The sequence below is a fragment of the Chroicocephalus ridibundus genome, chromosome 4 (assembly GCF_963924245.1).
Source record: "Chroicocephalus ridibundus chromosome 4, bChrRid1.1, whole genome shotgun sequence".
Classification (NCBI taxonomy): domain Eukaryota; kingdom Metazoa; phylum Chordata; class Aves; order Charadriiformes; family Laridae; genus Chroicocephalus; species Chroicocephalus ridibundus.
The window spans coordinates 53,770,471-53,892,541 of NC_086287.1; the positions used below are offsets into that span (position 1 = coordinate 53,770,471).

The 122,071-nt window shown below is 42.5% G+C and overlaps 2 protein-coding genes across 3 annotated transcripts; one reads left to right on the forward strand and one right to left on the reverse strand.

Annotated features, from left to right (window-relative positions):
- The first annotated feature begins 6,519 nt into the window (after positions 1 to 6,519).
- On the forward strand, positions 6,520 to 17,951 carry ACTR10 (actin related protein 10). The gene is made up of 13 exons (XM_063332530.1): positions 6,520 to 6,659; positions 7,252 to 7,324; positions 7,855 to 7,937; positions 9,484 to 9,592; positions 11,255 to 11,362; positions 11,730 to 11,797; positions 12,106 to 12,185; positions 12,584 to 12,619; positions 13,968 to 14,047; positions 14,138 to 14,211; positions 14,614 to 14,695; positions 15,945 to 16,146; positions 17,330 to 17,951. Exons 1-13 carry the CDS (start codon positions 6,583 to 6,585, stop codon positions 17,509 to 17,511), a joined length of 1,254 nt encoding a protein of 417 aa, XP_063188600.1. The 5' UTR covers positions 6,520 to 6,582; the 3' UTR covers positions 17,512 to 17,951.
- A 700-nt stretch (positions 17,952 to 18,651) lies between these two features.
- CCDC88C (coiled-coil domain containing 88C) lies at positions 18,652 to 118,800 on the reverse strand. Of its 2 annotated transcripts, XM_063332528.1 has the most exons (31): positions 118,443 to 118,800; positions 118,244 to 118,344; positions 110,044 to 110,152; positions 78,520 to 78,589; positions 68,585 to 68,643; positions 66,882 to 66,965; positions 65,412 to 65,552; positions 64,485 to 64,669; positions 63,834 to 63,915; positions 63,218 to 63,376; positions 57,073 to 57,219; positions 55,478 to 55,622; positions 52,535 to 52,716; positions 48,868 to 49,005; positions 46,353 to 47,423; positions 43,858 to 43,985; positions 42,850 to 42,991; positions 42,062 to 42,250; positions 41,517 to 41,678; positions 40,128 to 40,405; positions 34,699 to 34,842; positions 33,012 to 33,198; positions 32,642 to 32,787; positions 31,174 to 31,263; positions 30,114 to 30,352; positions 25,963 to 26,145; positions 25,502 to 25,570; positions 24,627 to 24,695; positions 23,560 to 23,861; positions 22,338 to 22,553; positions 18,652 to 21,123 (listed from the first exon to the last, which is right to left on the reverse strand). In XM_063332528.1, exons 1-31 carry the CDS (start codon positions 118,500 to 118,502, stop codon positions 20,110 to 20,112), a joined length of 6,291 nt encoding a protein of 2,096 aa, XP_063188598.1. In that variant the 5' UTR covers positions 118,503 to 118,800; the 3' UTR covers positions 18,652 to 20,109. The 2 variants fall into 2 exon arrangements, with proteins under 2 accessions (XP_063188598.1, XP_063188599.1); XM_063332529.1 differs by lacking the exon at positions 22,338 to 22,553.
- Positions 118,801 to 122,071: the final 3,271 nt, after the last annotated feature.

Genomic DNA, 122,071 nt, shown 5'->3' on the forward strand with positions numbered 1-122,071 from the left:
ACAGCATAAGGCTTTACTGTACACACAGAGGAGCTGAAAGCTCCTGAGCACAGGGACTAACGGGGTCTTTGCCATGGGTAACACGTGGTTGTCAGGACGCCTGGGTGGGAGACGGACTGTGTTTTAACATGAAGTAGCAATGCTCTCCATCCAGACACCAACAGTGTTTTCATTATTCTCCTCTGGGGGGATTTTTAGGGCAGTACAGACAACTTTTTTGACAGTTATGAGCAGAGAAATACACATTTTTATACTGGAGATATTCAAATCAATTAAGCTGAAATCCTACAGCAGGAACCGGGTCCAGCTGTTAACAGCACCCCAAGCAGCAGAAAATCTATGGGCTTTTTTCCTCTTTCTCCTTCTGGAGAACAGTAAGTGGATACCCTTGAATCCGTGTGCTGGGAAAGCTGAGAAGACACTCTGTGAGCTCCAGAAGCTACAACAGTTCTCTGAGCAATTGCTCTTTTATTATGCCTAAAGCCGGCCCTAAGTATGCCGCTATTTGATTCTGTGAGAAGGAAAAACGGGTGGGTGCCTCAGTTTGCCTGTATATAGGGATTAAGGAGGCTTAACAGCGAGTACACAGGCAAAGCCATCCAATGCAGGGACACAAAAGACTGGCTGACTATTTTATGACCAAGGGGAAAAACAAAAAAAAAAAAAGCTTTGCTGTTGAAATATGCAGAGGGTTCAGCTGAAATCCGAGTCTCTGCAGGGGTCCAGACAGGCATCTCGGCATTAAAGGGAACAGAATATTAGCTGGGCATGACGCCTCCTTGCCGTACCCAGTCGGGCCTGCAGTGTTTATGCTGCAGGACACATTCTTTTATGTTTTCAATGTTTGCAAGGGCACCGCGGGGATTAATTCAACTGAGAGCTGCCGTATTTCAGGACTCGTACAGAAAAGTCATTTTCTTTATGAAAAACGTTCCCTTTTAACCCTCCGGGATAGTTCTGTAGCTGCCACCTCAAGGCACCAGCGTTGCTCCCACCACCGCTCCTTGCAGACGAGCGCACAGTCCCGCTCTGTGACAATAACACGTCTGCATGAGGTTCGAAAAGAGTTTTTTGCTGCCAGTGGCTTGAATACCAACAGGATCTTGAAAAAAAAAAAAGAAAGAAAAAAAGGAAAAAAAGAAAAAAAAAAACAGAAAAGGACTGCATTAGCCAAAAGGAACTGTCCTACAAATTTTATATAAATCAGAGAGTTTTCACTGATTTCAATGAGCTACTGTTAATGTCTTGTATTTTTATATACTTATGCGACTTCTTCCTTGCTTTTCCGAGGACACTACCGCTTCCAAGAGTTGCAGGAACTGGCTGCATTCAGGGAATAATTTTTTATTGTGTTAGGGAGATCCTGCTTTTTACTCCGCTCTACCTTCTGCTTACTAGCTGCCTTAATTGTCCTACCATCTCCTTAGACTGTGAATAATTATCTTCATTTATATTGTTATCTTGAATGCATTTATAGTCGGATTCTTACGGGTTAGCATCACCATCTGTTTCTTCAACAGTTACATATTCGGGAGAGCGTGAGCGCTTTTCACATTATGCAAGCAGCTTCCTTGATTAAACCAGCACGGCGTGGATGGATTTTGTTATGAAACCCTGGCACATTTCTAAGTCTCTGGCTTCTGTTATCAATAACTGCTCGGCTCTGGAAAGACCATCCATTAAATTAAGCCACTTTTAAGCTGCAGCTTGCATTTCAGAACTCGTGTTAACTGTGATTGATCAATGTAATTTAAGACAAGACTTCCAGTGGACTATAAAGACGGTGATGTGATTAACAGTAAACTCTGATCTTTCCTAACCCAGTGATAATATGTTTAGGAGGAAGCGATGGGCTATGTATTTCAAGCAGGGCCCATGACTTCTGTAAAACATATCATCTAAGTCATTATTTTTACATAAAACACAAGCATAGTGTTGGAAACAGCACGGTAAGAGATCATAAGCAGGTGAGATTTGGGGATGAAACAGGTGGTGAAAACTTCATGCTTAGACTTCAAATTAATCATATATTATCTAAACTTTTACTCCAATTTTTGGACTTGTATTTCAAGAGCAACAATATTTTATTATGCCCTTTTAAGACCCCTGTCACAGAGATATTCAGGAGCATTTTACGGAATTTAAAAGAATGAAAATTCACACGTCAGCGAGAGCATATTCTCACCAGGCACAGTAACCATGCGGCGTTCCTCCTGCTGTCCTTGGAAGAACCAGCGATGGCAGACAGCACTCCAGGTAGTAAACTGGGGAATTTCCAGGATCGTTTCCTCCACAGAAAGCCCAAACAAGAGAAAAGCATCCTGAATATAATTCCCAGCTCAGTCATGTGTAATTCTAACTGAGCGCTTATTCTTGGTACACTGGGGTACTGCTCAAACATGGCAGAGTTAAGGCTCTGCTGTGAGAATGACATTTGAACATATTTTCGGCATCGTTGTTTTCATATTCTTTAAAGTTCATCTGCGTTTCCATATTCTGAAAGGGCATAAAATACTAACCTTAAAATATAATTTAAAAAAGCATTAAAAACAAAACCACGCAAAATCATAAGGCAATTTGAACTCTGTGTCGGCGTGTTTAATTGCTACAGGCTTTTGTTTGTTTATTTTTTCATGTGTCGGGCATCCTCCGCTGCTGCCTTGGCCATGGTTCCTCCTCCTCCTACTGGTTGCGTGCTGGTCCCGTCACTGTTTCTGCATCTCACATCACCACTACAGCCTTGCTCTTGCTCCTCAGTTTTCCTCTCCGAGGAGAGGTAGCTGACAGGATGGGAAGCTGGCAATGGGTCACATGAAGAGTGCACAGGCTCATATTGAGTCGTGGGATAATATCTGCAGGAGGATATAAGAGCTTTTTGAGGGATGCAAGGGCTTTGCGAGGAGTCTCCCCTGAGTTTGTCACTGTTGAATTCCCCTTCTTCACACCTTCCTTGCTTTCCCTCTGCACTGCCTGGATTCCTCGCGTGTCCTCCAAAAATGCAGAGCCCTTCCAGGATGCTCCATCTGCTTCAGCACCTCCAGTCTGCACTCCTGCTCCTCCAGCTCCGCACACGCATGGACCTCCTCTTCTCAGCTCTTGACCCCACGTTGTGACCCAGGTGACTTTAGGGAGACCAGAACGGGGGAAGGCAACAAGGATGGGACAGAAGCAGAAGAGAAAGCAGTTATGTTGAGCCGCTAGTCCCAGCGATGGGCTAGTGCAGAGGTTTGCTCAGGCAACAGAGCAGATGGTAGCAATAACAGCTTTTGGCGTCTCACATCACTCCCACTCGTCGTCTGACTCCCACATACCTCCACCTTCACAGATCTCAAACAGAAAGCGTGGATGTGGGACAGACAGACAGCACTGCTGCAGAGCACGTGAGAAGCGCAGCATCTACAAACCGCTGCAGCGGCCACAGCGCAGGGAGTCTGGAGATCCTCTAGTCCATTAGTGCCCTTGTCCTCCTGCGCGTATGCACTTCAGGCTCTTTGGCGTGCCTGTCTGGCAGTGAGCAAATGTCTAGACCCAACTCACCAGTTAATAGCTTTTTCAATATTTATCTTGCTTCCCTGAAGAAGAAATGGGTCCCACACACTCAGCTGATAAAAATACCCCGTGACAGACCTTCTGGGGACATGATCAGGGCCACAGTTACACTCCTGGGCACGCATAAAAAATGCCTGAAGAGCAGCTAATTATATAGATGTGGTTATCATGGGGAAAGGAGAAGGGGAAGATTGCTAGGGGAAAGGAGGTGGATGTTGGGAGTGGGATAATCTCTTTCTCAAGTGATCCCAAATTTTCATTACACCAGCCAACATCTGTTATAAACTCCCTTTTCCCAGCTAGGGGATCAGGTCACAGGGAGACACAGATCACAAACAACGTTCGTTAGAACACCTTTTATTGATCAAGCTCTTACTATTAATAGAGTCCAGCTGTTACTATTGATGGCAGATAACTGATCACACATTTCGCCCATGCACACATGCTCTGTTTCCCAGCTGAAGCAACAGTCGGAAGGCCAACCCCTGCTATTTACCCAGAAACAGAGGCTCGTACTGATGCGTCAATGGCTTCTAGGTGGGTGTTCACAAGGTCCCTCAAAGGGTGCTTTGTTTCATCGGGTGTATAAATAATCCTCTTGTCTCCGTCAGCAGAGCACAGCCACCGCCTTTGTAGACGCAGCTGGAGTTAGACAACCCATTGCTGATTCTGGGGGCCTTGCACAGATGCAGCAAACTCTTGGCGTCCTGAGTTTATTACTGTCAGATTTGGCAGGACTGATAGCCTGTGGGGTTTATTAATTGTCGGGAGACTTTCGCATGCTGCCTTTCGGCATGTACTTTTCCCCTCTTCAGTCTGTTCTTGGATTACTGTCTCTCCATCCACACCCTGAGGTACTTACAGAACCCATTCCCACAAACTCATGCAAAGGTGCTTTCATGACCCGGCTGTTACAGACCAGAAATGTCAATACCATCTAAGCAAGGCTGTGTATTTCAGACACTTTGAAAAACTTAGTTGTGAACAAGTGGTGACGGACATCAGCTCTGCATTTACCTAAAATGCAGATATGAAGACTATTCAGAAAAACTTCACATTTCCTAACCTTGATGGGGTTAAAACCTCAGCACTGAGTCAAAGTCTTTTACTGTAATATGTGGGCACATACACGCTTGCATACAAACACAGCTTTTTCTTTTCTCCAAAACTGAGTAAGATCTTGGTTTCGCCAGCCTGTTACTCTGTGAGGATTTGAGATAATACAGCATTCTCACAAACTTTGCATAATATGTCTTGTGGTGTGTCTCTGTGATTTTGAAAGTCCAAATAGCAATAAATTCCCCCTTTCCAAAAACAGACGGATGAAGGCAAAACCCAGCTGTGTTGCCACAATGATACGTTTTCATGAAAATGGCTAAAATTGAACTAAGTCAAATCAGATTTTTAGCACTCTCGTCCTACCAGTTGACTCCCACCATAGCTGATCTTCTACCACCCTGATCATCGGACACAGGAGACGCAGTCTCACCAGTTACCACATGGCAACCCAGAAAGCACAGGTTTCCATGGTGGAGTTTATTTATTATTCCTATCCTTGCTGTATTTGCAAACTTCTGTCTTCACTCTGAACCACCGCTCTCTTGGAGCACTGAGGAGATGGGGCTTTTTTGCCCCCCCGAGACATTTTATTTCTGTTTGAGAGGAAGGATACTCTACCCTAAGGGTACTGGCACATTTAACCTCATAGTAAACGGCTCTCGCATTACACGCTGTGGTAGCCAGAGCACACACCACTGAGCCCGTGGTGGGTTTAAGCTTTTGGGTTTGAGGTAAAACAGAACCAATTTTCTATTAAGTAATTTTACTTTTTCAGTTAAGCCTCTTCTGACTGTACTCTCTGAAATTAACAGCATATTGTTCAGACACTGTTTGCTCCCAGAGTGGTAAAAGAGAGAGAGAGAGGCTCTTGTGTATACTTATTGCTATAACAACCAAGGGCAGCTAACCTTGCTATTTGCCCCGTTGGAGGATCAGAAATGGAAAAATGTAGAGGGGTTGCACCCGTGGGGAGGAGCGGACAGAACAGGTGACCCAAAACCGACCAGCAGGGTGTTCCATCCCACCTGCATCACGCTCGCTATAAAGCTGAGGGATCAAAGGGTCAGCCTCTTCCTTCATGTCTGGCGTCCAAGGAGGACTCTCTCTGTTTGTCTGCCTTTGATCCCAATCCATGCATTCCTGAATCCAGCTCCCATCACCGAGTCCAGTCTGGGACCTTCCCAGTGCCTGCTGGCGACGTGATCGTCATCCTGGGAGCTCGATGCGGTTTTGTAGATACTGCATATATTTAATTATTTTCTTTTTATTACTTTATTAATATTTTCATTAAAATAGTTTCATTTTCTTTTTTTAAACTCTTAAGTGCCTTTCTCTCCCTCCTCTCTCTGAAGGGAGACGCTCTCTGCAGGGAAACAGGTCTGACAGCATCTGCCGTTCGTTTCCATGCCCAGCCTGGCCCAAACCGTGGCAGGGAGGACACAGGAGACGGTCCGACACCCGGCTGGGTGGCGCAGTGAGGCCATGCCTGGCCCCTCACGAACGAGCCGTGCGGTACAAATTAACGCCATCCCTGCAGCACGGCCGCCTCAGCGCGGCTTTACGCTTGACCAGCGCTGGGCGCCATTTCGCTCGGGCAGGTGCAGCCCCAGCGCCGGGTCTCCTCACGGAGGCCAGGCCGCCCTCACGCCCGGCCCGCCCCGCCTGCGCCTCAGGGGCCTCATCCCGCCCTTCTCCCTAGTAGAGGCCCTGCCCGCCGCCGGGCCGCGACTGTGGGAGAGCCGCGCCGCCCCACGTACGCCGCCGCCACCGAGGCGCTCCTTGTTCCTTCCAACCGCTGCAGGACGGGCGGCCAGCAGCGGCGGGGCGCGGGGAGGGCGGCGGGGCCGGCGCGGGCGCGGACAGGCGCCGCGGACAGCCCGTCGCGCCGAGGAGGCAGAAAGGCCCCGTCGCGCCGGGGAGGGGAGGGAGGAAGGGCTCGCCGCTCCGCCGCCGCTGAGGCGAAGGGAGGCCGCGATGCCGGTGTACGAGGGGCTGGGGAGCGGCGCGGAGAAAACCGCCGTGGTGATAGACCTGGGCGAGGCCTTCACCAAGTGAGTGGCGCCGCCCCGCCCGCTTTCCTGTCGCGACAGGCTGCTCTCCGTGGTGTCGCGGCTGAGGGGCTGGCCTGCCGTCGGGATAAATAATTGGGGGGGCGGGGGGGGGGGGGGTGTCATCCCCTGTCATCCCCTGTCATCCCCTGTCATCCCTCTTCTGTGGCGATCTGCGTTGTACAAGCCCGGTAGCTTAATCTTGCCTGTTTTTAGTGAGAACTTCAGTGAAAACTGTGGGCCCGTATGGAGGACACAGGAAGGTATTTCTTTGGGAATGTAATAAGCAGTAAGGAAGGTTGCAGGTGGATGTCTGTAAACAGAAAACTCTTCTCAGCAGAAGGCAGCAGGCACGTCAGAGTCAAGCATCACAGGCCTTTACAGAAGTGAATAAAACTTGTTTAATGCAGCTGAGAGGGAGTCAATAAAAAGATATAAAATCATTCTCATTAAAAACGGCTAGACAGAAAAGGTATATGCAAAACATCTCTTTGCAGTTACAGAAACATCCCTGATTAATTACTCTGTGATGATTCCTAGGCCCAAATGTTAAATAGTGACTTCAAATGATAAGGTTTTCAACACTGTCTTTTAGGTGTGGTTTTGCAGGAGAAACAGGACCAAGATGCATTATTCCTAGTGAAATAAAGAAACCCAATGTCACAAAGGTAAACTATTTTCCCTGAACTGTTTTACCTTTACAATGTCTGGTATGTTATGGTATAGAAAGAATTTGCAGATACGTATTCTGTCCATCATAAGCTATTTTTCATTATCTTATAACTGCTGCTATTAAAAGGTTGTAACTAGATACAAGTAAGTGTGATAACACTGATGTTAATTGGTACTCATCACCTGTGCAGCTTATGTTTGGGACGTTTATTGAGAAATTTCTTTGCCTAGCTATGCTTTTTTTTTTCTCCTCAGTAGACGATGGCAGCTTTGGGGAACTAATGTTCAGAGAAGATACTAGTACAAAAAATTAGTGTTAATAAACTCTGGAGTTTAGTTATAGGGTGAGTTTATGAGATGCATTGTTAAGGACATAGAGCAAATTAGACAAGAGCGAGCATTTCTTTATTTATGTCTGATTATATATGTCCAGATATATTATCATATATATATATCATACATATTTTTCTTTATATATAATCACTGCCTATTATTTAAGCTGACACTGGATATTTTTACCTTACAGCCTGTCAAAGTTATTCAGTATAATATTAATACAGAAGAGCTATATTCGTATCTGAAGGAATTTATCCATGTACTGTATTTCAGGTAAGAGATACTTGGATGTTAGTTATTCAAACCTCCTGCAGCTCTTTTCCGAGTACATAGGGGGGCGTTAGAAATGTGACTGGAGGCTGCTCTCTACCTGAGTAAAAAAAAACAGAAAGAAGATTTTGCAGGTGGCTGCCTGGTTGCGTTCTTGCAGTGGGAGAAATTCAGTGGTGCTGAGATTCAGGTTATATCACAAAGAGTTAGTGTCCTGCAGCATCGGTTGTGCTCTAGAAATAAAAAGTATTTGGTAAGTTGCCTTTTAACTGTGGAACTCGTAAAGGACTTGATAGGAGAAAGTTATTACTTAAGGAGTTGTACTTATTTTGGTAGGGCTGAAGTCCACGTGACAGTGGTTTGGAAGGAGGAATCTTAAACCTGTGGAATATTTTTACCTCACTAATACATCTCTTTATTGTATTTTTAGTACCATTAGTGAATAATGAAGTTGGACTTAAGTCTTTTATCTTTACTTCCAGTCCTTATTTTTACATAGTTAAAATCATCACTTGACACAGGGAGACAAGCACTTAATTTCTGTGCCTCGGATCTTCTGGTGTGGGTTTATTTTTTTTTCCCTGTCCTTGATCATCACTGTGTAATTGAACTCAGGACAATTCCATTCTCTTACACTGAAATCAGGGCACCTTGTCATTCTTCCTCTTTTGTGCACACACTGTATGACACTGGACAAGCCATTAATGACTGTTGTGCATGCCTAGTTTTGCATTTCTTTGTATTGATTTAGAAGTGTGTAATGTATATTCAACACTGGGGAGGCCACACCTTGAGTATTGTGTCCAGTTCTGGGCACCTCAATACGAGAGAGATATCAAGGTGCTGGAGCGAGTGCAGAGGAGGGCAACGAAGCTGGTGAAGGGCCTGCAGAATAAATCTTATGAGGAGCGATTGAAGGAGCTGGGACTGTTTAGTTTGAGGAAGAGGAGGCTGAGGGGAGACCTCATCACTCTCTACAACTACTTGAAAGGACATTGTAGAGAGGTTGGTGCTGGTCTCTTCTCACAGGTAATTAGTGATAGAACAAGAGGGAAGGGGTTCAAGCTGCAGCAGGGTAGGTTTAGGCTGGACATTAGGAAAAAATTCTTCACAGAAAGAGTGGTCAGACACTGGAATAGGCTGCCCAGGGAGGTGGTGGAGTCACCAGCCCTGGATGTGTTTAAGAGTCGTTTAGATGTGGTGTTAAGGGATATGGTGTAAGGGAGAACTTTGTAGCGTGGAGCTGATGGTTGGACTCGATGCTCCCAAGGGTCTTTTCCAACCTAAATGATTCTATGAGTCTAACTATAGCCTGCTGGCAGATAGCTCTGTAACTCGTTTTCTGTAACTCAGTTCCCTAACTTTCTTCTAGGAAAGTGTTCTGGTTTTTTTTAAATTTGGAAAAAAGGCTTTGGGATGAGCTGTAGAAAGTGCTATCTAAATGCAATTTTTTAGGATTTTTGAGGAGAATGGAATATGAAAACGAAGTGGGTCTCATAATGCGTGCTTAAACTTACCAGTGTTGTTTTACACGTCTTGCCGTTTTTAGGCATCTGCTGGTGAATCCTAGAGACCGCCGTGTTGTGATCATAGAATCTGTCTTGTGCCCTTCACACTTCAGAGATACTCTCACGAGAGTCCTTTTCAAGCATTTTGAGGTATGTGTTTTACATAACTACTGTATGTGTTCAGCATAGCACTTGCCAGTAGAAATTTTACTTACAGTCACTACCAAATGTGGACAAAGAAATGAAAATAATGCCAAAAGAATGAGAGAGGCATTAAGAAGATGAAAGCAAGCTGATGGGGAAGCAGGGCTTGGAGATTGGACTAAAGGCCATTTTTGTTCCATTCTGACTCTTCACGAGGCCACAAAACAGGAGCTATTAACGAGGATCTGAAAGGTTTCTCTGGCTTCTACAAAAATACAGCTCACATCGCACTGTTCCAGACAGATCCAATAATCCCCATTGAGCGCTGCCTGAAGCCAGAATTTATATTTAAACACTTTTTAGTGCTCTGTCAGCAAATCTCCTGACTTCTACCAGAGTCAATATCTTTGCTTAGCACGTGATCTAACCTCTGGCTGTGCTCATTTAGATACAAACTTACCTGAAATCTATTACCTTCTCTGCATAATCAGTCTTTTTGAAGAAAAGTCTGAACCTAATTCTTGCTTAGTTCTAATGGAAAATGTTTTGGAAGGTGAATCCATGCTTAATTCAGATAGAACAAAGGTTAAGGTTCTTCTGTAAAAAGTGGTGAAACTAGTTTGTTTGCAGTACTTCCTCACTGTGCTTCCACATCATAGCTTACCAGCTAATCTTAAACTTCCACTAATTCTTTTCTGCTGTTGATAAAATGTTCTGATGACTTGAAATTGCTGAAAGATTCGAGTGCTTTGGGGGGTGGGGTTTTTTCTTCTAATCCCTGTACAGGAAAAAAAAATGTCTCAGATAAAGCATTCCCATGCAAAATGGGTTGTCAAAAATGGCTTGTGACTTGGAAAGTCATATTTTGATGGAGGGATTTTGTAACTTGTTCAGAAGCCAGCTGATACTGATGTGAGGTCAATTCTCTCTGGCTAGCGTTTCCATTTGGTGCAAAGAGTAAGAGTGGCATATTAATACAAGGTCACTGTTGTAACTTGTGTCTCTGGGCTAAGTATCAGTAATGTTGCCCTTAAATGCAGGGTTTATCGAAATTGCTCACTTAATTCACACTTTGAGGTGTATTCCATTAAAGGAACTGTCGCTATCTAGGAAACCTGATTTATGGAATTCTGGGAGAAGGAATTAATTCTTGTGTAATTTTGACTTGAGTTTCCGCACTGCATTGGGCAGAGTGTTTTAAATAGCCTCTGGTGCAAGGTTGTGTGCAACAGTTTGTTGTCATGAGGCACATTTTGATGGGCTTTCTGGCGCTTTTGTTCACATCTTCAAGTCTTTATACAACATTTCAAGTAGCTGTGTTTTAGTTTCTTTAATTTCAGCGACAATGACAATAAGGAACCTGATCTATGACTCATCTTAGAGTTCAGTAGTTAACACTTGCACTCCTTACAAGCCCATTCCAAGATTCATTATTACAGAAGTCACTGGTATGTACCATAGATAAGAATTTATAATCCTGTTATATTTTGTTCAATACTACACTACCTCAAAAACTAAATTAAAAATGGATAGTGCAAGATACCATTGTTTGGATCTTGCTTTTAATATGACATTTAGGGAAAGCATCAGTGCTTTGAGTGGCTTGTGGTGTGGTTTTTGGGTTTTTTTTCCCCTCTTCTGTCAATTGTCCTCTTGGTTCCGATGTAGGTACCTTCCGTTTTGTTTGCTCCAAGTCATCTTATGGCTCTGCTGACACTTGGGATCAATTCAGCGATGGTGCTAGATTGTGGATATGCAGAAAGCTTGGTGCTGCCTGTATCCTTTAATAATATACAAAATTTTCAGCAATAAGGCTGTTGTCACAAGATGATATTTTTATAGACTTCAGATATGCTCAAAAAAATTCGGAAGTGATCAGCCAGTCTGGCTTTTGACTGTAAGATATCATGACTTGGGGAATCTCTTTACAGCTGACATGCTAAATCCGTGTTCCCCCGAAACTTGGGGAGGGTGGTTCATAACTTCAGCCTTTATGTACCAGAAATCAGTTTTGGAGAAAAGCAGTTAGAAAGTGTTTGCAATAGCTAATGCAAGAGAATGTTGGGGGGGGGGGGGAAAGCATTTAGTTCTATCAGACTGAAAACTCATAACAAAAGAGGAGAATTTCCTGATCTTCGTGTAGATATATGATGGAATTCCCATTCTGAGCTGCTGGGGTTCTCTTCCTTTGGGAGGAAAGGCTATCCACAAGTAAGTTCACGGTCACATGTTCCAAGTTACTGATTATTTATTTGTCAGAGTTCATCTTTGACTAATGACCAAAGATTCCTATTGAACGTGACTTAAATCATAACTGTTGCTGCGACAGCATCTGATATTTTAAAGTCACTACTGTTTGGTTTTTGTTGATGTACTAAAAGCTGTGGCAATCAGATCTGCTTCACTTTATATTTAGAAGAATATAACTGAAGGGAATAAATACTGTCCCGTAAGCATAATATAGAGAATCAGCCTGAGTTAATAGCTCTCTGAAACTAACTTAATGTGCCACATTTTAGGGAGCTGGAATACCAGTTGTTGGAGCAGTGCACAGTTGACACAGGATTAGCCAAAGGACAAAGCCTTCCGTCTGTGATGGGTAAGGTCTGTTTGATGTGGCACGTGCTGTGAACTTGCACGGGGGAAAGTAGATTAATACTGACAATGAATAAAATGAGTTTAGCGTTCATCGCATCTTATGTGATCTACTTACGTGATTTCTTTCTCAGTATTAAATAATTATTTTTATGATAAGCCACTCATAGCAGTAGGTTTGAATGAAGGCCAATATAAAATTTCTGTAGTAATTTTTCATTTTGTTTTGAGAGAAGACAAACTTTTTTTTCTGTTCTTAATATTATTTCTTCCTTAGAAATCTTTAAAAGCTGCTAAGAAAGTGAAACTATTGTACTAAATATAATTCAAGCTTGGTTTCATTCTAAAATTCTCTTTATACTTAAAAAGCTTTTGTTCTAAGTTGTTTTTTTTTCATTTCAGGCTCAGTTCCAGAAGACATAGTAGAGGATATCAAAGGTAAAATTTTCTGCTTCATGGAACTCCACTTCATTAAATTGTGCCGTAGAATACAATAATAACAAATGTGCAAGACTTTACGTTTAGGAATTTATTTTATCATTTCTGTTTATCATATTTCTTACCTACTGGAAGAACGTGCAGTGTTCCTGCTCTTTGAAAGCTAAACCAAAACCACGTTGAATCCTTCTCTCAGGTTTAGCCTTTGTGTTCGTCAAGAAGTAGCTATGGATACAGTTGGTAGACTAGCGCAGAGAGGGTATTACACTGTTGTGACTTAGAGTTAGCAGATCTAATTTTGTTTATAAATTAACTAAGATGACTCAGTTTGCCTTAAAGTCAATTTTGCCAAAAAAAAAAAAAAAAGTATGTATAAAAGACATTTTGGTGTGTTAATCAGGTAGGCGAGATGACTCAAGGACTACATTTACACCAGAAAGCATAGAGCCTATCTTTAGGCAGAACATGGATGAATTCCTATGTAATGTTTCACGTGCAACAGATATAAAATATATATAATTGTAGAAAATAGCAACTAGTATATATCTCCTGGGCCAAATTAGGAAGAAATCCATCAGCCAAATGCAAAATAATAACTTAAATGCAACTGGTGCTTTATCAAATGGAAGTTGCTTTTCTAATTACTGGACTTGAACACTGTTTTCTGATCAGTTCTGGTTTTTATTCAGTCTTTTGGAACGGGATATGCTGTGCTTGGGTTGAAATTATGGTTGCCCGTTTATTGAAGGGTTGTTTCTTTGTGACAACCATTTATGAAGAAGATACTCGTTTGTGCTAGATGCAAATAAGTAAGTATATAATGGAACAGCTGGGACACAAATGAAATTGTGCTCTCTCGGTGTTGCCTGGAGGAAAAAACAAACCTCTGGAGTTCTTAGAGTGCTGAAGAGTTGCACTAGGAAAAAAACTGCACCATCACAGCTTGTTTGAAAAACGAACAGTGTCTCGTTTGAAGCCATGCTGCGAGACCCACAGTGGTGTATTTGACAGCAGAATACAATCCCTGGCATCTTGTGGCAACCAAAGGCACAATTAGTAATGTCCCTCTGTCATTAAATCTTAGGTAGCTCGCCTAAGAGAAACCTTGCCTGTCCTAGCATAGTTTTGTTGTCGGCTTCCTTTAAACTCGTGGTCTAGATGATAGCATCTGAACTCTGCTGAAGTGTAGAAACGTATTTTTTATTTATTTACTTGATAATGACTTGGACCAGCAAGGCCCTAAAGTGCGTGTTCTTGTTTAAATTAATCAATCAAAATTATTGTCTGTATTGGTGATGAAAGGATCCAACAGAGTCTCTTTTCTGCCCCTTGCTTTTCTTCTATGAAGTCCGCACTTGTTTCGTGAGTGATCTCCAACGTGGACTGAAAATCCAAGCAGCCAAGTTCAACATTGATGGCAGCGCTGAGGTGGGTGGAGAATGAAGCTTATCCTAGCCTTTTGAAGTGGATGTAGCCTTCTTGGCCTCTAAAATAATGCATGTATTGTTTTATTTCTAGCGTCCTTCACCGCCTCCAGACGTGGACTATCCTTTAGATGGAGAAAAGATTCTCCATGTAGTTGGTCCCATCAGGTGAGAAATACTGTAGCGGAGTGCTTATCTTTAGGAGGATATATTTTCACTCTAAAAGCACATAAATTTTCATAAAATCTAATTTTAATTAAAGACTTACATATACTTTTAATGTCCCTTAATTTAAGGCTTTGTCCTGGGCACAGTGCAAGCCCATAATAAAAGGTGCAGCTTCGCCGGAGAGCTCATAGTTGAAGATGAGATGATGGCTTTAGTGAAGTGAACGGGGCACTGTCTCCTCCCTGTTGGCACCGCGTGGTGCAGGGACTGTGTGACAGAAGCAGCAGTGATGTGCGTTGTCAGCAGGACGGTGGTTGTTGTTTCCAGCCCTGCTGCTCCTGAGCATTAGCTCATAGTGTAGTATTGCTTCTCGTTAACACTCATTTCCTGTCTTTTCAACAGAGACTCCGTTGTCGAAATACTATTTGAACAGGATAATGAAGAGACATCTGTGGCCACTTTGATCTTAGATTCACTCATTCAGGTATCTTTATATTATAAAGAATTTATTGAACGCCTCCAGCCTTAGGGAACCTGCTGTTAGAAATGACTCTTTTCTAGAGTAACGCCCTGGTGACTGCAGGTTGCGACTGGTTTCAAAAGTTTATCACAGCATGACTCCTAGGGTTCTGCAACGTGGTGAATGGCTGTGGGGTAGCAAGTCACCATGTGTCACCCACTCTGTGATAGTTTTTTTTACTCTTTGGTCTACTACAGTATGTCTAGGAGGGGTTCTAAGAAACGTAGTGCTCACCTCTCAGCAAAAGTAATAAATCAGCTTGCGTTTATTTGGGGGTGAGGCTCTACATACATAATGACGAAGGAGTAGCTAATACTTGGTGTTAAAGGAATTACACTGCTTAAACTGAAATGACAGAAGTATTTTGCTTCTTTTTTCAAAATGTTTTGCTCAGAGTTAGACTTTATGCGTTGTGCAGACTGCTGGTTTATCTAAGATAGAATAAAATTAATTTGGATATCTCTATTGCAGGCAGTATATTAGATATATTATGGAAAATTTTCTTGGCATATAAAAATGCTTCATTTCTTATTATATTTAGGAAAAAATGCATTAAAAACCACTATAAATGGAAATTTTCATTATATGGTGGTATATGAATGTTAATTAAAGTTGGCTTCCTGTAGTTATTGGTGCTGTTTAAATTAATTTGCTGAGACATAATTTATTGGAGAGCCATAGGCTTGGATGACGTGACAAACATTTCAATTAGAATTCCTTATGAAAACAAATTGTTTAACAAGATCTGTCTGTGCCTGGACCCCTCACCTCCGTACCTCTAGGCACTTACCTTGCATCAAATGTTAAATTTGCAAGTGTTGAAGAGTTACGTCCGCTGGACAAGAGGATCACAACAGCCTGGAATTTTTTTGGGACAGCCCAGATCTGTTTGTGAAGGGCAGAACTGGCAAAGCTTGGTTTTCTTGTGCCTCTGCATCTTCTGCTTGGATTATCTGCTGCTCATCACAGCATGCTCCCGTAAGCCTCAACTGGGCACTTCCTTAAGCCTGGTTTTCTTGGGAAGTTTGGGGAAAACATAATGTTGGTTATGTTTCAGCTAAGTATCAGAAAAGAGCAACTGAAGTGCATGGGAAGACTGAATTTCTAACAAAGACGTGCAACTGTTGATGACGGAATGTTCCAGACAGTTCTGCGACCTCAGTTAAAGTGTTTTGGTTTTGTTTGTTTGTTTTATCATTCCTGTTTGCATTAGTGTCCCATAGACACCAGGAAGCAGCTGGCAGAGAACTTGGTAGTCATTGGTGGCACCGCTATGTTGCCAGGATTCCTTCACAGGCTCATGGCTGAAATCAGGTACCTGGTAGAGAAACCGAAATACAAAGAAACGCTTGCGACTAAAACCTTCAGAATTCACACTCCGCCTGCCAAACCCAACTGTGTGGCCTGGCTGGGAGGTAAGAATGAAAACAGCTGTTAAGCAAAGGTACGAAGTGGGGAAAACCAAACCTTCCAAGTGGGATTTGTAGTGAATAAATAGCAGTAAAACTTAGGTGAACTATTGAAATGAAGCCACACTGGAGCTCTGTGGAGCCCTTCTGGAAGAAATCTGGCAGAGTGAAGCTCCCTCAGGGACTTGTGGAGGGCAGAATGGCACTGCAGGTTATGGCAGCTTTGAACAGGTGACATGCCATTTGCAGGAGGAGCGCTATGGAAGGCCAGTTGGTGACTCAAGTACAGTACAGGACGGCCACCAGATGGTGGCACCAGTAAGGTGATTAAGCAGAGCGGAGACCTGCTGCGGGTAGGAAAAATCTGCTTATTCAAAAAAACAAGTTTAATTACTGACCGAGGAGCTGTGAGCGGGGGAAGAGGCTGGAGGCTGCTAAGTCCCTGTGCTGTTCCCAAGCGCCGATAACATTACGGCAATTCTGCAACGGATTTTGGTTGCTGTTAGGGAAAAAGAAGGGCTTTGTGTCGCTAGCAATTCTTTAAGGGAAGTTCTGAGGTTGATAAGAACTCATGCTTCAGTTAATAAGCTGAGCCCATCTGGTATGAAGGAGGAACTAATTGTAGCTGTAAAGGTAGATTTTATTTCCGTATGCTTTGAAATGTGACTGTTTATCAAATTTTAGTTTTAAAACTTTTGGAGTCTACTTTTATGATTAGCAAACAGGAATGATTTATATGCACCAAGTTCTCTGATACTTTTCTTCGCTGCCAGTGCTGGTCACCTGCTGCGGCCTGAATCTGCTCACAGCTCGTGTAAACTTCTCATGGGCATTGTGTGACACCCTTTTTGGGAGAGGAAATTCCCTTAAACACAAGATTCTTTGTTTAAAATGGTTAAAATCAAAACTTCTAGGAAACTTTTTTGTAAGAAGCAGGTCAGCTAGGCCAGTTTTGCTGTCAGCAGAGACTAGATGATTCTTTGCTTTCAGTTGCTTTCAAGGGACATAAATGGGAGCAATTTGGGATTAGCTGGGCTACTGAAAAGGAAAGTCACTAGATCCTTTAATTTCTTTAATTTTTGGGACAGAGGTGAAAAAGAATAGTGGAGATTCTTGATGGGGAAAAAAGTAGAAAGAGAAATCCAGTACATCAAATTATTGCAACAATTTTTTTCTCCCAATAATGTAGGAGCCATTTTTGGAGCACTTCAGGACATACTCGGGAGCCGGTCTGTGTCCAAAGAATATTACAGCCAGACAGGCCGCATACCCGACTGGTGCTGTCTTAACAACCCTCCACTGGAAATGATGTTTGATGTTGGAAAAGCACCCCCACCACTGATGAAGAGGGCTTTTTCGACTGAGAAATAAGCACCTAAATGCTACGTAAGGATTCTCCTCATCTATTTCAAGTAGACATATATGCGTTGCCTTTTTTTTTTTTAGTTCAGTAATTTGTTTGTAACACTATTAAATATGAACAATGTGGATGTCCTGGGGGGAGTATGGTGGTAGGTACTAACACTATTTAAAACCACATCCAGATATAGTTTAAAAACTTAGCTCTGGCAGCTACTATGCTATTTTCTCCTCTTCTGAAGAAATTCTATACCCTCATGAGTTGTAGCCTACTGAGTCGTTTGTTATTTATCTGTACAGTAAATTACATTGGTGAGAGAATTTTTTTTAAGATCATTTGTTTTTAAGTGTGCTTAGAAGAATGAAGGGCAGTCTGCTATGGGAAGTGTTCTGTGATCTATGGAAGCTTTTCTGCCAAATTCCGTATTAAAATATTCCACCCTTGAATCACATGTGAGGAAATGGTTTGGGGCTGTATTTAAAATTATCCCGTACTTGAAAGGTACTATGTAAGTATTAAGTGTATTTTTATTCAAACTCACTAGAACTGAGAAAGTAAATAATTGTAAATAACTCAGAAAATGACAACTAAGGGGTATGTGACTATTTATAGCAAAAGCAGATCGACAGGAACTGACAACTCACAGATCAACTCCTGGGCAGTCCAGCTGGTAGGGCCATCCAGCGCGTGCCTCCAAAAAGAGCTGAAACAAAGGAGAAAACACCCATTTTTAGTGATCTGGCCAAGAATCCATGTTGAGAGGGAATTTCTGGAAGCAGAATTTCAGTTACCAAAAAAAACACTCCGTACATTCTAAAATTGCTCTACAACACATAATTTTAAAGTTGTTGCAAAACTATGGTTTGCAATTAAAACAGCGGAGAAGGCAGAAAGCTCCTTTTGCCATTCTCTTCGTGTTCAAAGACGAATAATTTCTCACCTTTGTAAGGAATCCTGGGAGTTAAGCACAAAATGCAAGCTTGGTGAAACCGACAGCACGCTTGGCGCGGTCTGAAGTGGTCAGAGAAGCATAAAAATCCTAACGGTCTGATTCTACAGTGACCTGGAAGTCACTTCATTTGCATGATCGATCCTCCCAAAGGCTTCAATAAGAAGGTTACAATCAAATGGAAAGACTTACTCGGACGCCTTTTGTGGCAACATGATAAAGACCAACACAGCTCTGGCACACAGCAATGCAAATCAATGCTGAGGCGCACACAAAGCTATTGCAGACAGATCTCCACCCGGCGCCACGAATCATGATTGTTCCAAGAAAAAAAAAAAAAAAGTAGTACAACATCCATCTATTTTATTTTAATCTTTATTATAAACAATTTTGTAGTTTCCAGAACGGGATTACTACATACTAGATAACAAAAACATCCTCAGCTGAATCAGTTTAAGCTTTTACTAGATTAAATCAGAACCAGCAAAACAGGTATTTTTTTTTTTAAGGATTTAGTCTATTGCAAGAAAGAGAGCTTTACAAATATGAAATAGAATTAAAGATAGCATTTGATCATATATACATAAGCAGCTGATGACAGTCTGGACAGAAACATACAAGGAGCTTCTTTGCACATAAATAGATTTTTTTAAAAGTATATTTCTTTCTCATGTTTACAAAATTATTTTGCTTCCTATACTGAGCAAAGTTCTTGGAGACAAACAAGGATTTCTAAGAGACAAAATCCCACAGATTGCTTAGGATGTGGGCTGTCATGCACACAAGGATGTAATAATACAATTTCCACAGCATTCCTATACAATACTTGAGCTTCTTATATACATACAAGACACTTTTGTACATGAGATGCCACCTTTGCAATTGTAGTGGCATCTCCCCTGAAAGGCTGCGTTAGTTCCAGTGTTTGTATAAAAGATAAAAGGAGTTTCAAAAGGCAGCACCACTTGGCTTGCAGGGTCAGGGACCCACCGAGCTGCAGCGGGAGCGGAGGCGGTGGGAGGGGGGGGATCATGCTGCCTCTCTGCCCTACACACACCCAGCGGGAAGACGTGACCCTTAAAGTCTACACGTTGCCTCTATAAAATGGGGCTGTGGCAACAAGAATTGATTTGAACAGATCCACAGCTAAAGCCACACACTTTTGCTCTTCAGCTTTCTCTTTGAGCTACCTAAGCCAAGTGTCTGGTTCTGTCTTTGGGGGAGAAGTTTGGCTTTATATGGCCTTTTCAGTATGGTTAAATTGTATATCAACGGCGGGGCTGGGTTCAGCGCACACATGACCTGTGAAACTCTTCTTTAATGCAGGTAGGAGGGGGCACAGTGCAGCGATGACAGAGGACCCTGCTAAGCCTCTCCCGGAGCAGGGAATGCTCAGCACCTGTGAGGACCAGGTGCTGAGCCTGCTGTGAAGATTAGGTCAGGCTTCCACCTTGTTTTAGGCACAACAGTGTCAAGAGAAGGGCTGGGGTTTCGTTCCTCATTTCTCTTAATCATGCTGTGTCCAACTAGGAGACAGTACCCGGAGAACACTCGGAGCAGCATGCAGGTGATGCCTTTTAAGACCTGGCACAGTGTCTAGACAAATGCTACCCAGCCGTCAGCAACACCAAACACACGTACTGCTGTCTGCACCTGTGGGTTACACACACCCATACTCATACCAAACCGTCTGCTGATCCCCCTGGGGGTCCGGAGACCCCGGAGTGCTGTTGGAGCTGCTTCCTCTCATGGGCTCCTCCACGGTCCCAGCGCTGCCTTCTGGCAGCTTACCCTGGCACTTGGTAAGTAGGGCATCACCCTGGCCTTGCCCATGGCAAATATTTCCCTCGGTGCTGCTGGACACAGCTCTGGCAGGGGCCGCTGTGGCCACCTCCCCAGTACGAGGGGCTGGCTTGGGTTTGACTTTAGCGGGAGCGTGCGATGCTGGGGAGTAGTGCTGCCCGGGGCCCAGGCGCTCCTGCTGCGGCACGTTCAGGCTGCTGGTGGATGCGGTGGGTGAAGCAGAGAACTGATGGAAGGAGAGCGGCCTCTCATCCTTCGGTGGGGCCAGGGAAAGGCGCCTCGCGTCAAGCTGCCGACAGCGGGAATCGACACCTTGCATTGAACCTGCCACCTTTGCGGACTGCGGCCTCTCTCTTAAGGTTGCCTGGGAGCCGGCTGGCAGAGAAGCCCTGGCGGTCTGACTGACAGCGTCCTTGCCCCCGCGCAGCTCCGCTGCCGACTTCTGAGGGCTCTCCTGCCGGTACGTCTCCGGGCCGGTGGCTCTGAGGAGGTCTGCAGAGGCTAAGCTGAATGCCCTGTTCAGTGAGGTACTCCTCCTGCTGGCGGTTCCAGGCTGCTGAGGCTGTGCCATCTGCCGCGTCCCGCCGGCGGGCTGGTGCTGTGGTGTGTGAGGAAGCTTAAGGGACCCCGGGGAGTTTGCCAGGGGCTCCGGTTCGACTTGTCTGAGGTTTGGCTTCATGTAATTTCCAGGCTTAGCTGTTCTTCCTTCTTCGTTGGCGATGGTCATCTTTACAGTTGGAGCAACGAGACTGGTGGGCACCTTAGCAGCCTCCTTTCTGGACGGCTGAACCAGCAGGTTCCCAGTAGCTGAAGGCTCATTTGCTTTCCTAAAATAATCGCTGAGCAAGTCGTCTCTGTTACTGGAGGTGTCCTGGTGTGAGAAAATATGCACATACCACATTAATGACAACACTTCTTGGGTAAAGAATCATGCAGAGCTTTGTGTTCAGATAACCTTCCTTCCCACTCAATTCAACACAAACACAACCGTAGATTTTATATTTAAAGTAGGGAACAGAAGATATGTTTACAACAGGTATAAATCCAAATCAAGGAGTAACATGCTCGCCCTAATTAAATCTTGTTTGCCAGATTAATTGTCTTAAATTTTTAAAACTTTTGATTTCGCTTGCAACCTGGGCAGCAGCCCTTTTGCTTCCTTTCACATCAGCCACTGTCACTGTCACATCAATATCATATTGATGACATCAGCCATTGTTATCAGCAGGTATCAATGATGGTCTGTCACCTTCCAGAGTACGGTTCATATGGAGAACACTCCACTGTAACTTCAGGGATGTAACAGGAGAGAAAACCTTGGGGAGATGTGCCAGCATTACAAGAGTTTCATTGCTTCCCCACCGATTCCTCTCATCTCTCCCAGACAATACACTCTGTTAAAAGCTGCATGTACGATATAATTAAATGTACAAACCACCATTACAAAAACGGAAATATGATTGCTTGCCCACTATTAATTTTCAAATTTCAAGTCAGACAATTAACCTGGCATTAAAAGAAAATACACAATGAGTATTTCATGGGGATGGTCCATGCAATCCAAAAATGGTGACATTTCATCATCTGCCATTGGACTATTAGTACAAGGCATGCTCAGAATAGTTAAGGGACATGCTGTCTTCACGAAAAACGTGCTCTAACAAGCTCTTAAAATTTCTTTACTCTTCTCTAGGGAGTCCGTTAAAACTTAATACATTCATTTCACTAGCGTTCCAAACATTTCTTCCAGTCACAAAACTCATTTGCTAGAGGTGAACACCGTCAATGGTAATAGTAGAGCAGGAAGATTTCTATGCTCGACTAAATGTTAAAGCATTAGGATTATTTTTAACTTCACTTTAAGCTGCTGTTACGCACATTAACGTTACAGAATGACTAGTCCTCCAAAAGCACGCATGTTTATGAACAAGCATGGGAAATACCTTATGAGCAATTAACGCAAGTGATCTGGCAGCCTTTAAAATAACAGCTAAGAGTTACAGGATGCTTTGATAGGTATTAATACGCTAGCAAAAGCTGTGGTAAGTTGGGAGCTGTTGCCTTCATAGCAAGAACAACGGATACCCTGGGGATATACAGTGAAGTAGATCTCCTGTTTCCCCTGCCTGTTCTGTGCCTCACGCTGTCAGGACATGAATGACTGAGGACTGATTCGAGTGATTGCGAAGGTTCCTGACGGAGGGAAGGACATAGGGAGTAGCAAGAGGGATACAGGGCATCGGCTTCTAACAGAAATTGGTGCAATGAAATCATTTCACTCTCATTTAAACTGCGCCGACGCTGAAAAGGAACAAGGATGACAGAAAGAAATGAAAATGGAGACATGGTCAAGTAGTTACAGACACACCAAAAAAAAAATATCAAATTTTAAACATCTCTATAAACTAAGAATTGTATTAAGGATAATGAGAGAATAGAAGGTATATTTAAATATTGCTCTGAAAATTCAAGGACCAGCATTTACTGATGCCATAAAATGGTACAGGTCTGTTGATTTCAATATTGTTACCACGGCATTCATGAAACAGAAACATCTTACACTATCAATTAATTGTTCTTAAGATACCAACATGCTCGATACTGCACCACCTCACTACCGTACAGCACGTCTGAGCAGTAAAAGACAAACGCTGTCTAGAAAACAAGCATTTTGTTCCTGACCAAGCACTTCAACGTGCAACATATTCTTGCAGTTATCGAACCAAGCGCATGGTGCCAGTCAGCACACAAACACGCCGCATGGTGAAAGCATCGAGAACTTCCTTCGGCAAGAAAAATATTCTCCCTCAAATGCACTGATGGTATTTTCAGATGAGGAGATGGTTTTAACAACTGCGTATCTTGCACTTCAATTCAAGGCTACTGTTAGGTTTCATTTCTAATTACAGACTTAGCAGCTGAAAATGACACAGAAAACTTATCAGTTCACAAATAAAAATACCTGGAGCTGAGAACTGATGACGTAATATGAAACCTTGACCACAAGTGTTTGATATTAAAAAGCCCCGGCAGTCCAATACACAGTACTTGCAGTGAATTATCTGCCTGACTTGCCATAGCTGATACACCGAAATAAATCAGCAGAGTGCTGTGTGAAAGTTAATCTTGCCTTAGTTGTTGGAACTGTTTCATTCAGTTTTCAAGATTGAATAGTTCTCTAAAGGTTCCACACGTATGAACAGGGATCTTCTCGTCTTTCCTTGTCTCCCTATGCCCTCATCCCCCTGAATCAGCTTGGAGCAGCTTTTTGACATCCGAGATGGGCTATCTAGCTCTATTTACTTACGCTTGGTGGAGACAGCCTGTTGCTCTCTTCCAAGAACTCTTCCAAAGTTACCATCTCACTGCCAGGTGAGGCAGACCGTTGCCTGCCTGCGTAAGACTGGGATGGAGTACTCTTCTGAGGTATATCATAATTGATCAAACCATTCCTGTGGGAGGAGGACTCATGCCTGCTGCTAGGGCTTAAGATGGCAGAAGCAGAGTGAAAGGGATAGGTGTCTCGGAGCAAGGCTGGTGCCTCTCTGCTTGGCACCGTATCTTCACTGCTGAGGCTCTCGGTTCTACCATGGATACGATCTAAGGAACCTGAGGAGAAGCATAAATATCATTAAAGACACTGTTCTTCCCTCATTTCAGTAGGTTTTCTCACTGAGGTAGGAACTTGATCATCCAGGGCCATTTGCACACAGACTGGGTGGGGTTTTTGACCTTACTTTCTTCTCCCATAGAACTCAAGGCAGTCAGAACTTTGAAAAATCAGGACTAGTAAACGTTTTACAGTGCCTACTTTGAGGCCCTGTGTTAAACAAGCACAGCTACTTGTCCAAAGACTAGGAACAACACAGATAGTAAGGGGGCCTCTTTACCACCTCTGTGCCACTAGAAGACCTCCCAGTCTTGGCTGCATGTGATCTGAGAGACAGGACCTGCCAGTGGGAAAACAGAAAGTGGATTTTTCCAGTGTCAGGTCTCCCGGCATCCTTCAAGGATGCACAGTTTCAGCAAAAGCAAATCTCCAGAGCACACAGATTCCACACACAAGCTGTGTACAGCGTAAGAACAGCAGAGACCTGTTGATGTAAAAGAAGTCCAAGAGCGGCCTGATACTTCCCACGATATGATGCCAGTCAGACTGATGCAAAACTGGAGTGCCTGCCTTAAAAAAGCCACCCCTTGCCAGAATCAATCTTAGAAAAATGCTTCTTGCCAGCAGCTTGGATTCCCAAGACAGCCATGTCCACATTGCATAACCGTTACAGTTTCAAAACAACAGTTTTCAAATTTAATTGGAAGGAAAATGGCATGGAATTTCACTTTCTGTTTGTCAGAACTCAACTGTAAAAGGTTTACCTTTCAAATTGAGAGGTGAACTACTGCTGGAAGCGTTCCTACTGCTCTCTAAACTGTTTGGCCTGGACACTGAAAAAACACAAAACAAGCATTGAATAAGTTCCTCTGATTTTCTAAAAGACTTGGCCGCAGCCTGCCTTCTGAAAATAGTGCAGCAAAGTGCAACTTCGTGCAACTAAGTCAGTTTGAAAACATTAACGATGTAATATACACAGGATGCCAAAGTCTGGACAGAGTAGAAACCATTTCATTTTTCAAGTCAAGTTGTTCAGGATTCATCTTGTTTTTCTCACTTATTTGTTTTGCACAACGAAATACATTCTAGGTTTTGCTCTTACAGCAACTATAAAACAAAGTAATGCAAATACTGAAGTTCAACAATAACTTAGTGTCTCTTTCTCAGTTTGGTTCTTTGCAAGGGGCTGGTAACCAGCCTGCAAATTCAGTCTTCCACAAATCTCTAAGCAGGTAGTGCTGCTGCTGTGGCACCAGTGCTTCTGCCGTGCACCCAGACCCCCCCCACGCCGAATCTTTTTTATTGCTGATTCACTCCCTTAAGGAAGGAACCGAACACTGTTCAGAAAAATCAGCAACAAATCTTTACGACATGCATTAAAGGGTCTGTTGCTGGGGCAAGGCAATTCGTCTCAACGTCAGCATCGTTTTTGAAAATTAATTTTGGGAAAACGTCCATTAAAAGCTTATCAATAGAAAAATAGAAGTACTTAGCCCCACATTCCCAAAATGTTGTTGTGTTACTACATCTCATTCTATCATCTAAATTTAACTAAAATGTCCCAGGACAGTTCACGTGGATGCAATGAAACAAGTCTTAACGCAGAGGTCTGGAGCATTCATACGTGCTACAAGCTTACCGTGCTGTCTGGTGCTTGCAAACTCCACCTCAGGGGACTGTTCACATAGATTATCTTCTGAATTATAGCCTGAAAAGAACACAAAATTTAAAAGGCAATATTAAACACAGGAAGGTTAATCCCTCAGGTCAGTCTCTGATGCATTCTCTCTAGATGGAGGTGATCAAGAGGGTTTTACAGAGCCAACACTGGAAGAGCACCCATCTTTCTAACCACTGCTGTGAACCACGGGGCAAGGAACCACGGGAGAACTGACATCCAAACGCGTTCTATCAAGCTGATGACATTACGACAGTAAAGAAACCCTGTATCTGATCAATTAAACCAGATAAAGTAGGAGTGAAACTACTAGCGCTCTGTTTTTGTACTTGAATGCCGCTAGAAGCTGTGTTTCGCCCAAGCAGGAACTACGAAGTAGCCTGACTTGTACGAAGAGCTGGTCTATCAAACACAGCGCCCACCTTTTGGCCTGCCCTGGAGCCTGGAGACAGGGGTGGAAGTGTGCAGATGAATAGCCGAGGTCGAGTACGTCCTGGGACCCAGCTCCACGCAGCAGTGTTTTGTCGCAGAGTCTGCTGAGATTTCAACATTATCATTGCTGCCTCCGTGATGGGAATTCCTCTTTTGCTTTAGGTCCATTAGCACTGAGGGGGAGCGAGGTAAATAAATATGAATCAATGCAAAATAGCATTAGGAGATTTGTATTTATCTGCCCATACAAACATGACAAGCAGGCACAAAGAAACTGCACAACAAGAGGCGCTGGTTTTGCAAGCTTTTCCACGAACAGTTCAGTATTGGGTGGGAAATCTCTGCCACCAGTTTTTCAATCATGTGTGCTCTCTGTAATGTGTGGGAGTGACAAGGGCTGCTCTGTGCCAGTGGGAGGGCTGATATTATACATGCAGCAATTACCGTGAAAGGAGGAAGAAAAGGAGCAAAGACATGAATGCAGAAAAGATACGCGAGGTGTGAAATTCCCTTAACATTATTCCTTGCAGGTACATTTTATAAACACTTCTTCAGTAATAAAATAGAATAAGGGAAGAGTGACAGAAGTCACACTCTCATTCAAAGGGAAATAATGCTGATAATTTGGAAATTAGCTAGCATGATCTGCACACTAAGCTAATTGTTTTCAGGTTTAGATCTTTGCTGTGATAAGAGCTCAGTCTCTACAAGGTTAAAACTCTGCTGCTCTCACGATGCTCTGGTGCAATGATTTGTAAGTGGAATTCCTGGGATCTTAGCATGAGAACAACAAAAAATACCTGCTAGAATATTATTTAGATTCAGAAGGCTGAAGACATCTTTCCTAGTGATGAGGCAGGTTAATTCATTTCTTGTAATGTGAATGTAATGCTTTAAGGCACACATAAAACAGCACAAAATTTAAAGAATTTACTATAGGACTTAATATATGCCCTTAATGAGATGCAAGATTCTACTTTTCTATAAATAGTAACTAAATGCTGAAAACACAGCAGAGTGCAGTAGTCAAAATAAGCAACTTGCAGAGACAATGGACAGACAGTTAGTTCAAAGCACAGAGCAGCAGCAAAGCTGTATTAGAGAAATGGACTGAGCTACTGTCATCTTAGACAACTCCTGGAAGCTGACTTCAAAAACAATGTTTTCCTCAAAAACAATGTTTCCCCACCCAGTCTGTGGGGTCCGTAGCACAGGGCTGGCACTTTCTCTCAGAACTGAATTTTATGGCATGCCTGGAGGGGCAATTACTGGCTAAAGCTTGCCATGCAAATCTGTATTTCTGACTGACTTTGTAGACGCACTTAACACCTTCCATAGATGCCAGAATTATTAATTGCCCTGGAGACAAACATTCTCTACAAATCCCAGAACGGCAGCAATAGGCTCGTCCTTGGTTGTGCCACAGAGGGACCGCTTCTCAGGGTGAGAGGGGAGGTGAGGTCTTTTGGCCTCTCCGCTGACCTCCCCATAGCAAACTGCCTGTGCTAAATACGTTTCTCTAACGCCAAGCGGGGACTGGACCCACACATCCATTTCAGAAGCCTCCAGGCTGTGACTCTCAGGCAATAAGAATTCCGGGCAACGGATCCATGATGAAGGTTATTCCTAATGTTAAGAAAACAAATCTACTTTCTTCTTCCGAAAATTTCTGTCAAAACTGAAGCAGCAGAAAATGAAACTTGAACTCAATTCAAGGTGTATTTTCATAGCTGGAAGTGTGAAACCCTGCTGAACAGCAGGTTTGAATGCAAACGTCAAGACGCTTTGTGGAGAGTAATTTCCCCAGTAGCTTCTGCTCTATATTCGAAGTTAGACTATTTAAAAGCAGACAGAGATGTTAAAAAAACCTGCCATTTCTAGGATTTAGTGGCAGAGAATATTGGAAAAATCTCCAGGATGTGAGACTCCGTTATATGAGATTTGTATTTTAGTAGGATTACAACGTTGTAGAAAGCATAGCAACAGCAAATCAGTTCAACACTTCAACTGGACACGATGCAAGTAGGTGATTGCAAGGAAGTATGGAAGCACGCAGCAACTTCACTTACTGATAACATGCACCACAGCCAATATACATACGCAAACTGTATGCCATGAGGTCCCCTAAAAATGTGCTGCATTGAAGAAGTGATCCAGTGTGCAATAGTGATTCCTCTTCTACAGGAAAACTTAAGTCCATGTTCGCTAATCTGTGCTTGTATTTAGAGTATTGTAAAGACATGCTGAGTGTTTCTATAAAGGTGTGTGTTCTTCTAAGGCATGTGGGATTTTATTTTTTTTTTGTGTTCATTTGTTTAAAACATTTGACAGAAACAAATGAGGATAAATGCTAAAGGGAAGGTGTTAGAAATATCCCAATTCCGGGAAAGAAAGAGGTTCATTAGGAGAGGATGGGATGTCGGAAGAAGACCAGAACCGGAGCCGGTTAGAGAGAGACTGATGATTCGATGGAGACTTAGGAGACTTTTCTTTATCCTTGATTTTGCTTCTCAAAAAGGCAATCTTTTTGCGCTGAGCAGCTAAATTGTTATCACCCAGGTATCCCAAAAAGAAGAAGAAAAAAAAAAAGTAAAAAACACCTCGTAAGTAAAACTTGAAAGTGTCTTAAAACAGATTAAAGACTATACAACCAGTAAAAACGAAAAAGGCTAAACAAAGACTCACACATACATTTGGAGGACTGAATAATGCATAGTTAATCATAGTTAATCTGACTCAGATTAACACATCGATTAACGCAAATACATAAAATATAAGTAAGACCATTAAGAAATTACTGTTAGATCACCCAAAACATTTTTATTTAATAAAGTAAAATCAAATAGGTGTGTACCTATATTGGTGGTATATATACTTGGTGGTAATATACTTAAATTCCCTAGATGTCTCCTAGGCTTTAATACTGATGCTCATCATCGGAACATAAGCATGTTTCACGAAACATCAAAAAGAACGAAGCCCCAGTGACTTTCTGCTATCTCTGGTACTCCATAAGAGCCTTGTTCTGCAGAAACCCAAGCCCAAATTCCCAGGTTGAACTGTGGATGCATGTTAAACACTTAACATCTCCTGGTGATCGCATGGATGATCTGAGACATGCATTTTTATTTTAAGTGAATCAACAACCTTGAAGAATTAGAATGGGGAAAGGCAAATATAAAACCCAATCAAAACACAAACTTCATCCAGACCGACCCTTGCACTAGTTTATAACCACAGTTCCAGCCTCCTCAGCCGCTCCCCTTCTGTTCCCCATACTCCCCAGTGGGAAGACAGGAATTATTAGAATTATTATTTAAGGATTAATTTCAAAACTGCTTCTTCAAAAGTATTCCCGGAGGACAACAATCTATGTATAGAAGCTGACAGAAGTGATCTCAATAGAGTAAGCAAAGCTTAGGAGATATATTACCTTTAACAAAGATCACAGAGTATTTATTTTGAGGAGCTTTCTTTTAAATTTCCCGTATTTAAGAACACCTGATTTACGGTCTGAACTAACTAAGCAGAAAAAGAAATCATTCCATCTTCCTTACGTTTGTGGTAGAGTTTTCAGAAAAATCATTTAATCAATTTAAATTATGTAGCTCTTAGTTGATTCTAAGTCAAAACACAGTATCATCCTCCAAAATAATTAGATTACAACAAATTAGCATTTTCTATGTTATTTCTTCTGCATGTGCGCCATCTCCTGGTGGTGGCCGTAAGACCAGCTATTACCCATTTGAAGACTAGTCGCTCATCAACCATAATATTATACGGTCCAACTTTAAACTGCTTTGTTGCAAAACCCCAGTAAATAAAGTATTTCCACCAACTTATTAAGTCACATGCAATACATTCAGGCAAACCAAGAAAATATATACAAAAGTTGAAGGGAGAAAAAGTAGACAAAAGGAAAAAAAACAAACTAAAACCAAACCCAAAAAAACCCTACCTTTTAATTTACTCAGCTTTTTAGTTTAGGGTTTTTTTTGCTTACTAAAACTTTTCATGTACTAAAAAAATGGATAATTACCATAATGGGATGGAGTATCAACATATCCTATATATTAAATATTTTAAAAATCTTTTCAAAAAAAACTGTTCAGCTCATAAATTTAGGCTGGGCATTCCTTACCTTTGTTTGAAGAACCCCCAGGGGTCTCTTTCTCTTCCATAGAGTTTGACCCTTGAGAGGTGTTATCCTGAGTCTCTTGATGTTTCAGTTTTTGGGAGGCAGATGGAGAGTTTACCGTGTCTGGGGACTCAGAATGCCACGTGGGGCTTTCTGCTGCTGGTTTCAACCGCTCCCTTGTAGTCTCCTTCTTTGGCTTGATTAGTTTGACTAAGGCTCTGGCTCCAATCCAGTGGTTTTTCCTGATAAAACAGGTTTTGTGAATGGAATTCATAAAACACTACAAGAAATACTCCCCAAAGTTGTTTAGAGTTGTCCTAAAGCCGTCAAACCAACCTACATTTTTATTTGTTTACTGTCATGAATCGGTTGGAAAATTGCAGGATGAATTTCATAGAGCTTGAGATCGATTTCCCTCCCAGGGTCAAAATTATTTTACAGAAATATTTCTTCAGCATGAGAAATGTGAGAAAAACAACCGTTCCCTCTGCTAGAAACCTAAACTACACATATGGACCCACATAAGACATTGCAACTGTGTGAGAAGCTCTACTACGGGAACACATCGAGAAGGAAAGAAATGAAAACTGCTTTAAAGACAAATCCCTCTCTAAGACTACCAGTCAGAACTCTGTGTGGTGGACTTAGCTTGGCTCTTTGTTGTTCGTAAAATAATTTTTTTAAGTCCTTTCTCTCCGATGAACCACTTTGAAAGAGCAGCTCTGGAAGCTTCTACTGCTGCTTAGTCACCATATTGGGGGTCCCTCCCCCCTGCTAGGGACAAGATGATATTCATCAGGGGAAAGTGGCTTTTTTCCAATTAATAGAGTTTCAGATTCCAGTGTTAAAATAGAGGGCCCCGCATGAGGTACTATGGTCTACATTAACACAACCTGTTTATTCAGGCAATGGCTTGCGGAGCGAGAGTGAAGAAAGAATTGGAGATGACACTGTCCTTATTTCAGATGAAATTTCTGTTATCTCCAGTTACAGAGTTATGGAGAACTCTCTCTCACCCTCACAAATCTGTGCAACAGCAGAACTGACCCCATGTGGGACTTACTTTTTTGGAGTAGGATCATAAAACTTGTACTGATCCATTATCTTCTCTTCAAGTTTTTCCTTGTGTCTCCTTAAGGCATTCAATTTATCACTGTGAGAGGGAAAAGCATGTTCTGAACCATCCGTATGAAATTAAGCATAATCAAAAAACCGAAGACCAAAAGCCACCAAGAGAGCAAAGAGACTGAAATATCTTCTTATCACATAACCTTCGGAATCCTACTGAGCTCACTCACTGTTTAGAGAGGGCAAATGCAAAAACCTACTGAAGTTCCTGATGGGCGATTTTTGTGCAATAAGCATGAAAGGTGAAAGAACAGCAATAGGTTGGTGCCACATTACTCACCAACAACTCAGGCAGAGTTTGTTTGGTGGGTGTTAAGATTAACCTTACTTTGTTTTTTGAAAATTAGTTTGCCGATTGTTCAATCTTATTCACAGATCACTGACAACTACTCAAGGGTTAAGATCCTTACATAGTTTGAACTTCTTGTCTACGTGATAACTCGGTATTTTATTCCTGTTCTGCTTACTCTGTTGCAACTCCGTATTTCTCTGTAGAGAAATAAATAATGTTTGATCTTTTTAAGACTATTTTGGTCTCCTGCGAGCAGTGTCAAAGCACTTTCAGCACTGCCATGTAATCTTACTATTTTTTTAGTCATTGTTTTATTAACATGCACAGTGGATGTTAGCAAATCTTTTTTCATTCAAGCAGCAGGTCTAATGTACCTCCACCGCAGAACTGTCAGACACCTGGATAAATACACTTTGAGTACATTTGAACTGTATTCAGCCAATTTCAGCAAACAACTTCTAACATTCCAACCATATAATCCAGTACTGAAATAAAACTCAGTAACTTCCACGTCATCATGAGGTGCTTAGACTAAAAGTCTTGGGATTAAGAGCACTTTTCTTCCTTCTTTCACACCTATATGGCAAATTCACTGCAGTGACAACGCGATTCTTTGTAAATGTACAATATGTTTAAACAGGGTACCTCACTTAAGTGTGTCACCCTGTGCATGGGGGATGCAGCGATGTATGTTGACACTTGCATCCTTAAAAGCAACATCAAAAGAAGCATTTCTTATAATGCAAATGACAAAAACTAGGAGTATGAATATTTGCTATTCCTCAAGCTCTTCAGAAACCTTTCAGAAGTACCACTGGGTTTAGCATTCAATCTTTTATAACTAAGTTTTCCACATGGGTTCATCCATATTATTTGAAAAGAGCTGTGCTTGTCTAGGTGTCTCCTGAACATTCCTTTGCAGTAAGACAATGAGAAGAAAGTTTGTAGCTTCTCCCCGTTACACGTATCTCCTCCTAAATATCCCCTTTTCTAGCCAGATATCAAGTAGATCTATCATTCCACTGCCTGTCCTTCTACTCCTGATAGATGATTTGTGTCTCTGTCTAGATGACTTTTTTAGGTTTCCCAATTTAAACCTCTTGTTTCTTACATGTACTGTTTTTGTTCTTCATGATACTGCTCCTTGTTCTCCATGTTCTGCTCCAGTAACATCTGATTCTGCTGGCTCAGCATCTGAATCTGACTCAGGAGATGATGGTTTTCTTCTTCCAGATTTCCCTTTAGACGGGACAGCAGCTATTAAACAAGACAGATTAGTTTCTCCTCTGCATCTAGCTTCCCTGGAAGTGCATCACAATAGCATAGCAACCTAGGACACAAATCAATAAACTTCAAAGTATACAGGGGTGTTATTATGACCACATAGCTTAGCTTATATATATAGCGTGCCACAAACTTCACATAATGAATGTTAGCACCCTAACAGGAGCCCAGCAGGACACCCACCTACAGCTACTCACCTCACAGTGGTTATCCAGCTTGGTCAGAGAAATATCCATGGACTGGTGCTGTTCTTTCAGCTCATCGTAGCGAGCCTGCCAACGATTCAGCTCCAGCTGAGAGTTGTTCAAGGAAGTTTTCAGCTCTTTAGTGTGTGAATGCAGCCCTTCATATTCTGCTTTTAGTTGGTTGTGCAAGAAATTCACCCTAAACATGAAGAAGCCAACAGCCGACGGAGGACATGTCATAGAAAGCACCTCACATTCAAAGACCACACCATCAGTGTGCAGCTGTCAGTAAATCAAACATTAAGTTCCAAAGACTAACTCCTAAAGACATATTTATTCTAAGCATATAATAAAATTTTATTAAGAAAGTAGTAATAGCATTATAAAATGTTTCAAATCTACAAAAGAACTGAAAGGAAAATAGATGAAACAAAAAACCTGCTATTTCCTCAATGTCTAAGAAACACACCACAAATTTCTGAGGCACAACGTATTTAAGAGCATTTGGACATAAAGGCAGCTCTATTTGGCACAAATAAAGAACACTCACAGAACTTTTTTCCTGATGCATGAAATATGAGCATTAAAGTGTCCTGAACCATGAGACATTGCAATGCTGTAAGATGATACTGTGGCATTCTTTTACAGCTTTTGGTAAATCTAAAAATGTCTACAAATCACGAAGGCATAAAATTAAATTTATAGATAAGCAAAAAAGATTAAGTTCTGTATCTGCAGACCGATCAGCTGAGCCTTGCTCTCTTCCAGCATCACAATCAACATTTTGCAACATCTTTCTTTGTTCCTGGCGAAATGGAGTTGAAAACAGCAAGCTTGAGGAAACCTCCTTTGCAATTGGGACAGCACATGAAACTTTCATGTCTGAACTTAACATGTGATTTTTAAATACGATTCAATCTGACGTTGCTTTAACTTGATACAACCTTATTTGTACCAAATTCTCTCTCAAAACACCTGTGTAGTGTAAACAGTGGCACTGAACTGGTTTTAATGGAGAGAGCCCCAGTAAGGATACAGGTTGAGAGGCAGGGTACGTTTTACTGCTGCATTATGTAAAGTTCGGATGCTAGCCCACGAAAGGGGTTTTGACATGAGTTAACAGTTACCCAGTGATCTTATGAATCACTAAGCCCACTTTTAATAACAAGAATCAAGTTTCTTTCGCATTATTAATAAATGGCAGCTTTCCCCAGGCAGCAGAAAATAGAGAGCAATGGTAACTCCTAGAACTAAATCATGTTGTGTAAAAAACATAGTACAGTTCTCCTTAAGGGAAAAAAAACTGGGTAGGAACCATTTCACACAACTCTAGATATTATTGGGGGGGTTGGTATTTGTGCTTAAAGTACTTATTTCTGCTACTTAAAGACAAGCGCTTGAAAACAACTCATTACAGAAACACTTGTGAACTGAACCACATGTGGAAGCTTATTTCGAATGAGCAAAAATCCTGGGATCTGACCACGTTTGAAGCAATAACAGTATTGGTTGACAGTGTCCACCAAGATAATAATCTTTAATGAATTAAACAGAACGATCAATTAACAAGACAGGAATTGAGAAAAATTAACAGACACATCAATGGAGCTACAGTTAACACAACACAGCAAAACAACAGTGTGTTTTACATAACTGACTTTTCAATGATGTATAGAAGAATGCAGCAAGGACACCATACCTGTCCAGTTCCTCCCTCAGCTTCTGATTTTCCCCGGTGGTTATTGCATTTGATCTCCTCTCTTGTTGCAGAACTTCTCTCTCAGTTTTTAAAATTATTTCCAACTCCTCCAATTCTGCCTTGTGTTTCATTAAACTGTTGTATCTGCAAGAAGAGGAGTGGTATACTCTCAGCTTTCATTTAATCATTTTCCTTCCTCTAGTTTAAGATTTTTAATAGGTAATACTACAACGACCAGAAAGGAATTTTTTTCTTCCTGCCTGCTTAGTTTCATACATATTTGTGTAGTTAAACATCTAACAAGGCTGAAGAATTCCACACTATGCATAGAAATTCAGCTTAGTCTATAAGTCAACAGGGAGGCTTTTAGAAAAAAAGAAATGCATTTTTAAAGCAAACTGGAATGCAACTGCCAGAACCTGATTTCAATTCCAGGTTCTGATTATTTGGTAAAAAGCATGCGAGTCTCCAGGGAGAGCGGAAACCGCACCATTAAACTGGAATCCCATTCACAAGCAATTGTCAGTGGCAGGTTTTAAAAACCTGACTGAAAACCAGAAAGCAGCAGCCAAAAAGCAACGAAAAAGCAGTGGAACAGTTTATTAGGTAACAACCTAATGCACATTAAGTTATATGCATAGGTAATAAGCATCCTGCATAGGTAATGATCTCCTGCATACTCCAGACAGACGATGAGGCCAGGATCAGTGAGTTGATGGCAAAACACCTTCAAGCAGGGGCTGTCCCATCTTCTGGAGTGACTCTACTCATTCTCTAGGCAGAAACCCAAAGGCAGCACCAGTCCAGGCTTCCCCTGTTACTTGGTTTATACAATTTGTGCATAAATCATTTGCAGGGGAGGAGATGGACAGAGACAGAGGGCAGATGCCATCAACCATGTCTTTAATTTCAATAAATAACAGAGGTGTGGAACAACTCCCCTGATGCTTGGCACAGGCTCAGCCTCCCACACCTCCTGCACTCGGAAAACCCTGCAAAGAACAAGGTGGGTTCAGACCCTTCACAGAACAGCAAGCTCTTCTCAGGTTGTTTTTTTTTTGCCTCTGGTGGCCTTTGTTAGGGTCCCTATGTATGTGCCCATACACACACAGCAGTAGAAGCCACTGGGGGCACTGGTGCAGTGAATGCCAAAAGTCATCAGCACGTTTTTCTGTGACTGCGATGAAAGATATTACCCCAAAATATCCCTGAGAAGATACACCTATGCCAGTCACGGAGAAACATCCTTCTAAGCAACTTTAAAACAGCAACTAGGTGGAAGATGCATCACTGTTTGAAAAAGCTAGAGGGAACAAGCTCCATCTGTCCCAGCAGAGATGAATGCAGAGCGGTTACTTTGCGGTTATAAGAACTTCAAACAAAACCAAAAGAGGCAGACGGCACCAAATACACTGACTCCTGCCAACTTGTTTCTCTTCCTGGCTACCATTCCCTTCATCCCAGGGTCAAATTACAGCCTGTCCCAAATTCCAGTCCATTGAAGGGCCACACAGAAAAGTACCTGTCTCACAGACAAAAAGCAGCTTTTTGCTATTCATTCCCAGTAACAGCAGTGGAGTTTGATTAACCTTATTTGTTTTCTTCCTCCATTCAGCTCCAGGACATTTCAAATTCAATGTCCGTACAACCAATGGAAGAACCTGAAAGCAGAGGAAGGTTTCGCATCCAGCTCCAAGAAGGATTTAAGACAGACTGCGTGCCAATCCAGAGTCGGAGAAGACAAACTCCACAGTCAGTGAGTCTCTTGGCAGATTACTGTGGCCTATGCAGAAACTGCGTTGTCAATTCTTTTGCCATTTCTGTACGATAGGGCTACTCTGTTCATTTTTATCCAAGCCCTCTATTTTTTATAGAGGGCTACTAAGAGGGAAGCAGTATACTGGTCCAGTTTTACCAGTTTGGCCCAGCTCCACATGCTGCCCCTGAGCATGAGAACCCTGGAGGTAGACCACAGCTGCTCCCCTGGATATTAGGTAAAAGGTAAGAAAGAAAAGACTGTCTGCAAAAATCAAATTGATTCTGCGTCTCTGGAGCCCTAATGAAATCCCCAGGCAAATTCATCTTGCAGTCTGGATTCAGCATTTGAGCAGGATTTGTGCAACCTGACAAGCTCTACCACCGGGGGCAAGCTTACCCATCCTGCAGGCTATTCAACACTCATGTTGACTCCACCTCTTTAAGCATCAGGCACTTGGACAGAGAAGGTTTTTTTTTATTAAAAGATTTTCTTATACATGCAAATAAAACCCGTTTTGGCTCCGACACAATCCATTCCTGGGATTGAACAATCATATTCGTCTTTACTCCTTTTGGTTTTCACTCTTTCTGCTGCTTTGTTAGGAGAAATACTGTGAGTAGGTATTTGTGACTGGGAGAACTTTAAAAATGCTCAGCTATGATAAAAAGCATGTGGCAAAAGGAACCCAGAAAAATAATTACCAGGCAGCACTGGTAACATAATAATACAAGTCCCTGCAATATGTAACCCTCTGTCCTGGTTTCGGCTGCGATAGAGTTAACTTTCTGACTAGAAGCTGCTGTAGTGCTGTGTTTTGGATATAGGATGGGAATAATGTTGATAACACACTAATGTTTTTAGTTGTTGCTAAGTAGTCAAGGCCTTTTCTGCTCCTCACACCATGGCACCTGTGAGTGGGCTGGGGGTGCACAAGAAGTTGGAAGGAGACACAGCCGGGACAGCTGACCCCAACTGACCAAAGGGATATTCCATACCATATGGCCTCATGTCAGCATATAAGGCTGGGAGAAATAGGAGGAAGGGGCAACATTCTGAGTTATGGTGTTTGTCTTCCCAAGCAACCGTTACACATGATGGAGCCCTGCTTTCCTGGAGATGGCTGAACATCTGCCTGCCGATGGGAAGTGGTGAATGAATTCCTTGTTTCGCTTTGCTTGTGGGCGCGGCTTTTGCTTTACTTATTAAACAGTTTTATCTCAACCCATGAGTCTTTCTCATTTTTGCGATTCTTCTCCCCATCCCACTGTGGGGGAGAAGGTAAGCAGCGGCTATGTGGTCCTAGTTGCCGGCTGGGGTTAAATGACGACACCCTCCACAGCAGGGATTCCGTTTTTCCAGTGAGATGAGTTTTTCCAGTGCCTCTGCAGGATTAGACTTCGCCAGAGTAAGCCACAAAGAAACACTCAAGGATCTGCTAATCAACTGTAGCTAGTAAGTTATTATCTCCCCTTAGTAATGTGCAATATGTAAAGCATTTTAAAAAATGCAGCAAGAGTCCAGCCTTTCTGTGTTGACTGAGATGGTGCTATTAATGGTAAATGGTCCTAACATACTAACTCTGCTTTTCTTGCTAAGTCAACCCCTCATGCCTGTGGTTTGCTGGGCTATGACAGGCCGTTTCACTGCAGTTACACACAACCCATTATTAAGTCCCCACTGCGGTGCTAATACAGTGCAGATAAAGCCGACGGAGGTTTAACGAAGTTTGCTGAGGTGCAGAAAATACTCTGTGGTTAAAATGCATCAGAGTGAACTACAGAAACCTTGGGGACCTTGGCTGTACAGTGTTAGGAGTCCACGAGCTAACTAAAGTTGCTGCGGATTTTTCTAGACGAGCTGCAGTCACAGGTTTGCGCTGGAGCGCAATCCTGCCTTAAGCAACAAAACTATGATTACAGCGCTGTCACCAACAGAGAAAAAGCAATTACCTTGGAGTCGGGACCCAAGCAAAACCCATCTCTTAGACACTGCACAAGCAAATTTCTTGGCTGCACTGAGCTGCTCTGGGAAAATTTAGCAGGTGGTGCGTTCTAGCTGAAGTTGGAAGTGAGATATTTCATCTTAGCAGTTAAATGCCTCAGACTGGCAAACAGTTTTCTTACAGCTTTTTTTTCTAACTTGCTCCCCTCTGCTCCCTCAGCCAGCTAAACTGCACATAGCACATGATGGAGGGAAAACACCACACACACACAAAAAAAGTGTCCCTTCTGACAGCCAAATGGAGACACAGGCTGTCCTTCGACAGATCACCTTGCTAAGTATCTTTTGAGACTGATCTGCTGAGGAGGACACTGCGCTCTTAAAATGGCCAAAATCAACCTGCTTTGAGTATAGAAAAAGCCACCATCTGCTCCCTGGCAACATCTCAGGCTGGCAGTCACATCTCGGTAACAAACGGTCCAAATTGTTAATGTTTACAACGGTGATCTGTGCACTTATCACTGGAAATAATGTATTTTTAGAAAACGACTTTTTCCTTAGGCTAGAGCTGTTTAATAATTGGTACTCATCAAGAAAAGAAAGAACCCAGCAAACAGCCTCAACACCGCAATGTGATAATCTCTAGCAAAGCCTGAATCAATGAGAACCATTAATCAGTCTGAGAGACTCTTGGTAAGCAGGAGCAGAGTCTGTGTAATCACTTACAGCTCATTTAGTTGACAGCCAAGCAGCTGTCCTGTCACACAGCCCTGGTGGATATTTTACTCACAATAGGTTTATTTCTGTATTTTATCAAAATCTACTGCAAAATCTACTGCTGTCAATTCTATTGCCAGCTCGTCAGTCTTTGGGAAAGAAAAGTTTAGCACCAGTTTGTGGTCCACCCTCAAAGATCACCATTGAGTTGCTCTAAACCCAACTCATGGTCTTGCGTTGAAACTTACCCTAATACAGATATTTTGAGGAAAATCACTGAATTGTATAAGAAAAGTTTTGAGAGGTAGGCAGAGTGGCATTTATGTAGTAGTACATTATATAGATTGTTCGATCCATGCATAGTTGCCAGAAAATGACAATGACTAGAGACTAAACAATAAACAGATAACTCTGACTTCACAATTCATTCGAAGAGCCTGAAGCAAAAGCCTTCAGTAGTGTTGTATTATTTATTTTCTTCTAGTTCTCACAATCTCAGAGCTAGCTCAATACATCTTCCTTCAGAGGGCCTCCTTTGTCATGAGGTTGATGCCACACACAATCTGCAATGATCTGAATTTCTCAAGATACATACTACTCGCACAAAGGTAATTACCTAGGTGACTTGCAGCCCTTATTGTATGACTAGAAAAGATACCCCACACAGTAGAACTAGGAGAATCTTTTTAAGGCTGCGTGTTATTATAGCGCAGATCCTTAAACGTAGTAAAGACAATTCAAGCTACTTCTGACAAAGCATCCCCAAGACCCAAGCCCATGTCTGCTAAATATCACCAGTCATCTGTGGTCTGCCACCTTTAGAGGTCTAAAATCTACCACTTTGCAAATATTTTCATCTCATCTCCTACTGATAACAAGAATGAGAAGACACTTTTTCAGGGGAACAGCTTACTCAGTAGTTTCCGTTTGTACTTGGAGACCAACATTTAAGGCTAAGGTTGTAACATGGGCACATTCCAGCTACACTTACATCCCTGAGCAGTGTGCGTACCTCTCACCCAGACCTTTGTGTTCCAGATCCAGGTTTTTGTGCAACGTTTTCAGGCAGCTGTGCTGGTTTATTAGCATTTCATATTCTGCGGACTGCCGTTCATGCAGTGAAGCAAGGTGCTCGTGGTCCTGAAGCAATGACTCGTACTCAGCTTTCAGCTGCTCCTTCTGTTTCAGGAGATTTTCATTCTCATTCTCCTTGGCTGTCTGCTGATTCTGGAGTAAAGCATTCTGGGCCATCAGTGAAGCGCTCTGGGAGCTGAGGGTTGAATTTTCTACCTAAAGTTTTTCAGATAAAAAGCAGGCATTACTTATTTACACCTACTGGTACATACAACAAACATGTAGCAGCAGCTTATATCTGTATAGAGTTGATCAAGAATGCATCCCTTCTTTCTAAACTTAAGACATTTATGGAAAATTTGGCACAATTTTGGTATTGCTGGTAACACACACCATATAAAGCCATGCTATCAGCCGTCTGAAAAGTATCAGGATAACCTCCAAACTGAAACAACACTGTTTTACTAGCAGAAGCCCTTCAGCCTGAAGACCAAGATGAGCTGGAATACTCGCAACACAGCTGCATCGCTGACAATCATGTACAAAGCCAAAGTTACTCCATGTTCGTGTACAAGTAATGAAAACTTAAGTTCACCCAAACTCAACAAAATTAACTGTGCCACTCTGTATGGGGGCAGCACTCCTAACAAGTCTGATTTCAGTAGATGGGTAGTGCACTGATTTTATACATTGCTTATATACTTCAATTGCAGGTGAGAAATAAGAAAAGAGAACAAAAAAAAAAAATAATAATCTGTGAACATACGAGAGGAAAAGCTTGAAAAGGGAAATTCCCTTTAAAAAAAATTTAGAGCTAATCCAACGTCGTCCTTTAAAACTGTTTTCTTTCTCAAGCGAAGTTTATTTTTCAAAATTAAAGTAATGTTTAAGAGTATCTGTTTTCCACCAGCAACTTTGACATTTTATCTGAAAGTGTGAAAACTGTGACTGGAACCCATTGCTACGACGCCTCTTGTGTCCTCTTCCCATTTCTTCCAAGCTCTTTCACAGGCATACCATTAACAGAAAAAAGGAGCAAAGATCTTTTATTCCAGAAGCTGCACTGGATTTTGCTGTATTGATTTTAAAAGTTTCTCTTTAAATAAGTATCTTAACAAAGATAGCTACCAGACATTAGCTACAGAGCCAATTTCCCTCCTAGCTTGCAGAAATTCAGACCTCAAACTAAGCTCCACCTTACGGGCCTCATTTTTACATCGCTACAGTGGCCTACCAATACAAAGATTTTTCTTATTAGCGCTCATCTTCTCCACACTACTATAATCAAATCCAGTCTTTCGGCACTGAGGTGAATGGCTGTCCTGACCTGGAGTTTGGCCGTCTGCGTTTGCAGGGCAGTATTGTGCTCCTGAAGGAAGACGTTCTGTTTCTGTAGTGTCAGGATTTGATTGTTGAAGGAGACATTCTGTGTTTCCAAGTGCTTCAGCTGTTCTTTAAGCAGCTGCTTCTCAGTATGCAGGGCTGCATTCTGAAAGAGAGATGGCATTGAAGGGGTGACAGGAAAAAACGAAACAGCTGTCCTGATCATTTGGAGTCCTATCAAAAATGAGAACCAATTGGTGATGATCATTCTGCAACAAATGTGCAAAAGCAAACTCTTCCCAGCATTAAATGAAGGTAGGACAGATGTTATACACAGGACAGTGTAATCGCCTGCAGTGATGTTATACAAGACATATATAGCATTAAAATCCCATGCAGTCCTAAGAGATACCTGAGGAATTTGGTAGACTTATGTGCTCCAGAAAACCCACTAGATTCCTATAACCTCAAAAATCCAGTTCCCAGCAACTCAGTCGTGATCGCAAGGGAAGTCTGAGGGATAACACAAAACAGAAAAAGAAGGCTTACATTCCTTTCCAGTTCAATTGCCCTGTCCTTCAGTTTCAGCAGCTCCATGGTAGCTTCTCGGTGTCCTGCTTCCAATTTCTCGTTCATTTGGTGGTTGGGAATGAGTTTCTCTGCAGAACACCTCAGTGACTTCTGAGCATACTGCCCATCTTGTTGGGTCTGCTTAAGTGCATCAAAGTCTTTCTTCACCTGCAAAGCCAAGAAGTAACAACCTTCAACACCGATTTAACAGCGGGATTTTGTATTAATAATGATGGGATATGTAGTTCCTCTCTTGCACTGTAGGGACTTCAAGGGATTCAAGAACCATCACCCTCACTTCACAGATGGGGAAGCTGAGACACTGACAGGTGCAGGAACCCACATGTCTTGGACCTCCAAGACAGGTGCCCTTTGACTCAAGCTCACTGTCACCTAACAAACAGCCTGTTCTTAGGTGAGCCATTTCAACTGCAGTCTTCTTCAGCCTACGCTTTCATTAAACAAGGCAGAAAAACAACACCACAGCAATGGAAAAACCATGGGAAAACAGAGACTGCAAATAGTGGTCATGTAAAAAAACTCCTGTCATGCCCCCAGCCCAACAATTTTGCTGAAATTGATGCCATTATACAGAAAGGGACAAGAGAAAGTGGACCAGTCAAAAAAAGGGCTTGGGAAAGTGCGTGTATGTGGTGGTGGTGGTGGAGGAAAGCAGAGATAACTTGTTCTTGCTGAGTAAAAAAACCAAAAGCATGTGAATGCGCAGAACCACATCATCAACAATTAAAATACAATTAACCTCTTACCATATTTAGATCATTCTGTAACTGCTGGTTCAAGTTCAGAGAGTCTTTTACTTGAGCTTCCAGCATTGCAATCTTTTCCTCTTTCGCAGCTAGTGTTGTTTTTAGTGCCGATTCAGTTTTGCTCTCCAGAATCTTGTATTTTCTGGAAGACATGAGAATAGCTTTCCTACGTCTGCCATTAGGACATGAGCCACTGTCTATATACGAGACATCACCCATTCCGAAACTCACCACGTGTTACACTACATGTTTGCTTCTTCAGGAAGATTATTTCCCCTGCTGCTGCTTTTGGAAAATCCAGTCAATTTTAACAGAGGTAAAGCCAGCATGGTTCTACAGGAATATCTAAGAGTTACCTTAACTTGAAAGAAAATAATTTTTTTAAAGTTTCCCCTAATTACTCTACAGAACTTTCTTCTCACGGCTCTTTTGTACGTTCTTGACAAGGAGAAAAATCTGCACTAGATGCTGAAGACTCCTATGAGATGGGTTTGTTTCTCTAACTAGGTCTCACCAAGAGGCCTATATACACATGGGTTGTTGGGGTTTCTTTGTTCATTACTATAGGACTTGCAAAAGAATTCCTTGCAATCAGGAATTTCTTAGGCAACATCTACGTTTATATTAACAGGTGGCTGGATCACCAATTAGAGGGAGTAATGACAGACACTGTCTACTAGACACTATACTTTTAAAGAGAATATGAGGAGGAATACACACTGAAATAGCTACCCCGCTACTTTACTGGGGAGCAGAGGGGACTGTAGTAACACTGGCAAGCAGAGAGAGAGAAAATGCCATTTCTTCCTTACATCCAAGAAAAAGGTTTTCAAAACTTGCAGTATACTACCAAGCTTGCTACTGAAAAAATATGCTTTATGTCCAAAATTACTATGGGTAATTGGAGCAAGACAGATGAGAACCAAAAAGAAAGGCAAAGGGCTTGAGTTAGGCTGAGGAAAAGCCCACAGCATCAAAAGAACGACTAAGAGAGCTCAGTTTCCTTACGTGTCGCCATTGCCGTTGTCATCCTGTAACAGCAGCTCTTTGTTCAATCCTATCTTCTCCAGTTCCTGGCTCAGTTTGTCCAGCTCACTAGACAACTGTTGACTCTTCAGCTTCTCCAGGACCAAATGCTGCAACAGCGCAAACATGATTAGTTGCTGTGCAAACGGTGGTGATAATTATCCAGCACTATAGATATTTTTTTGAAAATACTGAAAAAATAATTGGATAAAATCCTAGTTCCAAGAAGGTCAGCCAAAATTCTTCATCAATGGCAGCTGAGTGCAGAATTAAACTGATTGCTTTTATTTATAGTTTACTTGGAAAAAATCTGGAGAATGCTTCTTTTGGCCTTTGTCTCGCACACTCTACTGACTGAATTACTTTAGCCAACGCTGGCATCCTGCCCGCCTGCCAAAAGAGGGGATATGTGCGGGCCAGGAGACATCCTGCCCCTGTGCCACCGAAGGGATGTGTGCAGGTCAGGGGACACCAGCAGAGGGAGTTCCCACCTCCCAGCTAGGACAAAAAGCCCTGCTGAAAAGCCCAGCCAACACCGGCACACACACAGAGGAGTGACAAGACTTCAGTATGAAAGTTTCCTGAGACAATATGGTTAAGATGCTATTGCCAAGGGACTTGGTAACAGTGCATTTTCACTACTGACTCTGAGTTTCTGACATGGTAACTTACTGCCAAAATTAAAAAAAGCATAATTACATTGTCACGTAAGAGACAGGACAGCTCTGGAGACCAGAGTGCTTGGTCACTTATTCTGGTATCTCCTGGCCTGTTCTCATTTCATTTAGGTTTCTTTGTAAGAAACTTAAGCAGAACCAGACAAGGAAGTCATACAAGGAGGAGATTTGATGGAGTTGTTCCAGAAGGTATATTGGGACAATGCTTTGCTGTTATGCCAGTAAAGTGGTCTGTGTGGAAACAGCCTGAGAAGACATAATACCAGCCTGCATGTTTAAAAAGGACAAATCATTTTTGGTGCACAGCCAAGTTCAAAGATTCCTACCATTCAAAATTCTCTGAAAAGCAAACGTACTGTAGAGAACTACTTTGCTCATGTTTCTGCCCAAAAGTTTCCTTAAATAAGGCATGAAGAAAGAACAATGATGTTATTGAAGCACTTCAAGTAAGAAAGAAAATTATCCTGGATATCAAACACAAGCAAGAATAAAAATTTTTAAAAACACTTTGCTGAACATAAGCTGTAGGTATTCAATAGTCCTCTGATATCACAAATTTAGCCACATATTCGTTCACATGGCAAGAGAAAAACAGGTAAGGTTAAGCTCAGTGCCAGTCCACGGTCTGTAAACAGGTCCCTTCAACATCCATAAACTCCTTCTCTAGAATCTATAGAATGCAACTAAGGAAAAGAAGATACGCTTCTGTATGGGTCTGCACCACTGGAAATTTGCAGAAGTCTCAGAAAAGAAAGATTAAAAAGGAGCCTTCTCAGAAATGCTTTTTTTATTATTATTTTTAAGGAAAGTTGGATAGAAGCACAACTTGGGACTGTTTCAAATGTTTCTGATAAACTTTTTTCCTCCTCGAAACGACACCAATGCTTCAAAAACTAAACTAAAACTAAATCTTCAAGTAAGCAACTGCTTACTGCATTAGTCTTGCTAAACTTATTTCACTGAGCTACTGCAGCATTGACTGTTTTCCTTTGAATGCTTTCAGAGGAAATCCTGTTTCTGGCAGGACAACAGCAGCTGGGGCAGGCAATGAGAGCAAGCTGCAATAACCTGAATTTGTTCATAGGCGGCTTATAAGAGCGTCAGTTCTGGCACATACATCATTAGTTTGCCAATGTCCTAAGGCTAATTGTGCATTTTTAAAAGATGGCTACTAGGAAGAGCGTGATTACTGCGTTCTGCAGTGGAGAGGGCTGCTGGAAGAGATGGCTGCTGCTTAACAACAGCTGCTCAGCACGCTCTCACTCTGCAGGGCAGCTTTTAGGGAAAAATGGTGTAGAGATAGCTGTAAAGCAAAAACTTGGTGCAGCTGTTGTTGAAAGGGTTGGGTTGGTCATCTGGGATGGTTCTTGTCTTAGCTAAGTGTTAGCTAAGAACAGGGATGTTAATGTGTCCTCAACAAGTGCTCTAATTTCTAGGCTTAAGAGTTGATCTCCGTTGCTGGAGCTCTCATGTTAGCAAACAGTTTTGTGGTCACAGGGTTAGAGAAAGTATCAAAGTCTTTGGTTTACAGCTACCACGTGGGAGCTGTGTTAAAACCCTATGCTGTAGGAAAAAAGATGTCATTTGGAGACGTTGTGCTTGTGGACACAAAGTGGTACATGGCAGTTTTTGGCAGGTTCCACTTTCCAAGGCAATACTACCCCGTGATGGCTGTTGAACCTGTGAAAATCTCCTGTCTCATATATTAAATAGTCATGGGACAAATGTCTCCCTTTGGTACTTCACAGAGCTGAAATAAAAGACAGCATCATATCGAAAACAGTAGTACTATTTGCTTACCTCTCTCAATGTAGCTACTGTTCTTTTATCGATTGTAACTTGCTTTATGAGATCTTTATTGTCCTTTTCAAATTCTTTCAGCTTATTAGATGAATCTCTGAATCGAGCAATTTCCTTTTCTAGTGTCTTGTTTTCTTTCTCAGCAACTGCCAACTTTACTGTACTATCATCCAAAATAGCATCTTTCAGCTCCACTTGCTGCCAAAGCCGTTTCGTTTCTTTCTCAAGCATTTTTTTGTCCTTCTCAAGCTGAGACATTTCTTGTTCGAGGGCTTTGTTCTCCTTTTCTAACCTCTCTAGCCGCTTTGCAGAAATCTTTAGCTCCTCAAGGTTTCTCTGAAGGACCTGATTTTCACTCTCCATTCCCTGTACTTCTTTTTCTAACTCCTGGATCTTTTTGCTGCTGTTCTCCACAATTTGCTGAAGTCTCTGGTTTTCAGAGTTGACACTCTGATAGCTTAGCTCCAGCCTCTCTGACTTCTTGCTCATTGCTTTTAACATTTCCACATTCTTTCTTAAATCCTCTTTTTCCCTCTCCAAATCTTTATTTTCTGCTTCTATTTGTGCCATTTTTGTGCTGGTAAATCTCATGGTCTCTACCACTCTCCTAAGCTCCAGATTTTCTTCATCCAATTGCTTGTTGTCCCTTTCCAGGTCCCCAAGCCGGATGGAAATATTCTGCAATGTGTCCAGGGATTTTCTTAGCTTCCTGTTTTCCACTTCCAAATCTCCATTCTCCTGCTCGAGAACTTCCACTTTTTCTGTCACTATTTTCATCGCCGCTGCCTTCTTGGTGAGCTGTTCATTCTCCCTCTCCAGCCGATGGAGCTCTTTTTCCATTTCTTCCACTCTTTCTACTTTTTCTTTAACCTGGTCAAAATCCTTTTGCAATTGTTTCTTCTCAAATTCCAGCTTGCTCAGTTTGCTACTCATCTCTGTAACTGTTTCGTGAAGTATCTTGTTCTCTTTTTCAATATCTTTTACTCTTGCCTCGCTGCTCACTTGAGATCTTTGTCTCAGGGATAAGATCACTTGATTAAGGTGATCATTTTCTTGCTTAAGGTCCTTTATCTACATAAACAATAAAAAAGTCATGCAAATGTTACCTACTTTACAAAGTGCAGTATAAATTAGTTCTGAAGCAGACACATTATTGTTAACAAACCCACGTCCATTTAATTCAAGACAGATTTCTCAACAGTTTCCCCTGACTAAAGCAACAACCCAAACTAATGAAAAAAACTGTTACCTCTGGTAACCCGTGATTCTAACAAATTAAAAATAGTGCTATATTCCTGCTACCAGCTAAGAAGGTCAAGGCAGAGGGAAAAGGTAGACAGGGGACCTTCAGAGAACACTGTGGAGAAGGATGCTTTGTTAGGAATCTTTCCTAAAAAAGGATACCTTTCTGTCTAGGATTACGTTCATCTTTGGGATCTCAAGACACAAATGATCTCTGCTACGTTTGAAAATTTATAGCCGTTATAGATCTCATACAGGACGTGCTTTCTGTGAGAACAGTACACTTACCCCACTGGTTCAATTTCCACTGAAGCAATAGTGATTTTGACTGCCTATTTGCATTTGATTTTTATCTAGACAACATCTACAGAAATCAGAAAGGACTTAGACCTGAAAAAATCAGAATCTGCCCTCTTCTGATGATTGAGGATACTTCTGGTTTTCCTTCCTGCCCTACCTGTGAAGCATCCATTAATTCTTACCGCAAAGAGTCTGTATGTGTTCTAACTGAAATGTAGAGCTTTGGTGGTAAAGCAGTTTCACAGGTAGAAGTCCGGGCATGAATGCGTCAAGATTAAAAGCAATACACATACACAAATAAGTCACTCTGTTATTTAATCTTCACCCCACAAAACTTGTGAGTAAATTTTAATACAGTTGAAAATATACAGACCAGTCTCCAATTATATGTGTCTACATTTTCTTCACTAGTCAAATTAATACAGATGATACCTTGCAAAACCCTATAATAGGATAATTTCAAGGCATTGCACATGAACCACAGTACAGTAGTAAAAGCTGAAGGGCATTCAAAATATCAATCCAGAAGACATAAACGCTTTCTCAGCATCTTTTTAAAATAGATGCTGAAAAAAGGTTGGGTGGTGAAAATAAAGCCAAGCAAACCAATCAGGACATACAGCTGGCAGAAGATGAATCTTCTATGATAAAATGGGGTTTTATTTGCACATCCTAAAAACAGTTGGTATGCCATTTAGTAAGATCCAGGGCTTTTTTTTTTTTTCCCCCTGAAGAGAAAAGGTCTGTCCTTACAACAGCCTGAAGATCCCCCTATGGTAACAGCAGTAGCTAACAAAACATGCTGGGTTTTTTTGCTTGAAGAAGCCTTTTACCTGCATTTGAACAAGTTCAACCTGCACTTAATAGCTCTCAAATTGCCCTATCTCTCTGAGAGAAACAGATGTTCTAAACGGCATCGCTCATTTACCACTACTGAGCATATGCATTTGTATTACATTTGAAATGTTTGCACCTGTCTCTCTGTGTCAGCTTTCTGAGTCTCCATGACGACTTGTAGCTGTTCTTTATCCTTTATCAGCTCCTCGCTCAAGGTCTCCAGATCTTGATTACTTTGCTTCTCTTTTTCAATTTGATTTTGCAACTTCTCAATCTGCGTGGAGAGAACACACCAAAGCACATCAGCCACAGCTTGACACAACAACCGTTTGCACTTTATTTTGAATACCAGAAAGGAATGAGATGGGGACTGTGGCTGAAAAATGTAATCCTTCCCTTCTGCAGCTTGCCAGTCTCAGAGGAGCAAATGGGCTGCTTTGTTTTTCTCACAGTGCCATGAATCTCCTTCATGCCTATTAAGACCAGAGCATATATGGTACAGCTGTAAGAAATGCTTCACCTGCCTGACCGAACACCCTGCTGTGCCCCTGTCGTCAGTGATTAAGTTGCTGGTGCTCACCTTTCTGAGGGCCTTGCCTCCTCCTAGCCTCTCCATCATGGCCTTAATCTACCAGTGAATGTGGAGACAATTAAGACAATTCAGTGAGCAACAGAATTAAAAAAAAAAAAAAAAAAAAAAAAAAAAAAACAGAACAGACGAAAAGCACTGGAGTTTCCAAGTTTACCGTTCCCCTCCCTGTGCTCTGTTGGCCCTGTTTTCCCCAGCAGGTGACAAGACTGGATTTGAAAGATTTGTGAGAAAGGTCCTAGTCCTACAGTGAATGATGTCTTCTTACTCTCTGCTTTTGGAAGTTGTCCTCATAATACACTAAGCACTGAAAAGCAGTAGCTCTTCAGTATTTAGAAGCAAGAGGTTCAGAGAATTAGGCTCCCCAAGTCAGGAAACATTCCTTTTTATGCTTGTAACACACCGTGAGCACCTACAGCTCTGCACAAGTACCAGCTCATTTTTTTGTGTTGGTATTATGAACTTTGCCAACAGTGAAAAAGTCAATGAAAAAGGTATTAACCATAATTCTTACAAGTGGGAAATAGCTGGAGGCTGGGCTCTGCCTATGTCAACACGTGCCTCATTACAGGAAGTGTTTAAACAAGCAGGGGCTGCCCAGATTGGAGATAAGAAGGGCTTAACAGTCAGAAATGTAACCATGGTAAGGTTCATTGGGCTCAAAGGAGCTGTTCAGAGAAAGCTGGAACAAACTCAGTAACTCAGCAATAGCTGGTCTTCATTAGCACCTCCCAGAAAACTGGAGGCAAGTAAGAAACTACTGTTTACAGCTTGTTTCGGTCCAAAAAGTCAGGAATGCAGAGAAAACAGATAGGTACTTGCACTGCTACTACTTGACTGTGCCTGAAAGGAGGGTTTTCTGTTATTAGCGCCTCTGAGAGCCTTGCAAGAAAGGAAAAAAAAGATGTATGTGACTTTTCCTTCGTATCATCTCCACTTGTACTACCTGAACAATCCTGTTCTGGCCACATCTTTCCAAGCACTAGATCAGTAAATAGCCAAGCGTACTCAGAAACAATTTTGTAAAGTCACAGACAGTGGATGAAATCTGACTCCAGTTAAACAACTTTAGGGAGGCAAGATTTTACTGTGGGTATCTCGGGAAAGTTACAAAAAAGCCCCCAGGCACTACACATTCGAGAAAAACACTTTATGTCTTGTCCTGTGACTTTATATGTGCTTATCTTTAACAGTTTTTAAGAACTGTTGCCCTCTCCTCTGCCTATTGTCGTAAACCACTCTGCAACACATCAGAGACTACTTCTGTTACCCCCTTTTCCCTAGCACTCCCCGCTGTGGACATGCATTCCCTCTAATTACAGGGATACATGTGCAAGAGAAATGTAAAAACATGTTAGAGAGAGAAGATTAAAAAAAGCCCAACAAATTCAAACATCTCATATCAAGATTATTTTACATATCGTGTTATCAGGACTGTGTACACTGAGAGACAATTGCGTGTCTCGCACAGACTACAGAATACTGTTTACTACCTTTTTTTCCCAAATCTCCCTGAATGGGAGGTGAAGTCCATCAACAGCTTGACTGGCCTGTGGTATTCAGTCAACAGTTTCCACCATATCCCATGTTTCTCTGGTGATGAGTTCATGCATTTCAATTGCTCTTAATAGTACTATTTTTACCTGCGATTTTTTTCCTCCTTGTGATTCACGCAGTGCCCCCCTTTCACCACACGGGCATTCCCCACTACTGGTTTTTGCCTTATTTAACTACCAGACCTGTAGGTGACCCCACCATGTCAACGTATTCATCATCATCAAAAACATCAGACTAATTCTGGAATCACAACTGTTGGCACCAATACAGTGCCATAACGAGAGATGCCCACAGGAATCTGCCTGGGGTAAAGCCAAGGTTTGACCACAGTTGTTCAAGCAACTTGAATTGCTGTACACCACAGGTATCTGCTGAGTGCTTTATATGCCTTGATCTCAAATTTTAAGCATGTAAATTAGGGCTGGAGTGAATTACTCATACACAACAGGTCATAAAAGGGAGTGTGGAAGGAGGAGTACAGTGAACTGAATTTTTACAGTTTTCCTTGTTTGCAGAAGAAAGCCAAGAAGCAGAACTGGTCTCTCAACTTGGCAAAAGAATCTCTCCAGAAGACAGAATGATCCGGTGATGGATACCTGTTCTCCTTGGCAGGGAAACTGACACTCTGCTAGTTACAATCTGGCACTCTATGACCAGCATTTCATACCCATATTCTTTCTCCCCTTGCCCTTTAAAGCACTCAGCTAGCCCACAGCCAGGCCTGAGAGAACTGAAATCTTTTCGTCAACGTCTCACACACACAGGTTACAGCAGTAATGGGAAAAGGAGACATGAGCCTTATATTCTGGATAATTTAGCAAAGGTAGGAATGTGGAAAAAACTGACATGGAATTTTTTTTTTTTTTATACTCAGACTAGCAAGCATCCTCCTTCCCCACTGGCACTTAGGTCAATTAATCAGAGTTCAAGATGCAAGTTAGTAATCTGCCAGGCAAAAATAAAGCTAGTGGCTGGAGGTGAACTCGGCACTGTCTTTCACAAGGACAAGCACTGAGCCGGCATTTGAGCTAAATGTAATCACAGTTAATAATAGAGTGTAACACACGTATATATAAAAATAAATTTTAAAAGTGATGACCTGCATGTTTGTTACAAAGGTTAAAAGAACCCAGATCTTTGCAGAGAGGGAGACACTAGAGAACTTCTAATAGCCAAAAGGACAAGACAAAGAGCAGATCCAGGACTATGGGCAGCAAAAGACTCATTTAAAAATATATTAACCTGAATTCACCTGTGTGATTTGACTTATGTGGAAACAATATTAAAACTTTCAAAAAAACAATCAATGTGTCCATGTTTCCCTTGCCTAGTAGTGACTGCCGTGAGACCACAGAAAAGGACACAACCAACAGTACCATCAGAGAGGGGCAAACGAGCACTGAAAGACAGCTTTTATGAAACAAGAACAGTCATTTTTTGCTTACAACTATGCCCGTAAGTAGTCAGTGAAATAGAAGGCAATAGAATACACCAGTGTCAGAACGCGATTAAATAGATGGGCCCAAAAACATGCACAGTCTTCTGGGGAACCTGGGTGAATTCCCTGCAATCCCTCATTGTTCAGGAATGCCATACGGCCCTGCATGCACTGCGTTTAAGAACCGAAGATCCCTGTTTGTTCCCATGAGCAAATTACCTTTTTGCTAAGCTGTTGATTTTCCTTTTCCAGTTCCACAAACTTCAGGCTGCTCTCTCTGGAGGTCAAGGAGGCATCTCTCAGCTCTTGGATTGTGTTCTGCAAGCTCTGATTATCCTTCTCCAGCTTCAGAATGCGACTCGAAGCACATTCATTCAACTCAAACACAAAGGACTTTCTGGCTGTTGAAACATGAGAATCAGAAAGTGGCACTAACCAATTCACAAGCATCTCCCTTCCTAGGTCCTTAAGATTCACTTGTATGAAGATAATTGCAGTCAGATCCTTATCATTTCAGCTTGACTGCTAAGTAAACACTTAGTTAAAAACAGAACCCATTTTCATAGATAACGATTAAGACCTTTAATAAATGGGGAAGTATCCGAACAGATAACCATCTTAAAAGTTACTTACTTTCCTAACTCTTCTTAATGTTGCTTTAGTCATGTTAGTAGCATGTTTAATGTTAGTAGTAAAAGATACTTTTGACACCCTCTCATACTTCCATCAGAGGAAATAAATTGAGGCAGAATGTAAACCACTGCAAAGTGTTTGCTAAAACAGCAAGATGGTGCACTTCCACAAGCTAGTGAAAAGCTAGTATTCAATCATATTTACTCATGGAAAAAATTCTTACAGAAGCGAGTTTCAATACTCATCTTCACAGCTACTTCATCAAGAATATGCCAAATCAGGGAGGATATTTTACTACCAGGTACCCAGGCACAGGACACGGGTCAGTATGTTGATCATAGAGAAGTGTCCGAAGTTGAAATCTCAGAACTAACAGCATTTATGCAAGTTTTACAACAGAGATGTTATTTTACTCTGAATGTTTGTAGATCAAAAGTCTCGCTACCTCTCAGCCTTAACTCCCAGCAGCAAAGCCTCATTGTTCTGTTCATTTCTCTGCCCAGCACCTGAATAATTATAAAAGCAACCCTCTGTTTCACATGGCATAATTGCTACCCTTCACCGCAAAACCACATTTCATACAAAATTGACTTTAACATTGTCTTTAAGTCTCAGAAATTATTTACTCCTGCTAAATAATCAGCACTATTACATACAGTACACTGAGTACTTTAGAACTGGCAAGTCTCTGGGAATGGTAAAATCCCATTTGTCACTTTTATGGAGCATCACCTGGAGAGTTTTGGTCAAATGAAGACTCAAATAGTAAATATTAACTAAATACTCTAGTTGAGTTCTGTCCTGAAGCAAAGCCCACCTAAACTATTTTTCCCGTGCTGATTTTTAAAATGATTTTGAGTAAAATATTCCAAACTAGCAGGTAAAATCTTCTGTTATCTACCACCCTTGCAGACTCAACTTTAAATCCCGGAACAGGAGGTTTTCCAAAAGAGCTTTCCAGACGGACTCTATTTGTACAAACAAGCTGCATTCAGAACAGCAACATGCACTGAAATGGGACTTCTTAAAGAGAATCACTGTAAAAGTAGGACAGCACTTCTGTGAAATAATTTAAAAGTTTCAAAGTTTAATGTTTTTAGGTTTTTTTAAATCAGGTTCCCTTCACAAATTTTTTTTCCTACTGAATACAAAAGACTACTCATGTTCTCAGTTCCTCTTACTCTCTTTTTCTTTGGTTAATCAGAGAGGTTCTGGAGCTCCGGTGCTGAAATGCTAAGCATCAGTGCAGTGAAGGAGCTGCATCTTTTTTCATTTTTTTTTAAACCACTCTGTTGAGCAAATTTTGAAAGATATATTTGATAGAAATTAAAAAATAAGATATAACAAAATAAAACCAGCATCCTTCTTTCTATTACATCACTAGTAAAATCAAATCAGGAAGGGGGCAAAACTTAGTACTTGAAACAAGCCGGAAAATTAGATAGTTTTGCATTTTCCTAAAATACTCTTCATCAAAATTTGTAAGTTTTGACAGAATTGTGGTTTTTCCCTGCTGATAAATATAATAAGTAATATCCTCGATTACACATAAGGAAGAATAGAGTGCCATTCACATCTCAGGCTAAGGTAAACCTGCTCTGCAAGATTATTAATTAAAAGTAACAATTAATTAGCCATTACTCTTAGTAAAGAGAACTCAGATCCTAGACAGTAAGCAGATTTGAGAACTGGTGTCAGGCAAACATTCAGTTATTTTACAAAACCAAGCTATTCTTCTAGACAGCTTTACTGAAAACTGAACATCCGCTTGCTCAAATTTATTACTTTGTCTTCAAGTTAAACTGTTGCTGGTACACGAAGCCAAACATGCAAGTCTTAGCAGAATCAGGCGAGTAATCAATAAAAGCTGCACATTAAACTGCACAAAATAGCTTGTATTTCCCAGGTTCCGTTTAGCATTGTTATTTAGGCTGGCATTACAGACAGAATGAAAGTTAGACACAAACCAATGCTAAAACCTGACTGGTGAAGCAAGCATTAGTTACGTTTGTGACAGTTATGGAAATCAAATCAACCATTCAAAAAAAATACTCAGCCAGTTATTTTAACTGTACACATTTTTCAGTATCTAGTAAAAATAAATGACTTCAGCATACACTGCTTCCTGGGACTTAAAGACCAGCTAATTGTCTGTACTAATTGTACTAAAGAACGCTAAAGATCACAGACTCCTCCCAGCCATTCAGTTAGAAATATCCAGTGTTTGCTGTGACGTTTCTGCTGTGCCATTTACAAAGCTTTCTTTTTTTTAACTTTTATCATTTAAAAGTCACTTTCTCAGTGATGAACAAAATAAAAGGAAAACATTTTAATGCTTTCAAAAGCAAGTGAAAGAAACTAGAATGAATATATTTTGGAAGTTCTGAAAAACTAAATTCAAAGTCAAGCGGCTGAATGAGGGAAGTTCTCCAAGGTCGGACTGAACTTCTGTTCCCATCTCAGCCAACCAACCTGTCCACTCTGAAAGAACCCACAAGCACACCAAGAGCTGCCCCAGCTGGTACTCACTGTCTGCAAGATCTGTGCTTTTAGACAGTTGTTCCAGTTCCCAGCCTAGGTGTGCAGACTCATTCATGCTCTGTTTCTGCGCAATCTCCAAGACCATGTTCTCCTCCAGCAGCTCTTCAATTCTCTTCTTGTCCGTGTCTCGGTCCTGTGCAAGACACACATGAACGAAAATACATATACAGCTTATCTGTAAGATTTTTCTGTCAGTTGAACTGCTACAAGCACAACACATGTTTGATGGTAGAAGAATCTCCTTAAACACTGTGTGCTTTTATACTGAACTACGTGTACAGCATTAAACACTTGCTGTGGGCTGCCATACGTGCCACAAGATGCAGCGCAGCGACACCCAACTGGCCCTCTTTAGAGTCAGCTCAGGTCCATGATACACTTGGAGGGAGCGTGGCTGGAGTGAGAACATACTGGGTGACGACAGGGCTGGTACAAGCCAAGGCTAGCAAGGCAGGCTGGATTCAAGCTGTCTCCAGAGCTAAGCTCTTCAAAAACATGTAGTATCATGCACTGACACTCTGGAGACTCTGCAGATTTAACCTTGAATTCCACTGAGCTTCTTCAGCTCATCACATCAAACCTGGATCCAGTCATATGGGCTGGCAAGTAATAACTAACTCACAATTTAGGCTTTAAAATATCCAGAAAACAGATCTGGAGAATGAACATGCTGTTGCTTCTTGTGACTATTTTGGCCATTTGCATTTGTGGGAGCTGATGGGGTGCCTCAGAGAGTCCCAAATTTTCAGAAAGCATCACCCAAAAATTCATCAAGTCACCTAGAAAAGCATCATTCAAATCACCAGCCACTTTGGAAGAGCTGGAGCATGACATGACCCTTATAGTGCCCTGAATCAGTCATTAAACGTAACTCCACATGGCACCCTCAACATCTTTGTTTCCAACAGACCCTGTTAGAAACCTGATGGAGTTAAACCTCTATATGGTTTAACCACAAGAATTCAAAACACAGTGGGATAAGAGGAGGACTGTTAAGTCAAATACAAGAGATCAAAGAGTATTTATTATTTCTAGTGGGATTATAAAATACCATGTTGCTTTCTGTTTGTAGACAATAATCTGCCACTTCTTATGTTTCCTTGCCTATGAAGCAACAAGCCATGTCTCTGATTTACACAGAAATAAATTTTGGAATTTTGTGGCTTTTCCAGCAGTACTGGATTCTTAAACTCACTGTAATGGCTAGAGGCTTTGTTTCCAACACGAAAGACCATTTATAACAGTAGATTTCTTTTCCTATATCCAAGAGATTTCTACTTAACTGTCAGATTTTAACATCTCTGTCATCAATACGCATGAAAGCAACCTGTAGTTTAAAATTGTGATACATCTTCTTGCATAAAATTACATGTATCACTCACACAAAGTAGCATTGGTAACATTTACACTGTTAACATTATAATATTTCAAGAATTCATGCATGCAAAGTCCAAACTAAAGACCTTTTTAAAAGCACTGGTGATTTATTTGCCAGTCTCCACTGGTTTCTGTGACATGAATCTGTGACCCAGCATAAAAACAGAAGTTCAAAAAATCAGCATAATGAAAAAGAGAAGGCATACCAGCTCTACGTCATGAAGTTTGGATTTCAACTGCAAATTTTCCTTCTCTAATTCATGCAGTTTATCACCACGAGCTCTTGCCATTGTTAGCTGTTCTTCTAGCATGGCCTTTGTTTCAATTAATATGATGTTGTCCTCTCTCAACTCCTACGGAGAAAAAGTAACAGCGTTAATCTCTTTACATAAACTGACTTTTCAAAGACCAGGTGACTTTCACAAACTGACACTGAAAACACCAAAAGGAAATTTGACATGGTTCTCTGTTTCACAAAAAAGGTTTTACCTGATGCTTTAATGGGAGATGATCTATGTTTAATTATCTGTGAGTCATTAATGCAAATAAATCTAATACTTCTTATTGGTTTTTTCCTGAATTTTAGAAGTTTAATGGAGCTCCTTTTGCTTTATATGAGGCTGGATCAAGAGATGCACTAAAGACTCGAGACACAGAAGTTCCATTCTGATTCCGCTGTTTGTTGTACCATTTCCTTAGCCATCTCACTGTAGTCCCCAGTTTCAAAATAGATCATTTACTTTCCCACGATGTTATAGCGTATTCAAAACACATTGGGGAGAACTACTCATCAATATATACTATGTCCATATCCCTGTTTCAGTAGTTACATGTTAATGTCTGTTTAATAAAGTTTCTCTCTTTCTCAATTCACTTAAACAAAAGTTGTTGTTTTATACTTAACACACCCCGCCCCACCCCCAATAAACACATGAGCATTAACTGCACAAGCCATGTTGCTTATCCATTCCAGCTTTTGTATCTGCTTTTACTCAGCAGAAGTTTAAGTGATTACCGTGCTGTAGCCACAGCATTAGAAACAAGTTAATTATACAGCACTCCAAACGTTCCTTGCAAAGCAACAAATGAAGCTCTGTGCATTCAAGTATCTTATCTCCAGATACATGAAGTGTCCAAAGCATAAAATCTGACCGTGTATTCTTGGTCGTGTTTTAAACACATTGATTAAATTATGCCTTATTTCAAGCTATAATACCTCACTTCTAGCTTTTACTCTTGTTAAGCCTCAGATGAGTCTTGAGTCAGAGACAGAATTTCCTATGGCAGGAACATATCACCATTTAAAAGATTAAATGGATACAGGAAGGATTTTTGCCCAGAGGAGTTACAGTGGGGCAAGAAGCAGATTATTTGATTCTCTGAAGAAAGTTCCCTTTGTCTTTCCTTGCTTTCTCCTCCCTCCTCTCCCCATCCCTTCCCCTACTCCAATGAAATATGCAAAACCAGCAAATGTGCACACAGACAGGATGAAATGCTTATAGCTTGACGAGTTTATTCCTGGACAACTGTCTTCAAAATGTGAAGTCTCTGCTGACATCAGTGTTCGTGTCTGCTCTTTCAGACCACAGACATCCAAACCAAGTAGATTCCTAAAAGATCACCAGGCATAGGCAAATCACTTGCTTCATCAGCAACTACCTTGTCATTTTTGGGGGTACAATCAGCCTTGAGAAGCCTTATGCGGCTCAGTTATTTAAAAAAATGGAAAAACAGAAAGTAATCTTAGTTGTTTGCTGCATCCTGACTGTAGCTGACATAACATGGAAAGTCTACCTCATGCAGTACCATGATGCCCTTGACGTCTCAGTGGGTCAGCTACCAACTTGCAAAACATGAGAGGAAAAATTTCCCTACCACAGTAGCATTAAAAGGACAAGTATGTTAGTGCTTGTGAAGTGGTTCAACTACCACAATTAAAATGTCTGAGTATGCAAGTAAGTAGAATAATAAGAATACTGAATCACTAATTTTATAGAATCAGCATTTCGGGCCAAGTCTGATCTAACAGGGTCATTTCAAACTAAAAAGGCTGACACTAGAACAGATGACAGACCAGAAGAAGTACACGACACAAAAGGTGCTGGGTGTGATGTAAGCTGCTGGAATACCCGCAATGAAACAGCAATGTGACAAGAGTTTACTTTGCTACATCATCACACTCAATCTGGACCACAGCCCTAAGAAGTAAGGTGGTGTCTGACCTCAAAAACGTGGCCTCAGAACTATCCCCAAAACTGCCTACCAAGCAGGAACTAGTTATTTTAGTGTCTGATGAAGAGTCGAGCTACGTGCCAAGTACATACACATATCCAGGCTCTGGTACAAACCACACATCACTGGGAGCTGCAATATATGGAAGACTCAAGCAATTTCCATCAAGTGCCTGCCCAGGAAAGGCGGACATGTCAGTTCAAAGCTGTTCTGATGAAATCTTAAATTAATAACCTGGTGTAAATGCCTGCTGTGGAGAGGTCAACATTGCTCACTGGTGTAGCCATGATCTGAGGTTGTCTTAATATTGAAAAGTTCATATAATTTAAATAATTACTCCATGGGAGCTTTGTAGAGTTACATCTCAAGGCCTGGAAGGTAAAACTGTCCAAATTAAGACATGTCAGCACTAACGTCTCCCAGAAGTCGCTGGGATAACATAGTTGAGCTAAAAATGTCTCTGGCTACACATAGCACTTGTTAGACAATCAGGAGGTGGTGGTCATGGGGTGGTGGTGATTCCAGTGGAATTAAGGTTTATTTTTTCTTTAATTAACAAACCCACCAACATTATTTTGTAACTAAGAGTTTATTTTTAAATCAACAGCTAAAATAGTTGGCTGTGGATTTATTTTTTTTTAAATACACTGAATTTACTAGGCAAGGGATTAAAGAAACCTTTGTTTTATATCACTTAGATTGTGATGGTTTGATATCCAACATACAAAATTCTGCTTTTGTAATTGCTAAAATAAATTACATGTTTTGGTTTGATCCTGTATCAGTGTGCCTTGAAATAGGTTTAAGAATGTGCATTGTGTACTCATATGGTTACAATTAACTCTGAGGGTAAGTGGTTGCACAATCAGGGTGTGTTGCTACTGGAAAACATTTTCAGAAACTAAAGTAGCAATCAGATTGTTTAAATGTGAAACTAGAGAATTTGCACATGCATCCAGACCTAGTTATTAAACAGAGTTCAAACCCCTCCCTTCTGGCAGTTCAGAAACTGCCCCTACTGAGCCATGACACAGTTAGCATCTTGTGACAATCAAACATTGCCCTGGACACCTATATGAAAATATACAAGAGATGCTTTTGCTTTTTTTAATATTATTCCTGCTGCCATCCTGCATGGAAATGTGACTGCAGTGAGGAGGAAGAATGGGCAAAGCAGACTCCCTGACCCCAGAAAATAATCTGATCTCCTGGAGCAGCAGAAGGTTCAATGGAGAGGAATGCCAGAGGGAAGCTTTGCATCGGAGAGAAGCACCTCCTTGGAGGAAGCCCTGCATTAAGGCTGCTCCTCCACATTCACGGTTATGACCCCATTAAGCCACCCCAGCAGGAAGGGCTCCAGAGCATATTTATCTCTATGTTCCTTGAACGATGGTCAAATTAAAATGTCATTTCTGAACAACTTTGTCAAGACATACAGAGAAGGAAAACACCACACATGCCTACGTGTGTTATGTTCATGTAGGGAAAGACTTGCTCCTTTTACACACCTTCTGCAATAGCTCCTTAAATCTCTTCCTGCTCCCACTGCTGATTTGCATTATGTGCTTTCAGAAACTACTTGTAAGCTTGCTCGCTGTTCTTTAAGCTTGTCACGATATCATACACAGAGCACATTCCATACTTTTTGCCCAAATCACCAAACGTGTATGCAAACCACAACAAGGAAAAGATTTTTAAGTGCTCATTTAACAGCTTTCTGCATTGATGAACATAGGTAAACCCACTTTTTCTTTTTACTTACCAATTTGGCACTGCTTATTAACAACCCTGTCAACACCCTATGAGCCTTAAGGTATCACATTACCATAAAAAAGTGGCTTATGCTGTACTTTACGCACCTACATTTTCATTGCTGTGGTTCTGTAAGATTTGTTCAGGTCTTAAATCTTAGAGTTTATGAAGCCAGCCACAACCAGTAACTGCCCTGAGATGAATCAGCACTGGACTGTCTGGTGGTAAAAATCTCTACCGTGTTACATCCCTGCACAAATCTGACAACTTGGAATTGTAAGCCAAACACTTTTTGAGGGAGCAGGAGGAATCTGAGCAGACACCGAACTGACTCCAGCCATCATCCTTTTGGAGTGGTGGAGGACTTCAGACAGATAAGACAGAAAACTAAGAGACCATGGCAAGTTGGATACTGGCTGCTATGCACAGCCTTTGTGCTGCTCCATGACCATAAAAATGAGACAGAACAGCGCCCTGTGGAATCCTCTGAATGTATCAGCATGAAACCACTGGAGTTTGCCTGACGCTGCCACTGCTCAACACTGGCAGTCCATGGCTGTGCCAAGACTTGATCAATGATGGGAGAAGGAGTGGTGAGAATGTGAAACTCTCAGGGTATCCCAGACCACAGAGCAGCCTGCGGACAGCTGTGCAATCCTGCCGCATATTAGGAGAGCTCAGCCCCTACAGCAGCGACAATTTTTGTTCTTGGCCTGGAATTATAAAAGTGACATATCGATGGGAAATATTCTTTGTCCCACTACTGTATTTCAGGGAGGTATCCTTGGAGAGCCAGCACTCATCTCTGACCTTCAGTACTTTCACCAAAAACTGACAAGAGTGGAAGAGGGAGTGAGGAAACTTGGAACAAATTTGAAACTGAAGTGGAGGTCTCTTTACTGAAGGATGTGGTAAGCAAGATCAGCAAGCAGACAGCAGAGCAGGAAACTGCCGGCTCTAGGACAAGCAAGGAGGCTAAGAACTCAAGAACAGAAAGACCTAATTCCCTTGATCTCGGATGAAGACAAGACTAAAAAACCTCCTCTCCTAGCTCCGGCTAAATTATCTGACCAGCAGGTAGAAGCTAAGTGACTCCAGAGCCCAGCCAAGAGGGAAATGCCAGGATGCCACGCTGATAGCGAGTGTGACAGGTTAATGCATGGCTGATTTGCCACCTGGAGGGAGGAAAACACAGAGAGCCAGAGCTTCAAACTTCCCAGTGTAAACTGGGCATTACTGAGAGGGAAGACAGGCTTTTATAGTCTATTACTACATTTAATAACCATCCACTTTAGTGAACCTATTCATAAGAAGCAGCAGCTAGCTGGCCCCTTAGGTTAGAGAGGGAAAAAAAAAAACACCTACAAAGTAGAGTTTATAGAGCAGAAATAAGGTCTGTGTTCTCAGCCAGAGGCCTGGCAAATGCGAGTTTCAACATCACTCTTCCACCTCAGACCTGGGATTCTATCTAATTACAGTGAGGTTGTCAGTTACTGAACCTCCATATGTTCAGCAAGTCTGGATATTTATTTGACCTCAGCTGAAGTGTTACGTATGTGGATCACTGAGAGTTTAGGTGAGAATGGCTCAAAGAACTGAAAGGACAGAAAATAAGAGCAGTCTGACCTAAATTTAAGGCCAGCCATGCTACGAGCAACGAGTTTGTGTAGATGGTCTCCAAGGTCCTTTCTGAGCTAAGTTAATTAATAATGCCAGGAGGGGCACAGCTGCAGGTGACTAAGCTGAGTAACTGGCATGACAACTCGAACATTATACATTTCTCATTGACATGCCCTGCTCAGGGCACTATGGAAAATCCAAATTTTCTCTCCTTTATACTACAAGCAACAGTTGCACAAAGGGGTGGCTAGAATTTGTCATCCAAGGTCACGCTTAAAAATGCCCAGCCATTTTAACAATAGTTGCATCTGCTATAAAACCCTAAGGAAAAACACCCAGACATTCATTTAGTAAACTTATACATGACATTTAAAATGTTGGTCAAAGGAACAGCTCTGTAACACAGGCATTCTACCTAAGATTAAATTTTCAAGGCTAGACTAAAGGTCTGGATTCTCTAGACAAAGCATCCAGAAAACGTCTGTCCTGTTTAGTCACATAATGCTGAAAAGAAGAGTTTATTAAAACTAATGGATATTTATTTTTTGTGTGCACCAAGTCCTTCTTGCCACTGAAAGAAGTTTTAGTGTTGCTAAGTCAATAATTATGACGTATGTTATGAAATTTCCACTTGCTCTGATGTTTTGCTGCAGTCAGCTCAATGACAAATGACACATGAGCTGGTAACGCAACAAAAGCCAAACGTTAAGGATTACTCAGCAAATCTTTCTCCCGATTTTCACTTGCCTCCATGCGAGCTTTGTAAAAATCCACATCATGAAGTTTCTCTTTGCACCGAACAAGTTCCATCTCGAGTCTCTCCACACGGTTTGCCTTCTCTCTCAGAGAGTCGAGCTCATCTCTGTACGCTCGGGCAGAGCGAGCATCTGAGGCCAGGTGCATATTCTGGGAGAAGCGAGGAATAAGCAGTGAGAAAAATCTTAGTACTTTAAAGCATGTTCTTTAAACTTCATTTTTATTTATTTACTTGCTTATTTGAAGTGTAGGCAAAGAACATTCCCCCAGTTCAGGAGTAAGAGAATTCTCCTACTAAACAGTAACTTCTCTACAATGCAGAGAGGTTCTTCAGCCTGTTGGGACTCTGCCATTTCTAATGCCTGGTGCTGCATAAGCTTCAGGCATTACTAAGCTATTTGCAAGCTGAAGAGCAGATGAGACTGCTCTCACCAGTTAAGTGGAAAGCGTAGCATTGCTACGCCGTAGCCACAATCACCAAACAGCTTGCTGGAATAACTTGATTTCTTCATTGAAAAATAGGCATAGTAGTAGTATTTTTAGCTTCACACTGAAAGAGGCTTTTTTAAATAGGGAAGACTGTCACAGTAAAATGAGCCCATCTTACCTCTTGTTTTATTTTTTGCAGCTCTAGGGTGAGCTGCTCAACTTCATGTTTAGAATCTACAAGCTGCTCAGACTTCTCTTCCCTGAAAAGGATTAGAATAATCTTAGTATGAATTATTTTTTTTTCCCCGAAACAATACTGATTATATGGAAAGGAAGACAGAAATCTCCTAGCATATTCAGAACACAGAGCCTCTTTTCATGACAGCTTCATAAAAGCAAGAGTTTTTTTTTCCTCATGATACGATACACATATCATCCATCTGAGTTTGCAACTCTATTTTTAAACTAAGTACCTCTGTTTAAGTCTCACTGGTGCTACTGCTGTCATAGCAAGCTTCACTGGCCTCTGTTTCCCACCAATAATTAAGAAGTGCAGCCAGCAGCTGGCATTTTGAAAAGGGAAAGAGAGATGAGACACAAAAAGAAAAATGACATAGCCATCACTCTGTGTTTAAAGACCAGTTAAGAAAGAAGAAAGACGGAACACCCATAGCAGCTTCCCACTGCTATGAATAAAATATTTGAAAGATGTGATTCCGAGAGCTCCCATGGAGGTCAGTGTACTGAAGCCAACAGGCACCTGCATTTTCAGGATGCACAAGGCTTATCTATTAAGTCTCTTTAGAAGCACAAATCACTGGTGACTCACAGCTCCTGCCGGATTCTTCTGAGTTTAGCCTTCGTGTCTGCCAGCTCAACTGCAAGGTGTTGCTTGTCTTCATTAGAAAGAGGGTTGGCTGGGTTTGGTGAAGAATCTGGACTTGGTGCTTTCAGAGGACTTGGTGGTTGTTGAGACTGCAGATAATCTCTCTCTTGAGTGAGATCTACAATGACCTGGAAATACAGAGAAGTATGTAGTGTCAAGAGATAAACAGTGTAATTATACTCTGCTTTTCAAGTATCTAAAAATTATTTATAAATATGGAAAATTATTAGCCTGGAATTATACAGAATTCAAGTGATAGCCAGAAGGGAAGGTTATACAGAGGAGGAAAGGAATCTCCTCTATGCTCCGATCACCAAAACTTTCTCCTTCCAATGCTCAAAATAAAGCAGTCTTTTTTGCCTGGAGAATTCATATAACAACTAACAGTTTTAACTAACACAACAGTCACAGTAAAAAGCATGAAATAAAATTAACAGGTTAAAGAAGGAAAAAGCCTCCTGCAGAGATGTGAAGGGAAAGAAACTGATGAGTCAGCAACAGATACTGCCACCTTCACACAAAAATAACAACCTAGAGAAGATACCGCGATGGTAGATACCAGGGGAGAGACAGGCAAGCAATCACTCAAAGACGCATGACTGAGCAGACACGCAGAGACGAAAATCTCAAGACAAATCCACAACTTCAAATATTTTGGCCTCTCCACTTCATAACAATCATTTCACCACACCTTAGTGTTTACACGAGAATCAACGTAAAAGTCAAAATCTTTCTACAGATTTTCAGAGGCGTAGTGTAAAGGTGGAGAAGAAATAGAAACCCAGTGCACAAACAAGACACAAGAGAAGGAACAGAGCCTGCATCTGCTGCTTCACATGAGCTAGATATGGCAGAGGTAAGGCACCGTACTTCTGTGCATTCATCTCTCTCATCAATGAGCCTCTTGAGGTGGAAAACCATATTCCTGGAGAGAGACTCTAGTTCTTCTGGGGCCATATCTGGGAGCTCCAGCCACTGCAAGTCAAAGACATTCTCCTGGTTGTGGGTCACCTAGGAATAGGAACAAAAAAAAAAAAAAAGTCTTTCCACTAATTTATTTGCTGTATGTGCTGCATCCACTGAGTTCTTCTATGGATCATTTAAATAACATACCACATTTCACCAAAACCAGGTTGTAAATAACAAACACAACTACCTTAACTGTAACACCACCCAGCAATTTCTGGTATTTAGGTTTTTTTTTTTAATAGTTATTAGGGCTGATTTTTAAAAGTGATCAGATACATATTATGATCAACAGCATGCGTGCTTGCATATTAGAAGAATGTAACTGCAAGCACTGAAGTGGTCACCACAGGGATTTGAAGGGACTGATCCCACACTGAACAGTCAGGGTGACTGCGAAGAAGCCCTGCTTTCAATGAATTTGCAATTTGCAGCTGACATAGCTGGGAGGAGCTGCCTTTAGCAGAAAAGTCTCTGGTTGCTGCTATCTTACCCAAACTGATTTCCTCTGAATCATTTAGCAGAAATGTCAGGCAAGTCTCTCAAGGTCAGTGAAAGACTGTTCCTGCTTTTGTCATAACCATGTGCTTAGTTCATCACAATTTTTTATTTTTTTTTAAAGCAGAACTATTTTTTTTTTTAAGCATTAAGAAAAAAGTTCCTGTCTTAGACTTTCACTATTTGTTCCTCAAATCTGAGCGTACTGGGCTTTCCACACCTGCAGAGCTGACACCCGGACACAGCAAGTGCCTGGTCTCAGCGAGGGGAACTCCCAGAAGAGGCCATTTCCACATGGCTCTCCTTTGGGTCTCCAAAGCAAGCTGGCTCCTAACGCCTACCTGTATTCCTTCCTTCTACAGAAACCTTAGAAGTCCAAGAATACTTGTCGCTGAATCAAACTTATCTTTAAAAACAGAGTTTATGCCCAATTTCAGCTGCAGAGTACACTTTTCAGGACCATCTGAGCTCAGAGGCCACTGTCTGAAGCAAGACGCTGGGGAGCCTGTGTCTCACCTCCCACCGGACTTGGGGACTAAGTGCCTGCACCATTGCTGCAATGGGCACTGCAGCTCCTAAACCATACGTGCTTTTTGGGAATATTGCACAACAACTCGTTCTACATAGCCTGCAACTGGCAAAGCAAGGCATTTACCACTGCATCTCTTTAGAAGACCACTGAGCCAAGTAATGTTCTCAACACCTATCATTTTCATCTTTTAATTTGACAGCAATAACATATTCAATCTTTTTTTTGGTGAAGTTCATGAATCCATTATGAAAATTCCAAGCATTAAGATTTCATAGCAAAAACCCTCTGTTAAGTCAAGGAAGGGAGAGATAAAAAGTCAGAATAGACAATACTGAGAGTCCCACCTCCTGAATGTGTGACACAATGGCAGCTTGGGTTTCAATATCCAGTTGTTTTATTCTTTCAATAAACTCTTCTTTTCTTTCACACTGTTAAAAGAAAACACATCCTGAAACAGTGCTATATATCCTAAAATTCACTGCACCATTTTTCATGTAAATAAGAAAAAATCCCCACATAGCTAACGACAAAATGTTCAAGATCTTCACTCTGTCACACTAGAAGGTCTAATACTTCACTGCTCCATATGGAGCATGAAACGAATTACGCACTAAGTTATTTAAACTTTTTACAGTCAGTACAATTAAGGCTAAGTTAAATGGCTGGTTTTGCTCTTTAAAAACGGGTTCAACACACAATGAGATCAAGAGGTGGGGCAACAGCCGGAGGAAATCATCACAGCTTCATTAACGGAGCTGCACAAACACAAGCCTACATTTACACTGCATCATTTAACCTGTCTGCTTTGCTGTTTGCATTTTGCTTGGTTTTGGCAACGAAAAGAGATGCATCACTATTCACATCAATGCAAAATGTTGCTTGTTGGACTAAATCAACACGTGCTTTAGATTAGAAATGGGGTTGGGAAACATTCTGGATAAAAATGAGTGACATTTCAGACAAACAGATTTTAGTAAATCTTTTACTTAAGGCTTTAAAAGAGGCAGACATCTGCTATCTGTATATCTGTGATTGTGCACTAACAACATTAGCGCCTCCTTGTAACAACTCCGAGTTGTGGAGAAGTTAAGCATTACTTAAAGCTTTTTTTAAACTCATTTCTAGCGTCCTTTTGGAGCCTGATTCTGAGCCCCAACCATTCCTTTCACTGGGAAGAACCCCAGACCCGTAAATGGGGGCTGAGGATGCAGCTTGCCAAATCAGACCTTTATTCTTTGTGCTGCAATGCAACACTGAGATAGCTCAGAGCAGCCATATGCGGACAGCTTTCCCCTGACATAATTGACTTGACATAGCTGAGCAGGGTAAGTGTCCTAAGGCACGACAAAAACACTAGGCAGACCTACAAACGGTCAATTATAAGCAAAGACTAGCCCGCAACGTGCCTATTGTTTGCCGCCACAGAGGTTTGGTGAGCAGAACACTGATTTCTTTATCCGGTAACTGCCGTGCATTTCTGGGGAGTTTCCCGTATACATTGCCTGTCTATTTATTTTAACAAGTGCCACATAAAACTCCCCACATGAATATACAAAGTATCTATTCATTTTGGATTTTCTACACGTAATGTTCAGACAAAAGATTATGCAAATAAAATCAGGATTCATTAAACAAATATTCAGACTGTTAGCTTATCTATTTGTTTGGCATCATACTCCATATTTTAAAGCAGTAAGAAAATAAACCAACAACAATCTCGGTACCAAGAACACTGTTCAAAGCTTATCTCTTCCCACTTTGTTATCAAAGTGGGCTACTTAGTTGCAAGAGAACATATCCTGTGGCTGATAAAGCACTGCCAGCAAATTGAGGCAACCGCTGTCACAGTGTGCTTCTTTTCCCCTGCATTTCTTTCATTCACCTATTGTGTCTTCTCACAATTTCAGCTCACGAGCTGTCTTGAGCTGCAGATTTGTTTGTACAGCACTGATCGTTGGGTGGATTTTCTCAGTTCAGAGAAAAACAAACAAACAACAACAAAAAAACAGATTCAAAATTATTCCTCAAGCATCTAGTGAATGCTCACCTGCACAGCACATCCCAGAACCAACAACAGCAGCTTCTTAATTTCATCCATACTTTTACCTAGAGAGAAAAAAAGGGAATTGGTACATATGTATAACAAATTAAGTACATCCAAGTGATCCTCTCCAAAATATCTGCCTAAAAAGAGAAATAGGACCTTTGAACAAGTGTCTGAACAATATATATGTGCCCATTATGTTACCACACTTCCCATGTAACAACACAGTTCTTAGGAATTAAAATCCTAAATACAGCAAGACTTTTTTTCCTCAATGTGCTATCATTACCTACATTTTCTGACGCTTTTCTGATGGATGCGGTGGGGGTGGGGAGAAATCCTGTAAATAGTTCAACACACATGCCCAGCGCTTGTCCCTTTGTTCTGTCATTAACATGGGTGCAAAAAACCCCACCAAACCACCACCCCTCTTCCTCCCCCCTCAAAAAAAAAAAAAAAAAAAAACCACTAAAAGGAAATAAAAACTCCCTGGGCAGAAGCAAGTGAGGGTTTCTCTCAAAGAAAGAACTTGTCCTAAATTCTCTGTCTGTAAAACAGTTGCCACTCAAGACTTCCCAAAGCTGAATGCCATTCTGTGCATATAAATTCTCTCCAAGAGATGCTTTAGCAAATAAATTCTGCCTCTCTTCTGCATCAAAGCCTGCTCGCACTTCGAAGCGCAAAGCCCATGTGCTAAGAGGGATGCAAACCAAGTGATGTAGAAGGCAGACTATATGCACACATGCTCGCGGAGCCGTGGCGGGGAGGAGGCACAGGCAGGTTGTTACTGCCAGGAATTCTGCTGCCACCAACAGCCCCGCCAGCCGCCTCCGAAGGTTTGGAGAGACAAAGCCACACAAGGGGAACCCATGCGGCTCGGAGACAACTGCAGATCTTCTTTCAACAAAATCAACGTGGGGGTTGTTGGGTGGTAAAGAAAATTATGTATATCAAAGATAGATACAGGGAGATGGAAGACGCAGAGCTTCAATGAGGAAACAAAAAATCATTAGGGAGTTAGGTTCAGGAAAAGCCTGTCCTCATCCACACTAGGAGAAGAAGAGAAGAGAAAACCAGGTCACATACAGTTTTCCCTCATCCCTATACTTCTTTGTGTTTCCCGACACAGAGCATATAACTGTGGGATAAACACTTTCATTTTATGCCCTGCTTTACTTAGGTGTTCAATTCCTCCTGTCACTAAATAAAGAGAAAATAATTTCTGAGTGTGACTGTGTTCCTCCACCGACACCAGGCCCTTGTAAGGCTGTGCTGGCAGCAAGTCAGAGGCATGTACAGGACCCAGGGCTGGGGAACTGGAGTTAAACTGACTCATCAGTTAAGCTGCCACAGCCCCGCAGATGCACCAAGGCACACTGACCTAAATTACCACGGGGGTTACTTCCATTGTGAGAACCTTGCACACCAGTGTGGCCACGTGCAGGCAGCTCAGGAAACAACTTACTTCCTGATTTTAGGTTCATAGAATCATTTAGGCTGGAAGAGACCTTAAAGATCATCAAGTCCAACCGTTAACCTAGCACTGCCAAGCCCAGCAACTAAACCATGTCTCCAAGCACTACATCCACACATTTTTTAAATGTCTCCAGGGATAGCCACGCAACCACTTCCCTGGGCAGCCTGTTCCAATGCTTGGCAACCCTTTCAGTGACGAAGTTTTTCCTAATATCCATCCTAAATCTCCCTGGGCAAAACTTGAGGCCGTTTCTCTTGTCCTATCACTTGTTACTTGGGAGAAGAAACCAACACCCACCTGGCTACAACCTCCTTTCAGGTAGTTGTAGAGAGCGATAAGGTCTCCCCTCAGCCTCCTCATAACACTTGTGGTCTAGACCCCTCACCAGCTTTGTTGCTGCTCTTTGGACATGCTGCAGCACTTCAATGTCTTTACTGAACACAGTACTCGACGTGGGGTCTCACCAGTGCCAAGCACAGGGGGATGACCACTTCCCTAGTCCTGCTGGCCACACTATTTCTACAGAAGCCAGGGTGTTCTTGGCCACCTTGGCCACCTGAGCACACTGCTGGCTCATATTCAGCCGGCAGTGGACCAACACCCCCCAGGTCCTTTTCCACCAGGCAGCTCTCCGGCCACTGTTCCCCAAGCCTGTAACGCTGCATGGGGTTGTTGTGACCCAAGTGCAGGACCCAGCACTTGGCCTTGTTGAACCTCATACCATTGGCCTCGGCCCATTGATCCAGCCTGTCCAGATCCCTCTGCAGAGCCATCCTACCCTCAAGCAGGTCAACGCTCACGCCCAACCTGGTGTTATCTGCAAACTTACAAAGGCATTAAATATCTCAGTCTTTTCCTCATCCTTGGTCACTTATGTTTCCCCCTCATGTCCAACAAAGGATGGAGATTCTCATTAGTCCTCCTTTGGTTGCTAATGTATTTATAGTAACATTTTTTCTTGTCTTCTATGGCAGTATCCAGATTAAGTTCTAGTTGGGCTTTGGCTCTTCTAATTTTCTCAGTGCAAAACCTCACAACCTCTTTATAGCCCTCCTGAGTGGCCTGCCCCTTCTTCCAAAGCTCATAAACTCTTTTTTTTTTTTTTTGCCCTGAGTTCCAGCCAAAGCTCTCTCATCAGCTTCAGAGCACATCCACATCAGGGATTAAATGCAGAGCATGACTGCGGGACACAAAGAACAAATTGGTAAGTTCTGGAGAGAGACAGCAAGTGACACTCCAGTGTGTGTTTCTCATACTCCCAAACTTACTCAGGGCAGAACACCTTCTCTGTTAGAGACTGAAGGAGCAGCCAGCAGGCTGCTTGCTCCAGATCACACCATACAAGTGCTCTAACCCTTGTGTGCTCTGGGCACCTCCACCTGTTGACCATAAAATCCAATTCGTGCACTGTGGCATCACAACTATCCTCAGGGTGAGCCTAGTGGCTTGAAATCACTCGTTTTAGAAAACGTCATGGTTACTTTCCAACAGTGAGAGCATCTAGACCATTCTAAAGATATGCAAACTACTTGATCCATTCAAACCACACTCTACCTCTCTGCACCAAAGGTCCATGAGATAACAGATGGGCATCGGTGATGCTGCAGGACCCTATGAGGTGAAAGACCTTCAGCTATTACCACAGAGTAACTTAGCACGATCAACCCTGTTCTCCCACCAGATTGGCCTTGCCTGGAAATGCCATTCCGAGACCTCATCCCCACTCGGGCCCTCCCATCAGGAACAGAATCCGAGGCAGACACAGCAAGCCCCTTTGACAGGGAAGGCCAAGACAGAGTTTATAGAAAGGAGTGAGAAATTAAAACACTCGAGTCAATCATAAGATTATTAGTTTGCCATTGTTTTAAAGATAACATTTGGCAGTCTGCTCTCTCCACTGGCAGCTTTCACAGAAAACTTAGCTGTCAGGATTTTCCCAATATTTCTTTTAAAATAAATCATTTTATGCTTGCAGACATGCTATGCACATGTAATGAAAATGAGATTGTACTACCCACTAGAAACACTTTTAAGGTTGAAAGGTCTACTTAGCAGATCTACTCTGCCAGCCACACAAGTTTCAGAAGATCACATGTGACTCTTTTTAAAGAGTTCGACTCTTTCATTCACAAGTTGTTTCCCATGGGGTGGAGACGGTTAGCATTAAGGCACTCCGAGATCACTCATACCCAAGCTACGTTTGAGTAACATTTTAAAGCCTTGTAGAATAACATTATTTAGAGGAGATATTTAGAAGAAATAAGGTATGAGAACAAAAAAACCCCTCTACCAATCCAAAGTGCTTTAGAGAGAGTTTTCAATGAAACCTCAGAATGAGCCAGGAAGGGATTAATTACCCCTCTCCCCTTTCATCTCACCCACAGGAGAGCTGAGATACCACACACTTAAGTGCAGTGCCCAAGGTTACTAAGTGAATCAGAAGCACATCTAGGATTATTTCACGGCGCAGCAGCAAAGTTCTATGCTCAGGACAATGCATTTATTCTGAAACACACGTTGAACAAAAGCAAGCGATCTTTATCCCCAGTTGAGTCACGCCTCCTGAACAGTGAATGATTCTGCAGTGTTTTTCGAAAGGCTTGATTTGTGCTAATTTAATAAGGTGGTAAAGTTCCTTGTGCAACTGCGTAAGCAGGAATGTGCAGGCCTCCCTACGCTAGCTCATTGGGATGACACAAGTCCTTCCTAGATGGCTGGAAAGAAAGTCTGCTGGGTCCACCCAGGCTTATTAGCTGACCTTAGCAAGACGGTGTCCTCCCACAACCTAGGATGCAGACACTTAGATATGGAGCAGCTCCTGGCAGACAGGGACCCACAAGCTGAAGTGAATGGACAGGATTCAAACTAGTGTTAAACTGAAAGGTGCTAATTTAAAAAAAAAAAAAACAAACAAACAAAAAAAAAAAACACAACACAACTCTTTTCTTTTACACCTTTTTGAAAATTCCAGGGCAGCTGCTCTCAGGCCGCGTGTTTGTGCCTGTGAGGGAGCCAACCACCTGGGAGATTTGCAGCAAGACCATCTGCTCCCAACCGTGAGAGAGGGCCAGCGGGTTTTCTGGAAAAATAAAGAGAGGGAAAGCCCGAGCACCACCTGTGCATCTTGGGAGCCTCCCTGTGCCAGAGCCAGGAGACCCCTCTGCTCTCACAGGGGATGGAGGGTAGGAAACAGATGGCAGGACTCAGGGAGAAGAGGGATTAGGAGACACAACAACAACAACCCAAAAAAAAACGGAGGATCAACCTACAGAGACAATACAGCTCATGAAAAATAAAAATCTTTTCCAGATGGCAGAGAAAATGAAAATGGGAGAGCCCAAGCATGTGAAACCTTGAGCTTACAATGCTTGTTTCTGCACTTTTCTACTTTGCTCCTCCTGCAGAGGAGAGTGAGTGCCAGCTACACGCAGTGGCCAGTGGATGTGTGGTGAAGGTGGGAAGGGGTAAAACGCACAAGTGCCTTTTTTCCCCCAACTGTAGCAACATCCTGAGTGAGAAAAAGCCCGAATGCTAAATTTACACTATTGAGGCAGTGTTTTGTTATTAACTTTATATTTTATGAACCTTTGTGCCTCCGGAGGATTGTGAAACAAAATGAGGAAGGAAACCAGACATGAAAAAATGCCCCAGTGAGAGTAGACATCTTTTATGTTTTGAATGAAAAACAGTTTCTATAGACACTTATTAGCAAGGACTTTGGGCTCTCTCATTCACAACCTTAACATGTAATTTGAAAAGGGGAAATAAGTAGCAAAGTTTTTTGAAGAGACAGAAATGAGCCCGCTTCAGGCAAATAAAACCTTATTTCCTGAAAAATGTTAAAATCCCCCCCCAATTAACTATGACTGTTTCAAAGGATTAATTGCCAGTTTCCAAATACACTCACTAGTTGTGTTAAACTAAGCATGTCTAGAAACTAAGAAATTAAGCAACACCTCTAAATAGAGTTTCAGGACCAGTACTGTATACTGACATTCCTTGTGTGGGCACATGAACGAGTGGCCATTTACACAGCATGCTAAAAACAGAGGTTAATTATCCATCTGGGTCAGGGCAATCCCAAGCACCGATATAGGCTGGACAGTGACTGCCTTGAGAGCAGCCCTGAAGAAAAGGACTTGAGGGTGCTGGTAGACGAGAGGCTCAACATGAGCCATCAGTGCGCATTAGCAGCCCAGAAAGCCAATCGTATCCTGGGCTGCATCAGGAGAAGCGTGGCCAGCAGGTCGAGGGAGGTGATTCTCCCCCTCTACTCCACTCTCGTGAGACCCCACCTGGAGTACTGCATCCAATTCTGGAGCCTCTACTACAAGAAAGATATGGACGTGCTGGAACGTGTCCAGAGAAGGGCCATGAGGATGATGAGAGGGCTGGAGCACCTCTCCTACGAGAACAGACTGAGAGAGTGGGGGTTGTTCAGCCTGGAGAAAAGAAGGCTCCGGGGAGACCTTATAGTGGCCTAACAGTATCTTAAGGGGGCCTACAAGAAAGCTGGTGAGGGACTTTTTAGGATGCTGGGTAATGGTAGGACTAGAGGGAATGGATTAGAACTAGAGATGGGACGATTCAGACTGGACGTTAGGAAGAAGTTCCGTTAGGAAGAAGTTCTTCACCATGAGGGTGGTGAGACACTGGCACAGGTTGCCCAGAGAGGTGGTGGAAGCCCCATCCCTGGAAGTTTTTAAGGCCAGGCTGGATGGGGCTCTGAGCAACCTGATCTAGTGGGAGGTGTCCCTGCCCATGGCAGGGGGGTTGGAACTAGATGATCTTTAAGGTCCCTTCCAACTCTAACAATTCTACGATTCCATGATAAAAGGTGATTACAGTGATGTGTATAGATGATAAATACGCTGATGATTCTCTTATTGAGCACAGGGGGATTTGTCATGCGGTAATGAACTGAAAAAGATATTCAGCAAGAAAAAAACACGGAGGAAGACAAAAACAGAGGAAATATAATGGTAGCAACTGTGTACTGCACAGTGTACTGAAAAGACTAAATCCTGTAATGTCAGCTGCATCATTCTGCAAGTCAGATTCCTGGGGAAACTTTCTAAATCCTTTAATTAAACTCTCAAGTTTCTTTTCAGCTCCCTGTATTCTAGAAAACAGTCAAAGCCTTCATCTTCCTACAAATATTTTTGCAACTTTTATGCCCATGGCCAAATGAACTGAAGTAGGCAAAATTGCCATGGAACAAAACAATTTAGAGGACATGAAAGCAAGGAAAGCTCCTAAACCCAGCAGACATGTGCCATCTCTATGCAAAATCCCAACTGCTCCTGCAATTTTAGTGGTAGCAGCTCTGTTTTTCCAATAGGCTCATGTTCAAAGCAGAGCTACAGAAACTCTCAATAGTCCCAACTGCTGGGTGCCAAATGGGAGCTAAATAGCAAGAACACCACTCTCAGCTTTAGAGCTGTTCTGTTTATAATTTAATACATGTAACACCACTCTTGGCTGTGTTTTAGAGGGAATAAGCAAAATTTGCAGATAGAACTGGTAAAGACAGCTGTGAAAAACATGTATAGTGAAATGTGGTATTGTTACAAGGAATAAGTCACTGAAATTGCTACAGAGTGAATCATATCAAATGATCTAACAGCTCCCTGGTCTTGGACCTATGGAGTCCATACAGTCATTGGGAGCCTTCCCAGCTCAAACAGTACAAAGCAACACTATTTCTTCCAGGAATGTGGTCACGGGATCAGTTTTTCTTCTGGTCAAGAGGGACCTTTCATTCAGATAACTTACCTACAGGACGGGGAAGGCAAAACTGGGACTTCATCAGTGCCTCTCAGATCCACCCCAGCCCCACAGACCGCCCACACCTCGGTCTCCAGTTCCTAGCGTTGCCCACATTGCCCAGCTCTGCCTCTGCAGATGACCCCCAGCCAGGACTCTCCTCCTTCCCTCTCTGTCCTGGACTGGATCACTGACACACAGAAAGAGGTTTCTCCTCTACCATTCTTGCCTTGAATAACCGTCTCCATCATCTCTTCTCCCCATACTGCTGTCACACCTGGCCTCCTCGCCTGTCTGTCAGCTTTCCCTGGGGTTTCTCTGTATTCATCCCAGAAGCACGGCTTCCCATGCTGATGACCGCTTTGTCTTCGCACCTCTGTTCAATCTGCAGCCCTCCTTTAGCTCTCTCACTGACGGAGAGAATCTCTCATTCCACTTTTTTTCCCCTCCCAAGTGCCCCCAACCTTCCTCTCGCTCCTCTCTGCAAGACCCCAGTAACAAAGACATCAACCTGCCAGTCGCCTGGCCGTTGCTCACCCACACTGCTCACCACAGCCTACACCTTTTTATTTTGGTTTTACTAACTTCTCAGCTTTCTCCTCCCTGTTCCCGAGCTTCCCATCAGCCCTCAGCCAGGTTCCTCTTCCTGAAGTTAAGTTCTAGTTCTCCACTTCTCTAACTGTTCCTTCAGCACATCTTAACCAGTGGTCATCTACCTAAGGGCAAGATTAAGACGAGCTTCTCTTGAGATCCTATCCCTCAGACACTCTCCTTCTTTAATACCTTCTTTGGAGCAAGCAGATCTCAAGTCTTTCTTTGTTCACCACCTTCCTCTGTAGCGTCTAACCTGGGACTGGTTCACAAAGCCATTATAAAATATGGCTAAACAAGAACTTCATATTTTTAATACACACATACCCCATCCATTTTAGACATCCAGAAGTTACATTTTTGCATTCTTTATCCACTCTTTCCATGTTCTGAATAATGCCAATGATATGTCAGTAATGGATAAAATGAATTTTAAAAGACCACATTAAAAACAAAAAAAAAACAAAAAAAACCCCAACACAAAAACACCAAACCACCACATTTTAAAAGATGTCAGAAAGTGAAGCAAAATTTCTGGTTATAATTAAAGGAGCTGGAAGATGGGAACACATGGATGACCAGCATCTTTCCTACAAGGGACAGATCAGGTGCTTTCTTCAAAGAAAGATAGATCCAAAGTGCTGACATAAAACAGCAGGTCAACAATGGGAAATTATAGCTAAATATGGGACAGCTTTCAAGTGTGCAGCTTCCCCAGGAACCAACGCTGTGGTTGCTGCATTATGAGTCTCCTGCCAGCTGTCGCTTGGGAATGGCCATGACGAGAAACCAGCCAGCCTTTTCCATTGACACCTAGCCAGCAGAGGCACTGCCTTGTTGGCCCAGACATCTCTATTCACCAGCACTCTTGATGCTAGCAGCCCAGGCTCTGCCCATTGCCCATATGACTGGGAAAAGCAAAAGCTCTTGTATTTCTATTTTCTCCTTTACCCGTAACAGTAGCCTGTACCAGAGAATTAAGACTGGCATCGCAGACTTTAACCTGCTTGCTGAAGAAGTGGATGCCTTACCCTCAGCTTGATTTTATTGCAGAAGTGCCAAGACTATGAATTTCAGTGATCCAACATCTGTAAGTTAATATTCTTTTCTGATGTAAGCCCTTTTTATTTACATACACACACTACTGCTGCTAAGAGCAGCAAAATAAAGTCTTCTGCCAAGCTTTCTGCCATTTGTTTGTTCTGGAGATGCTGATGACCGTGTCATTCCCCATCACTGCTGACAGGGTTCACGCAGTTTTCCTTCTTTGGTAAAAACAAATACATTGTCCTTTGCACTGGCATGGGGCTCAGGCAGAGACAGAACAGGCATGCAAAACGAAAAGAGTGAAAACCACAGCAACAAAACCTTTCATTTCAGAAATGTGTTTCTAAGGAGAAGTCAACTTAATTTTCAGACTAAACAGCTCTCATTTTGTCTCACCGAAGACACTGGACTCTGGATCATGAGCTCACTGGCTTCCAGGTCACTTTTGATGTGACACCTCATGTGACAGATGTCCTTGCCTAGACAACATGGCCAGACAGATGGTTTTCTCCTTGTCCATTCCCATCCTCACTTCTCCCTATTTGTCATATATGCTTTTTTCTCTCCATCTTCACATATTTATCTTCCCACACTTCATTTACAACAGTTCCTTCACTTTAGGGCAATTCTGCAAGACTTTTCTGGTGTGTACATATTGCCACAACTGAACCGATTATACAGGCACACAGGACAGAAAACCTGGAGGACAAACAATTCTTCTATGGCAGACTGTATCCTGGGTGACTTGCAGCAAGAAGTGAGGAGACACGACTTCCAAGGAAACAGTTGCTGCTCTGGCTTTGGCAAGAACTAACTCACTATCACATGTGTATGTGTATGACGTGCAGACACACATAGATGTTATATTTGTATGTAAAAGTATGTAAATATTACATACAGATACATTAAACTCTGAGTCTCCGATGTACTCAAATATTTGTAGCTTGGCTACAAATACATACAGGTTGTTTAAAAGCATGTTTGTTATTTAAGAAAATTTTAAAAATACAAATTTTATTTATTTTAGCATTTCAGGGAGAGGGGTGAAGCTACTCACCAGAAAGAGGATCTTTGCCTATCATCAAAACATTTGGTAAATTCATTACAATCAGCTGCTGGAGGACTTCCTAAACAAAAGAGAACAACAGGCAAAGTTCAGTGCAAAGGAATTCCAATCAATTACACCACAAAGAATACAGAGCTCCATCGATTACAAAGCTTTTAACATACTGGCAGGTCAGAGGTCGCAAGAGGAAGTCCCACTTGAGAGAGAAACCACTATTTGAAGATGGCATCAGGTTGCACAGCTAACATACACTAATCGCCTCTTTTAACAATGGCTAATATGGAACTTAAAGGGTCCCATGGCACTAATCAGGATAAATGCAGGGCCATGCCAGGCACAGCCATCAGTCATGCCTTTAGCCCAGGCATGACCTGTATTCATTTGATGTTCAAGATACAGCTGCTGTCATGTTTCAGGGCATACAAATGCAGTGGGTTCAAAGGTAGCTAAGCCATTCTGTGAAGTTTGAGTAATTCAAGTAATTGGACAAATTATTTCGTGGGTCTGAGATGTTAATGACAGGCTGGGGAAGTGGGTGTGGGGAAAAGCTATGAACAGACATCTTGCAGTGCTCAGAGAAACTGAATTTAAAGTTCTAGATTTGTTTGCATTGTTTTTAATGGGGAGTAAAACAGATTTAAGTATGTCATGAACCTTTTTTAAAGGTCTTTTTATTTGGGGGGTGACGATGGAAGGGAGGTGCATTGCTTGGTCAGATTCAATATTTAAACATCAGCTGCCTGAAGCTACTCTGAAATGACAGACAGGCTTAAGGGGCAGGAAAGGCTACAAGCCCTGGGGCAGGCAAAATCATAGAATGGTTTAGGTTGGAAGGGCCCTTAAAGACTATCTAGTTCCACCCCCCTGCCATGGGCAGGGACACCTCCCACCAGACCAGGTTGCTCAAAGCCCCGTCCAGCCTGGCCTTGAACACCTCCAGGGATGGGGCAGCCACAGCTTCTCTGGGCAACCTGGGCCAGGGGCTCACCACCCTCAGAGTGAAAAATTTCTTCCTAGTATCTCATCTAAATCTACCCTCTCAAAGGTGGACAAATAAAAACACTGCAAAGGGGACTCTGCATGGTAATACGTTCAGCCGTGCACCCCAGTAACACAAAGACCACAGGAGTACAGTTGTTAGCATCTACCTGCAGCTACCAGCACTCACTTGTGACAATCCAAATAAAACATTTTGCAGGCAAGTATTTCTTTCACATAAAAAGCCTGGGAGGAAAATAGTTGTGCAATTAAAGCACTGTGCTGGTATTCAGGAAACAAAAGGTCTGCACATACAACTCTACCAAATGTCTGGCAGGCGCCGTTTCCCTGCTTGTCTCCATTTCCAAGCCCACCTCCAGGCCACCGAGAGGGCAGAGGCACTGGTCCTGGCAGAGTACTGGGAGCCAGGGGAAGAAGTGCTGCAGCCCAGAAATGCATTTCCCGAAACAATCACCCATTCACCCAAACACTTCCCCCTCCAAGTTACCCCATTGTTATTTCTCTCCTTTCAAAGTTACCATAGGAGGAAAATTAATCCTGATTGAAAGAGGAAATACTTCAGTGAGCCTGCAGCATTTGATAAGTAATCAGAGTGGATACTGTAAAAAAAAAAAATTTTTTTTGGACATAATTAATTTTTTGTCCTCTGATCCATACCCAAAACATACTCCTTCGCAGTTCCTCTTTTGGATAAAGCAGAAATATCTCAGTGTCACAGGGGTTTTGGTACTGTTAAGAAAGAAGGCTCCGTAGACCTTCATATGATGTGAAGTTTGGCTAATGCGAACAAAGCATTCACTGAGTCGTTAGCCAAATGCATTTTAGAATTTGTGCATTTGAGCATGGCTAAACAAAGGTTTACTTGCACACTGTTACAGGTGCAAAATTTACTGGATTTAATAGCACAGGGCTGGACTGCGATATCTTGCTATGACAAAACAGCATGGCATTGAGGCTTTAAACCAAAAAAAAAAAAAAAAAAAAAAATCAGAATTTGCATACACCGAAGTATTGAGCTTTAACCAGCAATTTCCATGGCAAAAAAAAAAAAAAAAAAAAAAAAAAAAAAGAATTGTGCTTCCAGTCAGCCAGCGTGTGGAGCGGCACTGAGGCAGGAATGCATAAGGAATTTGCGTTGTCTTTGTGTAATCATCAGATCGCTAGCTATTTAACTGGCAGACACAAAAGACATTACAGCTAACCTTTATGCCGTTAACACTCCCACGAGCTCCTTCTGTAAAATTATTTGAGTACACCATCCAACATAGCCACGACCAAACGCCCTCGCAGCTGCTTGAACTTAGTATTTTCTGGCAAGAATCCGACAGTCACCGAACACAAGCAGAAATGGCCCCGAGCCTGCAAAGAGTCATTTCTTAATTCGGATTGAAAGATTCAAATTGTTGCAAGAGGTGATACTCCGACCTGTTTATTTTTAAACTAAATTATTTAAACAGATAATGATCTTTATTGTTCTAAACACCTTCACCTTCAGACTAGTGCTTGTGATGGTAATACCTAGCCTTTGCACAGTGCAGCTCACTGTGGGTGTCAACACTCTAAAGGAAGGTCAATGTCATCACTCTCCTTTTTCAAGATAAGGAAAGTGAGTCACAGAAACAAAGTCCCTTCACTTTAATAAACTATGGTCTGTTAACAGAGATGTACCAGTGAACCATCCACTCACACAGCTACAAGTGCAAGATAAAATGTGTTAACTGAAAACTCTTACACTGACACTGATGAATTTAGCTCAGATTTTGTCCAGGCTAAAAACACAGAAAGTTAATAAGGCTTAGCTGACACCCAGTGAGTGACTCAGTAGCTGGGATAATGTGACCGTGTCCCACGCACATGGCTTAAAATCCCACATCTCGAAACACAACCAAAGTCCCCTCCCCTAACAGCAAATCAGTAATTCTTCAACTTCTATCTGCCTGTTGATCTTTTCTTGTCTTCCTTATCTGAAGCAGCAGTAACACAGGTTGACAAGCAAAATGCTGTGCCTGGCATCTCCGCTCCCCTCACGTCTTACCATCCCACCACGAAGCCCCTGTGAAATCAAACTTGGCCTTCGGGCAGGGAGCTGGGCTGTGAGCGCCTCTCAGATGGCACCAAGCATCAAAGGGCTTCACAGACCCGATCAGCTCCACTGGACACCGGCTGAACCTGGACGTAGAATCACAGAATTGTCCAGGTTGGGGGGGAACCTTTAAGATTATCGAGTCCAACCTAACATGCTGCTGAAGCCCAGCCAGCAAAAGAAATGGAAGATAAAATGCAACATTTCCCCATAAGGGCAGCAAGTTATTGTATTATATAAAAGGATGCTGTTATGCTTAAAATCAAACCTAGCTGCGAGACACTGCAGCGGTGGCAGAGATGACATGGACATGTCCTTCTTCCTCAGGGGACCAGCACAGCTAGGGGCAGCACACCCAGGCAGGAGCTGCTGCAGAGCAATGCCGAGTTTTCAAACACTAAATAGCCCACAAACCCCACGGTACTCCAGAGAGCAACTGTACAAGCAAAAAAAAAAACCCTAATTCCTCCTGTGAGAAACCTTTTAACCATTTTCACAGCACAACCAAAGCTTGGTTAAAACAGCAAAGGTTACAGCAACAACATATGGTAACAATTTCCCTGATTATGAGAACAATTAGTATCTGAGCTGCTAGCTTTACACCTAGACCATTAACCAACTCGGAGGCCGGCTACTGCAAGTCAGGAATTACCTCCCTCAGACTATCATTTGCCCCCCTTCCCTTTTTTTTTTTCTTTTTCTTTTTTTTTTTTTTTTTTAATTGTTGCTACTGAGATTTCCATAAAAAAATAATGTTAGTATCAAAGCGTTATTTAGGGAATCCAATTCAAACCAATTGATTTGGATTGAATTCAATTCAATTAACTGAATTGAATTAATTCAGGCATTAGTGCAGCACCTGTAGGTGCCTGAAATGTTCCTCTACAAGATCAGGATATCATAAGCTTGAAGAGATTTGTCCAAAATCTCCACTCCTTTGACAGCAGCGATGGTTGCAAGAATGGATGCTTCTAGATTGCAAAATATAAACATTGGCAGCCCAGTCTTACGCTATTTGAGCCAGATCAGTAGATAAAGCTCACAAAGGTTTCTGCGTGCAGAGTTAAGTGTCCCTGTATGGAGCGGGAGGCCTTCTAAGGGATGGGCAAACTGGGTGTCGGGTCCTTGCTCACTGTGCCTGCTGTGTTTGCCTGCAGAGCAGCTGGGCAACAAGAGAGACGCTGCCTGCGCCGGGGGAAGTTTGGCTGGAAGCAGCTAGGGTGCCAGTCCTGGAGTGCCCAAGGATTCAAAAACTACCTAGAAATCATGAGGTTAAACATAAATAAATTCTGTGCTCTCATTAGCAGCCTTCTAGCATCTAAGCCCCTGCTGCACAACTACTTCACATCTGCAAGCTCTTTGCAATCACTTTGCTAAGAAAGGAGCTTAAAAAAAAAAAAAAAAAAGAGCCAAAATTCCTCCACACTGATTCTAGCAGTCAAGGGTTTTAGGAAAAATCGAGGCATGTACAAGATTCAGGATAAAGTTCTAAGCACTTAGGCTTATTAAAAGCATGAACAAACATATTCATTCCCTCCATCTAAAAAGTTTCTAACTCGTTTCTGGAGTGCGGAGGCACATTTTACCTATTCTTTTTATCCTTCCAAGATTACACACACACACCGTTTGCTCTGTCTCAGATCACCCGAAGAGGTGCAGGGGCAGCTCTCGCTCTCCAGTCACTGTGGTCACATATTAACCTTTTATTTACCTGTAACGGGGTAACCGGGCCCCTTGTAATTTTGTAGGAACAAAGTCTCCTTGGTCCATACTACACTTCAATACACATTTGCTTCTTAAAGATCCACGTGCAACAGCATGGAATAAAACAGTCTTAAAGTATTATTCTTGGTTGGATTTTTAAGTGCCAATGTAAGCGTGTCAATGGCCCTTGCAAACAATGCATCGTTTGGAAAGGAGTAGGGAAAATTGTCCTTTCCACGGCTGAGAGACCAGGCAAATACAAACTCTACACAAAAACTTGCCCCTGCGCTGCAGTACAGCATTAGCGTAGAGTAACTACCAGCTTCTCATGCAGAATTAAATTAACCTCTGCCTGAATCCTAAACAAGGAGTGAGTACTAAATAAATTATGTAGGAAGAGCGGCGGTCTACCGGCCATTGTAATTCAATGCTCAAGCCAAGCAATTCCATTTAAGTATATTGCTTGGCTATAAAATGCTAATTGCCCAGCTGACTGGAAGCCAAATGGTACTTTCCTACTTAAAATGCCCACGAGGAAAAACCATCATCGGCTTTAGTTATCCCAGCAAGAGCAAACACTACCTCGCCAGGGAATCTTGCTTACATTGCGGCAGCAACTCCAGCCACTGGAGCGGGGAAGTTCAGCAGAGCCAACATCTTCCTCCCTTAACCTCAGTATGGATCTGATCTCACCAACACCCCCAGAGTGGGAAACATTTGCTCAAGGAGAGACTACATGCTATAGATAAGGTCTCAGCAGGAGTCAGGGGCCATCTGCACCGACCAGCTCAGAGCCCCCCAGCACTGGGATGGGGTGGCAGCTTTATCCCTACGCACCTTCACGTCCCTTTGGATGCTGCCACAAAGAGAGGATGCGAGCTGCGTTTCCCAGGCAAGGTGCACTCCAAGTCCAAGGGACAACCCAACTCAAGCTCCTGTGGGATAAGAACTCTAAGGAAGAGTGAATACTCAGGCTAATGAACAAGTTTTAACATTAACACATACTTTAAACAGCAAATTGAGACACAACGGTTGGTCTTCAAATATGTTTTTTGCAAAGTTTCCTTTTTTTTTTGAATAGTAATGAAAACAAGTTATTCTGCAGCCTACAACAAGGAGGTTATGTTCTAAAAGAAAAAAAAATATTCATCTTCCAACACATATATAAACAATTTTTTCAAGTTTTTTTTTTTTTGTTAATTTTGCTATGATTATCTGAGGAATTATTAATGGTGTCAGGGAAATAGCAAGATTCTCTAAACTGTTCAAGAAGGTCCCATAAAAGATTAGACAAGATGAAACAAGTAGTTGCAGGGGAATGACAAGGAAGTGAAACGCAAACAGATCTTTTATGGAGATGTTTTCCATGTACATCTTACCACGCGAGCACGCCTGATGACACTATGCATGTGACTCAGTACTCACTGTTTCCCTGCCAACACATTATATACATGACAAAATTTGATTAAGAACTTCGCTCATCTCTGCAACAATTGCATTTGTTATGTGACAGACTAGAGGATTAGCTGTCTTTAAAGGGATTTTTTTTTTTCCCCTGAAAACCAGCAAATTACAAAACACACTTCTAAAGACCCTTCAAGTGGAAGCCCAAAAGCCACTAAAATAACTGTTGCTTCATCTGCTGAAAATAATCAGTTCTGACAATCGTAGACTGGAATCTCAGTGGGAGGGGATGTGAAGGAATCATACCTAGTCTTAGCCACACTCAGCCTGTGCGGGGTGCGGATAACCCACCAAATGACAGGAATACACTCGATGTAGAAATATACCACGTAAAAACAGGTTTTATTAAAAAAAAATAATAAAAATCACACATATGCAATTTGGATGGCACATAATAGAGTATCATATAAAAAAAAAACCCTAGAATGGACCCATGCACAGTTATCCATCCAATTCACTGTTACGGTTCAGGTTTTGTTGTTTGTATTAGAGAAGTGCAGAGGTCCCAGCCAGGAGCAAAACCTCACCCGCTGCAAGCTGTACAAATACTCAGTGAGACATCCCTGGAACAGAGAGCTTGAAAAATATATGCGAGGCATCAGTAGGCTGATGAAAAAAAATCGTAACAAGCAACAGAGGAAGGAAATGAAAATAGGATTCCGTGGTTATAATGTGATCCATTGTGCACATTCTCGCTGCTTTATGAACTGGTTAAATGAACTGCTCCAGGCTGGCACAGAACTAAATCACTCCAGACAACAGAGGGCAAGGCGAGCAAGGCAAGACCTGCTGAAAACGTTTGCTTGAAGATCAATTCAAATTCTTTATAGTGCACATTGTTCGCATTGTATAACAAAGGTTATATGTATATTTAAATACAGGTATTTTTATAAAACAAGTTAAAAGTATTTTAGGACACAACTAGTTTTACTTCTAGACCAGTGGAATAAATAATGGAGACGCTGCCACCCCCACATCTATCAGTTGCAGAGGAAATAATTAAAAAATTTTAATCAAACTAAGTACAAAAATGTACATTTACTTCTAAAATATGAAATGAAATGCTCAATGGCTACATAGCAGCAGATTTCCTACCCTAGTTTCACTGACTCCAAGATGAATCACTTATGTTAATAGAACACACAGCTCTGTGGTTGTGCCTAGTGGCAATGTTGATTTGACCCAGAGAGGAGAAAATCCAATTGTGGAGCACTGTGTTCTCCTGCTTTTATTGCCAGCAGCACCTTTGACTAATTTACCTACTTTGCGGAAAATAAAAAGGCTATTGACTTATCCTCAACTTCTCTCTTCAAATCACATGCAAGTGACTTTACATGTTTATAATAGTATCCAGACAAATTACTCTTGACTTCTATTTTATCTCACCTCAGATTTGTCCTGGGGTGGTTTATGCAGTAACAGGGAACACGAAATGTGCTGTGTTAAAGGCCTGTCACTTGGCATTACAAATATAACCAGCTAAAATGCAATCCATCTGTTCAACACGCTTCCAGCTAATCTGTGGTGGTCTCTAAGGACCATAATAAATTAGCCTAACACATATTAAAAAGAAACACCACAGACCATCAGAACAGACTTCTGAATTCTCTGAAACCCAGCACCAAAGACGCTCAAGTTTTCCCATACACAGTTTGAGCCTGTTTCGCTGGGATAATAAAGCCAGAAGTTTTCACGTCAAACTCTCAAACTGAGCAACTATATTTCAGCTTTTAACACTGATCCCTGATACCAAAGCACATTAGCCATGCAGCGCTCTGAGGTACAAACTCTGCTCCACTGCCCTCAATCGCTGGAGTGAAAAAATTTACAATATTAAAATACAGCTTCCCATTAAGAAACAAACACCAACCCAATGAAAGTATTTATAGGAAAACTACACACAAGATGTGTTTTCTACCATTTCTCTTATTACAAGTATTTCTAAAACTTGGGGGTTTGTTTATATGGAACAGACACAGTAAACACCTAACTGGGCACACGATACTAGTTCACATAAAACTGAATTTGTTACTACAATTTCTACACTGCCATGAAGAAGTGCAAAAATAATTAGCCTCAGGCAAGCATATAGTGAGTTGTGGGGCTTATTTAGAGGTTCAGAGCTACAGATCTGCATTGCAACTTCAACACCGCAATACAAGTCCCTGCCTCTGAAAAAGTACCAAGAACTCCAAAGCAGCTGCCAACCGCTGGAGTGACCACCATAACGCAATGCCTGAAACAGCAGCAGCTGAAAATACAGGAATACAAAGGAGTTAAGAGACAGGAAGATGTAGGAATATGTTACACATCATAGTGATACTGCTTTCCTGAAGACAAATAATGAGGAGAGGCTACATAGTTTAAATGTACACACATTTTGCACTTTTGCCAGCATCATCAAGTCATTAATTAGCATAAACATTGCTTGAAAGAGAATGATGCATCTTAGGGAAAACTCTAAAATAATCTGTAAATTCCAGAAGAGCACGGAGGCATGTGTAACAAGAACTGTTTCGAGGTCCTCTAGTACAAATACTGAAAAGCCAAATCAAAGCCATCAAAGTTTAAGTAATAAAACAAATTAGTGAAACTAAGAAAAAAATTAATAAAGCAGGGAGAGGACACACACAAGAATTCCTTGTTATGAACAATATTTTGGTAGTGAACAGAAGGCCTACCAGATGCGATCAAGCTTAATGTGAGTGTATGAGTCAAATTTCATCAGTGAGTAAGGGTAACAGAAGTAAAACAAACAGCCGGGTTGGCTCTTATTAACCTGATACTCCTGCGCCCTGTTCAAAGCAGGAACTCGCTAATTGTAATTGTCAATCAGTCCCCAAAGGAAACAAGCTGCTTTACCCCTGCCACTCTTATTAATGCCGAGTAACACCTTACTGTCCCAGTAGCCCTCTTGACTGCCATGGGGTCAGCTTGGAGAACAGTATTGTTAGCAGAAGGTGCCATGCCTCGCCTTCATTATGTCCAAACACCCTTGGAGCTGCCCAAATATAAGGGTAGTTAAATGCTTAGAAACAAGCACAAACATGCTCGGTCTTTCCAGGATAATACTCCCTGAACAAACAAGATTTAATTCATGTTACATTGGTAAACCATTTCGAGAAACTTGAATGAATGGTACTGGAGAAACGCAGAAAACGACACTCAGAAACTGCATACCAGTAAATACATGGGCAGCATTCAGGCAGTGATGACCAAACAGAGATTTTATGGGATAAAACACGTAGGTTATTGGTCAACACTGCTCATTTTGAAATGCACGAAAAACTTTCAGTCTAACCTCAAGAAAAACTCTAATCCCAAGACAATTTTTTCTCCCAGCAAAGAAAAGGGTTGTGACAGTGCTTGAGGAATACCAGCGAGAGAAGTCAGCAAATGGTCTGTTAGCACTAATCCAACCCTCTCCCCGCAACCCCTAACATGTACATCAATGTGAAAGAAAAAAAATAATTAAGTTTAATTTAAACTGATTAATTTCCAAAAGCTTATTTAAAAGTAATTTCCAAAAGCTTATCTAAAGATTTTTAACCATGAGTTTCCAACAAGCTTAAACCTTCTTGTGCTTGAGCAGCTTATGGGCAACTTAGTATTGAACAACAAATGCATGTTTTAGAAAGCACACAAACAGTCACTATGCCATCAGTTTATTATCCAGCTTCAACAGAGGACAGCAGCATGGGCAAGAGAGAGGTCCTTGTGGCATTTGCAGACAACCATGGAAAAATCCATGTTGGATTTACAGAAGAGGAAAGTTTTCATCTGGTCTGAAGGGAAGACAGCAAGGGTAGAGGGAAAAGCCATCCCACTCTGCAGGGATGTCCAGACAGTAAGATGCTATGGGACAAGTGATGAGGATGGGGAAGTACAGGGAGGGAAAGCTTTTATTGATAACGTCTGTAGGTTAAAAAAAAAAAAAAAAAAAAGGAGCTCACATATGCTACTCATCTGCTTTCTCGCTCATCTCCTGCAACAACCTGATCTTCTCATCACTGAGACCTCCCTCTTGCAGGCAAACCCCTGTTACCAACCAGTTACCAAGGGCACTAAAAACTCAAATATCAGTAACATAGAGAGAGAGTCCTCGCAGTTCAGGGATGCCCCTGTCAAATACTCCTAGAAAACTTTAAGGGCTATCATTGCCGGTTAACGTTACGAGCTTTCTAATTCTTCTGAAGCAGGACTTATATCCAACATCATTACCTCAACACAGAATCACAGAATCTTCATGGTTGGAAAGGACCTTTGAGATCAGAGTCCAACCATACACACATCCAAAAAAAATACAAATAAATAAATCACAAACCACCACAAACAAACAACCTACAATCTCTGCCACTAGAGCACACGTATCACCGCATTACCAGCATCATCTAATTTACCCAATATCAACAAGTTCAAGAAACACCCAGACAGTTCCTAGCCAGATCTGCCGCTGTAGCAACAGCCTGCAAATTTTTTCTTGAGGTGGGTAAAGGGAGAAGCTTCAAGTCAGACCAGATGGTTCTTCCACACACCAACATACAGTGGTGTTTCTTTTTCTAGCCAATAGATTGCCCCAGGCAAGTAACGTACAACAGATTCCGAAGGACGTCAATGCTTCTTGCACTGTGCAGGTGGAGAAGCTACAGTAAAATCCCAAAGTAACTCCAAGCATCCTTGTGAAAGAAAACACTCCCAGCGTTTACCATATCAATCACCAGTTTTCCCATTAGCACTGTGCTGCAGTTGTAATAAGGAAAGAAAAAAGAAAGAAAAAAAAAAAGAGGAGAGAGACCATGCAAACTAGCAGTGGTAACAGTGAATAAAATGGGAGAGGAAATGGGGGCCATGTCCTCAAAATAGCCTCTGGGCCTCCCATCATTCCCTTTCTGGATTTTCTACACTTACTTCTTTTCAACAGCAAACAACCTTTCTCTCTGCAGAGTTCGCGTGTCCCACTTGGAGGAGGGAAAAGCTACCTACAGGGAGGAGACAGAGTCATTTACAGTTGACACTTGGCTATTCACAGAGTTTACTGCCAATAACTTGCACCTCAGCAGAGCCAGGTCAGGCATAACGCACAGGCAATGCCCAGGTCAGGCTGCCAGGAACAGCCTCCCTGGTTTTCCCAACTTATTGCCACCGAGAAGGTGACAGGGGAGCCTCCTCCTCAGTCACACCCCAAGGAGACCTTTCACTAGCATCTGATCCCTTAGTAAACTGCCAGACTGGAGCTACCATGACAAAAAGGGATGCTGCTTCACAATGCTTAGCCCTCAGCAGCCACCCAAGGCAAGCGGGTCCGAGAGGGTACCTGGAGCAGCCCCATTACATTCTCAGCCCAGGACACCGGGTCCCACCCTGTGCCACCCCCACCTCAGCCAAGTTCACTTGTTGCCCCCGCCTTTTGGGCACCACATAGTAACAGAAACACTATGCTCTAGAAGAAATGGATATACACACATGTATCTATATAGAATCATAGAATGGTTTAGGTTGGAAGGGACCCTGAAGATCACCTAGTTCCAACCCTCTGCCCTGGGCAGGGACACCTCCCACCAGACCAGGCTGCTCAAAGTCCTGTCCAGCCTGGCCTTGAACACCTCCAGGGATGGGGCAGCCACAGCTTCTCTGGGCAACCTGGGCCAGGGGCTCACCACTCTCACAGTAAAGAATTTCTTAGTAATGTCTCATCTAAATCTCCCCTCTCTCAGTTTAAAACCATTTCGTCTTGTCCTATCGCTACACTCCTCAATCAAGAGTCCCTCCCCAGCTTTCCTGGAGCCCCTTTAGGGACTGGAAGGGGCTCTACGATCTTCCCGGAGCCTTCTCTTCTCCAGGCTGAACAACCCCAACCCTCTCAGCCTGTCCTCACAGCAGAGGGGCTCCAGCCCTCTGATCGTCTTCATACATATCTATACATATACACACACATACATATACACATATAGTTCTGCATTATCTTTAAGTTTCTGCTACTCTTCCCTGCTATTACTCTGGAATTACTACACCTGCTCAAACCTGGGACAATCAAAATCTTTCTGGAAACACCACTGGATTTTCTATACATAAAACTGTCCCACGTTCAAACATTCAGAGTCCCATGGCTCAGCAGCGACAGCATTGGGAGTTTTACCCCACACCACACAGCAACAAACTTCTTAAACACACAACACTAAAAAGTCTGCCAAACTGATAAAGAAAAAGTGTGATACTGTGTACTTGATAAAATTTAAAGTTAGTCTTTAGGGGTCAGGAAAATTCAGTTATTCAAGTTACTTCGACTCTGAGAAATTACACAAAAAAAGAGTTGCTCCAATACTTCCTTTTTAAAAAAAAAAAAAAAAAAAAAGAGAGAGTGAAAGTGAAAACTCAAACATTTCGAACAAGCATGGAAAACCACAACACAAGGTGCTGTGGTACATTCAGGTTTTAAATCTGCAATCATTAAATCCTCCCTTACGACAGATTCATCCTCTATACACTTAAAAAACCCAGTCACCTTCCACGTTCTATTTCACCCATGTGCAAGAGAGAAAGCCAATAAAAACTAATGGTGAAAACCCACCGAGCCACAATGAGTCCACAATTCAAGCAGCAGTTAATGTCGCAGGATAACAAAAATCTCCTCACTATCGCAACTGCACAGCAGAGGAAATATTTCATATTCAAGCAGAAAGAGAGTTATGGGGAAAAAAAAAAAAAGAAAAAAAAAAAGGGAAAAGTCACTACCAACAATTTCACCTACACACAGAACAGGAAACAGCCAGTGTCCCCCTGTGCTAGCTGCTAGGTAAAATTTCTTTACCAATGGTGACCCAGGCCATGCATTCACATACACAGGCATACTGGCACGTGCAAACACCCTCTCAAGAAGAATTTTCAGTCTTGCCATTCCTTAGCAGTGCTCCTTTAAGTAATCAAAATGACTGATTAACCCCGCTTAATACAATCTGTGTAATCTACTGTGAATCTTGCAGATAACTCATAACTGTTAACATTAATTAACCCAGCAGAGCTTTACACTTCTTGCTCCCCCACCAGCCTCATACTGCAGACCTCAATTTAAGAGTTCTCTTTCACAACGGCCCTAGCAGACAGCTCAGGCAGAGTTAAGCCGCAATGGCGAGCTTCTGATGGAGAAAATCTGGTTAAATAATTGATGTGTATTTTTAAAGTAGACTTTTCTTCATCAGTACTCAACAGCAGTCAAGGCAAACTTAACGTATACAACACCCTGGGAATATCCATGATATCATAAGAAAAGATGTAAAGGGTGCAGTTGCATCCTGGAAGATCATGTCTTTATGCCATGTGTCACAGAAACAGAGGTAAGCTGTGTCACTATGTTATTATTAACATTCAGGAAAGATTAACATCTAATACTCCTGGTATGCCAGTTTTAAAGCTTCTGACCACTGGATTTTTTATGTCAACAAAACACAATTTCCTCTTAAGCTGTGACGGTAAGTGTTTTCCTGAAAGCAAATCTCATCTATCATGTGCTCATACAAAAGCCTCACCTGTAACTGAAAGAAAAAGTGACTCTCAAGACCTCGTATTTACTGAGGAAGAGCTTAAAAACAGTCACGAGTGTTTCAAAACGAGCAAGAGCCCGCAGACACAAGGAGCTGCTCTGGCTACAGGCAGAAAAAGCAGAACTACGCACACTACCAAAAATCTTTTGCATTACTAGTGTCATTTTTCAACTATACTTCTTAATCTTCAGTGTCCTTTAATGGCGCATGAAGGTGGCAATCGTTTCTGGGCCATTTCTAAGCTGCCTCACATGTGGGTCCTATCCCTTACCTACATCAGCAGAGCTCAGGTTTACTATTTAAGCAACACAATCGAGGGAAACTTAATATGGCGAATCGAGTGACTTGCGCTCCCTATCAGCCAGATCACAAAACAAGAGCAGTGCCACAGTGATGGGCCGGCCTCTCAACTGGCTGAAAGCGGAGGAGGGGAAGGTAAATCCCCAGAAATATGCTCCAGGCAAAAGCGACTCAAGCCTCAGGCTGCAGAGAGCAGCAACACCTCCTCCGGTCTAGCACATTTGGACTGCATAGCTCTGTAAAAATAGAAATTACACAAAAGTTTGTATTGTTGTTGCAACTCCTGAGCAGCAGATCTAAGCCCAGCAGCGTTCAATGCATGCCAAACCTCCTCGGTGGCCTGGAAGAAGCCTGACTCCTAGAAGCAGCCTCAGAGGAAGTTTTAAGGGGCACTAGAATCAGAGAAAGGCAGCACAAGCACTGTTTGATCAGCAGAGAGCGTTTACACCCTTCACCTTGGTGAAGCACAAAACCTTGGCAAGGAGATCAAGCCATACAAGAGGAAAGGAGCAATGGTAGGTCTGCTGCAAACCCCAAAATGTTGACAATGTTAAATGCTGGAGTAAGGACTCTTTTGTTCTGGTTTACATGCAGCTTTTCACATAACTTATTAAAAATGGCCCTGCATCATTGTTTAAACAGACTTTGGTGGAGGCATTGAGTTACTTCGACAAACCTGTTTTTTGCTGAGAGCATCAGGAACTGGCTGAGTGATGAATGGGCCGATCAGAAACTGGAGCTCCATGGGAATTAGCTCAGTCACTCACCAAAAGAAATGCCACAGTAAAACAATTTGTGCTCCTTAAACCTAAGTAACAGTTCATGTTTTGAAGCTGGGCATCTGAACTAATGGTCTGGCTTCTCAGTGCTCAGAAAACACGCAGCTCCCACTAATTTTAAAGGGAGAAACAGATGCTTACTACCTGGAGGAAATAATCAGAGAAAATCCAGCAGAGGGGTTGGAACTAGATAATCTGTAAGGTCCCTTCCAACTCTAACCATTCTATGAGTCTATATGTTATAATGCAGTACCTGAGTGCAAGTCTTGATGCTCTGGCACCTCAGTAGCACAACCAGAATTCACCATTCCTCTAAATCTCAGCATAAGCCAATGTTCGTTATCTCCACAACACTAGGACACATAGTAAATACAAGGTGCTAAAGAAGATCACACATTTAAGTTTGAATCTCCAAGCTAAGCAATTTCTGCTGACAACATAAATATGCAGAAGATTTGCTAGGTCTCCAAAATCTACTACTGAACATTAACACACAGTACTAAAAACCAGAATTTCCCCCAAGCTAATCTGCAGTCACTGACGTCGTTCTCTAAGCAGTGATACAGGAACAGGCACAACTGAAACTGAAAATAAAAAGAGCATTTGCCACGTTTCAGATTAGCAGATACACGATTCCTTGTGAATTTTGACTGAAAGTCATTCTCACGAGGTAGAGGCAACAGCCCCTTTGAAATTGGCTCAGCACAATGTGGGCAGGAACTAAGCAAACTTCTTCAAACAGCTCTGCCAACACCATTCAGCTCAGAGCTGCAAAACTCCTGCTGTTTCAAACTCAGGGCCTCCTGTGAGCAGACTGCTGATTACACCAGGTTGTAGGGCAGGTTTTTGAGAGACGCGCGCAGGGCAGAAGAATGAGAATGAAACCTGCCTGCTGGTCGTGTTAAATAAAAGATTTGACACCAGACTGAAAGAGAAAAAAAAAAAAAAAGGACACGCTGCCATCTATTCATTCCCTGGCCCTTCCTATAAAGAGAAAATATATTGTAGTGCACTATACACATACCCCGCTTGGTGTGTACCGCTCACACGAGTATTACGGGACATACTGCTAGCATGAAAGAGAAACGGGAGACAGCAAAATGCAAACATCATATCTCCAAAGCGGAGGAGATACACTGAGTTAAAGTTAAAAAAAAAAAAAAAAAAAGCCAGAGCGCTGAACTGCAGCGCTGCAGCACATTTTATTGGGCTCTTTATTCCCAGTTACACACGTACACTGGAGAAGATTTGGAGCAGTTAAGGAAAGGGAATGAAAGCATGTCAACAGGCATTTTTCATCCTGATTTTTATGAAGGAGGGGGCAGACGAGTCAAACTTTTACAAGTTTCTGTCAAATTCTGACAAGGGAGACCCTTGAGTATCACTCCCAGCACAGGAAGAAGACAGGCCACCACAGCAGGCACCAGGTCAGCACGCACCTCGCTCCACATGCGCCCCAGCACATGCCCACCGTGGGGAAAGCAGGGTTGGTGTGGGACACAGGACCTGCAGAAAGCTCTCCCTTGTTCCCCAAAATAGTTGCTTTTATTTATTCCTTTGAGCAAAGAGGCCTTCGCTGCCTAATCAAGTACAGCCCCCTTGCAGCATCACAGCTGTGAATCTGCTAATTGCATCTTTGGTATGCAGAAGGTATGAAATCTTCATGAAAAGATGACATGAAAGGCTTCACTCGTTGGTCATAAACACGGACATTAGAGTCTTTCCTCAGGGAACGGCCAGTACAGAAATCAGATGTCCAGAATGTATTTCTGCCCATATGGTTCAAAGTGATGAATAATGCACTTTGTAAAAGAAGGATGACAAAAATCATACAATACTGCAGCGAAGCACCCATCATATTAAACAAATAACAGGTGGTGACTAAAAAGGCATTTTTAATGAGCGCTTCTTTATGAATGCACACAATGCAAAGTGGTTTCCACTGCTTTGTAACACACCACTCTTCACTATGGATTAAAAATATTTCAGCTATATAGAGGTAGATGCGTTAGCTCTTTACTTTCTCTTTGAACATCTCAAGGAATAGTTATTTAAAAAAAAAAAAAAAAAAAGATTTAGCAGCCAAACAACATGAACTTTAAATTCTGAAATCTTAATACTCACAGATTCTTTAATTAACACTAACTTTTTTCACTAGGTAAATTTGTAATTAAATGTTAAAACATATACTTTGATGTGTGTTTTCAACGCATCTGCCTCCTCAAAAGTGCTTTTCTTCACAGGTACAGAATTAACTGAGGAAGAGGGCAGTCCAGTGGTTAATGCAGAAGACAGTGTTTGAATTCCTGGGTCCAGACAGGCAGGAAACATAGATCCACAGCAGCGCTTCAAAGTGAATGACTGTGTTCCCAAGCTCTTCCCAAACCAGTCTGTATGAAATCCAGTGGCCAAGAACGAGACACCACTCCATAGCAGGAACTGCTCCTATACCACAAGCTACTAAAACATCAGAAAAAACCATTTCGTCAGAGTTACTTATCCAGCTGAGAGAAAGCTACAGAAGTTATTATAGAGAACAGTTATCTACGATATTTAGAATGCAAGACTCATTTAAATGGACTGTTTCTGCAATGGAAGAAGTCTCAGAAAGACATGTCAGGCAATTAATAGTTAGGAAATGAGACTTTGCGCTATTAGAGCTACAGCATAATGCAGTATATTCAGCTAAACCTGTACCCCGCTCCGTCTCAGCAAAAGAGCCATATTATCTCCAGGACTGCGGCAACAGTTTACATGGTTACTCAAATCTGAATCTTCTTGCATGAAGGTCAGTGCTACAGAACATGAAAATAAATGTATTCCTGCTCTCTCGAGTGCAGCTGTCTCGTTAATCTCAAGGATGACATATTCCTCATATATCAGTCACCAGTTTAAAGCCCTGATTCATACAGAGAGACTTAGGAGCACGCAGCAGGTTATTACTTCAGCAGGTTGCTTATTTCTATGAAGCATAATACTCCTTGTAATTCTTAACTGCTTTCCCCCTCGAGGGCATACAGCATATGTCTTGGGAACTGGAACAGACTTGCACTGAATATCAAAGGGAAATTAATGACTTGTCGCTAAAAAAGGTGAGAGGTAGTAGTTAAACTCTACCCGTTCCTAGTTGGTTACTTAGAAGGCCAATAATTTTTAAAAATGTTATTTTTCTCTGCTTAATAACTGTTTAGATGACATGCTAAAACAAACAAATAAAAACAGGCTTGTTCCTACAAACAGAAATTATTTTAGGCTGCTGCGTATTTAATATTGTATTACATTAGTGAGCCTGGTTGTTCGGTTAAGCACAAACTTCGATGGCTTCCCAAGTGCCAGGAAACCAGTTCACTCCATTCATAATTTCTCTTTGATACAGCAGCAGTGTGTGCCAGAGACGTGGAACTCAAAGAGGCCCAGATCACATGGAGCGGATGATGATTAAACAAACTGGGAGAGCTTAAACTGACACAAAAAACTCCCTCTCTCCCCATCCTCACAAGCGCAATGAGCAGATCTCAGTTAACGTTAAGAGCCAAATTCTGCCTTTTTCTGAAGGCACAATGTTCCTGAGGCCTTGAGATTTGCATCACGGAGTAGAAAAATCTTTCACATCCTTTCCTAATTTAAGACTAGCAGAAGGAGCCGAAAATACCCTTCTAGCAGGCTTTTCAGAGCACCCAGCAAAAAGCACTGCACTGTAATTCCAGCATGGCGTTTCAACGCTTCTTTGCATATACGGAGTAACTAAATGACATGTCTTACGCTAGCCAGCTGGAATCCGATGGGACATATTAAGATACGCTAGCGTAACAAGCCTCAGAGTTTACATGGGGAGGAGATGCCTTGTTGAAGCAGCTGACCATGACTGCAGTTCCCAACCACCTCACCTGGGTGGTGGTGGTGGGGAAAATAGCTTCTGTCACTGTGGATGGCCCTATTAACTACAAAAATTCAAGACATTAAGTGCAAGAGGGAAATCTATTCAATGGAAGCTTCCTCCTTCCTTTCATATTGCAAAACAGCATGACGCCAGAACAGATGGCAAACACCCCTCTGCAAAGCTGTCTCTTGGGGAAGTATAGGTGCAACCATATAGAATCATAGAATGGTTTAGGTTGGAAGGGACCTTAAAGATCATCTAGTTCTAAAGCCCCTGCCATGGGCAGGGACACCTCCCACTAGACCAGGTTGCTCAAAGCCCCATCCAGCCTGGCCTTGAACACCTCCAGGGATGGGGCAGCTACAGCTTCGCTGGGCAATCTGGGCCAGTGCCTCACCATCCTCAGAGTGAAAAGTTTCTTCCTAGCATCTAATCCGAGTCTCTCCTCTTTCAAGTTTAAAACCATTACCCCTTATCCTATGGCTCCCCTCCCTGATCCAGAGTCCCTCCCCAGCTTTCCTGGAGCCCCTTTAGGTTCTGGAAGGGGCTCTAAGATCTCCTCGGTGCCTTCTCTTCTCCAGGCTGAACAGCCCCAACTCTCTCAGCCTGTCTGAGGGACTTCCCATTCGCAAGGGAACGCATTCAAACTGAGTTTACTGTATCTGATGGGGAGGGTCACAGCTCCTGAAGGCAGATTCCACGTTGCTGTATGTCATAAGCCCTACATAGCGTGAACTGACTTGGAAACAACACTTCATGCCAACCACAGTCTCACTAGATCCAACCGATGGAGAGGACCAGTTCTTAGAGCCCGGCACCCGTCCAACAGAAGGCTTGCACTGAAAGTTTCGGAAAACTGGTAAGCTGTAAGTTTCACTTCATATGGATTCATGCTTAAGCTAAGTCAAAGTCACCATCAATATCAACAAATCTACCCGGCAATAAAGCACAAATTTCAAAGTTGTTGGTGCAATAACTGCCACGAACCCAGCAAACAAGATCGTATCTCAGGTTTTCCTCTTCTCCCAAGTAAATCTATCAGCATCTAGAATGCAGGCATTCTGGGGTCAGGGCATTCAGTCTGTTCTTCTGACAACTGTTCCACATAATTTATTTCATATTCTTAACCTATTTCATATAAGACACACAGATGTGCTTTGATATCACTCTTTTTCTTCTTTTGTAAAACCGGCTTTTTTCTTCTGCTTTTCTTACAAGCGCCCCAACAAAACATTTCAGGACCAGTTAAACATTTCACCTGGTGGGCTGGGAAGGTAGGAAGGGGGAAGAAGGATTTTAAAAAACTGAAAATGTTTTAAAACCCAAATAGCTGCCTTAGAATCTCAGATTCACCTATGAAAAAGTATCACACGTGACCAGTAAGCTATAGTCTCTGGTTTTGTGGTGCTGCAGAGGTACGTTAAAAACTGCCATATAAAAAGGTTATTTAAAACAAACGTGCTGAATGCACCTACTTGTCACCTCCTTTGCATATTAAATATGGCTGGTGGAAGCACCAAGACTCGAGCGTATACTAAAGTTTTAAGTTTGGAATTGTATGCTACCTGTTACAGAAAGCAGAAAAAATCAGGAACTTGTTTGTGTTTTAAGCATCATTCTGCAGCATTTAGCCAACTAAAAAAGTTACTCTTCACTATTAACTTTCTTGACTTACAAAAGACTTTGAGGAATTAAGATTAATCCAACTGGATGGGAGAGGCTTGCATGGGCATCAGTAAGATCAAGGTGGTCTGATTTTGTTTTGGTTTGTTTTCACATGCATTTAATACTTAAGATTTTCCTTTTTGAGCCTCAAGAGGTTAAGTTACCAGTTACAAATGTGTTTCTACTTGTTTACAAACAAACTGAAAATAAACTTCAAATGATCTATCCCTTATTAATGGGTGACAAAGCACAGGCTTAACTGCCTAGTCCACGTGCTGGAAGGGTAGAGCAGTTCAGTTCAGATTGTTATAAAAACAACTGCTTTTTACTTTGCCATGTCAACTCAGCTCTCTCATCTGAGTGCCTCTCTCTCACTAGCAGGCTGGGCAGAGTGCTCAAAGCCCCCAAAACCAGGTGTCCTGCTCAGCTCAAGACCAGGAAAGCAAGTCTGGATGAGTCCTTCTGCAGATGTTCAAAGGGTTGCCATAAACACTGCAAAATCTCTAAGTACTGATTAAAGTGTGATAAATACCTTGACATTGGTAAAGGCTGCGATATGCTGTCAAGGAGAAGAGCCAAAACAAACCATGATCTGGCAGACAGCTCTGGTTTCATAACATCCAAGGGTATCAAAGCAAAACTGCTTAAAGACCGCGCCATTTAAGATGCTCGGCATCTCAAGTTCCATCAGTTCAGCCTGACAAAGTCAGTGCCACTTAAAATCAGGTCCTACACCATATAAAGAAAGTGCAATTGCAAGTTAATGCTTTAAGAAACAAGAGGCCAAATTGCAGTTGCGTCTTATAGAGACAAATCTTCAAGAAATAACAAATTATTTGAAGTTTGAATCACTCAATTGCACAGAATTTGGACCCAGCAATTTATAAAGAGAAAGGGCTAAGTGAAAAAGGGAGATCAAAATCACCTTTCCAATCCAGATTTTGGCTCAGGCTACAAAGGAAACACATACTGGAAGGAAGGCGGTACAGGCTCAACCAAGTTAGAGAATTAAAACAGAGCACTCTGGTTTAGTTTCTTCTGCATGACTGGAAGCTGGGAGCTAGATTAAGCGCCAGAGCGCTGAAGTGTAAGCAAGGCTTCTAATAATGGCAGCTTTTGTGGTCCCTCTACTATAGACTCATTCCTTCTGCATGTAAAACTGTAAAGATACGTCCACGTGCTGTTCAGATAAGCATTTCCCACAAACCTTGAAAACAAAGACAAAGCCTTCAGTACTGACACATGGCTTTTTCAGATTCAGGAAAACACGGAACACACAGAAAGGGGAGGGGGGGGGGTGTTTGGTTTGGTTGTTAGGTTGGGTTTTTTCCTCCTTTTTGGAAGATCAAAATTCAAAAAGTGACCTTAAGACATTTATTACATTAAAAGGCAACTCCTTGTAGTTAAAGTGTAGTTCTGCTTTGAAGTAACTAAACAGTCTTGAGACTCCAATTAACTCAAACAAGTAACTAGCCAAACTAGAAATTTGGGGCTCTTTTTAAAAAACAGTGAAGCGTGCTTTATTTTTAAAGGTAACAACTCCTCAGGACTGATTCTGCTTCTTTGAACGTGCATCCTGACAAATGAGCCTTTTAACGTACATAGTAATTCTGCATTTAATATCTAAACTTAAAAAGAAATTCACCTCCTTCCAGTTTCTGGCAGTAAATGCTTATGCCTCCCGTGGGACTCCAGCCACTTAGCTCCACTGTAACACAGCTGCTCCAAAATAAACCAGGCATTAACCTCGGTACCACCCTCCCCTTTTCTTCTAACACACACCGTGCACCAAACAGGTCTTTCTGCAATACGCATTTGATGCTGCACTCCCTTACGAATACCTTCCCAGTGGATCTATTACAGATGGGATCACCATTAAAAAGAAACAAAAAAAGAAAAAAAAAAAGACAACCAAAGCAAAACAACTCTTTAAAGTGCCACAAGGAATTTATCTTTCTTCTTTTGCTTCTCAACCTTACAGCAAACAACTCAGATGGTTTTGAAATCAGTTCTTTAGCATCAGGTAAAAAAAGGTGACTTTTTCTAGAGGAAGAACAGTAGTTATTGTAGTTTAAAATTTTTTTAAATATTCACAACCCACTAAATAATAATTTTCACAGGACAGGAAGATATTTAAATGGAATTCATACAATATTTTTTTTCCTTTGTGCACAGACCGCAGGTCTTTGCTACCACTCCCCAAAGGACCAGATGTCTATCATTGTTATCTTGATCACCTAACAGGCCCTAACAATGTCATTCTAAGTCTAAAAAAAACAAATTAAATCAACATCTAGAGACTTAATAATGCTAATTATGAAAGAGAACAGAGAGTGACAGCTCCACAGGGGCCATTTCAGTCTGCTGAGCAGATTTTATTTAGGCATTTTTACTGGCCATATGAGGACCCAGCAGAATTTAAAACACTTGATCCCCCTTCAGCTCCATCTCTTAATCATAATGGGAAACAGGAGAGGCACCAGCTCAAACAGCTTTATTCAAACAGCCCATCTAAACAGCTATTAAAAAAAAAAAGCCATTCTGCTTCCTTAAAGTAGAGTGCACACACACGTTAATTTGCTGATTTGCTCTTTAGAGTTCACTTTCTTTAAAATCCTTCCTTTTAAAAACCAAGATATTTGCAAATGGGAGATGTATGCATGTATCAGCGAGGCACAGCATTTCGATTACTGTGCATTTGTGAGCAGGTGCCTTCCCTCGTTTGTGCTGGCATAAAGTCCATACACCACATAAAGTAAGAAATACACCCTTTCCTGTGGCTTGTCTTCAGCAAAGAAACTACCACACTAAAACCTCCTCCTGTCCCCAGGTCCAGAGACCCACTCGGAAGGGCAAATCCCATCATTCTTCACCAGGGTAGGTGACTCCACAACCTCCTTCCCCACATCCTGGCCCAAGAGCATCCACCTCATCCACCATCACACTGGATTAAAAAAAAACATTTTCACAGACAGAAATGCAAATAAAATAAGAACACGAATCACTTGCACTTGCTACCTGCCATTAAAAAGCAGGAATTATTTGCTTTGGGAACTGGTATGAAATTAGGGGGATTTGTTTGGCAATCATACTTTTGTGGAATTCATCTTCTTGCCTCTTTAAAGGCTTTTTAATGAGAAGTACTACATGACATGGAATTCATTACAGAAACACAAGCAATAAAGCAATCTTTAACTTTCATTTATCAAAAATAAATCTCAAAGCTATTTTCAGCTACAAGTGGCACGCAGGCTATTTTCTAACTTACCCAAAATTGGTAGGCTCTATAAAACCTGATTTCCTCCTTCACAAAATTTCAGCTGACAAAAATGGGACATTTGCCTGCAATCTAGGCAGCAGGACTGAACATGGCTGTCTGGTGAGACTGTCTGAACAGTGACTTATGTCTTAAGCCTAATATCTAAAACCATGTATGTAACAGGACAGAAATACCCTGTGGCTTTAGCATTGGTAATCACAGCGATAGTCCAGGAGATTAACATTAGGCCTTGGCTTTCATTAAGAAAAGCCACACACACTCTCACATTACCCTTTTTTTAAGCCATGGACACAGTGGATGTGTTCTGTAATTCAGATATCCCAAGAATTGTTTTCAGTTAACATGCCAGAGGTTAAGCAAATACTGCTGTGTGGGAACCAAACAGCTATTCCATACCGTAAAATTTTTTACAGGTCACTTCCATTTGCCTCCATATTTTAGGACACCGCTCCTCTCTTTTCTTGGCTCAATTTCTTCATTTGTCTGCACAATGAATTCACACCCCTCTAGCTTATTAAGCAAAACAAAGACAGGACTACACGGACACATGCCAGCCTATTCTGCCTTTTCCCATATTCTAACTCCAGGAAATTACAGGCAATAAAGTAGTTTAAAAACCAACCTATTCTCTTCCGTCTGTTTGAGGTCACTGTTTCATTCTGTATTAAACTGCATGTGGAGCCTCAGGGGGAAAAAAAAAAAAAAGTCTCTAAACTCAGTCCTCCATTAAACTTCCAGACATAATTCAATATATCAGCTGAAATGCACCCTAGAATCACAGCCAGTAATCTCAATCAGCTGTCTGACAGCAAGCCCCTAACCACCCCATCAACTCAGGAACAGTTTTCAAACTGACCTCCCCAGAAACTTATTTCAGCTCTGGGGCAGAAATGTTTGTTTTGTTTGGTCCTTCCAAAAGGAGCAAGAAAATTCTCCTTAAAAGCATCAGACAGTCTGGCTGGAACTGATGAGTCACCTGTCTCTTTCTCACGGAAATACTTAGTAAGACAACCTATACAAAAAGCCTGTGATCTTTGTGATTGTTATGTTCATTCCACTTGCAGCAAAGTGGTACCACTATTTTCAAGTGATGGACTAAATCAGAGACTAATGTCACTGGTTCGGCATTTCCCAGAATGTCTATGCCAAGGTCAGTCTTGACCTTGCCCTGTACCCACCATCGAAACACCTGAACACCTTCACAATACCAGTCTTACATGCGTCCTTCATGGCTTATGGATCATGCCAACGCAGAACAGAAAACCAAACTCTGAACATTTTTGTCACTGCAGAGCTAAGGCAGCCTCGTTAAGCTAAGTACTGCATAAATACATACAGACAGTCTGTGCCTGTAGCAAGCTTAAACTACCTAGAGAAGTCAAATTAAGGAGCGGAAACAAATACAGAGCTAGTAAGGTCCTACTCTGGGTCGTGCCTGTGGCAGAGCGGCAGTATCTCCTGGGCCCTAGCCGTACTGAAACACAGAGCATCTCTGCAATAGCACCTGAGTACTAACTTAGTTGTCATATTAATTTATTGTACGCTTGTGAAAAACGACTAAGGTGCAGAAAGCCTCAGTGGACGCTCACCATTCCTTCTACATGCAGCTGCAACATAAGGCCACAAGGACCTGTACAGTACCTTTGGTAGGTGCAACACCACCATTCCCAATGCAGAAACAACTCAGGAGACTGTATGTAACAGTACAGAGAAGGTAGAGAACATACTCTTATGAGTGCACGACATCTGCAAAGTATTTGAAGTAGAAAAAGCTTATCTGTTGAAGCTTCTGGCATCTTGCTTTATAAAGCTGACATTCTCAGTTAATAATCTTGGAATTTAAAGCTCGAGATGAGGAAAGGTCCCCTAAAAGCCAAATTACTAGATTAAGACTTCTCAGGAACAGGAATCAAAGGAAAGCAGTCACCCAATATTGTAGTTCAACACACCAAATGGACAAGACTAGCAAAAAAAAAAAAAAAAAAAGTTTAGTTTTGTCATCTAATTCAGTAGGTCATTGTGGGTATGAACTCTCCCTGAGAACAGAGGAACACTTTTTCACTTCAAGGTGTGCATTTCTAGCATTTTGGTGTTTACTTTGCCATGCACTGGATTACTAGCCCACTAGAATTAGCCTGCCTAGTAGGGTAAGATTTCAACTCCACAGAAGAGGACGTTGCTACTTCCAGAACATTATTTATAGCCCAAGTACAGTTGCCAATTCATAATTTGTGCCCAAACCCGGAGCTCCAAGTTTGAATTCCTCTTTGCAGTCCAGTCAAGCACTCCAAACCTGACTCAACGCTTCAACTACAGAAGCAGGAGTTGTTTATTGATCTGGAAGCTACTGGTATTGCAAGACCTTCCCCGACCCACTAGGAGAACCAGTTCTGGCCCCAGCCTGAAGACAATTTTTCCTCTTTTCCCGAGGTTAGAAACACAGCACTACTGCAGCCCCAATACCAAACCACTCCCAGCAACAGCCGGACTCACAGGCAGCTAACTCCCTTTAACATGCCTGAGAAATACCCTTGTTTTACAGAAACACACAGCAGCCAAACAAAGGGAGAAGGACATGAGTCTGAAGAAACATGCCTTAGAACTAAGGCATCCTTGCTCACCATCATCTCTGAGCCCAGCTAAGTGAGTTTAGGTGGACAGGGTACGATTTGTGGTGATACAAAGTCTCAAAAAAATTTAATCTTTACGCCCCCTACACCCTCACTTTAATGTAAATGCTAAGTGTTAGGAATTTCTTATCGAAGCTGCATGAGCCACAGTCACAACTGGTTTCAGACCTGTCTCTGATTTTTATTGTTTGGTTTTTTTTAAATTAATAGATATTTCCAACCTATTTAGAAACATGAAGCAATCTGCTAGGTATTTAGCGGCCACAAAACTGCAGGAAATAGAGGCAACAAAAATACAGCCGTGACCACAATGCAGCATTTCTTCCAACAGCATTTCTCATCCACATACTCCAGATGTGGCCATAACACCCACACAGGGACTAGCTAGGGGATGATCACATTCTTTTTTTTTCTTCTTCTCTCCATCGACCTCATGTTTTTCATGTAAATGGTGCGAATTTTTGCTTAAGAGTGCAGTATATACTGTTGGAGTGATTATTGGCATTTTTGAAGGTTAGGAAACTAGCTGACATCCAAACAGATCCTTTCATAAACTTAGTTTTTTATAAATTGGTATCAAAGTGATTTTTAGTTCCTTAGAAACACCCTAAACCCAAGGATTAGCACGTGAGCAGAGGAAGCACAGCAAAGCTTCCCCTGCCAGACTGCCTTAGGCCTTTTCCAAAACTCTATAGGTCCGAGCATGTTCTCCAGATGTTGCAGACATCGGGGCAGCTGCTCTTACCTGGACACTTCAAATACCAGCACCTACAGGATTTAAATATTCTCTACAGCACTGCAAAGGGATAGGCCAACACCACTTAGATTTTCTATCTTTCTTCTTCCGTTATCAGAAATGATGGAACCAACAACAATAATAGCTCTTGCACGGGTTGTTGCAGCTTATGGGGGTTTTTCTGCCTTTTTTTTTGTGGCTTTTTGGGTGGTTTTGTTTGGTTTTTTTGATTGTTTAAGGGTTTTGTTTGTTTGTATTTTTTTTTAAGTTGCCAGAAACAGCGACAGTGAAGTGCCACTATGAAGGCAGTTGCCACAGCTGGGATTAATCACCATTTGGAAAAGAAGCACAAGGCCCTGGGGAGTTAAGGCCATAACAACTCACTGTCAACAAGGGTCAAGAGTGCTAATTTCAGTGAAGCCAGTCTTGCAGTACTCACACCTGAACTACTTTCAAGCCAATTTAATTGGGCCAGTAGATAATCCTTAGTGGAGTTCACAACAGAAGCTTTTCAAACTGAAGGCAGAGCTCAGGAATAGCAGGATAATTTCATTTGTGTTGCTCTGGGCTGGCCAGTGTTAGCTTAAGGACCAACATTCCCAACTACGTTATCACCACAAGGCAGCAGACGACAGCTGGCGGTCCATCTGTTCCATACGCACTGGTTAGCTGTAGCATGTGGTAAAGACTTCACCCTCTGAATGGGATGCACAACACCTGCACCAGTGAGAAGTGGATGAGCATCTCTTCTCCAATACACTCAGTTCCCAATCAACCCCTTTAATCAACATCCTCACAGTAATTACAGACAGCAACCTGTAATTCTCTGTACTAAACTATTCCCTACAAAATCATTTTGAACTCTAGTTTAAAGACAGCCAAGTGCCTGAATTCAGTCAGAGCAAGAAGAGACACATAAAACTCACACTACAAGCAAGCAACGAACACATTCTGCCGTGCTCAGCCCTTTTCCGAGACATGGCACCAATTCCAGAAGTTTTATGACCAGCCGTTTCTCCAGTGAACCAGTGCCGTAAGAGTTATTAAATGCAATTAATGACAGATTCTCTTGAATGCTCATGAAATCCCACAGCAAAATGAGTCATTTGCCTGGTTTCAAAAGAGGGGCCTCTCAACTCAGGAACAGATCTGCAAAGCAACTGCTCAGAGAGTGGGAAATGCAGAGAGGTTTCTTCCTGCCACCAATCACAAATATTACATACCCAATTAAAAGACACACACACACCCCAAAACCTGCAGCAAGCAATGTTTTCCCCTGATTTAAGAGTCCTGACACAGAGTTTTTCCTAGTAGCCATCAGCAATCCAGTTGTGTGCTGATGAAAGTTGTGAGAAGGCAACTCTTCAGGAAGCTGTTAATGAACAAATTAAGTTAGCAGACTTCTAAATATGAGAGGTTATTTGAACTGGAAAAAAGCTTCTTCAGTGTATTTATCCCTGCCAAGTTATGCCTGCTGAAGCACAGATTGGAACTCATCTTCACGGCTCAAACCAAAGCCAAATTCCCCCAATAACCTGGTTTGTTTAGCTATACAAATATATGAGAAATCAGATATGAGATACAGATACACTAGACAAATTATATGATCTAAAATGTCAACTCACTTCTGAGTATCAGAGTTAATTTTAGTAGACACTTATGTCACCTTCCTCAGATACAGTTTACAGTACCATGAATTCATGTCATGCTCCTGCCTGTTCCTGCGCAATGCAGAGGGGCAAGTATTCTTTCATACCTACTAATGTCCTTAATAAAGCACCAGGTGTCATCTTCCTCATTCTAGGAGAACTGGTCTACCAAACTCAGTAACTAAGCTGTAAACCTGACTAGCGTCCATTAAGTGAAAGGGAATGTTGTCAAGGCCAACACTGTATTTTTAGAGCTTTTGTTTCTCTTGAGGAAGCAGCACATTTGTGTTCCTATTGTTTGTCAGAAACTTTTCCCTCCCACTTCCAGTCTGCAACCAAATTTGATCATGTTTTCAGTCCCTAAGACACTACCCTCATTTTGTTTTAAGCTAATGTATTAGTACTACTTCATCAAACAATTCCCACAACTTCAACCTATTTAAAAAAATCCCTAACATTCAGGAGAGAAGAGGTTTAACAATATTTAACATATTCCAAAGCATCCCTTTGGTTGCATGTTGAAAAAAAACCCAAGAAACCCCTCCAAATATCCGAGACATTAGTACAGACGCGTCGTTACACTCAGCGTCAATCACATACAGAGGCTGGTTACTGCATAGACGGCCCTAACTCCTCCCAGACTACAGAGAGTTGAAGGCTGCACACCACCACACGAAAGGGAATCTCAGATTAGCATCGAGACCTTGGATTTGCCCTGAAGATGTGATTGTGACAAGGATAAATAGGTTTCCTACATAATGTTATCATCACAACAACAAAAAAAAAAAACCAACAAAAAAGAAGTGGTTTTATTTTAAACTTTGTCACAATTAGACATTTTCAGGACCAAATGCAAAGAATGATCAGCTCTCATGACTGCTTTGTTTACATACAGGGAATATAGTCTTCAGGCAGCAAGATTCATAGTACTTAACTTCTGGACTAGAACAGGAACATCACTGTCATGCCTGCTACTGCAAGTCTCAACTACTGTTTCCCATTGAAAACTCTGTGTCTTAACCTATTTTAGCTGTTGCTAGCTTTATTGGATTATGATCACACAGCTCAACAGCTAGGTCAACAAGACACCAAGCAACATATCACATGATTCTGAGTCACTTTTTTCCTGAATCTGATCTCTCTTCAGGTACTCTTAAAAACGGTCAGGTTATTCAGCTCTAAGAAAAAGAACTCACATGAATAAAAACCTTTAAGCGTTTTAACACCTGAAGGACCAGACTTCCATATTGTAAATCTTGTGGGGATGAGAAGAGAGAGAGAAAGACTAGTCCTGTCCCTGTCCTTAAACATGGTCCTTTTTCCTTGTAGACTCCACATACATTTACACTTATCAGTGGGTAACAGAGATACAACACAAAACAGAATACCAAACCTTCAGCCTCTAGTTATGATCAAATGGAATTTCCCCTTAGAAATCACAAGTCTCAGGAGTGACAACACATTGCATCAGCATCTCCATTTCTCAACAATCGAGACGCAGGTCAGCTGTCTTCAGAAATACATGATACCCTCCTACAGCATCTCAGACCTGAGTTACACACTTCATGTTTCTAGCAGGCTACTGGAACTTGCGCAGATGACTCATCTGCCCCATCTGACTTTTTCACAAGTCCCTCTCGCTTTTAGGCTTCCCTAAGCAAGTTCAGAAGCAGAGTAGTGGCAATAACATGGAACAGCAGTAGACAAGCTCTGGAAGAGAACGGCATCAAAAGGCACTACTGGGAGTTAAGCATTACAGCTATTCTGAATTTTGAAGACAAAGCCAATACACAGTCTCTTCTACACGTACACAAAAGATGAAGTCCAGGATGAGCACACTGACATCAGCAGCTACGGTTTAGTTGTTTTGTCCATTATACGATTGGGACACATTTGCAGAGGAGCATTTTAACAGTCCTCAGTGCTTTCAGCCTGGTTTATACTGTACAGCATTCAAATCTGGCAGAAGATGTGTAAAAGGAAACGGTAGAACAGTTACCCCTCTCACCGAGGAGTCTAAATATACACAACAGCGTGTATACAGAAATTCTATTTAGAGTAACTGAATTCAGTTCTGTGGCTTTCCAGCAGCATCCAACATGTATCTGAGTCTGCAAAAGTTCCCAGCTGTCACCAGGCTGGTTTTAGGGGAGCACTATGACAGCAGGGGAACACTGACAGTCAGTTCAAGGATGCCGCCTAAGAAGCACGCTATTTGTGAGAATTTGCAGTCATTCCTGCACTTAAGTCTCTTAGACAAGGAGGTCAGAACAAACAACTGCTTTAACACCCAAGAACAGGTACACAGCATAAGAGGTCTACCTTCAAGATAAGCACAAATTTATTTTTGCTAATAGCATATCAATTTGAGCTTTATATTCTAGCATTAAAGACATTTCTTCATAACGATTTATTTACTGGAAGCCCCTTTTAAGAGAAGGTTCCTTGTTTTAAACAAATTTTATACTCAAAAACATTATTCCAATTTCAGCAAACCCCTCCACATACACACCCCACAACGCCACCACAAAAGAGCCTTTTTACTACATGTATCTTCAAGTGCCATCACAGCCTTCCAGCACAATTTCTCTTTAAAAAAAACAGGGGGGCAGGGAAGCACCCTCTGGCCATAGAGAAGGTAGCCGTATTGTCATTTCATAAGGAAAGCACGGCTGAAAGTACTTTTACACAAACACAATTTCCTCTCCATTTCCTGTAGCAAGCTTCTTTTTGAGCCACCAGCCCCTGCACTAGCTGGAACATTACAGGAATCACCACAGATAAATGAGCAGAGAGCAGAAATCTCACCTGATAGTAAGTCTTAATGTTTCTGACTAAGATGGTCAAGTTTTGAACCCGAAGGTAGGTGTCATTATTTACATGCTTGTTGACACGTTGGTTGGTTGGTCGAGGATCTCTATTAGAAGAAAAAGAAAATAAAGTATTACTAGTTTACTCAGCACTAAGACTTAGCATCTCAATAATGCACCATCAAGAAAACCATTAAAAACTTACCCATTAAATGTGCTGACATAATTATACAGGATACATATACATTAATTCATGACAGAATACGCTCATTACCTTTGCACCTATGTCTAACTTGCAAATCTTCCTGTGTGCCGCAAAGTAACCTACTTTAGGTTAACTCAAACAGCCATTCAGGGCAGCTTCCCTCCTTATTTATATTTCCCTGAAGCAAAGGGCATATTTAGTTGATGCACATTAGATCAAAGCAGTCTCTGATAATAAGGGGTTTATCTTATTCAAATAAAGGGAACCCTAGGAAAGGCTACCAGCCTTCCTTGGCTTTGGAGCTTTATGACAAGAGGAGGGTGTTAACACACGATCAAAGATCACTGTGCAAACTGCAAACCCCAAATGTATTATACAGAGGAAAAGGAGCACTGCATTTTTATTATATCCATATCATCTAACTAGATCTCTGTCATATACCCACTGTGTCGCAAAAAAACAGCTCTACCGAGCTACAAGATATAAACAAAATATAAACGTAGGTAGAGATATAGGCAAGACAGGAAAAAGTTGGTGGAATGATTTTAGGGAAAGAAGCCTCAAGTTTTGATTTTAAAGGAACTTAAACAAGATTGTACCTGAAACAATTGTATTTCTAAAATAAAACACAAGGAAAAAAACCCTGCAAATTATTTAATATGAATGTGCACCTTTAGATTCTCTATGTGCACCGTAACATGTTGCAAAAAAAGGAATCAGAAAACCTTTATCTGCCAATAGCGTAGATCAAAGCTTTGTGTTTCCCCTCTAATAAAGACTCTTATCAGCAAACTCCTACACAATCCAAACACCTGCCTCCCAGGGCCCTGCTTTGGCTGTTAATTAAGCCATTCACAGCTCTTCCAGAGCCAAATATTGAACTCAGGCGTTGACAAGGGAAATAAAAGAGGAACTGATCCAATATTTATTTTTAAAATGTATCTGCCAAAGTTTACATAAGTATGTCAAAGAGCTTTTTCTTTACTTTTTTTTTTTTTTCTAAATAGAGAACTATCCTGAAGCACCTCTCTAGCTAAAGCAGTGCTGTGTGTATAAATATAACACAATACGTAGATATTCCAGAGATAAGAGAAAACTGCCTTGGCAGCAGATAACATCACACACAGCACTTACCTACCAGGGTTCAAGCAAACTGAAGTACAGGTGACCAAAACTGCCACTGACGTAAACTAGCAAGACCCTACACAGCCTTTACAGCAGCAAAGGATTTTGTATGCTGATTGGCATTATAATAAGCTATGAACAAAAGAGAAAAAAAGAGGAGCAACTGTAACAAGCTTTTAAAGTAAAATCTATAATAAGTATTCCATGTTACTGTTACTCAGGGACAGGAGTGCAGAAGCCATACCCATACACAGTTGGACAGTATGGGTCTTCAGCAATACAGCAAGTTGGGAGAAGTGTCAACGGCACCTGGGCTTGAACTCAGAGAGCACCTTGCCTTCAGTACCCTGAGCAGATGCTGGACCCTGAAGGATGCTTAGCCTTTTTAGGCAAGGTCACGACAACAAACTGGGAAGCTGAAAGGGAAGGAACGTACAGTAAAGAGAAGCTGGCCAAACAGAAGGGTCAGTCTACAGTTCTCATTTCCACATGAAAGCTCATGTAGGCAGCACGCTGCTTATATCACTCTCTGCAGTGACCCAGGTCTATGTCCAGGAAGAGAAAGCTTTGGCTATAGAGTGGAGCAATACTCAACAACCCTTCCAAAAACTACACAAAACAGGGCAAAAATCCACAAAACACACACACTAGCCACCGCAAAGGAGAGGCAATTTCTTCAACAGCTGCAGGCAGTGTAACTGTAGAACACAGATGAGGTTTTCAAAAGCGCGTAAGACAGAACAACTCCTCCTTCCAAGACCAGACCTGCTCATCATCTTGTCATCTGTTCCAAGAACATAAGCATCGGCAGGACCAGGCCCTCAGAAGCAATTCTGGAGCTTTTATCCTATCATCTTCATTAAGGGTAATTGATTGCCCCAAGAGCCCTTAATGCCATTGACCTCTGGGGCCTCTTAACCTGGAGCCAAGCTGCAGCACAGTGTCACTGGGGCAGTCCTGCCTCCTCCTCCTCCTCACAGACAAGGAAGTTAAAAGCTTTTCTGAAATCAGAACGTACCTTGAAAAAATTATGGTTTGGATTTCTGAATACGTGGTGTAATAACTTCATCCAGCACCTCAGCTCACTTCAGAGAGGACCCTTTGCACAAGACATGGAAGGCCAGCAGAGCCTACCCTTCAAACTACCACAGGGAAAACTAAACAATTCCTTCTCAACAAGCAATATCCCATTTCTTCTTCGTTTGTTACTGTATTTTTCCTTAATCCTGGATCAGATAAGCTCAAGCAATGACCACTGCTGTCCTAGCTCCACAGCCAAGAACCTGGAGGACCCACAGAAAGTTGCTCCTGGAGGCAGTGGGAGGTTCCCAAAAAAGACAGACTTATTCTTTTCCATTTACCAGGTAAATTCAGTTTAATCCAGTTGAACTGGCAAAACATCTTTTGACCTAACAAGCATGGAGATGAACACTTATGAGAATCAAAGGTTCGAGACATGCATTTATTCAGAACTACTGTACTCAGGGAAGGAGCAAGTTGCCAGAAAACCCCCAATCAGGCATGCTTACCAATCTCACAGTGAGTGAAAGAAAAAGGCTAAAAACCTAGAGAGACTGAGGTACTCAAAACCCTACAACCCGAAGAGCCTGATCTACAGCAGGGAAAAGCAAGAAAGGGAAACAGGGTCCTCAAAAAAAAAAAAAAAAAAAAAAAAAAAAAAAAAGCACCTGAGTAAAATCATACCATAAGAGGCAAATTCTGTGTTTACACACGTTTCTATCCTAAAGAAGACAGAGCTGTTGGTACCACACTCTGCGCGTTATAGCTTGGTTGGTGAAACTTGTTTATGAAGAATTTTACAGAAAGAAACTCTTTCCAAGGATCATACTGAAAATTAAAGAGACTTTTTGCAACACTAAACAGGTAACCCAAACATTCAGACAGGTATTCGTATCTGAAAAATCCCTGAACACAACCTCAGTGAGGTGCTTTTTCAGTCCTTTGATGTTTGGTCTTAGCTTTACACACAAATATAATGAAAACTACAATTCTCTTTTTTTAAAAACCACCTACTCCTTAAGATCAAAAAAGTTATCTAAATAAGACTGAGGTGGTGTGACTGAGGTGTGCCTAAGCAACTTTGCAAACCAGTAAAAAAAAACCACCCAAGCCAAATAAACAGAAGGAAAGCCTCAAACCTCACTATATACCCAAATATTTTAAAGAAGTCCTCTGATTTGTACAACTTCATGACTTTTACAAGAGCACAGAGGAAAGGAAGGGCCAGGAGACAGAGGCCAAGTGACCCATTCGGCAGGCGTGAGGCCGGCAGCACAAGTACTTGAAGATGCCACCCCTTAAGCCACCAATTAATAGAAGTAACAACAAAAAAAATATTTCATTTTTAAAATTCAAAATGACAATCCCATTTGAGCAATTTCTGACAAGTAATTTTGATGAGTAAGGGGCCCAAGGGTTATGAGACGCCAGGAGGAGATGGCTGTGCCCAGCATCCCAAGGCTCTTTGTTCTGCGACACTCACTAGCTGCAAATACCCCAACCACTCTTGGACCAGCCTAACTCTGCCTTCCTCGGACATCACGTTGGATGAAGCCACTGAAGGCTGGAGGGGTTTCTAAATTGCATGGAAAATGGTAGAAAAACACACCTTTAAATAAGATTTTAAATTAGATAGATACATATCATCAACATTCCGGTAATCATGCCATTTGCTACAAACCACAAGAAGCGGGCACTCACAACGTGGCTGTTCCTGTCACGTGGGCTAAATTAAAGACGACAGATTGACAGTACCACAAACCATGACAGCTGCAATTTAAACGGAAAAACCTAGTATTGTGCATTTTTATTATGTGGTTTTAATACAAATGGTTTTATCAGATGTATTCCTAACAAAATATTCAGTAAACAGGAATGCGTAACAAAAAAACATCAATTGGAAAAATTAGAACAAGTCGGTATGAAAACACTTAAGTGCTTGTGTGCCTGCATGTGTAAACCCCCACATCATTTCCCAAATAAAACTTTCTAGAAGAAGTTAAACAGGGTAAATATTTGCTTATGCTTGTAGGTATTATGCCACAGCTGCAACTGCAACACTGGAGGCAGCCCATGCAGTGTCACCGTGTGCTAATTCCACACCAGGAAGTGACACAAAACCAACTGAAAAAAAGTTCTTGAAAATCTGTCCGCAGAGAAGCTCGTTAACCTGATACACGTAAATCCACCAGAAACACAGAAGCTCAGGACAGGGCAGTTCCACTTTGAAGATTAACAAACATTTCTGTATTCAGCCAGTACTGCAAGTCTGCAAAAATCAACGTGTCCTTCATGAGTGATCAGGTTGGGGCATACACTTGGACAGAACACAGGAAAAGGAAACCACCCACTTACAGCAAAATGACTTGGGGGGGGGGGGGGGGGGAAACACGCACATTTGTCTTGTTTTAAAATATAAGTGGGGGAATCAAATGCTGCTGTCTGCCTGCCTCTTCCTATTAGATTTAACTGGTTAACCAGCTAGGCACCACTGCTGAGAAATAAAACAATCCCCAACTCCCTTTTTAAAAGGGTCTTGCTTTGCAAGGGATCACCAGCAAAGGGATCACCAGCAAAGGGATCACCAGCAAAGGGATCACCAGCAAAGGGATCACCAGCAAAGGGATCACCAGCAGGTCCTCTACCGACCATGTTATGGCCAGAATCTGCCTAAGCCCAGGCCGGGTCCCCTTTCTCTGCCCTTGTGCCATGGCTACATTTGATGTGCCTGAGCAAACGACATTTTATTCAGGGCCAAGGTTCCTGGGAGCTCTTCGTTTCTGACAAGGATGGAGCAAAGGCACAGCCCTGTTTTCGCCTCCTGTCACACAGCCAGGAAAAGCGATAGGTGTCATGAATCTCTCTGGTGACACAGCTGCCCTGCTGATACGAACCCACTGCCTAAAAAAAACGTTGACACCAAAACACCAAGCTGTTGGGATCTTCTCCACCCACTCTAAGTTGCCAGACAGCCTTTTGGGCAAAATCCAACCTATTACAACAGAAACCAGAGGCTGACTGAGCTCGCACAGCCCACTCACGCCTCAAACAGCTAAAGCCTTCCTTTCACTCAGCAATCTCCACTCAACAGGTAGAGCTGGATTTCTTCACAGATCCACCTGTCTTTTGGACACAGATTAAACTTAAAAGTCTGCTTAGCTGCAGGACAAAAATGTTTTATTTTTAATAATGAAAGTCACAATCTAGCTTTCAAAATCTTCCCTGGAAGAAACCTGTTGATCTGCAGCAAAGTACTGCATCACACGAGGTGTTCAGATGCAAGCTCATGTGTCTGTGTTATCTGTGTTCCAGTAAGTAGTCAAGCAGGATATTTAACCTGAAAAACTAAAAGGAAAATAACACACGAGTGAGGAGACAGCGACCCACACGGGGAGCCCAGCTACCCCCTGCTCTCTGCATGTGCGTGCCCGCATCTGTGCTTTCAGACAACCAACACTATCACAGCCCGGCACAACCAAATTCTAGCAGATTTATCAAAGGCCTTCATTAATACAATTTAAGCAAGAAAAAAAATCTCAAGCCAAGCACTGAAAGTCATCTTCAGGGACCAGGACCTTAAAAAAAAAAAAAAAAAAAAAAAAAAAAAGAAAAAGGTGATGAGCAAGCATTTTAAAAAATACATTTATTTTTCTATTCCGGAAGCTTTGTGGAGCAGAAACACACCTTGCAAGGCTTTCCTGATTTACAGGCAAGCAGCAATTGCATTGCAATTTCTAAAGGTTAAGTCAGGAAAAAGTGATGGTCACAGACAGCACCTTTGCTGAGCGCCTTGCTGGGTTATTATACATAAATACAACCGCGATCCTTCCTAAGTTAAACAGTTTGGGGCTTTCAGTAGAAAGCTCTTGGTTTCAAGCTCCTTAGACACCATTAGAAGCACTGCCAAAGCTACCTAAAAAGGAGAAAAAGCGCCCTGATTGTGTAGGGACAGTTTCCTGCTCCACATTGCTCATGCTCTCCCCACTTACATCTTCTGCAACACTGCTGGCAAAGATTTTTATTTTTTTTTTTTTTTAAGAAAAAACAAACTTGTTTTCCTGACTGCTTAAGGCAAGCACACATGCCAGGGCACTTCTCACAAATGCATGATATCCGACAAAATGCCAACTAGTGTCACTGCACTCGGTCAGCCTATACGCTTATCTTCCTTATTTCAACGAGATCTTATCGTTCACTCCTTGTCCCCAGAGCATTGTTACGTTGCTCCATAGACTTTAACAATTTTATGCCTCCTTAGACATATTTCAATGGCCAACTACAAAATATTTCAGTTTGCATACACCGCCTGATAAAAGCACTTCTAAAACACACTGAATGATGCGTTCATTCAATGTAAGAACACCACAGTCACTCAAAAGCCACATAACTTCAGACTATTTAATATCAAAATTCAAGAGCAACTAAGTACTAAGCTAATTTTTCTTGTTTTGAAATAATAAGATTCTTTCACATGTTAGATAACAGTGATAGTTTAGTTAGTTAAACCTGCAGCAAACTCAAATGCTGCTGTTCCTTGATAGTTTGGTTGGTCACCCCCATGCCACACACAATGTTTGTAAATCATAAGCCAATTGCCTTGGAAAAGTACACGTCTGGATCTGGATGCTCATACTCAAGGCTCTAATTTGCAGAAAGGTCTCTTTTTAAAGTGTAATTACTCCTTGGGAAGTGCTGGAAATTGCTGTCTTTACATCATGTTTCCATCCCAGCTAACATTTCACCACACTGCTCAGGATTCTGTCCCGAATCACAAATCTTCACCAGCTTCACTATGTAAGTTCCTGTTCACAATTTCCACTGTTAGTAACATCAAAACGGAAGGAAATTTGATTACCTTTTCAAAAGGAGCAGATGATAGGTACCAGAAGATAACAAAACTTGCCAACTTTAGTGGGTGGGGCACAGGTTGTCAGACTTTTTGAAGTCACTTTTCAAAAATTTCACTTAAAGATTCTAATATGAACTCTTAATTTAAGTGCTCGGACTTGGCCTAACATTGCAAATTACTGGTCAAGCTTCAATTGATTTAGTTCACTTAAAGGAGTGCAGTGCCAAATTGAGTGATTTCAAAAGTTTCCTCCCCTGAAAGTCAAACGTGCCTCTTCTACAAACTCTTTATCAGACACATTTCAGAATATTTAAAAGCAAATACAGAGATGATACAAAACAATCAGGATCTACAGGCAGCAGACCAGCAACAGGAAAGGATGTGGTCAAAACACGTACAAGTTTTATCGACAATTCACTTCAATGTTAAGGTATTTTCAGCTCTTTTAACCTATTTATAGGTTTCCTCAAGACATACCCTCAACACTGCTGCCTGAACGAGAGATCGTCGAAGTTGGGTGGGTTTTTTCTGAATCATGTATTAAATAGCGAAGTTTAGACGAGAATGTAGACACACTTCAGTCGAAGTCCTCCCTGTAAAGCTTTACATGATACAGTACTTTCATTTCCTTATTTATACTGCCTTCCCCTAAAGCCTGTATGAACAACTAAACTGTTTGGGGAGAAAACAAGAACAAAACCACATACACACCCCACCACTACCACCCCCCCCCCCCAAAAAAAAAAACTAGAAAAAAGTTAAGCAGATTTTACAGAATTGGATGAGGTTGGGGGGATGATTCCTCCTTTTTTTTGTTAATTCAAATAGCAACTAAAAGGCAACGAGGCAGAGCCGCCGCTCCGTCCCTGCCCCGGTGCCTGCAAGCCGCGGACCCGTCCCCGCCGGAGCCGCCCCGGGGCCGGGAGTGGCCTCTCCTCAGCCCCCCACCGCCCCCGAGGGGCCCAGACAACCCCCCCTTTCCCCCGGGAGCCCACTCACATCTGCAGCATGATCTTGTTCAGCACGACGCCATCCACCAGCTCCATGTAGACGCCGAGGCTGTCCTCCTCCCCGCTCCCCAGGGCCCCGAAGGTTTTCACCTGCCGGCAGAGGGAAGGACAGCGGGGGTGAGGGGACGGCGGCCGCACGCACCCCCCCACTTCCCCTCAGCGCCCCCCGCTCCGCCCGCCGCGCTCACCCAGGTCACCAAGGGGCTCCTCAGGAAGAGCTCCAGCAGCTCCGAGACGGTCACGTCCATGGCGGCGGGAGGCTGCGGGAGCGGGGCCGGCTCACTCGGGAGACAAAGGCGCGGCGCCCATGGCCCGCCGCCCCGCTGCCCGCCGGGCGCTGCCTACAGGGCAAACAATGCGCGGCCCATCGCTCCCCCGCCCCCGGCACGGGGGGAGACGCCGCCGCGGTCCTTCCTCCCGGCAGCAACAGGCCGAGTTCCCCCTCGCCGGCGGGAGAGACCCGGCAGCCGAGGCGCGAAGCTCCGGCCCCACAGCCCGGCTCCGGCCGCCGCCGCGGCGCTACCTGCGGCGGGTGCGCGCCCTCACCCCGGCGATCGCAGCCGGACGGCGGCAGCGCCGTGACGGGCGCGACCCGCCGCCAATGAGAAGGGCGGAGGGAGTCGGCGCCGACCAATGGGAGGCGCCCCTGGGCGGCCGCGGGGGCGGGATGTGGTGCGGAGCTCGGGCCACCGGCCCGGCCCGCTGGTCGCCCGCCCGTCGCGCCTCCCCGCAGCGGTCGCCCCTGGCCCAGGGCCGGCAAGAGGGGCACCGGCGGCTGTCCGCCCTCTACGGCCCTGCGGAGGCGGGAGGTAGGGGCGGCCCCGCTCCACCCCCCGACTTGGTCCCGTTGGAACCGGGGAAATGCGGGACCCCGGGGAGGTGCAGGACCCCCGGGTAATGCGGGACCCTGGGGGTGTTGCGGGACCCCCGGCGAGATGCGGGACCCCGGGATGATGCGGGACCCCGCGGCTCGGGCACCGGGCGGTTCGTGGCCGCGTTGCTCGGCCCTGCGCCCTCCTCTGCCGCGGAGCAGCGCAAGTGCGGGACGCCAACGCGCGGATTTAAAGTTTCTGCTTTAAAAAAAAAAAAAAAAAAAAAAGTACGAAGCTGCCCATAAAGTCGGGCAGGAATGGCTTTTTGGGGGGGATGCTCCAACAACGTGCAGCGCACAATCCTGGGAAGGAAAACGTGGAGACAAAGGAGAGGCACAACCTGTTGCGTGCGCGTTTGAAAAATCAAACGCAACGAGCTGCCGACGGGGTTCCTCGGCGCCGCTTTCCCGGTGCCGTGCGGGCTCCGGTGCCGAGATGGTGGTGGCGTGGCGAGGTGACGCGCGGTGTAACGGCGAGGTGATGGGTGGTGGCATGCCGAGATGGGTGGTTCTCCGCCGGTGAATGACCCTTGTGTGCATTATTTTCCTGCGGGGACAGAATTTATTCTATCTTTAGATGGAATCTATCTTTAGGGGGGAGGGGGGGGGAGGGAATCCCAGGTAATCTGGGTGCTTACTGCTTTATCTCAATTTTTGAGGAAATATGAAGTTGAACATAACACGGTGTTTCATAGGGAGGTTTGGCTTTCGGACCTTCCTCACCGATAGTTTTCTCTGCAGTTTTTAATCTCTGGGGTTTTTATCAGTCCTTGCATCAGCCGCTTCTTAGTGCGTTTTGTCTATTGCTTTGTTTGATCGTACTGAATTTAAATATATTTTTGGATCTTACACAGTCAAGCAAACCGTATGGGAAATTCTGTTCGTTATTAAGCACTTACACATGCTTTTGGGAAGGGAGGTGGTTATACGCCTGTTTGCAGTTGCTGTACGGGCTGAGGGAGGGACATCTGTTGTTTTGCCCGAGGGACATGAGCAGTTTGAAAGAGTAGCCCCAGCCTCAGGCTGCGGATTTGCATTTGGATGGATCCCGTTAATACCCGGCAATGGCCCTAAATTACCTGGTGACCGTGCCGTTTCAGGCATGCGATGTGTTTTTGATCCTCAAACCTGTAGAGCAAGGAATGATAACTCCCGGTTGCCAGCCGGTCCCGCCCCATGTGAGCTGCTGCTCGGTTACAAGCCCGTACAGCTGTTTCTCTTTAAGTTTCTCCAGATGATGGACCAGGAGGGTACAAATAGTTAAATTAACCCTTCATTGTGCGAGTCACGTAGTCTAAGCGTTTCTGAACCTAGAAGGAAGAAAGGATTGCAAGAAAACCACCTGTTGTAGTTGGAAGGACAAACAGGTAGGCTTTTGAGCATAACAGGTCCTGCTCAGGTATGAAGGGAAAAAAAAGAATGGCTAATAGCTTTTCAACACCTCCGACAGACTGCTTTAATTTAACTGCTTTGGAGCCTTCCGATCTCCTGTTTTGTGAACAGATTTAATTAAACAAAATTTTAAAGCTGTTACTGCAGTTCTTACAACAGAGCGCGGTGTGTTAATGAATAGAATAAAAAGAAAACCAACGTAATAATATTTGAAAAAGATACAGTCCCCTTCAGAGAAGACAAGAGTTACAAATGCAGGAATACTTCCCTACTTTTCACAGCTTGGATGCCATTCGCTTGTAGGGGTTTGCCTCTACGAACTCCTGAAACGAAGCAGGAGTTGCAGGGTGCGATGCCGGCGTTGCCAGCAGTGAGGCGATCGAAAGGGAGGGTGCGTCGTGGAGTGCAATTATAAAAACCAAACTTCTGACCCAGGAAATCATCCTGGGAATGTTATTAGATGCCAAATGCTCACACCTCATTCAAGGGTACTGCGTGTGTTACGGAAAACGTTTGGCCTCTAGCAGTGGCACAGCAGGTGCTGGAGGTGCAGCCACAGCAGCAGGGCGGGAGAGGGGAGGGGATGGGGACAGGAATGGGGTTTGGGATGGGGATGGGGTCTGGGATGGGGACGGGGTTGCAGGCAGCGTTAGGGATGGGACTGGGGACAGGGATGGGGATGAGGATGGGGTTCGCGATGGAGATGGCAACAGGGTTGAGGTTTGGGATGGGGGTAGGGTTGGAGTGCGGGAAGAGGACGGGGTTCGGGAAGGGGATGGGGTTCGGGAAGGGGCTGGGGAGCGGGAGGAGGCTGGGGTCGGGCCTGGGAAGGCTGTCCCGGCCCCGGTCCCGGATCCCGGTGTGTCCCGGGCTCCCTCTGGCGGCGGCGGCCGGTGGCGCGGGCGGCGCGTCCCGCCCGGGCCGGGGGCGGGAGGGGGGAAGGGAGGGGCTGCGACCCCACCTCTGGCGCTGAAAGCAAAACACCGCCGGGAAATCACGGTTTTCTTGTTTTGAAAAGCGGCAGCGCTGAAGTAGCGTGTCAAATACCGGCAAACTCCGTCAACACGCGTGACGAGGGGGAACCGCAGTGCTGCGAGGGTCCACAGCCCCCAGCTGCAGAGCTGAAAGGCTGAAACACACCGAGAAAAGTGTGAGTCTTCCAAAGTCCCTGGGTTTAAACTCTCTCCTGAGCTGCAGACCCCAAGCTGGCTGGTCCAGAGCCCTGTGTGTCGGTAAAAGCCGCGCAGCTGAAGAGGACGGGGACCAGGCTCACCCTGGAGCCCACCAAGGCTCAGCCTCGGGACATGGAGGACTGTCCTTGGGAAGAACCCATACCCTGGCTATTACACCCCCAAACTGCCCATAGCGGGTTTTTTCTCCTCGGTAATTCCGTGTCATACCTGTCAGGCCCAGCTGGGCACGCGTTGCCTCCTCTGTGTTCTCTCCAAACTGTGACCCATCATTTAAAGTACGAGCACTTTTATTTCCCCACCTTGTGTTTCACCAAAGATGTAGCTTGTAAACCCTCACCTACCTCCTGCGGCTCAGGTTCTC

What these genes read in the sequence shown, in the direction of transcription:
- ACTR10 (XM_063332530.1), top strand. Translation starts at nt 6,583, where the DNA reads ATGCCGGTGTACGAGGGGCTGGGGAGCGGCGCGGAGAAAACCGCCGTG. An exon ending in ATCCATGTACTGTATTTCAG is followed by an intron (nt 7,938 to 9,483) that starts GTAAGAGATACT and finishes TGCCGTTTTTAG; the next exon opens with GCATCTGCTGGTGAATCCTA. An exon ending in AAGCCTTCCGTCTGTGATGG is followed by an intron (nt 12,186 to 12,583) that starts GTAAGGTCTGTT and finishes TTTTCATTTCAG; the next exon opens with GCTCAGTTCCAGAAGACATA.
- CCDC88C (XM_063332528.1), bottom strand. Translation starts at nt 118,502, where the DNA reads ATGGACGTGACCGTCTCGGAGCTGCTGGAGCTCTTCCTGAGGAGCCCC. An exon ending in AGGCAAAGATCCTCTTTCTG is followed by an intron (nt 68,644 to 78,519) that starts GTGAGTAGCTTC and finishes TTTTCTCTCTAG; the next exon opens with GTAAAAGTATGGATGAAATT. An exon ending in CACAAAGGTCTGGGTGAGAG is followed by an intron (nt 34,843 to 40,127) that starts GTACGCACACTG and finishes CTCTTCTTGCAG; the next exon opens with ATACAACAGTTTAATGAAAC.